At 39.7% G+C, this 144,179-nt stretch overlaps 1 protein-coding gene across 1 annotated transcript; it reads right to left on the bottom strand.

Annotated features, from left to right (window-relative positions):
* Positions 1 to 34,334: 34,334 nt before the first annotated feature.
* LOC149267320 (ADP-ribosylation factor-like protein 8b) lies at positions 34,335 to 120,982 on the bottom strand. Its single transcript, XM_089432251.1, has 6 exons — positions 120,527 to 120,982; positions 35,981 to 36,062; positions 35,838 to 35,870; positions 35,476 to 35,597; positions 35,105 to 35,266; positions 34,335 to 34,914 (listed from the first exon to the last, which is right to left on the bottom strand). Exons 1-6 carry the CDS (start codon positions 120,562 to 120,564, stop codon positions 34,797 to 34,799), a joined length of 555 nt encoding a protein of 184 aa, XP_089288377.1. The 5' UTR covers positions 120,565 to 120,982; the 3' UTR covers positions 34,335 to 34,796.
* Between the last annotated feature and the right edge of the window lie 23,197 nt (positions 120,983 to 144,179).

Here is a 144,179-nt window from a genome sequence, read left to right as displayed (position 1 = left end):
AGCTCATTAATTCACACGCCGTAGATTGTACCTATAGTACCTTGAGGGCCATTGTCATTATTGGTGGTACCTCTCGCGTCTGTTAATAGTTTCCATTATTGACTGGTAATCAGGCGATGTTCATGCATGTTCGACTTCAGCTCATATATTCACATGCTTGGACTTGTACTCTTGTTCGGGTCGAGATGGAGCGCAAGACCCTGGATTGTGTCTGTTGTAATCCAGGCGTGATTCTTGGTACTTGACTCATTCACTGGATGGCTGCGACCATACCTGAGTCAAATCGTTGATCCTAACCAGATGGTTGCGTCCATACTATGGATCCAGATTATTTATGTACTCTCTTATGGATGGCTGCGACCATACCATGTACATCATGTAATTGAACTATCAGTCATGTCTCTTAATACAGCTCCTCGGCGGCAGTAACTATATGTGCTCTTGTGTGCTCTTATGTGCATTCTGGTAAAGCATTTCACCCCTCTCCACCTCTCGGACTTCATGCTTTAGGGGGCATCTGTTACACAGTAATTTGTCACCATCCCTGTTACTCCTCTTGTCGTACCTTAGAGGACTCATTCCAGGAGTTATAAGAAGTGACAAGGGCTAAAAACACTTGCATTATGTTCCCCTGAGTATGTACTCCATGTTCCCTGAAGACACCTTCTGCAGATCATCCCTAAAAAGTGCTCTTTTTCCATTGGCGCAAGTCCACAGTATCCTACCCGCGCCAATGATGGAAATCCTCAAAAGAGGGCGCGACCATTGGCGCTCTATCTTAGAGCAACAGTCGCGCCAACCAAATTTAGTCGTGCTTTTTGCCTTAATGCACGTCCGACTGTTGTTTCCTTCATTACATGGAGCTTTTCTGAGGATAGAAAATCAGTTTTTTGTCGAGCTTTATCCATCTTTATGGCTTTTGCTAATTCCACGAAAGGTGTCCCGGTTCATCGCATCCTCCTCCCTTCTTCATCTATATAAGCTTGTCATTATGCATTGGACAAGCTAGTGCTAAGGGGAGAGAGTGTTGGTGTTAGTGTTATGCTAGTGATTTGGTGATTGAGTGATAGTAGTGATGATTATTGGTCATGGAGTGTTAGATGTTGAGTTCTTGGAGGAATGCTAGTGAGTGCTAGAGAGGTTATGCTGCCGGAGAAGAGATGCATGTCAAGACACATATAGTTACTCGCCTAGCCAGGAGAAGGGTCGACGTCAGAACAATGGTTGTAACTTTTCCTGTTTATTAATTGATGAGCGACTGCTATTATAGTTCCAATCTCATTATCTATCATGGTGATATGTTGATTTATTTCCTTTCTGACTGAAATATAGTTGTGCCTTGGTAGTTTTTATGTTGGTATCTGTCTCTTCCTTTGCATGTGCAGGTATTCGTTATGATCTGTTGGAGCGAGGGAGCGAGGATATCAACTCTGCTTCAATCATAGCGTTGGACTCCAGGTTAGTCTTCTTGATTCACCTTTGATGCATAACTAGGAACTTGCGTAGCAGCGTGGTTTGTTTGTGGCTAGTTCTGTGATAGGCTAGTGGGATCGCCTCTGTCCGCAGAGGGGATTTACCTTACCAACAGAGATGTTCATCTCTTTTATATGGAATCTATGTGTATGCATTTGAAAGAGGATTGTTGAGGCTTGGGCTAGATGGATCCAAAGGAAGGTTTCGCTTGGAGCCATGGTATAATCAGGTTGTATTCTTCCACATTCTTTGCAGACATCAATAGAGAAGATCTGTCTTGTTCCTGATGTGACGATCTTTATACTTTAACTCATGTTATGATCTAATTATGTCTGATCTCATGTTTTATATCCATATGCTTATATGATCTAACATTCATATCTTGAGCATGCTTTGAACTACTGCTAGTATATTTGCTTTCCTGCAATGAGTTGTAGGTTTTGAAACATTGGAGGAAGCAGAGGGTTTGGACCATACAGGAGCATCCTCAAATGTAAGACCTACAGGTACTATCTCTCTATTAGTGCCAGCCTTTGAAGCCTTCCATCAGTGATCAAATATGCTCTTACAAAGTGGTTTTATGATGTCAAAGTCAAATTTTGTCATTTCATTGAGTCTTCAAGTAAAATTTAGTCACTAGGTATTAGGTCTAGGGTTTGTTTTCACTCCTTTCAAAGTTGTCCAAATGTCATTCCATGTCACCATTCAGTTGAGTGTACCATCATTCAGAGAGTTTTCATCATCATTTCAGGTTCCCATGGGTCATTTTACACCTTGTTCTTGCTTCAGTTGTACTTGTGGAAGGCCCATTTCCCTCTCCTAGGGTTTTGAAGGTAATTTTTCTTGGCTGGCCAAATGATCAACAAAAGTTGTGTCCTGATGTTAATACACCTTCCCTTATCCTTAATATACCTTCCTAAATGCTTCCCATCATTCATATCCCTCAAATTCATCATTTTCCCACAAACCCTAGTTTATTGCTACAATTTGACAATTTTCTATACTAGGCCTGTGTTTTGACCTTTTGGACTCCTTCCCCTCACTCAATATTTGAAATTCCACTTTCCCCTAATTCCTAAAATCCCTCCCTACTTCCTAAAATTTTCTCAAGAATTTAGAAGCTCCTCATTCCCTTCATTTACCTTCATTTCTACAAATCCCCCGTTCCACATGTAGCGATAGGTTTTCTTCAAACTATGTTTTTGAGCAAGAAAAGATGAATTTGAAAAAAATGAGAGAGGTTTTTGTCCATCATTGACCCAAGAAGAACAAACTCTTTCATTTTTTACATAGGCTTCATGGATTGGGAGAAATTTTGAAAACATCATTAACCTCAGAAGGATTGATGCACTTCTGGAGTGACCTTGGGAAACTCAAGATTTCACCTATCTGGGATGTTCAAATGACTTGCATGATGATCTAAATGATATCTAGACAGAGATATATTTCCAATGAGCTATCATGAGCTCAATTTGGAGTTGAGGAAGACTTTCAAAAGTTGACTGCAACACCTCTCTGCATTTAGGTAGCCTCATTTTGTACATTTTGACCAGTCTTGGGATATTTGACTTCTGACAGGGAAAATGAACTCCAAACTACAAAATTCAAGTTGTGTTGGAAATTATACTCAATAATATTTCCAACGAGCTAGCACATGCCCAATTTGGACACCGGTAATGCCTTCAAAAGTCATATGCAAAAATGTGATGCGCATCAGAAGGTGTTGCACATCAGAGGGTTGGCGCTGCGCATCAGAGGATCACTGCACATCAGGCAGTTTTTGCCAGTGTTAGATTACACTGGCACTGCGCATCAGGGAGGTGCTGCACATTGGGTAGGTGGTGCTGCGCATTGTCTAGTGAGGCTTCAAAACCAAACAAATTCACCTCAAATTCTCTCAAATGCTTCATTTGCCTTCTTAACAAGTAAGTACACTCACTTTGGAGCCTAGATAGGGTTTTTTATGTTTGTTTCATGATTTTTGCTTCCTAAAGGTCAAGCCCTAGCTTACCTCTATACTCCATTTCACATCATTGCAAAACCACAATCTCTTGCCCCTTTTCCCAACTCCCCTAGCACTAAAACTACCCTTTGATTCTATTGTCCCTTTCCCCTATTTCCCTAAGAAACTAATCCCCTTTATCAAACCCTAAGTCCCTCATCCATCAAAACCCTAGCTCCCCAATCCTTGCCTTCATTCCCCTACCTCATCTCATTACTATTGTTCCATTTACAAAATCTCTTCATACTCATCTTTTGTTCCCACCTATTATCCATTCACCATATCATCACCACATTATCCCATAGAGACAAACATGTTGAGGGACAGTGACCGTGATTTTGAGGAGGACACCCTAAGTGACAGCTCTAGGGAAAATATCTTGCAGTAGCTTGACAAAGGAAAAGGAAAGGCTACAGATGAGGAGCTTGGTGATGATGTTGAGAGGGATTTTCAACTTGAGGAGCATGATGATGATGTGCCACCTCATCACACTCAGGTAATTGATCTTGACAACCCATCCTTAGCTCAAAACATGCTTTTGAAAGAGCAAGAGGATCATATTCATATGTTGAATGATAAAGTGGCTAGAGCTAGATATATTATCGACTATCTAGAGAAAGAAAACAAGTAGCTTATCGACAAACAAGAACTCATGGAGCTGCAAACCATCAAAGAAAATCGACAAAGGTCCAAGAGGGAAAAGGGCAAGTTGACATCCATTGAAAAAGAAAATGACTGGGAATATTTGTTGGAGAAGGTGAATATGCACTTGGAGAGGTCACTGGAGAAGGCAAACAAAGAGAAAAAGATGCTCCGCCACATGGCCTACCACTACCTAACCGGGAACAAAATTTGCAAGACAAGGATAAGAAGCCTAAAAGCCAAGTTAAGGAGAGCCTTAAAAGCCAAAAAGATGCAAGATAAACTTAAAATCTTGGCTGAAACTTTCTTGGCTCAGTAAAGCAATTGATAAGCTTGCCTCTTGCCAATTTTGAAGCAATTTGGAGAAGTTTTTGTCATTTCACAAATTTTTATTGCAAAACACAGGAAATTTCATTTGATGCGCAGTGTCGGTGAGCTGGCTTGGAATTTTGCAAAATGGTTTGCATTGTTGGATTCCTCATGGAGAAACACTAAAACCTAGAAATTTTCATGAAGTTTGGAGGAGATCTGGGTCATATAAAGGGAAAAAAACACCTAAAAATTTCCCTCTCTACCACTTTTTGGACACACAGGAACCAGTCTTGGGAGAATCCACTTTTGAGGGGGCAAATGACCTCCAAATCAGAAAATTAAAAGTGTTCTAGAAACTAGACAGGCAGGGCTTTCCAACGAGCTATCCTAAACCTGATTTGGACTTTGATAAGCCTTCCAAAAGTGGCCTGTAAAAAGTGTTATGCATCAGGCTCAAAGCACTGCACATCAGGCAAAATTTTGCCAATTTTGCTTAAAAACTCATAATTTCGCCTAGTTTTCTACCAGTTTGACTTTTTCTTCTCTCTTTGGTAAATTCATCATGTAATATGATGTAAATTGATGTACTATGATGTGAAAATGATGAAAAATGACTTAAGGAGGTAGATACATCAGTTGGAGTTGGTTTTAGGATGAATGAATTAGTTTCCATAGTTTTAGAGGCAAGCTGTTACACTGCCTATTTTCTAGTTCCTAGTTTAGATGTTGTTGAAACAGCTCCTTGACTCATGGATTCAACCCTTGATGGCTAGCATAGGTGTTTTGATGCCTATATCTTGTACTTTCTTAGTCATTTGTCAAGATTGGACTCTTGTGAATGCTTTGAGCACTATTGTACATCATCTCTGGAGTTTGGCAAGGAAATAGACCAGGGTTTGCAGCATTTTGTGGGATTCTTGTGGCAAGGTGACTTAGTATTGTTTTTCCTTCTGTGATTCAACTTATCATATGTTTATGTGTGCCATTATCTCTCTCTCTTCTGCTTAACTAAATGAATCAAGTATAAAGGTGGAAATCATTGATGTTGCAGTGCTCTACCTTAGGGTTTCATTGATTTTACATGTTTTCTGCTATTTGAAGAGGACTCATGACACATTCATGCCCTCTCCAACTCCTCACCAGTCTCAAGACTCACCATTACACCTAATCTGAAGTACTAAAGCATTTTCCTACCTCACCCCACAGAAACCTCTGCAAGACTGAGTTCATTCCCCAGACCCAAAACTGCCTTTCACATTTGATCCAACAAACCAACATAAAACTCAATCAAACTCCTCTGAGCATATACCTAGCCTAAAATTAGTCTTTACATCAATCATCTCAAGCCTCATTTGCTATATTTTCTTTGAGATTGACAAGGAGAGAGCCCTCTTCCGACCTGGTAGGGCTAGCTACCAGGTTAAGGGTGGTTTAATGTTAGCCTAGACCTGCCTTTCTCAGCCTGAGGTAGATTTAGTCAATAACATATTGGAAACTCCACTAGGGAAGCGTAGTTTTATGTTCCTCAGCAATTATATCAAGTTCAGATCTGATTGTTGATGGTGGACAACGATCAGACACAGCAAGGCTGAAATCATTCACCTGGAGACTCCAAATCAGTTTCAACATCAGATCCACGAACTCCACTAGAGGATGAACCTGACCAGCAAAAACATGAAAGGACAATATAGAAAGATCAGGTATTCAAGTTAGAATTTCATCCAAGACATTATGTTCTTCATTATAAATTATTTCTTCTCTTTTCCCGAGAATGTCAAGAAGGCTTTGCAAAGTATATTATATTTGAGAAAAAATCCTTAACCTGCATTTGATTCCTTCCCTTTGAAGATTGTGAATACCAAAGATTTGCATGCCTTTAAGCTTGATCAAGACTCTTTTTTTTAAGCTTGTGATGATCGTCTTCAAACTAATGAGCCTCAAGAGACAATGAATGATTCTACACCTTCTATACATATTCCCATACCTTGTAAAATTCCAGATCAATACAAACCTCTGATTTTAACACCTATATCCCATGCTTTCCCTAAAAATCATGACCTCTATCTACCAAGATTTGATGGTGAATGTGACAACATCACTGCTTAGAGACATGTACTAAATTTTGAGTCTTTTCTTGACCTTTTTGAAGTTGATGAAGAGGATGTCAGTATTAGGCTTTTTGCTCTTTCTTTGCAAGGTAAAGTCAAGAGTTAGTTCAAAACCCTGCCTGATGCGAGCATCTCAGATTTCTAGCAGTTCGTCAAATTTTTTCACGACAAGTGGGTGGTCAGACAGAACCCTTTCTTGATTATAGAAGAGTATAACCAGCTGAAAATATTGCCAGGGGAGACAGTACAACAGTTTTCTGCCAGGTTTAACCAAGTCTATTTTTCGATGCCGGTTAATATAAGACCTCCTCCTAGATCTGCTCTCTTGCACTACCCGGAAGCCTTTAATCCAGAAATGGAGTTTCAGCTGAGAGAAAGTAACCTGGCAACACTTGAAGAGATGCAAAATAGTGCAGTGGATGTAGAGGCTAATCTGCTAATCAGAAGGGTAAAGTTGAAGGAATAAGAGATGAAGAACATAGATCCAAAGGAATCGACATCTTTAGAGGTAAAGCTCAACATTTTGGTAAGTGCAGTGGAAGAGATGATGTAAAGGATCACCACAAGGAATGAGTATGATGTTTAAGATCATGGCTCATTGATTGAAGAAGAACAAGTGGCTGATCCAAAACATTTTCTTTCTTAACCCAGTTGTCATGGATCTGATAGTGATTGTTTTATAGATCATCTTGGAGACAAGAGAGATGTTGACATGACATGTATGCTTGATGATGTGTTTTATACTGATGATTTGCCTCAGTTTGATCAGTATGATGATGATTATGTTCTCCAAAAAGAAGCTAGTCTTGCAGACAAATTAGCAACTGGTTTGTGGAAGGAGGAAGTTCACTTTCAACAGTTCGAGTACAGTGATTAGCCATTACATATCAGCTATGGAAATGACGAGGAAAGTGCAGCAAATTTTGAAGTAAGTGAAGGATCTTTGCCTTTTTGTTTTGCTTTGTTTTAGTTCATCAGAGACAACATTCATGCAATCAGAAATCAACCGCTGATAAGTTTTGATCTGGACCATCTTGAGGGAAATGAAATCCTTGTTCAAGACTTTTCATATCCAGAGTTGCAGCCTCCGAATGCCATTGATTATCAAGTTGCAAATGAAGACTTGGAAGCTGGACCATATGATCAAATGATGCCAGATGATTCCGTTCCATTCTGTTTATAATCATTTTAGTTTTTGAAAGGAAATTTGCATAGTATATCTTCAAATGAGCAGCCTATAGAAATCATGCAATCTCATTAGAACTAATAGAAAATGGGTTGCAACAGTATAGCTGATGTGTTGGAAGATGTCTACGGTAAAAGTCCTTCTCCACTAGCTAACTGTGAGATTGAAACAAGCATTGATACAAACTTGATCCGGCAGTCAGTTTCTTTGTCAGTTTCAGCAGGAGTCTCGTCACAAAGCTCAAATGAAAGTTTTCATTCATGGTACGAGGAGAAGAAAAGTAATCCATTGGATGAGTTAAGTCCTAGTGTGCATGAATTTCAAGATCCTTATGCAGTGTTTCTGGAGTCGGATAGAGAATCCATATTATTCAATGGATATGTTTACATGTTTTCATGGAAGTTGCCTTTCAGTAGTTCTCTCTTGTTGTTCATAAGAAAGTGCTTGCGGAGAATTCAAACAATAGCTAGAATGCTTACTTGGTTGCATTGGTTGTTTCATTTCCCATGATCAGGTGATGAATGGAACAGTTAGAGTAGGTTTTATTGAATAAGCTCCATTTTGAGCATATTTTCTAGTTTGTCAGTTTGTGTCTTTGAGTCATCAGTTTTCAGTCACCCATTTCAGTTTGTGTTTTGACTCCTTGCCCAATGGATAAGGCTACTTAGTCTACGGTGTTATTGGCACCTCCAAGGAGATACCATCCCCAATGGAGCCAATATTAGTGTCAGCCTTTGAAGCCTTCCATCAGTGATCAAATATGCTCTTACAAAGTGGTTTTATGATGTCAAAGTTATTTTTTGTCATTTCATTGAGTCTTCAAGTAAAATTTGGTCACTAAGTATTAGGTCTAGGGTTTGTTTTCACTCCTTTCAAAGTTATCCAAATGTCAGTCCATGTCACCATTCAACTGAGTGTACCATCATTTAGAGAGTTTTCATCATCATTTCAAGTTCCCATGGGTCATTTTACACCTTGTTCGTGCTTCAGTTGTACTTGTGGAAGGCCCATTTCCCTCTCCTAGGGTTTTGAAGGTAATTTTTCTTGGCTGGCCAAATGATCAACAAAACTTGTGTCCTGATGTTCATACACCTTCCCCTATCCTTAATATACCTTCTTAAATGCTTCCCATCACTCATATCCCTCAAATTCATCATTTTCCCACAAACCCTAGTTTATTGCTACAATTTGACAATTTTCTAGACTAGGCCTATGTTTTGACCTTTTGGACCCCTTCCCCTCACTCAATATTTGAAATTCCACTTTCCCCTGATTCCTAACATCCCTCCCTACTTCCTAAAATTTTCTCAAGAATTTAGAAGCCCCTCATTCCCTTCATTTCCCTTCATTTCTACAAATCCCCTATTCCACATGTCGGGATAGGTTTTCTTCAAACTATGTTTCTGAGCAAGAAAAGATGAATTTGAAAAATGTGAGAGAGGATTTTGCCCATAATTGACCCAAGAAGATAATTCTCTTTCATTTTTTACACAGGTTTCATGGATTGGGAGAAATGTCAAAAACATCATTGGCCTCAGGAGGATTAATGCACTTCTAGAGTGACCTTGGGAAAATCAATATTTCACCTAGATGGGATGTTCAAATGACTTTCTTGATTATTTAAATGATATCTAGACAGAGATAGATTTCCAATGAGATATCGTGAGCTCAATTTGGAGTTGAGGAAGACTTTCAAAAGTTGACTGCAACAGCACTCTACATTTAGGCAGCCTCATTTTGCACATTTTCACAAGTCTTGGGAGATTTGACCTTTGGCAGAGCAAATAAACTCCAAATTTAAACATTCAAGTTGTGTTGGAAAGTAGACTCAATAAAATTTCGAACGAGCTATCACACGCCCAATTTGGACACCAAGAAGGCCTTCAAAGTCATCTGCAAAAATGTGCTACACATCAAGGAGGCGCTGCGCATCAGAGGGTTGGCGCTGCACATCAGAGGAGCACTGCACATCAGACAATTTTTTCAGTGTTAAATTACACTGGCACTGTGCATCAGGGAGGTGCTACGCATTGGGTAGGTGGCACTGCGCATTGTCCAATGAGGCTTCAAAACCAAACAAATTCACCTCAAATTCTCTCAAATGCTTCATTTGCCTTCTTAACAAGTAAGTACACTCACTTTGGAGCCTAGATAGGGTTTTTTATGTTTGATTCATGATTTTTTCTTCCTAAAGATCAAACCCTAGCTTGCCTCTATACTCTATTTCACATCATTGCAAAACCACAATCTCTTGTCCCTTTTCCAATCCCCTAACACTAAAAATACCCATTTATTCTATTGTCCCTTTCCCCTATTTCCCTAAGAAACTAATCCCCTTTATCAAACCCTAAGTCCCTCATCCATAAAAACCCTAGCTCCCCAATCCTTCCCTTCATTCCCCTACCTCATCTCATTATTATTGTTCCATTTACAAAGTCTCTTCGTACTCATCTTTTGTTCCCACCTATTATCCATTCACCATATCATCACCACATTATCCCATAGAGGCAAACATGGAGAGGGACAGTGACTATGATTTTGAGGAGGACACCCTAAGTGACAGCTCTAGGGAAAGGATCTTGCAGCATCTTGACAAAGGAAAAGGAAAGGTTACAGAGGAGGAGCTTGGTGATGATGTTGAGAGGGATTTTCAGCTTGAGGAGCATGATGATGATGTGCCACCTCATCACACTCAGGTAATTGATCTTGACAGCCCATCCTTAGCTCAAAACATGCTTTTGAAAGAGCAAGAGGATCATATTCATATGTTGAATGATAAAGTGGCTAGATCTAGATATATTATTGACTATCTAGAGCAAGAAAACAAGTAGCTTACCGACAAACAAGAACTCATGGAGCTGCAAATCATCAAAGAAAACTGACAAAGGTCCAAGAGGGCAAAGGGCAAGTTGACATCCATTGAACAAGAAAATGACTGGGAATATTTGTTGGAGAAGGTGAATATGCACTTGGAGAGGTCACTGGAGAAGGCAAAAAAAAGATAAAAATATGCTCCACCACACGGCCTACCACTACCTAACCGGGAACAAAATTTGCAAGACAAGGATAAGAAGCCTAAAAGCCAAGTTAAGGAGAGCCTTAAAAGCCAAAAAGGAGCAAGATAAACTTAAAATCTTGGCTGAAACTTTCTTGGCTCAGCAAAGCAATTGATAAGCTTGCCTCTTGCCAATTTTGAAGCATTTTGGAGAAGTTTTTGTCATTTCAGAAATTTTAATTGCAAAACACAGGAAATTTCATTTGATGCGCAGCGCCACCAGTGCTGCGCATTGAGTTGACCTGGAATTTTGCAAAATGGTTTGCATTTTTGGATTCCTCATGGAAAAATACTGAAACTCAGAAGGCTTCATGAAGTTTGGAGGAGATCTAGGTCACCTAAAGGGCAAAAAACACCTAAATATTGCCCTCTCTGCCACTTTTTGGACACAGAGGAAATAGTCTTGGGAGAATCCACTTTTGAGGGGGCAAATGACCTCCAAATAAGAAAATTCAAAGTGTTCCAGAAGCTAGACAGGCAGGGCTTTCCAACGAGCTATCCTACACCTGATTTGGACTTTGGGAAGCCTTCCAAAAGTGGCCTAGAAAAAGTGTTGTGCATTAGACTTAGGGCGCTACGCATTAGGAAATTTTTTGCCAATTTTGCTTAAAAACTCAGAATTTCGCCTATTTTTCTACCAGTTTGACTTTTTCTTCTCTCTTTGGTAAATTCATGATGTAATATGATGTAAATTGATGTGCTATGATGTAAAAATGATGAAAAATGACTTAAGGAGGTAGATACATCAGTTGGAGTTGGTTTTAGGATGAATGAATCAGTTTCCATAGTTTTAGAGGCAAGCTATTACACTGCCTATTTTCTAGTTCCTAGTTTAGATGTTGTTGAAATAGCTCCTTGACTCATGGATTCGACCCCTGATGGCTAGCATAGGTGGTTTGATGCCTATATCTTGTACTTTCTTAGTCATTTGTCAAGGTTGGACTCTTGTGAATGCTTTGAGCACTATTGTACATCATCTCTGCAGTTTGGCAAGGAAATAGACCAGGGTTTGCAGCATTTTGTGGGATTCTTGTGGCAAGGTGACTTAGTATTGTTTCTGCTTCTGTGATTCAAGTTATCATATGTTTATGTGTGCTATTATCTCTCTCTCTTCTTCTTAACTAAATGAATCAAGTATAAAGGTGGAAAGCATTGATGTTGCAGTGTTGTACCTTAGGGTTTCGTTGGTTTTACATGTTTTCTATTGTTTGAAGAGGACCCATGACACATTCATGCCCTCTCCAACTCCTCACTAGTCTCAAGACTCACCATTACACCTAATATGAGGTACTAAAGCGTTTGCCTACCTTGCCCCACAGAAACCTCTGCAAGACTGAGTTCATTCCCCGGACCCAAAACTGTGTTTCACATTTGATCCAACAAACCAACATAAAACTCAATCAAACTCCTCTGAGAATATACCTAGCCTAAAATTAGTCTTTGCATCAGTCATCTCAAGCCTCATTTGCTATATTTTCTTTGAGATTGACAAGGAGAGGCCCCTCTCCTAACCTGGTAGGGCTAGCTACCAAGTTAAGCGTGGTTTGATGTTACCCTAGACCTGCCTTTCTCAGCCTGAGGTAGATTTAGGCAATAACACTCTCCATCCCACTTTAATAGTTTAAGCATTAGGACTGCTTGTTTTCTTGCTTGTTTTTGGTGTATGATCTTCTATTTCTTGGGATTCTCAAACCAGACCTTAGGGTGTTTTATCCCGTAACAGTATCCCCTTCACTGGTACTTGGCATGCTTCATGTGTTCATCTGTTTGCAAAAAAGTCTCCTAGCATGTGCTCCTTGTTCATCTCGTTCGTCGTCGTGCCATCTCTCATCCATGTACTTGTCTCTGCAATCACTCATGACGAAATGACATCAAATCCATAAATTCCCTATTCTATCATGATGCATCATCTTTTGTTTTTGGGTGCATGTGACTGAGAGAGAGGACAAAGCTCTGAAAAAATACAGAGCACATTTCAAGCTAGGATGCGAGGCTTTGGGGCACTGTCGGGAAAAACTACGAAGAGGTCATTGAGAGGCTAGGTTGAGAAATCCAACACAATCTGTGAAATATATGATAGCTAGCTCGGCTAGGAGGTAGAATTGCACAGTTCTTCCAAGGAAGGTAGTGTGGGCAGGAGGAAGAACTAGCAGTGAAAACTGCACAGATTTCCAAAGGAACTCGGGATCGAGTTGCAAGAGCTTACTGGTCAAACTACGTAGATATGGGAGGCAGTAGAGAAGGGCATGTCTGCGTAGTTTCTGGGTTGAGTGGGGTGTCAAGAAACAGGTGGACTATCTAAGAAAACTGTGCAATTTGTAGGGGGAGTGGAGATTAGCTCAGCAGGGGTACTTCCTCAAAAAACTGCGCAATTTCTAGAGACAGTGCAATGACGGGCAGCAGGTGTCTGTCCCTCATGTTTGCGCAATTTCTTCAAGAAATGTAGACAAACAACTTATGTCCAGTTTTGGAGATGAGTGCACCACTAGGTCATTGCTTCAGTTCTTCGGTTGACCAGTGGGAGGCTTGATGAATAGGCTTGCGGGAAGCGTGGACTGAGACGGCTTCTTCGGGAACTTTTGCGTTGTTTTGGGTGACAATCAGTTGGGTTGATTCTAGAATTGCGCAGTGAAGACTATCTAGAGGGAAGCCTAAAGCTCTGCATAGTTCTAGTCAACAATGCTTGGTCACTGAGGGTTGAGACTGCGCAGTGTAGCTAAGTGGAGGTCCGGCTGATAGAGGGTGGGTTGGTCAACAAATTTTCGAAAAACATGGCTAAGTGTGTGAGCGAATGAACTCGTGTATACATGACCTTGCGAACACACACTCAACAAGACTCAACGACAAGACACCTCAAACCATAAGACAACATGTGCACAGTTTGACTGATTGCGGGACTGTCTAATGGTGAAAGCGACAATTGCAACAATTCGGATAGACTCTCAGATGAACGTGACGAAACTTGCATGACAATGCTTACAACATTGTGTGTGAGTGCGACAGGCATTTACATAGTAGAAACAATGCATGCACACGAAGACAAACCTTCGATATCACCAGAAAAAGGTTGCGAGCGTGACATGGAAATAAACATGTTGAATACAACAGTTGGTCAAACAAGCAAAAGGAAGCAAGACATGTAGAGGAAACACTTGAAAAAACTTTTTTGTATTTACACACATGCATGTTACTGAAGAAAGGATGATATGACAATGACAAGAAGTCCTACAAAATGAACTAAGAGGTGTACTTTGAAAGGTGTTCTTTACTTACCATACTCACCCTTGAGATGATCATGCATCTGACAAAGCTTTCATGTGGTCTTGATCTTTTATGATCACTTAGTCTCTTGGCCCTTCTCCTCAACTCCTTGGGAGTGATCTCATCATGTCACCTTTTCCTATAGTCATTGAGAAATAGATAAGTGTCATTTCAGCGGGCAGTGACTACTATCGGAATGAGGCCATAGGAGGCCCATCTGTGCAGTTTCTGAATTCAAGACAGATAGGTCATCTTTGACAAAACTGTGTAGTTTTGAGTGCAGGGTAGCCCAGGCAGCTGAGAAGCATTATTGCGCAGTTTTTGGATGCAAGGCACTGTCGCGGGATGGGTTTGAGGAGGACACATCTACGAAGTTTCAGGTTACAAGGCAGACTAAGCAGTTGAGGGCTAATACTACGCAATTTCGGGAGATAGCGGGTTACGGCTGAGAAAAGACAATGGGGAAAACCACTGAATAGTTTTGGATGCCAAGGGATGTTGGGGTCTTTGTGCACTGCAGAGTTCTAGCATGCAAGGGAGGAATCTTGTGGTTACAGAAGAAAAGTGCACAATTCTGGGAGGCTGAATGAGGCTAAGTTGCTTGGGAATTTGGCTAAGTGTGAGATCAGTGAAACATATGTAAACGTAGATAATACTTGACTGTGATCGCACACGAAAACTTAGTGATGCAACATATACAATCCAGAGTGTATAAAACATACCCTTATTGATGCAACAACCTTCGTGACAAGAGTGCGTGAAGTGAGTGTGAAACACATCTATGTGATGATAGCAACTCATGTGTGCATTCTTTCCCTTGAAGCAAAACAAAATTCCCTTTGCATGACAAACAACAATCCCTGTGCCCAAAGATGACATATGTTGCATAAAGATGAGAACATGAACAACTCTTAAGATCAAGGAGGGGAGGCTTGATATCATCATCTTACCAACAAGTGACTAAGCACGATCGATCACAGGATCCAAGACAGGCTCTAAAATTTTCATGCGAGCCATAATTTTGGAGGGTGGTTGTAGTCGCTACAACATTCTCTAAAGGAATATTTTCAGAATCTTAGAGATTTTGTCGCTCATGATTCCACTACCTTAGGCCGCTCAAGGTTCCATCATCCACCCTCCGATGGTTTGTTTTGAATGCATTTGATTTTTTTTAGATACATATTGATGTGGCAGAGTTAACAAGGCACGAGCCTTGGCTCGTTGGTAACCACCGAAAAGATTAGAATTCGGTTGGGGGTGGGTCGGGTTCAAAACCCACCACTCTCTGGTTTGTCTTGGACATGTTATAAACATAGCTCACGGTTTTTCGTTGTCATGTAATGTGGTTTAAATTGAATGCGAGACCACCAGATTGGCGAGCCGACCCACATGGGCCCAACGGGTTCAATCCCCACCAGTCCCATAACACATATGTTGGCAGATAGGTGTCGGGTCAGGTAGGTCTGTCGGTCGGTGGCTCGCCCACCCATTACAATATATATATATATATATATATATATATATATATATATATATATATATTTCCACTGGAAAAATCGTAATCTTTCATTATGATTGAAAAATTACATGTTGTAGATGCCTTCTGGCATATGCTGTAAACAGATTTCAAAAATTGTGCTAAGAGAATATGCAATGATCCTTCATCACCACGCAGGGTGTACGAGTGGGGAAAGTCAGACTTTTCGCCCTTTTTTCTTCTACCCTTTTTTCCAAACCCCCAGTGGTTCTATTGGAGTTATAAGTGCTAGTGCTGATTCAGCTACAGGTTGTGGATTATCCTTATCAGAATCTGACGTTTGTTTCTGGTCATATCCATAGTATCTGTTGAAATTACCCGTGTTGTATCTATATGTTCCTGTGGATTTATGTCTTTCTTTGTTGGTTCTTTATTCATCTGATTTTGTCTGGTTGAGGTTATCAAACTCCATCTCTTCTTCCTCCTCGTCATCTAAAGCGGGTGGGGGATATTGCCATCCCTTTGCTTGCTTTTCAGCTTTCTTCTTTCTTCGATTATCTTTTTTGGCTGCTGGACACTTGCTTTGAAGATGACCTGTTTGTCGGCATATTCGGCATCTGAAAGCTATGTTTTCATAGTCTAGAATCTGTGTCCAGCTCCTCTATTTATGCTTCAACTGAATCTGATCTGGCAGCCTTTGCTGAGATCAACTTCCACACATATTCGTGCAAAAGTATAAATTCGTTCCTCCCTTCTTTGGGTGTCCATTTTGATGTAGTGTCCAATAGTGTTTCCAATTCCCACTAGTACTTGATCATTCCAGAAATGTATTGGGAGATTGTGTAATCTCACCCAAACTAGCATCTTGGAAACGACCATTGTGTTTGCATCAAATTCTGGGAACCAAGGTGTGATGAAGAGTCCTGTGGATCCCCATAACCAAGGTCCTTCCTGTATTACTGTGTCTCTGTCGATTGCTGATAGGAATTTTACTATAAAAAACCCTTTGGAACAGGATGTATTTCGCATTGCATGGTCCAGTTCGTGAAGATCCAGTGGAAAATATCCATCGGTTTGGGCCAAAAGCTATTAAATCTGCATATTATTGCTTGTCTTTCATATGTATTGCAGTGCTCATCTATTTCTGGTGTATCTATGTTGTATTCTGGAGTATGATTCAGTTGTTCCACAATGTAGGGCCTGGCATCCATACCTGTTTGGTTTGGTGCTGCTTCTTCTGTGTTTTTCCCTTGTAGGATATTTTTGAAGGATATGTTGCCTGGTTTTTTCCCTGAACCAGTACCACTTCCTTCAGCCCTGTAGGGATTTCTGTCCTTGACGGATGCACCCCCTCTTATTCTCAGATTGAGAATGACTGTTGACAGAGGTACGATTTGGTATTCCCAGAGGTATTTTGTATCTTAAAGTGCTCTACCCCCATGTATCAAATTTTGTGATCTGATGGGGTATCCCAACTGTTGCATTATGATTTCCTGCATTTGCTTAACAGTATCGGTTTCTTTTACCCAGATTAGTCTCGTTTTTCCTTCTGGGAGCTTTAAAAGCACTTGGTATCCTCTTGTCGGGGATCCAAAGCTTGTATTCGGTGGATCTATAGCAGAGGTTTTGTTCCACGTCTTTTGCTCAAGACGCTCACCCTTGATCAGTGGTTGGGCTTCCGGATTTGACCAAAGATGGGGACGATCTATCATGCGGTGGTCTAGATCGGAGGGCCCAATGCTCGATCTGTGCCTAGGCAAGATAAGTGTTGCCCAATAGGGTCGATTTGCCACAGGATTGTCCAGATCTAACTGCCCGGGACTCGATCTTTACATGGTGCCGCAGAGCGATGGGTATGGCACCCAATCTGGGCTCAATAGCAGCTGAATATCCAAATTGGCGTCATAATAAAATAGATCATCAATTTGATAAGCAAAGAACTGGAGATTTCCTTCATACCTTTGACAGGATCTGCAATTTACCATCCTAGGGTCTTCATTATTGCTTGAGACAGTTCCTCCGTCATCCATGTTTACACCACTAGCTACGGCTTTGGGGCGGACTGTCCTTTGGCCGGTCCATTTCATAAACTCTTCCCTCTCGCCTGTACCGATCAAGGGTTTATCGGTTTTCTTCGCCTCCTGTGGAAAACCCTTATTCACGAGGTCAGGGCAGAATCGCACCTCCGATTTCCTTATACTTCCTGTCCGCTGTAGATAACAAATATTCCTTACTCGCTGTGCTCCGGGTATGGCCCAACCTGCACCTGAGGGTTTGCCGACGCGAGCGGAGGCCATAGTTATCGCAGAGCCGATCCGATATATATATATATATATATATATATATATATAACATACCGTTGGACCGTTGGGGGGTGGCAAAATAATAATATATTTCTATTGATTTTATCTTTTATTAAAATAAAAATAATAATATATTTCTATTGATTTTATCTTCTATTACTCCAAAGATAAATAAATACACACTAATTTTTTATTAACCAATTTATAAAACCTTTTGGTAAAATACATTCCTTTTAATTATAATTATTTGTTGTAATATGGTTTTTTTGATTGGTTTAATGTTATTTCACATCTCGATGTTAACAAAGAGTTACTTTTTTCCATTTTTCATAAACAATTTTATATATATATATATATATATATATATATATATATATATATTTTTATTTATTTATTTATTTATTTATTTATTGATGAATATTTTTAATAGATAATTATTACATATTTTGAAACACATTTTTAATAAAAAATAATAATAAAAAAATTAATCACAAATTTTAATTTATAATTAAAAATCAAAAAATCAAAAATATTAAAATGATAGAATTTTTTCACATTAAATTTTCAAAAATTTATATTAATAAATTTATTATAATTAAGAAATTTATATTAAAAAATTTATTTATTTTTTACATTTATTTAATATTAAATTAGAATATTAACCAATAATAAATGATAAACCGAATTATAATTTATGGAATGAAGCACGTGGGCATGTGAAAAAGAGTGAAAACATTCTCCTCATTGTAAAGTATATTTTGCAAACATTTTAGAGCTATATAATGCAAACCAAATCAGGTGTCCACAGAGTTTTTATGTTTGCAAGCATTTTAAAGCTATTTAATATAAACCAAACATGTGTTCACAGTCGTCTTACGTCTTCCACCCTCTTTTGCTTGTATACAAAACTTTTAAAAACCTCATCAATGAACAGCAAATCACGGGTTATGAATTGTTTTTTTTTTCTTAAGAGTGAGTAATTTATTAAAAGAAAATAAAAATGTATTTACAAAGGTATTTTGGCCGTAAAGGAATATAGCCTAACTCAACTTGCCGCCATTTGACTAGATCTGAGACTGCCCCAACAAAGGGGAAACCAGTCTGATAGAGAGGGAGATACAAAAAAGAAGACATCACTAAACATTATCCACAGTTTTCTGAAGAGAACCAATAAACTAGCATTGTAAACCCAGCTACTCCATCCAAGAACAACAGACCACCCAGAAAACCAGCAGTACATCCGCATAGGATCGCCAACATGGACAAAAAGAGGAAAAAAACCAAGAGCTAAGTGAAGTGCCACCTGGCATTCGTGACGCGTGTAATGAAATCCTCCGTGGCAGGTTCCTCCACTATCGGGCAAGCCCAGTCATCTGGGTTGTCAGACTCAGTTTGGCCCACTGCCTGCTGCTCGCCTTCTCTGCTACCTACGTCCAGCTGCGGGTCCGACGCGTCCATCATGCCACTTTCCACTGCCTGCGTGTCATTCTGTGGTTCCAATTCCTCATGCAGGCTGCCAGCGACGACCTTCCCATTCCGTTTGTTCCGACCACCATGACCTCCTTGCACTTCTTCCTTGTCTCTGTTTCGACTCGGTCCAGCTCTGTGCATCTCATCCATGGAGAAGGTCATCGGGATACTCTGCTCTGCTTCCTCAGAGAAGGAGACGGAAATAGTGGCGACGATGATCGGTCTATTGAGAGAGCTTCTGAATTGGAATTGCGTGGTATGGGGGGTATGATGCAAGGGCAAAGGGAAGGGAGCAGAGCGCACAGCCTCCACACCGCTGCCTGAGCAGTGAAGGCCTGCTCTACCACGGCCACTTCTTGTATTTGGATAGTGGGGATTTTCCGCCGAGGAAGATGGAGAGTCTGAGATACTTCGCTGCCTGGCCTGAGGCCGAGAGCTTCCACCCCGCGAGCCACCCCTTCTGCTGAGCAAACGGTGGCGAACCATGGTGGAATGAAGAGCAAAGAGAGCGTCAGGGTAAGCGGAGGGGGGATTGATAGGGTAATTGGGCACAGATGAATCCGAAAGCTGGAGAACGGGTGCAGAATTGCAGAGAGTTGTTTGGGAGAGGTAATGGGCTTTGCCCAAAACAAGGCTGCAAACAGACCAGTAGCATCGCCCTGTTCTGGTTCTTTCAATATGCACTGCTACCTGCAGAGGACGGGCACAATGGATCAAGGGAAGAATGCCATGTTTATGAGCGGGCTTCATGGTTAAACAGAGTATGGTTCTGCCTCGGCTATAGTGGGCAATTAATGCCGTCTACAAGGTGCTCTGAGGAGTATTAATTTAGTGCTTGGGAAGATTGCCGAGAGCCAAGTGGCCAACCCATCCGTCGTCATCTCGTCTTCTCATCGCAAGCGAATTAATGGTCACCCGCATCCGGGGGATGAGCTTCCTGTTGCACCAAGTTAGTGCAGATATGCAGTTGATTCTAGTCATCAATGATGTCGAGCAGTCCATAGTGAAGGATCTAGTCTTGATCTGTCCCGATGTTTGCTAGAGGATCAACAACTTTGTTACAGTGCCTTTTGACATGAATAAAAGTTATTACTTTTCTGTCTTTTATCCATTACTCTATTGTTTCAAGCCTGGTTATTAGCCTCCAACTATTGACAACTCGTAAGGCAGATCTTCCTTGTTGTATTTGAGTAGCCATATTGATGAGTATCTGAGTATCCCCTTCTATTAGGATTGGATAGAGATTATGTTGGTAAGCAAGCTTCATACCTTGCCACAAGCCTTCCAGTTCTGCTGAGTTGTTCATATCCCATCCAATGGAGCCAAAAAAGGATAGTAAGGGTTGGCCCTCATGATTTCTGAAGATGCCTCCATAGCCTGCTTTGCCCGTGTTGCCTTTTGATGCTTCGTCAAAGTTTAATTTGATCACTCCTGTGGGCGGGTGTGACCAATATGAGGGCTTCCTGGTTGTGATGTTGGTTCTGTTGTGAGTCAATTGAACTTGTGGCAGCTATAGGTTCCAGTTGGCCCATATACTTAATTCCTGTGGCTAGGTTGGAAAGTCCTCCGTTGTCCATTGATGCAGGGCGAGAGTTTCCTTGATGTTCTGACATAGGTTTGTCCATATTGTTTCTAATGGAGTTTGATGCTTTTTAAAAATTCTCTTATTTCTTTCCTTCCAAATTGTCCATTGAAGAAGGCCTGGCAGGATGGTCCATAGTTTACTAAGAATTTTGCTGTTGTTGGGTGTTGGAGTCCAGTTGCGTATGGTGCTTCTAAGGTCTCCAAGAATTCTGCTCGATCTCTGGCACCTAAATGTGAGCTTCTCCCAGAGGTGATTTGCCATACTACAAGAATCCATTAGGTTCTTAATACTTTCTTCATTGTTTCGACAGTTGGTACAGTAAGAAGGACCATGAAATCCTCTTTTAATTAATTTATCCCAAGTGATAATTCTTTGATGATATAGTAGCCAGATAAAGGTGGAGACTTTGGGCTAGATCCCTGTGGTCCATATTCATTGCCAAGCGGGATCAATTGGTTCCTGAGATTGGCATAATATTTGGTATGCCTCTTTGGTGGTGTATGTGCCTTTCGGTGTGTAACCCCATCTTAGAACATCACTTTCTGTATGAACTCTGATTTTTCTATTGGTAAGCTCTTTGTGTAACTCTAAATGATACTCTTTTGTTGCTTGTTGTACTATTTGCCTTGCCGGTTTCCATTCCCTGTATCCTTGTGTATTTCCAGGAGTCCAGAATTGTGCAACATTGTCTGCCTGGTTAATCTTATTTGCATGATGATTTGTTTCTGGTAAGAATGCTACAATTTTGGGTCTCTGTTGCCAAGAGTCCATCCAGAAACAAGTCGTTCTTCCATCCCTTATTTCCCAGAAGCTATGCTGGTGAATTATCTCTCTGTGTTGCTTGGCCGCGTTCCAGATTAAGGAACCTGTGGGTGTAGTCGTGATTCTAACTAGCTCTTGTTGCGGTCTATTGTTAGCGTACTTTGCTATCCATAGTTGTGCCCATAGCTTCTTTGGGCAGGAGACCCATTGCCACCAGATCCTGGCTCCCATCAAAGTATTGCTTTGTTCAGGATCACTGGTTATGAATTGTTATCAGAACAAAATGGACCAAATTAAAACAGTTATAAACATTTATTAACCATATAATTTATATAATTAAATGACTTTTTAATTAAATTTACACATGACACTGTGTGATTGTTATCAAAACAAAATGGAGAAAATTAAAAGAGTTATAAACATTCATTGACCATATAACTTATATAATTAAATGATTTTTTTATTGAATTTACATATGACACTATGTAAGGGTTAGTTCCACTTTGGTATGTTTCATTAAGTACGATTTTTCTGGATAGTTAGAAACAAACAGGAAGATAAAGATACTGATGTATGCATCAGTGGAAGAACTTGTTATTGACTCTTAGTTAATATTAACAAGTTCTTTTGTATATTCTGAAATACATTTCAATAATAATTTAACACACTATTATGAGGTATTTTTCTATGATTAAAATTTCTAGAAATATATTTCCATATTTTATTAGTCAATCTAGGCTTATCATCATAAAGATTGTTGTTGTGTATGTCATTTATGAAAAACATTGTGGTGGTATATCTTATTATTGATAAAATTAGGGGAACAAAAGCTAAACACTAAGATAGTTAGTGGGTCAATAAGATAATCAATTCAATTTACCAAAAATTATATTATCTTATACTCTTTTTAGTTATATTATCTTACATTCTTTTTAATTTTGATTATTACAAAGTAATACTATATTTAAAATTCAAAACTCATTTTGAAAGTAATATTAACCATATTTAGTATTATTCAAAACTATTTGGTGTCAAATGCTATGTGAAAATGTTTAATTTTAAAATTTACAAGAATGTAAAATGACTTTAATGAACTCAAAAATGAAAGTAAAAGCACATGACTTTTTGAGAGTACAATGACTAAAATATTATTACAAAAAATGGGAGTAGTTCCATTTTTCATATGCAATGTCTCTCTACTATACATTATGACATGTTCTTCATGTAACTATGGTTTTGCTTCAATTGAATATATTGTGATAATAGGTTGTTTCTTGGATGCACATGAGATTAAACTCATAACTAAATAGAATGAATAACTAAAAGTACTCTTCTTATTATCAGTGTTAATTATAAAATCACTCACTTTGTCCCCTACAAGAATTATATTGTCTTTGGAAGTAGAATACTAAATTCCATAATATATTATTCCAGCTTATGATTCTTTTACTAGAGTCCATAGAGATTCATGCATTTGGGAGACTCCATAGAGTCTGGAAATTAATCTTACTCTATATATAATGGTTGCACTAGTAGCTATAAGATGCATGAGGCTATCCGCAAGTTTTTTAAAATCAAGTATTGATACTTTATCTACTTTACTTGACTTTTTATTTATTGCAATTGATGTATTTATTGGTTTTCTTTTATCTATGTTCAAAATAAAACCAACAAATATTGATAATGTGATTATTTCTAAAATCAGTTTCAAACCATAAATAAAAAAATTAATCAACCTCAATTCCAAAAAAATGCTTGTACGACCAAGATCATTCACATCAAAATATGTCTTTATGACTGCTTAAAATCATTTGACATTACATCAAACTATAGCCACATGCCACCAACATGCAAACTGTCATAGAAAGACGCAGAGAGATTGATGGCCCCTACAGATTCCAGACAACACTATATGCAAATCATGTCAGTTTGGTAAGCAAACCAGAACCAACTTCCCGGAGAAGGAAGGATCAGCCAGCAGGTCTCTTGAACTAGTCCATACAGATGTATGTGGTCCTTTCAGGACGAGGTCACCTCGAGGAGAAGAATACTTGATACTATTCATTGATGATTTCTCCAGGTTTGTTTGGTTAGGACTTTTGAAGCACAAAGACGAAGCATTCGAAAAATTCAAATCCTTCAAAGCCTTGGTTGAAAATGAATCAAGTTACAAAATTAAGTGCCTCAGGTCCGACAGAGGTGGGGAGTTTACCTCAAATGAATTTTTCGATTTCTGTGAAGAACATGGGATAAGAAGGGAATTCCCTACAGCTAGAACTCCTCAGCAAAATGGAGTGGTGGAAAGGATGAACAGAACAGTCCAACAAATGGCTCGTGCTATGCTTGATGAGTCTGGAACTCCCGCAACTTTCTGGAGTGAAGCTACATATGTTGCGGTTGTTATTCTCAATAAAACAAATTTCCGAGTGAACAGCACTCAAACTCCTCATGAACTCTGGTATGGTGAGACTTCTTCGGTAAAACACTTCAAAATCTTTGGGAGCAAATGCTATATTAAGAATACTGATGAGCAACTTGGCAAACTTGAACCTAGAGCAGATGAAGGCATTCTTCTTGGTTATTCTCCACACAGCAAAGCATATAAGTGCTACAATAAAAGACTTGGAAGAATTGTTGACAGCATTGATGTAGTGGTTAATGAAAAAGGATACATTCCTAGGCAAGTAAATCATGAAAATATCGAAGAAGATGAAGACTACCCTCAAAGACAAAATGATGAAGAAGAAGAACCTCAAGAAGCACCAGAGGAACAGATAAGGGTAGAAGAGAAGACTCCATCCAGGTACGTTCAGAAGAATCATCCAGCATCTCAGATTTTGGGGCAAAAAGAAGCAGGTGTACAAACAAGAAGAACAATTGCAGAAGCTTCAAGCTATTTGGCATTACTCTCATCCACTGAACCACAAAATGTAAAAGAGGCATGTAAAGATGAATGTTGGGTCAAAGCAATGGATGAAGAACTTGAGCAGATCGAAAAGAACAACACTTGGGAGTTGGTTCCTAGACCAAAGGATAAGAATGTTATAGGGACAAAATGGGTTTTCAAAAATAAGTTGAATGAAAATGGGGAAGTAATTAGAAACAAGGCCAGACTTGTTTGTAAAGGGTATGCGCAGCAAGAAGGAATAGATTTTGAAGAAACTTTTGCTCCTGTTGCAAGACTTGAGGCCATCCGAATGTTCCTTGCTCTCTCAAGCTTTCAAAAGTTCAAAGTATTTCAAATGGACGTGAAATCAGCCTTTCTGAATGGAGACTTAGAAGAAGTATACATTGAGCAGCCAGATGGTTTCATTTTCGGAAATGATCCAAATCTTGTATGCAGATTGAAAAAGGCTCTCTATGGTCTTAAACAAGCTCCAAGGGCTTGGTACTATCGTTTGGACAAATATCTTCATCAACAAGGTTTTTCAAAAGGATCAGCAGATAGCAATCTTTATATAAAAATTGAAAATGACAAATTGCTAATACTTGTTGTGTATGTAGATGACATTATCTTTGGCAGCAATGAAGAATCTGAGTCAAAGATTTTCCTTCGTGATGCAGAAAGAATTCGAAATGTCCTTGCTTGGAGAATTGACATATTTTCTTGGTTTGCAAATCCAACAAAATGAAGGAGAGATCTTCTTGTCTCAAACCAAGTATCTCAAGCAGATTTTGAAGAAATATGGTATGGAAGAAGCAAAACCAGTATGTACACCCATGGTCACAAGATGTAACCTCAGTGCAAATGATGAATCAGCGGCAGTGCATCAACCAACTTACAGATCTATGATTCGAAGTCTACTTTATTTGACAGGTACCCGACCAGACATCATGCATGCAGTGGAAATAGTTGGAAGATTTCAGACAAATCCAAAGGAAACTCATCTTCAGGCAGTGAAGAGAATCTTCAAATATCTTCAAGGGACTCAAAACTATGGCTTATGATATCCTAGAGATACAGATCTCACACTTCATGCTTATACAGATGCAGATTGGGCTGGAAGCGTGGATGACAGGAAGAGCACAAGTGGTGGTGCATTCTTTATGGGTTCCCGATTAGTATCTTGGTTCAGCAAGAAACAGAGTTCAATTGCTTTGTCTACAGCTGAAGCGGAATATGTGGCTGCTGCATCTTGCTGCACTCAACTCCTTTGGATGATGCAGACCTTGCAAGATTTTCAAATCACTTGTACACCACCTATCTCCATCTTATGTGATAATACAAGTGCAATCAGCATTTCAAAGAACCCAGTCATGCATTCAAAGACCAAGCACATACCAATCAAATATCACTTTCTCCGAGAACAAGTGCTTGAACAAAAGGTCAAGTTGAAGTATTTTCCTTCTAAGGAACAAGTTGCTAATATACTCACCAAACCATTGCCCAGGGAGACCTTTGAATACCTCAAGCAAAAGCTGGGGGTTGTTAATGCATCATCTTGTTGTTGACTCTCTTCTGATTGTTGGTTGTACGCAAGGTTCATCTGGGGTATATGCGTACATTTGCTGAGTTGCGGATTGGTCAAAGATCGAATGGCACAAGTTCAAGGGGAGCATATAATGCATTGTTGGCATTATGGAGGAAGGACAGAAGGAATATTGCTGCAATATGTCTCTATCTCTTTCATGGTCATTTATGGTGATTGTCAGATGTTGCTGCTATCAGTTACTGACATTGCTTATAGTCAGGGGGAGCATGAACAACACACTTCAGTAGAGCAGAGACTTCAGCATGTACTCAGAGGAAGCATGGACAGAGTGGTACACCTTGGCATATACAAAGGGGGAGCTCTTTCAGAGATGTCAGCAGATACTCAGGGGGAGTATGGGCAGCAGAATGTTTCTCTAGGAAAGAGATTATCTTGGTTTGCCCTTTGCCCTTGATGTCAAAGGGGGAGAGTGATTGGTTGTTGTTGCCATCAAGTCCAAAGGGGGAGATTGTTGGCATTATGATACATATGTTGTACTTGATGGCAACCCACTCATCTCAGATGATAAATTATAGTGCAGCAAAGTTCACGCACTTTCATGAAGATAAAAGTTTCTTTCATAAAGATAAAAGTTTCTTTCATGTAGAAAAAAGTTCACGCACTTTTATGCAGAGAAAAGTTTATTTCATGTAGAGAAAAGTTCACGCACTTTTATGCAGAGAAAAGTTCACGCACTTTTATGCAGAGAAAAGTTTATTTCATGTAGAGAAAAGTTCACGCACTTTCATGCAGAGAAAAGTTCCTTTCATGAAGAGAAAAGTTCACGCACTTTCATGGTTGGCTCATGGTATTAGTCCGACAGTTTTTGATGCTATGGTTTTGGTCCGTGGTATTGCATCCAAAAGTGTTGATCTCACGCACTTTCATGGTTGGTTCATGGTATTAGTCCGATAGTTTTTGATCCTATGGTTTTGGTTCATGGTATTGCATCCAAAAGTGTTGATCTCACGCACTTTCATGGTTGGTTCATGGTATTAGTCCAACAGTTTTTTTATCCTATGGTTTTGGACTGTGGTATTGTGGAAGGCCTAAGACTATATAAGAGGAAGAAGATCATTTAGCAAAGCATCATCGAATGAATTGAATATCTAATAAGTGCTAGATCTGAAATATTTGTGATTGGGTTATGGTGCAGATCTGGATCTGAATGAAGGAGGAACCTTAGTGCATAAAGAAGGATAAGTTCTATTGATGGGTCATAATCTTTATGCTTGAATAATAGTATCTTTGTATGATTTTGATCTGTTATATGAAGCGCATGCTTGATCTATAAATCTGACAATTTGGGTTAATTAGTGTCTGAATATTTGAGAGAAAGAATTATTCTTTATAGATCTGCACGCAGGTTTCAGGTTGTTGAAGTAGCGTATATCTTTAAATTATGATCTAGTTGCCTCTGTCTATTGCTGTAGTATCCTGGGTTCAGAATTTGGTGTGTGGTTACTGTTACTGTGTTCTGGGTACAGCGGTCAGAGAAGTGTTTACTTGATTCAGTGCTAATTGGGAAAAGGAGATTGTTTGATGCAGATATACTTGATGATTGATTGATGTTCATGGATCCAGTCTGAAAATTTATGAAAAGTGGTTCTTGAAAGAAAAGAAGTAGGGGGTTGTAACTCCCTTCCAGGAGAGAGAGTTGTAGCTCTCTGCAGGTTGCAGCCTGCGTACTGGTAAAGGACTGCACTAGTACAAAATCATTGTAAAAGGAGTTTCTAATTGAAAGAAGATATAGACATATTGCAGCGGGTGGTTTTCACCCACATTGGGTTTCCACCTTATATCTGGTGTTCTTTGGTGTGACTATCTGTTTTTCTTGTTCATGCTCATTATTTTATGGTACTGACATACAATAATTCAAAGTATAAATATATTGAAAAAGAATTAGATAATACTGATTCACCCCCCCTCTCAGTATTATTTCCAACAGATATTTAGTTATCCAATATATATCCATGTGCCTGTGGAGAAGAGGACGAAGCTAGATCTTGTTGTAATTTCTAAGTCTGACACGTCAGAAATTCCTACTGCATTATCTGGTTTATTTCACCTACTTGTTCATTCTTTAACAAGTTATTTAACCATATAAATATTGAAAATAAACACAAATGCAGTCTCAACTCATATATAGATCATCAATTGAAATAATAGACAAACACATAAGGGACACCGTTATTTTTGGACCATCGCCCCGAAAAAACCCAATGCAGGAAAACCAGTGCAGCAGTTCTAAGGGCTTTATTATTAAGCAGCTTTCTTGAGTACAACTAGGGTGCCAAAGTGGCTCACCCAACAGAGATTTCTACACAGCAGTAATACCTCTTCCGGAAGCAGATATTCAGCTTCTCAGCACTAATCTGCTTCACAAAAATCTTTTTAACGCTTCTCCAAGGCTCTAGGTCAGCCATGTTAGCCTCTGTGTAGCTCTGGAACCCTCTGTGTCAACCTTCTGTCTCTCTGCATCAGCTCTCTAGCCTTCAACGTCACCCACGCAGGCCCCTCAGCCTCTCCGCAGTCTCTAGCTGCCTCTGTGTGGCTCCTACTACCTCTGCGTCAGCCTCTCTGGTCATTGCGCTGACCCTCAGGCAATATCTCTGCCTCTCTGCTATGTACTCACTGCCCCTCACTGCAATAGATCACTTGTTCGAATTTTCTCAGCAAACCCAACTCCAGAAAATCGAACTGACTAATCAATCTTGGTGTGTCTCCAACTGACCCTCAAGCCTCCTCTTATATTTTTCCTATTGAGTCTTCAACGGCCAAGATTAAATCCCTAATCAATGGCTAAGATTAGATTTGGCTTGATCCATGTCATTTAGAACATTCTCACCCAGTTTTATATTAATACTCATTAATATTTTAATTTTCCTAAGTTTAGACTTAGGAACTCCATTAAAAATATTAATTATTTTAATATCTCTCTAACCGGGTGGAATTTCCCCAAACAATTTTTGGGTGTTGAAGATCTCATGTGTTTTAGTCTCTCCACCAATTTTCATGGCTAGAGCACATCCGATGCTACCACAAATCAACGCTCCCTATTAGCAAGGAATGTACTCTATTAATGTTCCATCACTGAACATCACACTAATCCTTCCACACCGGTACCTATGCTGATGTTGAGCCTGCTGCCCTACATCAACTGCATTGCTAACCCTGTATTTCTACCCATGGCTCTACCACTGCTACATCTGTATTGCATCTCCCTCTGCATCTGTGTTGTTGTTGGTCCTTCCTCCCAACACTGCATCTGCACTACAACTCTCTAAAATGTTGCATCATGTTGCCCATAGCACTACCACTGCTAACTGTCGCACTGCAACTCAGTTACTGAGAAGTAAGTAACCGATCTACCCAAATGCTGACATCCTTGTCAGTTTGGAAGCCTCCTTACGCTAAAGCTACCTCTGTTGCTATCTGGTGCTTTCTCTGTTGCCTCTGCATTGTTGCAAACACCTATGTGCCTCTCACACTGCTGCAACCTCCACTGCATTGCTATAGACCTCTGCACTCTAGCATTGTCTTGTCGCTCCATCTGCATCTTGCTTCTACCGACATCCGTCATCCTGCTACTGTCATTCGAGGCTCCCGTAGTTGGATATGATCCAAGAGTTTGGGTACCTCAAGGATCCTGACCCTCATCTTTTGTGGCCCTCCTGACTACAGCTCAATGTCACCCCACCTCTTCTCTAGAGGTGCATGAGCACTCATGACACAGTCATCATCTGTCTCGACTTCTTTCTCTGCCTTAGCCACAGCGGCCTTAGAGTCAGAAGCCTCTCCCTTATTCTTCTTCCTGGGACACTGGGCTGCATAATGACCCAGCTCCCCACAATGGAAGCACTTCACCTTGGGGATGTCCTTCTTCACCCTCTTCCCTTGATGTCCCGCAAATGCCAGAGTCGCATCCTCCTCCTCTTTCTTGATTCGACCTCCTTTACTGCTACTTCCTGCCTTGGTCAACCGTCTAATCTCTTCTTGGCGAAGAGATGCCCACATTTCTTCCCATCCTGGAAGTTCAGCTCTGCCCAAAATCAGGGCGGTCCTCACCATGAACTCCTGATCCAGTGTGGCCCCTATGGAAGTAAGTTGGTCCCGAATCTCTTGCAATCTGCTGAGGTATAGATCTATCTGCTCCCCCTTTTGCATCTGATACGACCGTAGCTAATTCTCCAACAGCATCTTCCTCTGCACGGAAGTGCCCTAATACAATGTCGTCAAGACATCCCACATCTCCTTTGTCGTGTTCTTCTTGGCAATATGCAGCACTACATGATCCTTGACCCCATCAAGGATATGCACTTTGCCTTCGCCATTGCATCCTCATACCTTTCATTATCAGCTAGGTTGACTGGGATAGCCACGGTTCTCAAGGCGAAGCCCTTGATGCGATGTCTTTCCAGAATATACAGGATCCTGGCCTTCCAGATGACAAAGTTGGATGCCCCATCCAACCTGTCCTGATCCCTTAGTCTATTCATTGCCATCTCCGCTCCTCTTCTGGACTCCCTCTGAGTCTCGACTTCCTTCCTAGAAGTTCTCTCCTAGACTCCTTCTGAGTCTTTACTTCCCTTCCGAAAGTTCTCTCCTAAACTCCCTCTGAGTCTCGATTTTCCTGGTGGAAATCTTCTCGCTCACTGTCGATCCACTCCTCTCCGATCCTCTTTGCAACTGCAACTCGGACCTAGATTTCTTGGCTAGAAATCTGCCAAGGCAGCAACTCCCTCTACCTTGGTTTTGTCTCGTTAGGTACTGCTCTGCTCCGACAGAAATAGCACCCCACCAGCTTCCCAATCCACAATCTGCCCATAGCTCCCTAGGCCCCGGCAACTGAAGAACTGAGCCTCTTAGCTCTGCGAAATCCGGCAAAGGCTGAATCACTCCTCTGGCCAATTGCGTCAAGCCTACCTAACTGAGTAAGATGACATGGCTCTTCGTGAGTGTCTTCTGCCTCTGCGTTGGCCTTCTCTCCAGCTCAAAATGATGACGAAGGCCCTCTACGTCACTCCTTTTATGTTGTCTTCTGCTTAGAAACAGCTCTGTCTCTCAGGACAGTTGTTACCGCTGCAAATTTTTGATATTGTTGGTACCTTCAGTTCTCTTGTGATCTGCAATGCTCTAATACCACATTGTAATTTCTAAATTTGATGCGTCAGAAATTCCTACTGCATTCTCTAGTTTATTTCACCTACTTGTTTATTCTTTAACAAGTTATTTACCCATATAAATACTGAAAATAAACACAAATGCAGTCTCAACTCATATACAGATCATCCACTGAAATAATAGACAAACACACAAGGGACACCGTTATTTTTGGACAATCGTCCCCGGAAAAACCCAATGCAGGAAAACCGGTGCAACAGTTGTGAGGGTTTTATTATTAAGCAGCTTTATTGAGTACAACTAGGGTGTCAAACTCGCTCACCCAATAGAGATTTCTACATGATACTAATACCTCTTCTCAGAAGCAGATATTCAGTTTCTCAGCACTAGTCTACCTCACGAAAATCCTTTCGACGCTTCTCCAAGGCTCTGCGTTAGCCCTGCTAGTCTCTGCGTAGCTATGGAACCCTCTGCATCAACCTTCTGCGTCTCTGCATTAGCTCTCTTGCCTTCTGCGTCACCCACACAGGACCTCAGCCTCTGCGCAGTCCCTACCTGCCTCTACGTCAGCCTCTCTGGTCAATGCGCTAACCCTCAAGGACTATCTCTGCCTCTCTGCTATGTATTCACTACCCCTCGCTACAACAGATCACTTGTTTGAATTTTCCCAACAAACCCCACTCCAGAAAATCGAATGATCAATCTGGGTGTTCCTCCAACTGACCTTCAAGCCTCCTCTTATACTTTTCCTGTTAAGTCTTCAACAATCGAGATTAAGTCCCTAATCAATGGCTAAGATTAGATTTGGCTTGATCCATGTCATTTAAAACATTCTCACCCAGTTTTATATTAATACCCATTAATATTTTATTTTTCCTAAGTTTAGACTTAAGAACTCCATTAAAAATATTAATTATTTTAATATCTCTCTAACCGAGTAGAATTTTGCCAAACCATTTCTGAGCCTTGGAGATCTCATGTGTTTTAGCTTCTCCACCAATTTTCATGGCTAGAGCACATCCGATGCTACCACAAATCAACATAGCCTTGAAGAGAAGGTGATGTTCATGGGATACAATGAGACCTCAAAAGCTTACCAGATCTTCTTACCAATGCGGAGGAAGAGAGCTTAGCATCTAAAAGGTCTCACGAGTTGCACCAATAGTGACAAAGGACGAGGAGAAAGAGGCTTCGAAGAGGGAATAACCAATAGAGGCTTCTAGTCCAAGAAGTCAACCTTATGTGGGGAAGAGGAGTCATTAGCTTCTTCTAATACTATCAAGAGACCAAGGTGGCTTACATCGACATTGAAGGATGTCCAGGTACATGTTGAGGCTCCTAGGAGCACATTCAATGAGTGGGCCTCCAAATAAGTTTTTGAACTAGATGGCACTTGCAAATAACATCATTAATGAGGCAACGTACCAAGAGCTTCAAAGGAATGTCATAGTGAAGGATGATGCATGGGACTAGATGAAAAGCCTATTCCATGTTGTTCTTCAAGAAGTTTCTTCCTTGCTAAGAGGAAGTATTGATGTTTATAGCATCAAACAAAAACTTCTGCACAGGTCTAAGTGTCTAGACATGTGGAAGTCACCCAAAATCTTCAACCTTAGAAAAATCGCTTTAATTAAAAGATTAATTAAAGTGAAGAGTTTTTTATAAAAGTGAGTTTAATATAAAGAAATGCAAAGGTTTTTGCATTAGTGAATTAGATGAATCCTATCCATTGACCTTAAGTGAAGTGAGAGCATTTTGTAGATGAGGGTCATGGATTCAGTCAACAACTCAAGCTTACAAAAGCAAAGGTAGGTGAAAAAGGAAGACACAACAATAGTGAACACGAGATACAATGTGGGATAGGGAGTATTTCAATGACTGGACAGAACTTTGATCCAAGTGTGCAGGATTTAGATAAGGACAACAAGAGGATTTGCAGTGGTAGGAGGAAACCCAACAGCAGAAAATCGAAGCACTGATTTCCACAGAAAAAACAACCCAATCCTGCAGTAGGGAAAGTGGCTGCAAGGCCCACGTGTGCAAACCATACAATGCAGGTGACATGCGTAAGCAGGAGGAGGTTAGAGCAGCGCACACATGGGAGCAGACGGCAGCAGCAATTCGCATGTACAAGTACAACAGGTAGTACAACGCGCAGTTGTCACATGAGCAGATCATACAAGTCACACATGCTGTTGTACAGCAGACTGCAAGGGGCAGATTTGTAGGTCAGGGCTTTTCCAGAAAATTCAGAGGGTCACACTGCCTATAAAGCTGCCCAGTAAAGTCTCAAATTATTGTTGTAACTTGTATTTTTCTCATTGGTCCGTTTATCCAGTAAGAGAACCCTCGTATGATGATATTTTAATTAAGGAACAGTGGATTTTGAAGGGCATAAATTTCTGTGTGCATGTGTGCTCAACTTTCTTCCACTGATTTTATTTTTATTTACAAGTGAAAAAATCCCAGCTGTGCAATTTTTTCAGTGATCTGCAGTTTAATCTATTTTACAGCAATGAATTACTAAGAAATGTTTTGCCTGTTTGTTGGGGTTAAAGAAATTAACACAAGATCCTCCAAGGATACTCCCATTGTTCTCCACTCCTCGGAAGTTGTTGGTCACAGTTCTCCAATCTGAATCCAGGTTTTCTCGCTCTGGTTTTCAGTTATATAGTCTTTTTCCTCTCTGCACTTATTATCAGGTTGACAATTCTAAAATGCTTGGTTTCCTTTAGAGCAGGCTTTTATATAATCATTTATGGCATAGTCTCCATATGTTATCTTTTTTTTAACTGGGTTGACCTGGTTTCCTTCTGGGCAGTTCCATATGATTATTTTGATTTATGACATGCATCTGTCATGGATACTAGGTACAGCATAGAATGCTCTCTCATGCTCTGTTGGGTTCCTTAGTTCAAAATGTTGACTGCTACTGCACCAGCCTAGCAGACTGTGTATCTATGTATCATATTTTAATTTTCTAATAGAATAGCTGGTCTTCCTTACAAAAAAATATATATCAATTACTGCACCCTATATTTTGGAAAAACTGTGTCCTCCCAGAATATGCATGAAGCTAAAATTAAGTATTTAGACAAAATGTAAGCAAGATAAACTATGATTTATATCCTACAAAAATGTGCCAAAATTCCCGGACATCTTCACATAAATTGAAGGTGAAGATAACTATTAAAATGACTTATTAGCAAGGAGCAAATATGCTCAAAAATCAAATAAAATGAGTTATCATAACTGCACCTATATTTCGTGCCAGAAAGTAAGATATCCCTGGAAAAATTCCAGATCTCTCGTTTATCCAGCACTCAAGCAAGTGTGATGGATGCTGTATTGAATCAGCAACAATCTTAAAAATGATATAGTATACAAGCAAGGATGCAGTTTGGAATCAAATGTTTGCATGAACTATGTTTGAACTTCGGACCCATAACTGAATCAATCAATTAATTTTCATTAATTTGAGAATCGATGCCGTGAAGCATTGTACCCAAGCATAAATTCTCCTCTGAACAGAGATCCCCTTGAAATCATGATCTCGAAGTTAAATCAGCTTGCTGTTCTGGAGTGCTTCACAAGCCAATCAATAATGGCGTCGATATTTGTGGAGTTCTTGCAGGAGATCATATAGCAGCAAACCTCTCTGTCTGTAATAGATTGAAGACCCCTGCAAATTTCATGTATTAGTTTTTCAGAAAATGACAAGATAAAGGCAAATTATCCCTATTACTTTGAACTAAAACTTGGGCTCCATGGAATAAAGTCGATGCAAATAGATAGAATCAACAAATTAGCTATTCCAGTTCGAGAACATGGTTCAGGCTCATAGATTTTATGAAATATTAAATAAGACTCACATCTGGTCAATCAACTCCTCCTTCGAGATGGCCTCAAGCTTATCTATTTTATTCCCAAGAACCAATAGTGGAATCCCATTTAAAGAAGGCTTGCTCAACAAATCATGCAGCTCACTTTTAGCGATAGATATGGTGTTCACATCGGCTGCATCTACAACGTACCTGCAAGAGTGAAAAAGGCCAGCGACAAAGACAACTTTCCATGAAAATAAATTACACGATAGGTAGGGTGTCCAGAACCAAAAACAAAAGTTTAGTCTTATTATAAATGAGTGTCAACAAAATTACGAGATACGACTGACTGTCTTGGGGTCAAAACAGTTAGTTATTAACAAAAAGTTACAACTAAATGAGGCTAGTAAAGGACATACACAATCACAGACACTCCACGGCAATAGCGTTCCCACATGCTACGAAACCTAGGCTGACCCCCAAGGTCCCACAGTTTGATGGTCACTTTTCCCTTGGAAACTTTTCGCATGTTAAACCCAACCTGTTTTTGAACACAAGAGAAAACCATAAAGCATTTACTTTACCACTAAAAACCAGAAACTAACTGGAATAAGAGTGCCCAAACTCAGATGAAAATACCAGGCTCCTCTTCTTTAATTCAAGTAGAAATGAAATATCTTTATATAAAAATCGCAAGGGCAATTAAACTAGACATTTTAACCCATGAAAAAAAGACAAGGAAACCAACACGAAAGTTCCATATCTATGGGATAATACATACAGTAGGGATCGTGTCTTCAGTGTACCCACCAGTCTGTAAATACGAAATATTGAGATGTCAATTACCACTGAAACATATTGAAAAAATTGCAATCAAAATATCCAAGTATATGCAACAACTAGGAAAACACCAACAATACTGACCGCCACGACATTTACAAGCGATGTCTTTCCTGCATTTTGAAGCCCTATCAAAGAAAGCTCCATTTCTTGATTGAAAAATAAACTGCATGAAACAAAAATTAGCATTACGATACGTCTGTGGATAACTAGAAGGAACTTGAAAAGCAAAAATAAAAATATCTAAGCTTTCTAGGACCCTGCGGGAACCTGACCAATACACACAAAAATAGAAATGTGAAAAATTAAATAAAACAATGCAACCTTGCCAACATGGCCTTGGCTCATTGATGAGGTTGACTGAGTAATAGCATTAAGCCATCCTCCAGGGACCCATTCTTGCTGTTGGTCTGCCCCATCCAAATGGCATATCGAAAAGGGATGAAGTCCAGGGCGAATTTGACAGAATAAAAAACCCTTAGACATGGCATCTAAGACAAAAGAAGTCTGTTTTGTGGTGAATTCCCTAACCCAGGGGCATTGTTTCTCGAAGCAACTTCCAGAGAAATAAATAAATATAAAGAAAAAGGAAACCTAAATTTGGAAAAAGAGGTAATCATAATCAGCTAAGAAATTGAAGTCTGCAAACATGTTAGAGAGAGATTTCAACAGGGAAAGAAGTATCTCAAATTATGCATTTTATTTAAAGCAAGTTGTATTAAAAGCTTGATTCACAAACATCAAGTTTGATGTTGCTATGATCTCCATCCATTACCTGCAACAGTAATTGAAGTACTAATTTTTGTATATCCACAATTACTGTAGAATACACTTTTTTGGTGCAATGCATTGTAAGAACTGATCATTTTCTATCAGTCTTTTAAGGCACATCTTGTTCTTTTTCCCAGTTCCAAATCAATTTTTTTGTTGTTTGGTTGGTTTTTTCAGCTCATACTGCTCCATCATTCTTATGCAATTCGATATGCCTTTGACGATCCAACAACCCTAATCATTTACAATGTCTCACTAAAATAATTTCCTCGCCTCTATATTTTATAATCACCCCTGGAAATGGCCATCTGAAATAATTTTGAAGTAATACTTCCAAAGAATCCTTTATGTTCATTTCCATTTGTAAAATACTCATTCTTAACAAACAAATAAAAATTAAAATAATAAAAAATTAAAACCTAACATCTATTATTAATCACCCTTGGTCATGACTCATAATACATCTAACATGACTTTTAATTGTTTTATGATTCGGATTGGATCATTATATTGTGTCATCCATCTTGATGCATTCAGAGTGGAAAAAGTGGAGGAATCAGCTCACGGGACTGTTTTTTTTTTTGGTGGGACCTAGTTTGGCAAAATGGGGTATGAACCCTTCTGGAAGGGTTTTGAGGCATCAAACAACGTTTTTTGGGGGTAAAACTTTGTTGGAAAGATCTACACACAGATCTTTCCAACGGCGCAAGAAGCGCGTCAATCGAAGTCCATATGCGAAAGTTATGCCACTCAAAAGTTGACCATCCTGTTTTCACCACTATGGTTTGAGAGGATGCCGTGTTAGCCCACAGTATTCATGGAAAAGGGGCTAGCCACTTGTTTGCGATGTAAAAGACTTTAGAGGAGTCTATATTGTAACTCTACTGAAGAGTTGATGTAGTCAAACTTATCCACTAGTAAGCTATGAGGCTATGTTATAACCGGCCCACTAGGAAGAAGAGGCATTCCATTCTTTCGAGAGCATTTTGTTCCATAGCTAAGCAAAGATAGTCAATAGAGATAGGAGGTAGAGCGCACAGAGAGGATTTGTGCACTATAACAGCCCACAAGCCACAAGCATTACTTCTTTGTACCTACAGCCATATTCCAAACAGAGAAAGAGAGCGAAGCGACCTTACCTCCCAGTTGGGTCTTCTCTTGAAAGGGTTTCCCAAAGCATATTTTGTGTCTTATGTGTGTGTGAGCTTATTTTGTCATTCTCTATTTTGTTACATAATTTCCCTTCACATGCATGCACTAATTACAGTTAAATATACAGATCTTGAAGTTTAATAATACTGTAATAGTGTAGAATTTTGGATTTCTCATATAATATTTTCATATTTGTTGTGAACTTGTGACGAACTGTCCAGTGGAATATCCACAACAGTTTACGAATCATTTGGTATCAGAGCGTGGTTCCTTTGGGTATTTGTGGAGTTTGCAAGGAATCTATATCGGCGGGGCCGAAAATCGTAAAACCTAATCATGGTCAACAAATCTATAAACAACCCTCGTGATCCTCCAAAGGTGAGGTTTACACCGCTGGAACAACAAGTCGCGGATATCAATCGCAATGTAAACCTCCTCATGGCGGCCCTAAATAACAAGCTTGGGATATTTGGAGAATATGGGGGTTCGAATGCAGAGGACAAATCAGAAAGAGAATTAGAATATCGGGGAGAAACGGAGAACCAGTCGAAGAAAAAACCCAAAAAAGATAAACCTAGTTCGCGTGTCATGAACCAATTACAGTCCCTGTTTAAAATGGAAGCAAAAGTCGATATCAAGCCGTACCATGGCAAGATCAACACTCTAAAGTTGAACCACTGGTTGCAGCAACTGGTGGTTTATTTTCAACGTCCATCAGATTGATGAAGGACAAAAATCTCATTTGCGCAGCTGAAATTGGAGGGCCATGCACTGACTTGGTGGGAGAGCCGCACGGAAACCCTAAGGTTGGAGGGAGAACCTCCAATGACTAAGTGAAAAAGATTTCAAAACCCTCATTAAGTCACAATTTTATCCCATTGGGTACGTGGAAGACCAGTAGATCCGGTGGCATTACTTCAAGCAAAAGCCAGGCCAAAGCGTGCAAGAGTACACCACGGAATTCAGAAAGATGGCTATAATATTAGGTATCTCTCCAAAAAATCTAGATGACTCCTCAAGTATTTGGGGGGTTTGCACAAGCCTAAATCGATGGATGAGGCTTGTGTACAGGCGCAATGCTTGGAAAACATAGGCCTAAAGGGAGTGCAATCAAGTGGATCGAAGCAGAGGGAGCAATAGGACGCTTCTAAGGAGGGGAAGAAGAAACAAAATGGAGGAAAAGATAAAAAGACACCAGCCACAGCACACCAGTCAAAAGATCATAGCAACCACTACAACATTGATGGTCATACAAAGGAGAAGTATTGGAAGTTGCATCCAGAGCTAAACCTAAAGAACAAGAAGAAAGATAATAAGAAGAAGAATCTCATGGCCACTAATTCGAGCAACCAAGTTGAAAGTAGCTCGAACGTGGATGAGAAGACCATTTGTACGTCAATGCAGAAGGAGGTGAATATGAGTAGCCTTCAGCAACAAGAAGAGAAAGAAATTACCAAACTTTTCCATATAAAGATACAGGTCAAGAAGACAAAGATCGATGCTCTGTTCAACTCAAGATCGCAGGCGAATCTCATTGCAACAGAGTTGGTCAAGAAGTTGGGGTTGGAAGGTTCGTGATCATCCAAACCCATATCCACTGGGATAGGTAAATAAGGATGCAGAGCTGAAGGTAACAAAACAATGTAAAATTAGATTTGTTATCAACGCTGATTTTATTGATGAAGTAGATCTAGATGTGGTTTCCCCTGATGTATGTGGAGTCGTGTTTGGGATTCCATACATGTAAATGTGAGATGCAATATGCATGAGGAGAGCTAACCAGTTTCGGTTCGTCAAGGATGGAAAATCATTCATCATCAACGGGCACAAAGGCAAGTCGAAAATTTCACTAGTAAGTGCCAACTGCCAACCAAGCCAAGAAATTGATTAGTTCTAGCAAGAAATATGTTTAATTGTTTTTAAGAGAGTCAGTCTATAGAGGATTCAATAACAGGCAAGCCATCCCTGGAGGTGTTGTTACAACAATTGGAGGAGTTTTTACAAGCATACAGGGATGTTTCCAAGAGCCTTAAGAGTTACCACCTAAGAAAGAAGTGGAGCACAAGATCCAGCTATTGTCAGACTCCCCCATTGCCAAATTTGGGTTGTACAGGCAGTCTATTATAGAAGCAAGTGAGGTGAAGAAACAGTTGTAGCCACTGTTGGAACAGGGTGTCATTCGACTGAGTACATCACCATGTGGCTTACCCATCATCATTGTGTCGAAGAAGGATGGGACTTGGCAGATGTGTATAGATTACAGGGCGTTGAACAAAATCACACTCAAGAACAGATACCCCCTACCCAAGATAGGTGATCTGTTGGATCAATTGCAACAAGCAAAGTACTTCACCAAGTTGGACTTGAAGTCTGGATATCACCAACTTCGAGTCAAAGAAGAAGATACTTGGAAGACTGCCTTCAAAACCAAGAAAGGATTGTATGAGTGGTTAGTCATGCGATTTGGCCTATGTAATGCACCAGCTACATTTATGAGATTAATGAATGATGTACTACGCCCTTTTATAGATTCATTTGTTATTGTCTATTTGAATGATATACTGGTATATAGTGCTACTTGGGAGGAGCATATTTCACATTTCACGTAGGTGTTGGAAACATTGAAGAAGCACCAGCTGCTAGCAAATCTCATGGTGTATCTGGGGTATCTGGGGTATGTTATCGGTGGAGAAGAACTGAAGATAGATCCTTCCAAGATGGAGGCCATCATGAAATGGACAGTGCCTACTAATGTTTCTGAGGTCAGGAGTTTCAATGGGGAAGCACCATATAGCGGAGGCGGCACTGCTCCACGCCATAACAGCAAGTGGCAAGAGTTTCCAGTGGGGAAAAGGTCAATAGAGGGCTTTCGAGGAGCTAAAGAAGAAGATCAGCCAAGCACCAATTCTAGCATTACCAAACTTGCAACAACCCTTTGAAGTGGAGACAGATGTGAATGGGTATGCTATGGGAACTTTCTTGATGCAGGGAGGAAGATCTGTATGCTACCATTCTAAAGTATTTCATGGGGCAAGGCTTAACTCCCCTACCTACGACAAAGAGCTTTATGCCATGGTGCAAGTTGTGAAGAAGTGGAAGCACTATCTGATGGGAAAGGAGACAGTAATCCACACAGATCACTAGTTGTTATAGTACTTGCAGGCCCAGAATAAGCTACAATAGACCAAGCATTGCAAGTGGATGGAGTTTTTACAACAGTTTCACTTGGTGATCAAGTGTCATAAAGGCAGCACAAACAAGTTGGTCAACATGCTTTCAAGGCCACCCACATCAAAGATCACAGCTTTGGGGACTCTTATGCACATGGAGACACTCACCCATGATGCATACAAAGAGACATATTCAAAATATGAGGACTTCAAGGAGGTGTATCAGCAGTTGCAGAGTCAGATTCATGTGCACAATGGCGACAGCACTATTGACTACCATCTCCAAGATGGGTTACTCTACAGGCTGGATAAGCTCTGTGTTCCTAAAGGTAAGTGATTGCAGCTGATTAGAAAAGCTCACAGCTCCAAGGTTGCAAGGCACTTTGGTGTAGGGAAGACCGTGGCAACATGCAGAGGTATGTGTATTGGCTCAAGATGCAAGAGCAGGTAGCTAGGTTCATAAGAGGATCCATGCTTTGTTGTACCGGCAAGCCTAGCAATAGGAAACAGGGTCTATATCATCCCTTACCTGTACCTACTCGTCCTTGGGAAAGCATTTCCATGGACTTTGTGGGAGGTTTACCGACAACCAAGAAGGGACGTGACTACCTATTCGTGGTAGTTGGCAGGTTCAATAAGACGTGTGTTCTAGTGCCCTGTAAAAAGACCATCAGCGAGCAAGAAGCAACAAACTTGTTCTTTGGATAGTTCTAGGTGCACTTTGGGATATCAAGGAGCGTCATTTCAGACAGGGATACAAGATTTCTCAGTGCATTCTGGACTACATTGTGGGAGAGGATGGACACAGTTGGAGATATCTACAACATTCCATCCACAGATAGATGGGCAGACAAAAGTAGTCAACAAGACTTTGGTGTAGCTTCTAAGGGGATACAACAAGAAGCATCCAAAGATTTGGGATGAAAATCTGGTATATATACAACATTCTTACAACAAAGCAATCCACACTTCTACAGGAAAGTCCCCATTTGAAACTTGTTTTGGATATTTGCCACCTTCACCTTTGGATATTGCACGTGGGCAGCAAGGAGTGAGGGAAGATCTTATAGGAGATGCTTTGAGGGCTGAAAAATTTATAGAGAAGATCAGAGAAATCCATCTATGGGTACAAGAGACACTGCAGAAGTTGCAGGAGAAGTATAAGGCTAGGCATGATCAGCACAAAACAAAGAAATCATCCAAGGTGGGAGACAAAGTATGGCTACAATTGAACAAGGAGAGGCTACAAGGGCCTGGTAAGAAAATCAAGGCTCTGAGGTATGGTCCCTTTGAGATACTGGAAAAGTTGGGTGATAATGCCTATCAATTCAGTTTACCGCCATATATGCGCATTTACTCGGTTGTGAATGAGGAGAATTTGAAACTCTATGAGCCTTCCATGCTAGATCAAGAAGAGGAATAGGTCCTACCTTCTGTGGAGAATTTGGCACCAGATGCTCAGGCAGAGTTGATAGAAGATACAGTTTCGCAGAAGAGGTTCAGAACTACAAGACAAGGACAGCATGACCTTTGGAAAATTGGATCGAAGGGATAACTTCCAGGCAAAGCTAAATGGTACACCAGAGAGAAGGTGGAGGAAAAATTTCCTCACCTCATTCAACAAAAGCTTTTGGGGACCAAAATCCTCTCAAAATGGGGAGGTGTGATCCGGATTGGATCATTATATTGTTTGCCATCCATCTTGATGCATTTGGAATGGGAAAAGTGGAGGAATCAGCTCACGAGACCGTTTTTACTGGCGGGACCCAGTTTGGCAAAATAGGGTCTGAAACCTTCCGAGAGCATTTTGAGGCATCAAACAACGTTTTTCGGTGGTAAAACTTCCATGTTATTCTACACACAAAGATCTTTCCAAAGGCTCAAAAAGCGCATCAATCAGAGTCTGTATGTGAAAGTTATGCCCCTCAAAAGTTTACCATCCTGTTTTCACCACCATGGTTCGAGATGATGTCGCGTCAGCCCCCAATATTCATGGAAAAGGGGCTAGCCACGTATTTGTGATGTAAAATGCTCTAAAAGAGTCTATATTGTAGCTCTAGTTAAGAGTTGATGTAGTCAAACTTAACCACTTGTAGGCTATCGGGCTATGTTATAACCGGGCCACTGGGAGGAAGATGCATTCACCAAGATAGCCAAGAGAGATAGGAGGTAGAGCACACAGAGAAGATATGTGCACTATAGTAGCCCACGAGCCATAGGTTTTACTTCTTTGTACCTGCAGCCATATTTCGAGAGAGAGAAGAGAGCGAAGCGACCTCACCTTCCAGCTAGGTTTTCTCCCAAAAACGTTTCCCAGAGCATATTTTGTCTTATGTGTGTGAAATTATTTTGTCGTTCTCTATTTTTCTCCATAATTTCCATTTGCATGCATGCACTAATTACAATTAAATCTACAGATCTTGAAGTTTAATAAAACTGTAATAGTGTAGAATTTCAAATTTCTAATATAATATTTTCATATTTGTTGTGACGAATTGTCCAATGCAATATCCACAACAGTTTGCGGATCACTTTCGATATCAAATTACATCTATTTTAAGCACAAATCTATCATGTGCCAAGAGGGACCAGATCTCTGGAAGTGCTACTTTAAACATCCTCCCATATGGGGTTGTAGAAAGTACGCTTGGTCATGACTCATAATACATCTAACATGACTCTTAATTTCTTTTGATACCAGTTTACATCTATCTTAAGAACAGATCTATCATGTGCCAAGAGGGATCAGATCTCTGGAAGTGCTACATTAAACACCTCCCATTCTAGGTTGCAGAAAGTGCCTTATAGCAGAACAAAGCATAATTATATCAATTTCCCTTGTGAATAATAATTTATAACAAGATAGCCCATGGGGGGCAGCTCAATTGGCAATCACCTTGTTATGAAGTACTATGTAAATCATGAGATTCAATTTTCAAATCTCCCGTGTTAGAAAATCAGAAAGGCAAAAAGATTTTCTTGTCTTGATAATTACTTGTGATTTTTTTGCAATCTTATTAACTTCTTTTATGTCTTCTTTTATTTTCTTATCATCAAGCAACTATCAAAACATAAATGCATGAAGATCAAAACAACAAGGAGACGGGATGTAGGCTCTCAGCCAGGGCAAAAACCCTCTTCTAGGGGAAAACCCAAAAATTCTCCTCTTCCTTTAGAACCAAATCAAATGAGACAACCAAAACTCTTTGAAAAAGACCTCCTCCAACCACCAAGTCAGCCTCCCAAGAAAACAGTTTTGCACCTTTGGCCTATTTTGTACCTTTGGCTCAGTTTTGTACCTCCAGCCTCTTCTGCACCTTTGGATCAGTTCTACACCTTCGGTCTGTTCTGCACCTTCGGCTCAGTTCTACACCTTCAGCCTATTCTACACCTTTGGATCAGTTCTACACCTTCAGCGTGTTCTACACCTTTGGCTCAGTTTTGTACCTTCGCTAGAAACTTCAAATGTGATAATCAAATTTGTCTTGGTTAAATACTCAAATAGGTTGAATGCATTGCTTATAAATAGTCTTTTTGTGGTAAAATTCCCTTTATGAAGCCGACTTGAAAAGAGGGCAAGACGACTTGGTGGAGTAATATATGACTAATTTACATAAAATAATTGTTTTTTCTTTGACATATAAGCCCAAGAAGGGTCTAGTACATAATGACAAGGACAACAACTTATGACACAAATCTTAGAAGCACTCAATGGGTGCTTTGACCTAGAAACAAAATAAAAAGAGCATGAAACCCATGCTTTATATAAATAAATTTTCTTTTCTTTTACTATAATTTTTCTTTTTCCTTCCTTTTACAAATACATATGAATTACATCATATCATGAGCTAGACAACAATTATGAAGACCAATACTAGTTAAATTTTCAACACCCCGTGGGTCAAACCAACCAAAAAAATAATTTGTAGCAACATAAAAAGACACTATATGTTGACAAGAGAACAAGCACAGAAAAGACAACTGTTAACAGCCAAGAGAAAAACAATAAGGAAACCAATAGAGAAGATTCATTTCCGAAAAGGATGACAATGGTCTCAAGGAGAATCATACATGCAATGCACATGCACAAGCCCAACAACTCTCCAAGCATTCTGATCACTTGTCTATCCTCACCATTATGGCTCTTTGAAGGAGTTTGGGGACTCCACAAAATCAATGTTATCAAAACCAATGGGGTCATACCAGAACCAACCAATCCAAACCAGTTCACCCCTTGAGGACCCTGAAGCATCTTGTTGACCAGACCAGCAGGTCAGTCTAGATGCTAGGCCAGCAGACTGGTTCAGATGTTGAACCAACCGAACCAGCCAGTTTTGGCCAGTTCCAACCCACACGAGCCCCTAACCCAGGAACCTGCCAACACACCATATCATGGAAATATTGAAAATAAAAGAAATATAAGTGGAATCAGCCATAGCTGGTAACATTAAAAAAAAAAAAAAAAGTAAAAGTTGACATTCTCCCTTATTTTTGCTTTACTATCCTTTAGCCTAAATTTTTAACATTGCCACTAATAGTTCCAAGATGTTTGAGAGTGGTTCCAGCCTCATCAGATTTCATTTGAAGAAATGAGAATTTCATATCTCATCAGTGTTCAGGAAACTTCACAGCTTTCAGGATTGCAGCATTTCAAGACAGGCAGGATTGTAACATTTCAGCAATGGATCCCAACATTTATGAGGGTGTGGGATTGCATTTAATGAAGAGCTCCAGGCCCTCTATGCTTCCTCACATTGTTGGTGTTAACTGTTGAACTAATATGTCATGACATTTAAAAAAAGGTACCATTCATTCAAGCCAAAACTATTGATGGGGCATGTTAAGCTTTATGCATTCATCTTGATGCTTGAATGAGCCGATGTCACCAAAATTGGAGAGCACTGAACTGAGAGATAATAAGGTCGATGAACTTGGATCCACAAGTAGCACTAATTACTAGTATCCCTCAAGGATAGAGGCAGAGGTAAAAGGTGCTACTAATGATAAAGATACCAATATAGGAGATGATTTTGATGATATGCATTTAATTGTCGTAGCATGATATTTTTCGAACTCTAAAGGCCATTTAGAGCCTCGATGTTTATGTATTTTACTTCAAATATGTATTGCACTTGATGACAGTTTGCTACTTACACCCCTACATGCTATATACATGAGCAAACTCTGTAATTGTTGTCAAATGGTTTGGATTTACATTGATGTACATGAATATAAATTAAATTTTGTATATTGTGTACCTTTTTAGTAGATCAATTCTCCAATCCGGTTTTCTAATCAGAGTTGGTCCAGTCTCTGTCTAACACTCAACCAATTCTGATTCTGATAACAGTGACTAAACTAAATCTGTCTTACAAGTTCAACGTCTCACATTTAGCATCAACGGAGGTTATTTTCACTATGTTAGGAGAGTGGAATCTTGTTCCCTGCTCATAGGTTGGTTTAGGTCAGATCTTCTATTGGGACATTGTCATGTGAATGATGAGCAAATTTTTCCAAGGTTAGGGGAGAATGATAGTGAAGGGTTGTAAAAAAAAAGAGCTTCTTTCGAGAACAGCTAGGGCAATCCAAAAATGAACTCTTCCATGGGATATGTACCTAAAGGAGTGTTAATGCTAATAGGAAAGTGTTGGACACCTAATCCATTAGGGTTGGAGTGGAGGAATTCCAACAATCATTGAAGTCCGAGACACCTCTTGGAAGATGAACACCAAGGGTCAGGGTAATGTGTATTAATATGTATATTTGGTTAATGAAATGCATCTCACAATTTATCTAAGTTTGTTTTCTATTCACGTGAGTTTAACATGGTATCAAAGCAGGTCCCTTCCTAGCCTGCTCAATTGTGTGAAAGCCACTAGTTTTGTGGCCTCAACCTAGGCACCCCCATCAATATTGTGCCCTTTCTTTACTTGTCAGTTCAAACTGTCAACACTGCAACTGAGCACTCTGCCTTCCTTGTTTGTCAGTTTTTGACCTGCACCAGACCATTCTGCCTATCAGCTCTGCCATTATGAGCCTGCTCTTTCTCTGCAACTTGGAAGCGTTCCCTCTGCTGTCCATGACCTACCTCTGTCGTTTCATTTGCTCCTTTCCAGCCATAACGCCTCAGTCTGAGCATTTCCTATTCTCACTTAAGCATCCCTCGAAGGAGCCTTTAAACATGCAATTGTTTGCTCCTGTTGTTGCTCATCTAGCTTTCTTTTCAAGCCCTGAAGTCATGAGACAAGAGAATTGAAGTGTTGAAGGACCTATTTTTGTCTCGTGTTGGAGTTGTATTTTTGCCACCCACACTGCAGGAGATTCTTCTGAGAAAGATATGTGCCACCTAACATTTTCCATCAGGATTTGGTCCTCACCAGACTTGGAGTTGACCCGAAGGCACTGCAGCTCATTCCCTCTGAAGGCTTACAATCAGTTTGATCTTAGCGCCAATTAGTGAATGCAGGATTTTCAAAGGCGCATATAACTTGAAATAAAATTTGGTTGCCAAAGAAAATGGCCTTCGCAATGCCTATAGGCTAACTGGAAAATAAGCTTATTATTCCTGGTGGCATTTACAAATTGGAAATATAGCAAGAAAACTGCCCAGGATACTACTGCTATGAAGGAAGAGTCGTGTTACTATCATTCATGTGATGCGTTAATGGACAGTAATTGATGCAAAAGCCTATTAGAGCTGCTCCTTTCAGCCACCATCACATCGAGGGCTTCCATGTGGACTCTAGCGAAACGTTGGAATTAGTTATCACTGCCATCATGGAGAGTCATGGACTGCCAAAAAAACGAGAAAACTGTGGTAATTTGCAAACAAAAATGACCCTAGCTACCTGTAGTCTTCCTATGTGTGGTAGCAATGGAAACACTCTCAAAAACACATGCATGGCAACATTGGCCAATCTCTTCTGCTCAGTCATCAAGGGTATGCCCAACTTCTGGAAAGTCTCAAGTAGGTCAAGGTCCACCTCATCCAGGCTGTTCTTCTGCTATTTCTTTTTAGGTTCAGAATAATAGCAAAGGTCTTGGAAATTGATGGGTGAGCAGAAGAGTCAAAGATTCGATGACATGTTAGAGTGGTGCAACAGAAGATTAAAAGCAAACATTTTTCGAGTGAGTGTTGTGTCCAGAATCTCCACAACCCAGACATATATTTCTGTGGTGAATATGCGGATTGGCAAGAGCATCAAACAAAGACATTGTTAGGTTGACCTGTAATGTACCTGAGTTTTATAGCTGGTTCAGTTTCAGAGTACAGAAGGTCACGCCAAGAGGATACAAGCTCTTGAAGAGCTTATCCTTTTGTAAAGAAAATGCATGGCATCGGTTGGGTTATTACCCATGATCTATTTGAAAGAATGGTCATTGTAGGCATGCATATCCACTTTCGATTGCGCTTAAGTTTACTTGTTGAGTTTTGTGGAGGCTCTCAATTGCTTTTATCATTTTCTTGCAAAATCCATAAGATAAGAGCTGAATTGGAGCCACGAAAGTGGGATTGAGCTTCTTGAGCCAATCCACCTTTTTATTTATTCGACAAAACAATCCTTGTGTATTCAAAGTATTGCACGTGCTCTCTAGCGTATGAAAAGTAGAGCTGCTCCAATACCCTTTTATTGTCATGCATTTCTAGTTGAAGCTAACACATTTCATTTTGTGAACTTGAGTTGTTAAGAAAATGGCTAGAATTGATAATTTATTAAGTCTCTGAACACTCTAATAATCTCTACTATGGACAATACAGTGAAAATTGGCAAGGCCACCCTCTCTGATATACAAACATGTTAACAAAATGCACAAGACAAGATTGAGTTTCCGCAACTTGAATCTCAGCTCCAGCGAGATGAAATACAGCAGAAGAATCATCATTTTGAAATGGCTCTTGTTTAGAACAATTCTCTTTTTGAGTTTGAGACTGACTCTCATCAACAACCAGCACTTGACCAGATTAGTGATGCCACTTTAGGAGCAAAATTACATGAAGATGCAAACGTTCAGCTTGCACTTCCTAAACCCATCATCAAACCTTCAAAAAAACTTATTAGCAACAAGCACAAGACCAGTCTTGGATACGAAAAACAAGTGTCATTTCACATTTCAAACAACTCTAAACCCGTCAAGTTTGAGTGTTGGATTTTGTTAAAATTGGCAACTAGGGCCAAACTCCATGCGGGTCACCTCATTTATGGCAGCTGATATTTTTCCTAGATTCCCCCTGTCGAGAGGTGTAGGAGTGATCTAAAGATCATCCGATTCAAACAAGTATTTAGGGAAATATGAATTTATTTGTAATTACTTGACAAATTGTCAAGGTCGGCCAGCAGTTAAGTGTGTGGCACTCTTGCCCAGCGTTGCATATAAATAGAGGAGAGGTTGAGTCATTATCTCAACTCATCTCATCCTCTCATCTCTTCCTTGTCTCTTGGGTATACAAAGGAAGGAGGACGCAGATCTCACGTGGGAAAGAGGACACAGCTAGGGCAGCATTGGAGGAGGACACAGTTAGGGCAGCAAGGACGCGGGAAGGTGCAGCAAGTGGTTTAGGCCTGCGTTGACCAGCATATTGCCTCCATTGACTGCGGCCTTGTGTGGGCAGCCTCTCCTAGGCTAGCCGAAGAGCTGAACAAGTCTGCGTTGACTGTTTGAGGGCACATTTATGACAGCGTTGACTGGTTAGGGCTGGCTGCAGTATGCTGTAGCATTCACTGCTGTTTTGACCATCTTACTTTGACTGTTTTGGGCTGCCACTACTTCTGTTGGAGACCAAGTTCTCCTAGGTTGTCTTGAGGACATTTTGGGAGCTGATTGATCCCTTTTGCTATTGTTGTTCAAGGGTTTCATTACTGCTGTTGTAAATCACTGATTAGTGATATTGTACTATCTCTCTCTCTCTATGCTGAATTATTGAAGATAAAAGAAGATTTGATCAAAGGGTTTCCCCGCATTGGGGTTTGTCCCTGGCTAGCCGCCACATCTGGTGTCTCTTGTCTTGGCTTGTTTTATGTCGATCTTTTAATGTTCTATCTGCACTTTACTTTATGTTTATGTGATTGCTAAACAGTGGCTAATAAGAAGAAAAGAAGTAAACTGCTCTAGGCATAGAACATACCATAATTTAACACTGTATCAGAGCTGAGGTGAAGACAAAGCCCAAGGAAGAGCAAGAGCAATCACCGAAGGCTGTTGAAGCTATCTTAAAGAAGTCATGGGGTCCTCAGCACACTTCTCGATCTGACATTAGAAGAGCACACTTCTCGATCTAACATTAGAAGAGCAGGAAGTGTTGGACCATGTGAGAGGCAGGATTGTTGAGCCTCCATCAAATGCATCCGCTACTGCTAGGAACAAATGGACCAAGGGAGAAGTCAAAGCACGGAAGATCATCTGGGACTCTATCGACAACCGCCTGGTGGCCTATGTTTCCGAGCTGACCACCTCCAAGGAAATCTACAATAGACTAGTGAGTTTATTTGAAGTTAATGATGCAAATCAAGTTTTGTTCCTTAGAAATAAGCTGAAGGAAATTAAGAAGGGCAAAGATGAGAGTATGCAAGCATACTTCTTAAGGACCACCGAGATCAAGAATGATCTCCTATCTATTGGGGAAGTAGTTCCTGACAGTGAAATGACACTCAAAACTCTTGGAGGACTGCCACCTGAATGGTATATATTCAGGACTACTCTTCTCAACAATAATGTAATCCCTGGATTTGAGGAATTGATGGTGAGATGTATTCAAGAAGAAACAAGGATGGCAGAGCAAGAAATGCCCGCACTTAAAGGCTATCCCTCTACCTTTTCTTCTCATGCTAAAAGAAGGAACAATTCTGGGGCTAAATCCAAAGGAAAGGCAGGACCAAAAGGTGGAAGAAAAGGTCAATGTTACAATTGCAACAAAATGGGCCACTATGCGAGGGAGTGCCCTGATAAAAGGGACTCACAACATGACGATGATCAAAATCGCTCTCAAGGCAATCAAAGGAATGGTAGGTCCAATGGCAGAGGTAAAAGAAATGTCGGAAATCAAGGAAAAGGACAACCCTTCAAGAAGGCAAGAAACTCCAAGTATGAATCTAACATTGTTAACAATAAGCAAGATGAATATTATCTACCAGCGGGTCCTCTCTACTACTGCTCCCCCAGACTCGCTGGAAAATTGGCTTATTGATAGTGGTGCCTTAAGGCACTTCACTGGTTACAAAGAAGCTCTCTCTAATTTGATAGAGAAGGAGACCAACCTGGAAATTGTTCTTGGGGACAACTCAAAATATCTCATGAAAGGCATACAATTCAAAATATCAGGGAAATACAATTCATTTACAAGATGTATTATATGTACCTAATCTCAAAAAGAACTTGGTGTCCATTTCGGCAATGGAAGACAAAGGCTACAAGGTGGTCTTCATTGATGGCAAGGTACGTGTATGGAAAAAGAACTTTAAAGATGCTTTCGCTCTTGGATTTCAAACTGATTCATTATATCAGGTCGGAGGAAGTCCATTGGGTGTCATGTCTTGTGACACATCTCTTCAGTTCGAACTGTTGGAAATAATACTGAGAGGGGGGGTGAATCAGTATTATCAAATTCTTTTCAATATACCTTCCTTATTTATACTTTGAATAATTCTTCAAATATTGAGCATTACTTTGTATGTAAGAATCATAAAATAATGAGCAGGAACAAGAAAAGCAAATAGTCACACAAAAGAACACCAGATATAAGGTGGAAACCCAATGTGGGTGAAAACCACCTGCTGCAATATGTCTCTATCTTCTTTTAATAAGAAACTCCTTTTACAATGATTTTGTACTGGTGCAGTCCTTTACCAGTACGAGGCTACAACCTGCAGAGAGCTACAACTCTCTCTCTCGTTTTCCAGTCTCTCCTGGAAGGGAGCTACAACCCCCTACTTCTTTTCTTTCAAGGACCACTTTTCATTAATTTTCAGACTGGATCCAAGAACATAAAAAAAAACCATCAACTACACTTGCATCATCAATCTCTGATTTCACCAAAGCCAACCCGCATACAGATCTGCAAATATTTCCTTATAACTTTACAGTTGTTCCATACATCAGACATACCCAGATCATAACATGTGTAAAATAAAACATGCATCAATAATTCAGACCCAGATTAAGCGTATGCCACATATCACAGATCAAAATCATATAGAGATACCACTATTCCAGCCTTAAGATTTTGACCCATCAATAGAACTTATCCTTCTCCTTACGCTCAGGTTCCTTCTTCATTCAAATCCAGATCTGCACCATAACCCAATCACAATATTCCAGATCTAGCACTTTATCAGATATTCAATAATTCAGAAGATGCTTTGTCAAATGATCTCCTTCCTCTTTTATAGCCTTAGTCCTTCCTCAATACCACGGTCCAAAACCATAGGATCAAAAAACTGTTGGACTAATACCATGAACCAACCATGAAAGTGCGTGAGATCAACACTTTTGGATGCAATACCACGGGCCAAAACCATAGGATCAAAAACTGTCGAACTAATACCATGAACCAACCATGAAAGTGCGTGAGATCAACACTTTTGGATGCAATACCACGGGCCAAAACCATAGGATCAAAAACTGTCGAACTAATACCATGAACCAATACTTGGGATCAACACTTCTGACGAGGTACCATGGTCCAAAACCATAGGTTCAAATACCAAGGACTAACTACCATGGACCAAAGGTAAGTTCTCCAACATATACGCGTTTTTCCTTGCATGAAAGTGCGTGAACTTTTTCTCTACATGCAATACCACGGACCAAAACCATAATAAACCAATACCACGAACCCAATACTTGGGATCAACACTTCTGACGAGGTACCATGGTCCAAAACCATAGGTTCAAATACCAAGGACTAACTACCATGGACCAAAGGTAAGTTCTCCAACATATACGCGCTTTTCCTTGCATGAAAGTGCGTGAACTTTTTCTCTACATGAAATAAACTTTTCTCTGCATAAAAGTGCGTGAAATTTTCTCTACATTATAATTTATTATCTGAGATGAGTGGGTTGCCATCAAGTACAACATATGTATCATAATGCCAACACGAACTATGGCATCGGAGGTTTGCTCACCTTCATTATAAAGCTCTACCCGATGTGAGAAAAATGGTGACCGGGATGCCCGAATTCAGATTAGAGCAAGAAGGTGTATGTCCGGGATGTGCCGAAGGAAAGCTCAAAAGGGGACCATTCCCCTCAAGCCAAAGCAAGACCTTCGATATATTATAGTTGGTTCACTCAGACATATCCAATATGATGCCTGTGAACTCCTTGAGAGGATATTTATATTACCTCACTTTTACAGATGACTATTCTCGCAAGACTTGGATATACTTCTTGAAAAAGAAGGATGAAGTGTTCACTTGGTTTCGTCACTTCAACGCCTTGATCGAGAATCAAACTGAAAAAAAATAAAAAAAAATAAAAAATAAATAAAAAATAAAAAATAAAAATAGAAAAATCGAGATCTTAAGGACCGATAATGGGACTGAGTATGAATCCAATGAGTTCCATCAAAGAAGCTGGCATTAAGAGGGAGACTATTACACCATATACTCCTGAGCAAAATGGTGTGGCAGAAAGGAAGAATCGTATGATTGTGGACGCCATCCATGCTATGCTCCATGATCAAAGACTTCCAAAGTTTCTATGGGTTGAAGCTACAAATACCGTCGTACATGTACAAAACCGATGCCCTCATCAAGCATTGGGTTCTAAGACTCCCAAAGAGATGTTCACTGGTAAGAAACTTGACATATCTCATTTTAGAATTTTGTAAGTCCTGTATATTTTCATGTGCCGAAGGAAAAAAGGAATAAAATGGGTGCATTTGGAATGAAAGGAATCTTCGTGGGCTATAGCGAAAATACTAAGGGCTATAGAATCTATGTGGCTAGTCAAAGGGAATTCGAGATTAGCCATGATGTCACCTTTGACGAAGATATGGCTCTTAACAAAGTTGACAATCTTCCTACTCTAAGGGGATCTAAAGAAGTTGACACCAGGGAACCGAAGGAAAAGGAAGATGAGACGATGCCCAATGTGGAAGAATCCCCCTCCGCAAGAGCACTCCTCTTCTAGAAAGAGGCCTTCATGGCTTAGGGGGACACTTGATGATGTTGAAGGGCACATTGCACCTAGGGGAACCTTCCGGGAAAGTAAGAAACGGACCAGGTATCAGGGATACTTGACCATCATGAGCACGATCATCCAAAATGAGCTTTCATCATTTGTAGAAGTTGTCAAGCATCAAGTATGGAAGGATGCTATGACTGAGGAATATGAGTCCATCATGAAAAACGATGTCGAGATGTGGTCCCCAGACCTCAGGACAAAGCAGTTGTCACTTCGAAATGGCTTTACAAGACAAAGCATGCAGTTGATGGAAGTGCGGAAAAGTATAAGGCTCGTTTTGTTGCTCCTGGCTTCTCTCAGAAGGAAGGTATAGACTATGACGAGATATTTGCACCTATTGCCTGATATACCACCATCCACTCGATCATAACCCTAGTTTCTTCGCAAGGATGGAACCTACATCAGATGGATGTCAAGCCTGCGTTCTTTCATGGTTCGATCAAAGAGGAAGTCTATGTGGAACAACCCGAAGGATTTGAGATTCATGATCGACAATCTCATGTGTGCAGGTTGAAGAAGGCCCTCTATAGGCTGAAGCAAGCACCCCGAGCGTGGTATGAGAGGATCAATAGCTACTTGATGAAGCTGGGATTCACTAGGAGTGAAGCCGACCCTAACCTTTACATTAAGGTTGAAGATGACAATCCTCTTGTACTGGTGTTGTACGTTGACGACCTCTTTCTAACAGGGGCAAACCCTCTCATTCACAAATGTAAGAGGGAGTTGGCTTTTGAGTTTGAGATGAAGGACCTAGAACTGATGCACTATTTCCTAGGACTAGAATTCTGGCAGAAGCCAAGGAAAATTTTCCTATCTCAAGGAAAATATGTGGTGAAGATATTAGAGAGATTCGGTATGGTGGACTGCAAGCCTGCAACTACCCCGGTGGAGCTTGACTTCAAGAAGTTAAGCAGTAGTGTTGCCGGACCTGTTTTACGAAATGCTATCGAGTATCGTCAACCGTCGGAGCATTGATGTTATTGGTGAACTCCCGTCCGGATATATGCTTTGGAGTCAACACATTGAGGCAACATATGGTTGAGCCTCACCACACACATGGGATTGGTGCCAAGAATCTGTTGAGATATCTTCTTGGCACAATCATTCATGGGTTGAGATACATTGCCGGAGATGTGGGACTACTTGGATATACATATGTTGATTGGGCAGGCAGTGTGGTGGACTGAAAGAGCACTTCCGAGTGTTATTTCTCTTTGGGATCTACCTCGATATCCTGGATGAGCAGGAAGCAGAAGTCGGTGGCTTTGAGCACCATCGAGGCAGAGTACATTGCTGCTAGTATGGCCTCTTGTGAGGCGGTCTGGTTGCGAAAGCTCTTCAGTGAGCTGTTTGGATTTACATTGGATACCACCGTGATCCTGTGCGACAACCAGAGCGGGATTCATTTATCAGAGAATCACGTATTTCATGATCGCTCCAAGCATATCGATATCAGGTACAACCATATTCGGGATATGGTGCAGCAGGGAGCAATCGAGGTCCAACATATCGATACAGATGAACAGGTCGCCGACATTTTGACGAAGCCCCTGAGAAAGGTCAAATTCTTGACTTTCCGAGAACGACTTGGTGTCATTCAGAGACCCTCTTATGAGGTTCGAGTATGATGTATTGAGCTCTGGGAGCTCCAGGGGGTGTGGGGTACTTCTTGGAGCGACATGTGACCATAGGGCGACTCACCATCCCCTGGTGGTGCACTACGTACAAGGTGAAAGGTTCAACCTTCCCCTGTGACACCCCGTGGCGACTGTAGGACTGGATGATTAGTTCTCCTATGGGCCAGGATGATTAGTTCTCTGTGGCGACGAAAGCTATTCAGTGAGCTGTTTGGATTTACATTGGATACCACCGTGATCCTGTGTGACAACCAGAGCAGGATTCGTTTATCATAGAATCATGTATTTCATGATCGCTTCAAGCATATCGATATCAGGTACCACTATATTCGGGATATGGTGCAGCGGAAAGCAATAAGGCTCCAACATATCGGTACAAATGAACAGGTCGCCGACATTTTGACGAAGCCCCTGGGAAAGGTCAAATTCTTGACTTTCCGAGAACGACTTGGTGTCGTTCAGAGACCCTCTTATGAGGGTCGAGTATGATGTATTGATCTTTGGGAGCTCCAAGGGGCACAGGGTACTTCTTGGAGCGACATGCAACCACAGGGCGACTCACCATCCCATAGTGGTGCACATACAGGGTGAAAGGTTCAACCTTCCCCTGTGACACCCCGTGGCATCTGTAGGACAGGATGATTAATTATCCTATGGGCCAGGATGATTAGTTCTCTGTGGTGACTGTGGAACAGGATGATTAGTTCTCCTATGGGCCAGGATGATTAGTTCTTCGTGGTAACTATGGAACGGGATGATTAGTTCTCTTGTGGCGACTGTTGGACAGGATGATTCGTTCTCCTGTGGACAAGATGATTAGTTATGTTGTCGAGGCATCCTACCCATGCAGTCTGGGACTCATGAGAAGTACCTCTCATCTGATCAATGAGCAGGGAAATGGGGTTAGGGACCATAGTAGTACTATCGATGGACACATCGTTGTATCTATTGTACTCCCTATTCTAGGATGACCTCCATTGATCTGGAATCAATGATACTGATCTGGAATCAATGATACTGATCTAGGATCAATGATACTGATCTGGGATCAATGATACTGATCTGGGATCACTGAGAGTGGTATGACACACTCTGACACTGACTTCGGGTCGGTGGAGGATGGTATGATACATCCTCGATCATTTCTTCTTCTTCATAGTTCGAGCAGAGCAGAGGAAGGCCAAGTTGTGCAAGGTAGTGCATTTGATGGCTGGGATAGAAGCGACGATCAGACAGATTGCAGATGGAGTTCTCCCTAGTTGAGAGGGAGTGTTAAAATTGGCAACTAGGGCTAAACTCCATGCAGGTCACCTCATTTATGGCAGCTGATATTTTTCCTAGATTCCTCTTGTCGAGAGGTGTAGGATTGATCTAAAGATCAACCGATTCCGACAAGTATTTATGGAGATATGAATTTATTTGTAATTACTTGACAAATTGTCAAGGTCGGCCAACAGTTAAGTGTGTGGCACTCTTGCCCAGCATTGCATATAAATAGAGGAGAGGTTGAGTCATTATCTCAACTCATCTCATCCTCTCATCTCTTCCTTGTCTCTTGGGTATACAAAGGAAGGAGGACGCAGATCTCACGTGGGAAAGAAGACGTGTCTAGGGCAGCATTGGAGGAGGACGCAGTTAGGGTAGCAAGGACGCAAGAAGGTGCAGCAAGTGGTTTAGGCCTACGTTGACCAACATATTGCCTCCATTGACTGCGGCCTTGTGTGGGCAGCCTCTCCTAGGCTAGCTGAAGAGATGAACAAGTCTGTGTTGACTGTTTGAGGGCACATTTATGACAGCGTTGACTGGTTAGGGCTGGCAGCAGTATGTTGTAGCATCCACTATTGTTTTGACCATCTTACTTTGACTGTTTTGAGCTGCCACTACTTCTGTTGGAGACCAAGTTCTCCTAGGTTGTCTTAAGGACAGTTTGGGAGCTAATTGATCCCTTTTGCTATTGTTGTTCAAGGGTTTCATCACTGTTGTTGTAAATCATTGATTAGTGATATTGTACTATCTCTCTCTCTGTTGAATTATAGAAGATAAAGAAGATTTGATCAAAGGGTTTCCCCGCATTGGGGTTTGTCCCTGGCTAGCCGCCACATCTGATGTCTCTTGTCTTGGCTTGTTTTTTGTCGATCTTTTAATGTTCTATCTGCACTTTACTTTATGTTTATGTGATCGCTAAACAGCGGCTAATAAGAAGAAAAGAAGTAAACTGCTCTAAGCATAGAACATAGCATAATTTAACAGATTTCTTGAGGACATCTCATCTTCACACACCCACAACTACTTCATATTCTCATATGCCAACATTGTGATCGAATTGGCCATGTGAAAGATCAGCGTTTTGATCTTCACCCTTGTGAACATTGTGGTAAACATACTCATCATTCAAACAGATGTTCCAGAAACAAGACTCTTGCAAGAAAAAATATTCACCTTGCTTGGATCGCTTATTGGCAATGGTCTTCAACAGCCAAGAAGGTATATCAGTCATAATGAAAAGTTTAATCTCAATTATTGACACATCTTGCAGTGGAGGTATCTTCATCTCCTCACCTTGTATTTGATGGGGGGAATTGATGATCATCTACCAGCTTCAAAGAAATATCAAGCAAGCTACCAAAGCCTAGAGCAAGACAGACATAGCCATAAGTACGATTTGGTTGGTCGCCTGCCTTAGACCACCACCTACATAAGACTTCGGTTTCTGCTACTCAATACATCAGTTTGTGGTCATCTTCAAACCATCGCCAGGGAGCACTTCTACTTCCTAAAAGACTTTAGCTTCTAGCCAATTTCAGAAATGTACCAAGCATTGCTTTGAGCCTAGTTCCAGAGTTGGTGGTCAACCTTAAACCACCACCAATAGATACTCCTCTTGGCCTTGGCCATCTACCTTTGGAAGAGCCTCTACTCATCTAGATCTGAAGGTTCTGCCACACCTTTCTCAGCAAATTCTTTCAGCCCAAACTCGTCCAACCAAAACAATATGCAAACCTTCCAAACACCAAAATTTGAGGTCCCATCCAATCTATCATGCTCTCTCAATCCTAGTCTTGTGTGACTTGTCATCTTTGAAGACTATGTGTTGATTGATCTCTGTTCACAACTTTGATACCATGTAGAATTTCCACGAAATTCCGATCTGCTAATATGAACAATCTAATAAAACAATTTTTCTTTTGACATAGACTCAGAATTTCTCTACCAAATAGCAGTGGACTAGAACAAAAATAAAAGGCACAATTTCACACAATAAACAACACAATTTTCTAGGGATCCCAACAGGGAAAATTGTCGCTTGATGAGAATTTTATTGAGGAAATACTAAGCAACAAATCTTTTACAAATAACCATGCTTCAATAGAGAACACAATTTGATCTCCCAGCCTTAGTCTAGGCTTGAAACAACCTGAAAGATGTTCATCTTCCTCCTGTTATGCGCACTAGATGCTCCTATTTCCCAGCGCAAATCCTTAGGAAATAAGGGCCTTAGTCTAGACTTGAAACAACCTGAAAGACGTTGATCTTCCTCCTGCTATGCGCACTAGATGCTCCTATTTCCTAGCGCAAATCCTTAGGAAATAGGCCCCTATTTCCTAGCATTGGCTTGAAGAGGTTTTCCGTTACACCAAAACCCGCAGGCTTTGGTAAACATTCCAAACCAGTAACTAGAACCCCCAGGGTGGAAATTACGGATTCCATAGAGGTGTGGTGATTCTTCCAACACCCCCCCCTCAAACTCAACTCGGGGGAATCGAACCTGGGTCCAAGCTCTGATACCATGTAGAAATTTACAGGGTAAGTTCCTCAGACAGACACCAAAGGACACCACTCACAAACAGATCACAGATCAATACACCAGTATTCTTGACGTGGTTAAAACCCTCAAAGAGGGAAACAGTCCACGGCCTGAGCCAACACGGCCACTTCAGACAATTTATTAATAAAAAAATGAAAATTTACATAAGCTTCTCTCATGAACGGTTACCCTACAAATGACCCTCCATGCTCTTTAAATAAAGATCATGGACCAATCGGGTGTTAAGCCACGCATCAAGTGTCGGTAGTACCAAGGAGAGAATGAGTCGTCAGATCACTACATATCGTGATCGTCGGATTGTAAGTTACAAAAGTACATAGTAAAGAAACACACTTTACCTAACTCTACACTAGACCAAGTTATACTTAACTATTTCCTATGTCAGAATATCCTAACAGGTTTATTTATCTCTTTGTTTTTTATTACCGGATCTACACCTTTCATTTCTGCGTATGCTCTTTGCCCCGCGACTCTGTGCGATCTGGGCAAATCAGAGACAGAAAGGAAGTTTTTTCTCTCATGCATATGCTCTTTTCTGCCGCGCCTTAGTGTGATCTCGGAAAATCAGAAACATTGAGGAAAATTGTTAGTTTCCAAGTAAATCTAACTTCAAACCATAAGGTTTGTTTTTTGTATGTCCGTTTTGGGTTTTGTGGTTTTGGTTTTGTAGGCAAAAAAGAGCTTTCTCAAGACAGCACGCACCCCAAAGCTTCGGTGACTAAAAAAACCCTTCCTCTTTTCCAAAAATTACTAACCTTTTAAACTAGCTCACTTGGTCCAAAGTTACTTTATGAGAATAGAGGTCTTGAGTTCAAGTTTTTCTTTTTGTTGAACTAATTAGATTAAGTTTGGAAAGGAGGCGAATTTTTTTTTAAATATAACATTATCATTCATTTCCACACATTCCTGCACTTCGTCGGCATCTTCAACAACTTTTCTTCAAAAAACCATATCTTCTTCATCCGGAAGTCGTTTTCAAAGCCATTTTTTTAATCAACCTAATTTTTCAAGATCTTTCCATTGGAACACTTAGTTTCAGCATCTATAGCTTCAGTTTCTGTTAAAATGGAAAGTCCATGCGAAGTTATTCTTCACAGCAACAACTACTTCCAATGGTGGTCCTACATTGTGGATTTACTTAGAAGTAAAGGTCTTTACAAAATAGCCTCTATAGAAATTTCTGTTTTCCCACCCCGGTTTTCAATTTCTCCTTATTTCTCCCATATAGTTAAATGCCCTTTCCCATAACCATACATTTAACAAGCTGGAAAAAATAAATTTGCTGAAAACACAAATTCTGGAAATTTTACAGAATGCTGGAAATTGCAGAAATAAAAATCAGCAATAATAAACAGCCATTAAAACACATTTAAACACTGAGATTTTTGGTCAATGTGACCCTGGAAAAACCCCCTACAACTCTTGAGGAAAACCAGTTTGAGAGCTCTTCTTTGTTTCTGGAAAATGCCTTTTTACAGTAAGAGAAATATTCAGCAAAAATCAGCAAGCAAACTTTTACAACTTATCTCAGCCTTGCTGAAACTCCTCCCTGCTGAAACTCCGCTCTGTTGAAACTCCGCCCTGCTGAAACTCCGCAGCTCACTATCCAGAAATCTCCCTTGCTCTCTTGCTCTCCTTCTCTCAATCTGCTCATGAAAGAATGAATGGCCTTTTCCTCATTTTCCTCCTTTAATCTAAACCCCAAATGACTTTTGGGTGATCCAAGTGACTTTTGGGTGATCCCTAAATCCAATGGCTAAAATAGATTGAGATCTAAGGTTGAGATTAAATGCTCATTTAAATCTCACTTTTTATTTTTTAATTCACCCCACTTTAATAAAGACCCACTTAGTCATTTATTTCCAAAGTCACTTTTCCTTTCTAATTTTTCATTGACTTTATAAAAGTCACTTTAAAATTAGACTTAGTAACTTTATCACTTAAAGTCACTTTTAAATTAGATTTAACTTTATAAAATTATAAAGTCACTTTAGGAGAAAAATTAAATTCTTTTGGACACTTTTCCCTAGGCCAAAGATCAAAGCCTTAGGGAACCACCTGTCCTCTAGTACCAAATATCAACACTCCCTCTTACCGAGGAAGGTGTTCCTCACCACACCCATCTTGTCTCTCAAGTAGACATGTTTGCCCCGTGGTAAGGCTTTGGTAAGAATATCTGCAACCTGCACATCAGTGGAAATATACTCAAGCTTCACAGCTCCCTTCTGAACATAGTCTCTGATGAAATGATATCTGATCCCGATATGCTTTGACCTGTCATGAAATATTGGATTCTCCGTGAGTTTAATGCAACTCTGATTATCACAGTAAATCACTGAAGGTCTCAACGGCTGACCAAATAAGCCAAACAACATCTTGCGAAGCCAGATAGCCTCACAACTAGCTAGACTGGCTGCCATATACTCTGCTTCCGCTAAACTCAGTGCTACTGACAGCTGCTTCCGGCTGAACCATGACACTACTGCTGAACCCAACCCAAAACAACACCCTGAAGTGCTCTTCCTATCAGAAATACAACCTGCCCAATTAGAATCAGTGTATCCTGCCAATCTCACTCCATCTCCCTGCCTGTAGTCCAGACCATAATCCATTGTCCCCTGCAAGTATCGCAAAATGTGTTTTGCAGCCACCCAGTGAACCTTCCTAGGCTCACACATAAACTGACTCATCGTGTTGACTGCAAAACAGATATCTGGTCTAGTGTTGACCAAATACATCCAGGAACCAATCAGCTGCCTGTACCATGTGGGATCCACCAACTCGGAATCCGAAGCATGAAGCTTCTTCCAGTTGGTGATCATCGGTGTCGACATGGGTCTACAATCCTCAATGTGGAATCTGCTAAGGATGTCCACAATATACTTCCCCTGCCCCAGGAAGAAATGCCCCTCCTCCTGCCACACCTCCAAGCCCAAAAAGTAATGCATCAAGCCGATGTCCTTCATCTCAAACTCCGTCGCAAGATCTCTCTTGCAGTGCTCTATGAGTCTCTCTGCACCTGTAATGACCAAGTCATCCACATACAACACCAAAATGAGAGGCTCCTCACCAATCACAATAAAGTAAAGGTTCGGATCTGCCTCACTCTTTGTGAAACCCATCCCCTGCAAATATGTATCTATCATGGAGTACCAAGCTCTGGGAGCTTGCTTCAGGCCATAAAGGGCCTTCTTCAGTCTACACACATGGGACTCCTTCCCATGCACCTCAAAGCCCTGTGGCTGCTCAATGTACACCTCCTCCTGTATGAAGCCATTGAGAAATGCGGTCTTCACATCCATCTGGTGGATCTTCCAACCCATCTCTACTGCTATCGATATAATGGAGCGGATCGAAGTATATCGAGCCACGGGAGCAAAGGTCTCCTCATAATCAACTCCCTCTACCTGGGAGAACCCTCTAGCCACAAACCTTGCTTTGAATTTCTCAATGCTGCCATCTGCAGCATGCTTTACCTTGTAAAGCCATATGGAAGTAACCACGGATTTGCCCTCAGGCCTCGGCACCACCTCCCAAACATCATTCTTCATGATAGAAGAATACTCCTCCTACATGGCCTCTCTCCAGACCTGCTGGCTAGCTACCTCCTCATAGCTAGAAGGCTCAGAGTCAAGGATGTTGGTAACCATCGCCATATAGCTACAAAACCTCTCAGGTGATCTACTCTCTCTGACCGGCCTCTTTGGCTCAGCAACAGATGTCGCATCTCTCAAGGTGTCCTGAAGCCACTTGGGCTTCCTCTTCCCTAAGCGCACTTCTCCCACCGGAGAATGAAACTCCTCCTCCTCATCATCATCAGGAGCCTGAACTCCTGACTGTGTCTGTTGCCTCCTGCCTGCACCTGAACTAGTAGAAGCTGAGGTACCGTGTGAACTATCCATCAGTGGACTCCCAGTGAACTGCTCTGTGAACTGCTCTGCATGCTGCGCAGAGCACCACCCCTCTGGCTCGGTGAGCCACTGCTCATTGACGGACCTGACATCCTCATAGATGTACCTCCTGATCCCTACCCACTGGATCCCTGCGACTGACTCAACTACTGCTGAGGGTCTGGCTGATCCAGATACTCTAACTCCCGTGACCTCCTAAAGGCCCTATCCTCCTCGAACTTCACATCTCGTCTGACAACAACTCTCCTGTGTGCAGGAATGTAAATCCGAAAGGCCTTTGAGGTCTCACTGTAGCCCACAAAGATACCCTTCTCTGCGGTGGGCTCTAGTTTGGCCCTTTTCTCCTTGGGTATATAGGAGTATGTAATGCATCCAAAGATATGAAGATGACCAATATCAGCCTTCTTCCTAGAGAAAGCCTCCTCCGGAGTCATGTGCCCCAAGGCACGATGCGGACTCCTATTCTACAAGTAAACAGCTGTGTTGCAGGCCTCTGCCCACAAGAACAATGGCAACCCCTGATCATGTAACATGGCTTTGGCAGCCCCTATGATGGATCTGACCTTCCTCTCTGCAACCCCGTTCTGCTGGGGGTTGTAAGGAACAGTGAACTCCCTCCTAATGCCTGCCTCCACACAATAGTCAACAAACACTCCAAGGGTGTACTCTCCTCCATTGTCCGACCTCAGGGACTTGATCTTTCGACCTGTCTGTGTCTCCACAAGAGCTCTGAACTCCTGAAACCGCTTGAAGACCTCACTCTTGGTCTTCAAAAAATAAACCCAGGTCCTCCTGGAGTGATCATCAATGAATAAAACATAGTACTCATATCCACTCAAGGAAACATGAGAGATCCGACCGCTCACATCGGAATGAATCAAATCAAGTATCCCGGTCGCTCTGCTGTCACTGTTGGGAAAAGGGGATTTGGCAAACTTGCCCATCGCACAACCTCTGTAAGTATCAAAGTGATCAGTACTGAAATCTGGCACACCTATAGTGATCTCCCGCAATGTCCTCAAGGCTCCATGATACATATGTCCCATCCTGTGGTGCCAAATCTCACACAGCTCAGAACTGCTAGCTCTACTGTCGGTACTATTGCTTAATGCCAAAAGGGGCTGGAATGCAAACTTGTACACCTTTGCATGGCGTACACCTATCACTCTAGCTAAATCAGCTGGAGTGCCCCTGGGATACATCAACACCTGTCCTCTCCATAACAGTACCTCATATCCTCTGTCCTCCAAAGCTGAGACGGATATGAGGTTCTTCCTCATCCCTGGCACATAAAGAACATCTGACACTTTCAAGGGAGGTTTGGACTCCCTCTGAAATGTCAGTGTCCCCACCCCGACTGCTCTAACAACTCTGTCATCACCGAGTACTACCTCTATATCAGTGCCTCTCTGAAAGCTCTGAGAAGTACTCACGGACTCCTGTCATGTGACGTGAAGCCCCACTGTCCACATACCAGATACCTGAAGACGCTCCGCTAATCGAGGGAAAAGCATGCTCCCTCTGAACCTGTGTGGCAGGTGATCCTGCACTAGAGGACTCACACGTAGTGAACGCAAACTACCGGTCAAAACGACCTGCAAAGTCCTCAATCTCTGCTGAAGCTGTCACTTCCTGGTTCTTCCCCTTCTTCTTCTTCTTCTCCGAACACACAACTGCATATTGTCCCATCTTTTGACAATTCCAACACTTCACCTTGGAATAGTCCTTCTGTGTGTTCCCCTGTTTACCTTTACCTTTGCCTTTGCCCCCACCACTACTTGTGGAAGCCTGCTTCTTCCCTTTGCCTTTCTTGCCTCCTGCCACCAGTGCTACATCCTCATCCTGCTCAACTGGCTTGGCTGCCCCAATCTGACCTTTCCTGATCTCTGTCTGAATGCAATCATCCCAAAACCTCTCCCATGTGGGAAGGGTCTCACGTGCACAAACCCCATTAACAAAGTTCAACCATGAACGGGGGAGGCCATCCACTGCAATCCGCACCAACTCAGTGGGTGGAATGGCCTCTCCAATCGCTGCCAACTCATCTCTCACATTAGTAATCTTTGTGAGATATCCACCTGCACTATCATTACCCATCTTAATGTTCTTCAGCTTCTCTTTCAGGACCATCTTCCGGTTCTCATTGGTACTCTGGTAGAGATTGGACAATGTTGTCCACATCTCATGGGCATTGCTCTTTCCTCTCACATGAGGAATGCAATGGTCTTTGATTCCGTCTAGAATCAGCTTCTTACCCTTATTGTTCTTCTTATTATACTCAGCCAACTGAGTAGCATCAGTAGGCACAACAACAGGGTTCTGTGTGGTATGCACCATGATATCCCAGACTTCTGCCTCCTCAAAGATACTCTGCATTCTCTCCTTCCAAACGTTGTAATTTGTATGCCCATCCAACCTAACCTCCACCCTCAATCCCAATGACATCCTGTTGTCCTAAAACTGAAAAATAGCACTGTTGTAGTAAAGATAAAGCTGATGTTTATGAAAAAATCAGCTTGCTGGAATTTTCTGAGTGAAAAATCAGCAACTGTAATTTTTCCTTTTGTTGTCCCAAACTGCCCTTCAGCACTCAAGCTCTAATAGCATGTAGAAATTTATGTTTTCTCGCCCCGGTTTTCAGTTTCTCCTTATTTCTCCCATATAGTTAAAAGCCCTTTCCTATAACCATACATTTAACAAGCTGGAAAAAATAAATTTGCAGAAAACACATTCTGGAAATTTTACAGAATGCTGGAAATTGCAGAAATAAAAATCAGCAATAATAAACAGCCATTAAAACACATTTAAACACTGAGATTTTTTGTCAATGTGACCCTGGAAAAACCCCCTACAACTCTTGAGGAAAACCAGTTTGAGAGCTCTTCTTTATTTCTGGAAAATGCCTTTTTACAGTAAGAGAAATATTCAGCAAAAATCAGCAAGCAAACTTTTACAACTTATCTCAGCCTTGCTGAAACTCCTCCCTGCTGAAACTCCGCTCTGTTGAAACTCCGCCCTACTGAAACTCCGCAGCTCACTGACCAGAAATCTCTCTTGCTCTCTTGCTCTCCTTCTCTCAATCTGCTCATGAAAGAATGAATGACCTTTTCCTCCTTTTCCTCTTTTAATCTAACCCCAAGTGACTTTTGGGTGATCCCTAAATCCAATGGCTGAAATAGATTGAAATTTGAGATCTAAGGCTGAGATTAAATGCTCATTTAAATCTCACTTTTTATTTTCTAATTCACCCCACTTTATTAAAGACCCACTTAGTCATTTATTTCCAAAGTCACTTTTCCTTTCTAATTTTTCATTGACTTTATAAAAGTCACTTTAAAATTAGACTTAGTAACTTTATCACTTAAAATCACTTTTAAATTAGATTTAACTTTATAAAACTATAAAGTCACTTTAAAATAAAAATTAAATTCTTTTGGACACTTTTCCCTAGGCCAAAGATCAAAGCCTTAGGGAACCACCTGTCCTTTGGTACCAAATTTCAACAGCGTCAGGCCAAGAAACCAAACCGAAAAATGAAGATAAGGCAGCCAAATGGGAAAATAGGCAAGATCAAGTACGTGGGTTGATAGGGATGTCTATTTCTCTAGACCTTAGATTCCATATCGCAGAACTTGATACTCCTAATGAAGCAATGAAACAGATCACTAAAGTTTTTGGAATTAAAAATGAACTTAGAGCCCATCAACTCGAAAATGAGTTGCTTACATTGGATCCCAATAATTTTTCTTCCATTAAAGATTTTTTGTCTAAGTTCAAAACCCTTAAACTTCTCTAGGAAGGTGTTAAGGTTAAGAAAAAAGATAGTAACCTTATCTATTCCATCCTTACTAAGTTGGGACCAGCCTATTCTGTGTTTGTTTCCACCTTCCATTCTACAAGAGAAGCCTTCATTTCTCAAGGACAAGACTACAAGTCCCCTTCCTTTGATGCCTTTTGTGATTCTTTAATAAGAGAATAAGAAAAACTCTTACACCTTGGTCTTCTTAATCTTGGAAACTCTTCTAAGAAAGCCTTAGCCGCCCAACAGCAACCAAATTCAAAGAATCCTAGGAAGTTGTATCCTAAAAAGAATGGTCCTAAACCAAACAAGAGTCCTAAGCAATTTCAGTCTCAAAATGAAAAATCATTTCAACAAAATGATAAGGAAAATAAAAACAAAGGGAAGAAGACCGATAGCCATTGCCACTTTTGTGATTGTCCAACATCTCAGTCTGGATATGCACTGAATGTATCTTCTTCTTCTAATTCTCATGAGTGGCTCATTGATTCTGGAGCTTCTTATCACATGGCCAAAAACAAAGCCATGTTTTCATCTTTAAATGATTGTAACACCAAAAATATATATGTTGGTGGTGATAGATCTCTTAGTGTTGTAGGGACTGGAATTGTTCATATAGACAATGGTCAATTTAATGATGTATATGTGTTCCAACCTTATCCTGCAACCTTCTATCTGTATATTAAATAACTCATTCAGGTGAAGGTAAAATCGTTGAATTTTCACCTCACGATGTTGTAATTAAGGACCTAAGAGATCCTAGACAGATTTTAGCTACTGGAATTTTTTATGATTCTACAAAGTTGTATAAATTTAACAACTTTGGGTCATAAAATCTTCCCTCGGTATTTGTTGCTCATAATGATGAAGTGAGCAAACTTTGGCATGAGCGATTTGGTCACTTAAACTATCGCTCCCTTTAGAATCTATGGAAAGAAAATATGGTGACAGGTCTTCCAATGGTATCTTGCAGAGATGGTGTTTGTTCCGGATGTGTACTCGAAAAACATCATCGAGATAGTTTTGAAAAACGTGCCTCTTGGCACGCCTCAGCCCCTTTACAGCTTGTGCATAGTGATATATGTGGTCCACTTCCAGTTGTTTCATTCTCTGGCTACAAGTATTTCTTAACTTTCATTGATGATTTCTCCAGACACACTTGGGTATACTTCTTAAAACTCAAGAATCAAGTATTTAACATGTTCTTGGCCTTTAAGGCCTTTGTTGAAAAACAATCTGGACATCAAATTCTTAAGCTAAGATCTGATAATGGTGGAGAATATGTTAACAACAAATTCATCAATTTTTGCACTGAGAATGGAATTCAAATGCAACATCCATATACTCCACAACAAAATGGTGTACCTGAAAGGAATAATCGCACCTTAAAGGAAATGGCTAATTGTATGCTTCAATCTAAAGGACTTAGTCTTAATTTTTGGGCAGAAGTAATTAACTGTGCAAATTACATAATAAATCGTACTCCTACTAAGGTTTTAAAGAATATCACTCTAGAAGAAGCATGGAGCTCAATTAAACCAGATGTAAGTCACTTTCGTGTTTTCGGAAGTGAAGCATGGGCCCATATTCCAGATGAGAAACATAAAGCTTTAGAACCAAAGAGTGAAAAATGCATTTTTGTTGGATATTCTGAACATGTCAAAGGATACAGACTTATTCCACTTAAGTCCAAAAATGTTATCATTAGAAGAGATGTAAAGTTTGCTGAAAATATATCGGCCTACGAGCCTAGTTCGGTGGATGTGCCACCTCTCTCTATCCCTTCCACTTCTGAAAATATTTCTTCTTCAGATGATGACAACGAGGATGACAATCCTCCCCCGCCTTCTCAGGGTCCTCCTTCAGCTCCTCAGCTTCCAAAATGGGTACGTGCTACTCGAGATGCAGAAGGTGCTCTTGCCGATGATCCTAGTACCTACAGATCAGCGACGTACACATTCTCAGTTCGATAGAGCCTCTTCTTTACTGGCTCAAGCTTCAGCTAATTATGATCTTGACACCTTTGCAAAAGCTTCAGGCCATCCAAATTGGGACGCAGCTATGAATGAATAATACCGACCATTATTAGCAAATGATACATGGGATCTCGTTCCCCTTCCAAAGGGACGAAAACTTGTTAGATGCAAATGGGTTTACAGAACCAAGTATGGACTAGATGAAAAAGTTGATAAACATAAAGCTCGTCTTGTTGCTAAGGGTTTTTCACAAGTTGAAGGTATTGACTATATTGAAACCTTCTCCCCTGTTGCCAAAATGAACTCTATCCGCCTTGTTATTTCCCTTGCTGCCTCTTTCAAACGGGAAGTCCATCAAATGGATGTTAAATCTGCCTTCTTGCATGGGGACTTGCATGAAGAAATCTATATGGAACAACCTACTGGCTTTATACAAATAGACTCCAGCCTTGTATGTTGGCTTAAGAAATCCCTTTATGGTCTCAAGCAAGCCCCTCGAGCTTAGTATGCCAAAATGGATAGCTTTCTTTTAGAAACTGGATTTTCTAGGTGTCATTCTGACAATACTGTCTACACCAAGAAAGTGGGCAAGTCTCTTATCATTCTTGTTCTTTATGTTGATGATCTTATCCTTATTGGTAGTGATCCCAACCTTATAAACCATGTGAAGTCCAGCCTTAAAAAGAAGTTTGAAATGACAGACTTAGGACACTTGCATTATTTTCTTGGTCTTCAAGTCTTGCAATCCAAGGAAGGTATTTCCCTTTCCTAGTCCAAGTATGCATGTGATCTTCTACGTCATTTTCACATGGAAGATTGTAAGCTAGCCTCTTCTCCCTTTCAGTTTGGAGCCAAACTTTCAGTCACTTGTACTTCCCCTGAAGTTGATGCTACCTTATACCGTCAACTTGTAGGAAAACTTTTGTATCTGACCCATACTCGTCCTGACCTTTCCTTTGTTGTTGGCCTTATTGCTCGGTTTATGCAAAACCCACATGAAAGTCATTGGAAAGAAGCTAAAAGAATACTTCGTTATGTTTGTGTTACAATTCAGTTTGGGATTCATTACAGTGCAGAAGCATCTCCTCTATTGGTTGGTTTCACTGATTCTAATTGGACTGGTGACCCTGATGATCGGAAGTCTACTGCAAGTTATGTGTTCAATCTTGGTTCAAGACCTATTACATGGGCTTGCAAGAAACAAAGTGCCATTTCTCTTTCTTCAGCAGAAGCAGAGTATCGTGGTGCCGTAAAAGCTAGTAAGGAAGCCCTGTGGTTTCTTCAGATCCTGTCGAAGTTTGGCTTTCAGCAGCAACATCCGACTACACTTTGGTGTGATAATCAAAATGCCATTCAACTATGCAAAGATCCAGTCCAACATCAGCGCAGCAAACACATTGAACTGCACATGCACTTCATCAGAAAGCTCATTCACGGCCATGTTCTTGAAGTGCAATATTGTTCAACAGATGATCAAGTTGCAGACATATTTACAAAGGCTCTCACAGAGGCGAAGTTTACTAAACTTCGATTTATGGTTGGAGTTCAGGAAGTTGTCACTAAGGGGGGATAAGCTCTAATGCCTCCTTCCTTCTCCTATTGTGCCATATTTGTACATCCTTCAATACTATCCCAAGTTGTTCTTAAGGGGGGATGTTAGGATATTTCGACACATAGAAAATAGTTAAGTATAATTTGGTCTAATGTAAAGTTAGGTAAAGTGTGTTTCTTTACTATGTACTTTTGTAACTTACAATCCAACGGTCACGATATGTAGTGATCCGACGGTTCATTCTCTCCTCGGTATTACCGACACTTGATCTGTGGCTTAACACCCAATTGGTCCATCATCTCTATTTAAAGAGCATGGAGGGTCATTTGTAGGGTAACCGTTAATGAGAGAAGCTTATGTAAATTTTCATTCTTTTATTAATAAATTGCCTAAAGTGGCCGAGTTGGCTCAGGTCGTGGACTGTTTCCCTTTTTGAGGGTTTTAACCACGTTAAGAATATTGGTGTATTGATCTGTGATTTGTTTGTGAGCGGTGTCCTTTGGTGTTCTGTCTAAGGAACTTACCCTGTAAATTCCTACAAAACCGAAATAAACAAAGAGAAAATAACTAGAATTGCAAATAAACATTGTATACCTCCAAATATTAAAAATGACGTAGCTAGGTCTACCAGAAACCTTTTCGCGTGAAACGAAAGGGGTTCTTCACTGGAACAGATGCTCCTAACACAATAGAGCAGTCCTCTCGACCCGAAAGCAGTCAAAAACAGTGGATCTAGGAAACGGCAGTCGGATGCAGTTCTACCGGCTTCAAATTTGGATCACCAACGGATGCGACCCTCAACTTGGCTCTGATACCATGTAGAAGTTTTTCGTTACACCAAAACCCGCAAGTTTTGGTAAACGTTCCAAACCAGTAACTAGAATCCTTAGGGTGGAAATTACGAATTCCATAGAGGTGCGTGATTCTTCCTACATGGCTGAGCTCCTACTAAATAGGGATTTCTATGCGCACTTCCAAGAGAAATGCTCTCCAAAATAACTCGCACAAGAAACTCTTGGCTCATTCCTCCACAAGCACGCTTGCTCACAAACTCATGCTCAAGAATAATGAATACGAAGTGTGCCTTCGATCTCCTTATAAGCAATTTGATTTGGCTATTGTTAGTGAGTTTCTAAATTAGGAAGTTGAACTGGAGCTTTCTAGTTAACAAAAGTCAACAGAACTAGTTAAATGGATCCTCCTAAAATTTGAAAGGCTAACTCCACTTGTTCTCTCTGTTCCCAATTTAACTCACTAGAGGATAGATAAATCGATCCTCCTCAATCTCGCACTAGTCAAACAGCTTCTTGAACTTGTCCTCATCACTGGGACTCGTACATGACTAAGAAGATCACAAAATTGATTCCTTCAATTAAGGGACAAATCAAGGGATCCATTCCTTCGCTATTTTTCAACAGTCCAGGAATCTGAACGGAGTCAACGTTATTTCTCTGCGGACCACTTCCTGAGGCGGGTTGAGACAATTCCTGAGGCAACCCCATCTCCTAAATAAACTGAGATTCTTGGATATAAGGCAGACAAAACTCTTTTGGAGATAACATGAAATTGTCAGAAGGCCCGCTGAGGCTGGCCAAATGTCCTGAGCCTTGTAATCTTGGAAGTTGTCGACTCATTTGAAGCCAGTTGATCCATCCTGAGGCAGGCAAGGCTCAGTGTGGTAGTTGTGGCTCTACTAAAATTGCAGATAGGAGGCATATTAAGACATTTTCTCAATCAGTAGAATTGGCAAGAATTTCATATGGAATTAGTGGAATTTTAATATACAGTGGAGTTGATACATGTCAATATTGGTGGATTGGATCATCATTGTGAATCTTGGAAAATTATTGTCTTGTCGTTATTGAAATAAAATATATAACTTATGAAGTAATGTATGCTATAATGTATTAAGAACTTTTGCCTTAGATCATTATAGTGGAAATTTTCCCTAGGTCACTACAGTGGTATCAGAGCATAAATCCTGCCAGCCTAGATGAAAATTTAAAACAAAACCACCAGAAACAAAATTTTGGCAAAGGTATGCAGAGTTTTGGAGAAAGTTGGAAGCGCAGCAAGCAGAGACTTTGAGGAAGATGGAAGAGCAGCAAACAGAAAATATCAACAGGTTGCAAGATGTCAAGAAAGGAACAGAAGAAAACAACAATATAACAAAATGCCTCAACATCTAAGAAAGAAAAAATGGGACAACTTCTGGAATAGTGGCCAAAAAAACAAACCAAGTGATACCAATCATAAGCCCAGGCCTGAAAAACAAAGTGTAAGAAAAGTTGAAGCAAAGAACAAAGCATGGACATGGTTGTATGAGTCTGTATCCCCCTAAAGAGGAGGTAGGCAATCAGCCAAACTTATTTGAAAGAAATGAAGATGTGGTTGATTAACAGTTGTGTAACAATGATCAAGATTGTCGACCAAATCCAAAAGAAAATTTTGAGACTGGGGCATCTGCCCAGGATACCATAGCAGATTCAATGGAGCTCAAAGCGAAGCAGGATGCAAGTTATAATGAAGCAGAATGCCAACATTTGGAAGATTTTTCCTCCTGCACTAAAAATATTGCCAAGTATCAATTCGAGAAAGACATTCAATCCAATTTTCCACAAGATACAGAGATTAACCGAACAATAGCACCTAGCCTACAAGAATTTCAAATGATGGCAGTTTCTTGAGAATATAAGTAAAGCCACAAAACAAAGACCGTGATATTTCCCAAACAGCAGTAGGCTTCCAGATGGAAAGAGGCGTCAAAGAAGGTCCACAGTCAGTCAATGCCAAGGATAAAATGTCTATACAAAACCCACCTTATCCGCAGGATGATAGAACGCGTGATTCTTATAAAGATGAGGTGAGTATTATTGACTGCGCATCACATGTACAAAGCTTAATTGTATATCAATGGGCAGCAAAGGAAATACAGTTACGCTTGAAGGGCGAGACGTCCACAATGGGAACAGAATAAACACTCGGTGGAAACCCGGAAGAAATTATTCCTTGGGTTATGGAGACCATATTTGAAAGGGGCAAAGAGTTGAAGGGCAAGGGAGAAATCTTGTTGGAAGTTACATTTACTAGGATTTTGAAAGAAGTGTATGATCTACTTGACCCAAATCCTTCAACCACTCTTACAAATGTAGCAGAGATAGATGACATCACTCAAGAAGAAATGACTTATATTTTAGCTCAAAGGTCATTGTCTTGAGCTAGGAGCTACAAGAAGCACTAACATAAATAATCAATCCAGTCGTTCCCATGCTATCTTTACAATCAACATGGTGAATAAGCGGAAATGGGATGCGGCATTAAGTGGTGATCCAGGTACTGCAGAAGATCGGTGTGAAGATTTTGTATGTGCAAAATTTCATCTAGTGGGTCTTGCAGAAACTGAACAAGCCAGGAGGGCAGGATGCAGCACTCTTCAAATGCTTAATGCAAAGACCACAATCGATCATTTAGAATGGAGTAACAGCAAATGGCCACTAAGGGCTTCCAAAGATTCAAATAGGAAGGCAAGTGCACATGCACTAATGTTTGTGTTTCATCAGGATGTGAGATTCCAGTGGTAAGTTTGCAGCACTATATGGAATCTTATTCATTGTGTTGGAATAAAGAGTGTTTTGGCCATGGTGAATTATGGTGTTGTTTGGGCAATTGTTGGTGCAATGGTTGTTTGCAGAACACAAGTAGTACAACATGAACGATGCAAGACATTAGCTGTAAATGGTTTCAAGTTTGACCATATAAGCAGGCTTACGTTGGTAGTTGATGCTAATACCAATGAAGTTGTGGGTGGATGTGGTACTGTAAATGGTCGAAATGTTTACAAGGGCAATAAGAAAGTTGGTGTGCAACATGTTAAAATGAAAGCACCAGCCACAGTTGATGGGCAGTGGTAGGAAAAATGAAGGCATTCAGAAGCTCAAAATCAATTATATATGCACATGGTTACATACTCAAGGTGTTACAGGATTTGTTCCTTCAGGATAACAGATTGCCAAGGACTTTTTGGTGCTCTAAGTGGAACGGATTTCACCAGTAATATTCTCGACGGCATTGGGGAATTGCATATAGTTGTTGAAATTGTAATGGTGGCAATGCAGAAGTTTCCAAAGTTTGAGCCCATACAAATTTGTGACTATGTTGTACTCTAGCAAGCAATTTCTGCATATATCCAACTAGCACATCGCATGCTCCATTGTTCAAACGATAAGGCATCCGCGTCTTAGATGTGGATCACAATTCTGATGATAGTTCCTTATGTTTTCTACAATTTCAAATCTGTCACTTATTTGAGAATGACCAGAAGGCAAAGAAACTTGTGTGGGGCATCTCAGCAACCGAACATACTCATGTCTTTCCCAAGGAAAGCTACAGAAAAGCATCCTTTGAATTCAGTCACACTAAAAAGGAAAGTTCAATGATGTCGATTATCAAAATATAGTGGTGAACTGCCTTGTAGTGCTATTGCAGGAGAAGCTATTGATAACCATACTGAAAATACTTATAGTGAGTATTTTACAGCAGAAAGCTACCAATTTGATTGCTCTAAGAATTCACATCACACTGACATATGATCCTTTTCTTGTCTAGAGGAGGTTGTAGTCTCCAAGGTTGAAGAGGCCATGCATCCCCATTTGCAATTGCTTGAGGACAAGCAATGTCGAGAAGGGATATTATAATGTTCCAAGGGATTAATTGACCCAAAGGACGAAGTAGCCTATCGATCGTCGTAGGCTATAGTCTTCAATAAAAGGGAAAACCCCAAAATACCCAATGTATGGGCGAGTTTTGGTGCAATTGGGCAAAGAAGCCCAAAATTGGGGCTTGGAGAAAACTACCCAATCAATTAATAGAAAGAAACCCCTCTAGGAAATCTATAAATAGGAGGGATGAACTCATTTGGGGCATCACTGAATTGGATCAATTTATCTATGTTTGTCTTTGAGCATGGGGCTCTGAGGGTTTTAAAAACCCTTCACTGTCAATTTTGGTCGTGAAAGATTCCACCCTAGTTGACTCAACCTTATTTCTTCTTTTTCAATTTGTTCTAGCACAACAAGATAATATCATTCGGAAGAAATTGAATCTTTGAACAAGCCATCTGGGACAATGAATTTCTCAACCGCCAAATCAAACGGAATCTACGGTTTTTCCCGTGTTCCTGTAATTAATAGCCGAGTACCAAAGGTACCACAACCTTATGCGATATCGAATCATCTGAGGTTGACTCAGTATGGGGGCCCTAAATGAGTTAGTGTTATCTGAAGGAAACACAACCCTCTCTAAGCATCTAAACTCGTACGGGTTTCCAAAGTGCCATCCGACAATAGTTCAGTGAAATTTTGAAGCACTAAACCCGCTTGATGGAGGACGAGTCGCATGTTCCTGTGCGAAGATATCTGATGTAACGTAGGACCATCCAAAGAATAACAAGAGGAGTATTTTAAGAATCGAGATCCATAATAGACCAACGTATCAAAAGCATTGTGCATGGAATTAGTCAGTCGAATTGGTGTTTCTGAGGACAGGATCAAACCCCTTGTCGTTTGGTGCAAGAATCTTCTACAACAGGGTTGGTCCAGGAATTTGAACAAAGTTGACACTGTTTCTCTGCAGACCACTTCCTGAGGCGGGTGAGACGGTTCCTGAGGCAACCTCATCTCCTAAACAAACTGAGACTCTTGGGTATAAGGCAGACAAAACTCTTTCGAAGATAGTGCGAAATTGTTTGAAGGCCCACTGAGGCAGACTGAATGGCCTGAGCCTTGTAATCTTGGAAGTCGCCAACTCATTTGAAGTAGGTTGATCCATCCTAAGGCAGGCAAGACTTAGCATGGTAGGATTTTAATATAAAGGAGTTGATACGTGTGAATATTGGTGGATTGGATCATCATTGTGAATCTTGGAAAATTATTGTCCTAACATTATTGAAATAAATTGTGTAACTTATGAAGTAATGTTTATTGTAATGTATTAAGAACTTTTGCTCTAGGTCATTATAGTGGAAATTTTCCCTAGGTCACTGCACCTACTTATGTCAAAATAGACAATTAAGCCCTAAGTTGTGGCCCAATTTACCTTTTTGCTACAATTAAGCACTAGTCACTCTAATTATGTCTCGTCTAACATAGATGGCTTTGTAAAATGAAACAACCAAATATCCCAAGGGACTTTCACCACAAAGTTGTGACTTAAAATTATAAATTAATAAGATTACAAGGAAAATAGCTCACTAATAATTTTACTTTACATGACAAAAAAAATTGTCTCGGTGCACAACACTTTGATTCATAATGATCTACTAAGGATGCATCAAGAAGCTCTAGGGTAGATAGTATAGGAGAGCTTGTGAATGCCTGCGTGATCAAAGTTATCCCCATGGGAGGCAAAGGAGATATGGTGAGAGAATTGAGACAAATCACAATGCTCATGTCTTACAAGGTGTTAACTAAAGCCTTAACTAGCAGGATTAGATCTGATGTCACATGAATTGTGCAATATGAGCAACTATGTTGTTAATTTTAGTTAACAATGGTATGCTCTATGCTTAGCACAATTACTTCAATGTCTTTTTAGCAGCGCAATGACAATTTCCAATTTAGTTTCCAATAGCAATCACATTAACCATAAATCACATTCACAGTAACTATAGATAAAACATGAACAATAAAATGCAGAAGACAAGCCAATACAAGAGAACCCCAGATTTGACGAATGCCAGGGAAAAACCCCAAGATAGGGAAAACCCTTTGATCAATTCTTCTTATTATTATATCAAATGTTCAGCAGAGAGAGAGAGAAGAAAACAGCCATGTCAAATCTGCAATCAAATTTTGCCCTAACCAGAAAGTCAATGCTAGTCAACACAGAAGCAAACAGTCCTCAATGTAGCTCAGTCAAACCCAGTCTAACTCGGCCTTCTTTGTTGGTCAAAGGAAGGCCAAAACAATCAATAAAACAGTGGTCAAACTTGGTCCAAATCTGAACTTCAGTCCTGTGGTTAGCCCAGTCAACATGGCCCTGGTCAACACTGGTCAAACCCTGCAACAAATCCTGAAATTTGGCCCTGTAATTCGTCCTTCTTTATTGCCACATGTGTGAGGAAAAGAGATGCCTAATAAGGTGTACGAACCAATCAAATGAAGAGAGAAGAATATGTCGAGTTGATGAGGTGCCAAATGAAGATGGAGGTCTCTCTTATTTATATAAGTTGTTGAGAGTCAAGAGACATGTCCATTGGGCTTCATGAGCCTACATGATGGTGTGCCTAACCTTGACAATTTGCACATGTGTGGGCATGACCTCAACAACATATTTTTCCTTACCCAAATTTGATGATCTTTAAGTCGATTTTGGTCCTCTCAAAAAAAGGAATTCAATGCAATAATCATCTCCATCAAATGAGTTGTCCAAAGTGGAATTTGGCCCTAGTTGCCAATTTTAACACATGTTCTATTAAGAGTCACTTCATCCTACTATTAACACCCAAAATGAGATTAGGGTGAAAATGTTAGGAACATCAAAGATATCAACTCCCAAGCTCCTCTCACTTTGGGTCAGTTCATGCCAACACCAAGGGGGTATCCCTAACACAACCTATGACCTATGGATTTAATCAATAAAAGTTATATGCGTTAATGCACACGTAACATACAAAGATAAAAACTATCAATTTGTAGAGGGATGCAGGAAACTAGTTCCTGTCCTGGGCCAAGGAGTTAATACAAAAGCAAAAGCAAGCATCCATATAATGATGGACAAAAGCAAGCATCCATATAATGATGGACAATCTTGACAAGTCATCTGCACAAGATGAAGCTAACCAAACAGATGTATTCTAATCCCTACGCTTCCAATGATGGTTGCAACTTTACCTTGATCACCCAAAACCCTACCAAAGAAAGAGTATTCTACCCTACAAACTCTCAAGGTCAAGAACACACTCAGGTTTGTAACAACTTCATTAAAAAGGGGGAAAGAGACCCACAAGATTCATAAAACTGAATTGGTAGGACTAAATGAAAGAACTGCAAGCACTAGTGTTGTTGACCAATACAAGGCAACAAAAGAGATGCAAACCAAGCAGACTTTTATTCATTCTCCAGACTCTGATGATTACAAGCAAACCTCAATCTCAATAACAAAGATGAAATCCTCTCAAAACCAACCACTCATATGGTAAATATCCATTATTTAATCAGCGCCTAGTCCTCCCTGCATGATGTGCTCTTATGCTAAATCTACAGATGCATGTACTATGCATGTTGCCCCACAGAAAAAGTGCAACCCCTAAAGGTCACACTCACATGTTTGAATGGAGTCACAAACAACCTCTACCATTATAATGTACCCAAACAATGATGTTTACTTTGTTGCTTGAATTGTTGTTTGACTCACTGCAAGAACTTCTGTTTACCATTTGCATGCAGAGATCTAAAGATACATCAAGAGTGAACTCTCCTGGCTGAAAAAATAGTGCATACCTCTTCCATACCACTTCGAACTGAACTAGGAAGATGAACAAAGCCTAGTGTAAACTAGTGACCTCCATAAACTAGTGAACAAGGATGTGTTCAACATAATATACACTCCGTGATTTCCAACTGTGCACCCTCCTATTGAGTCAACTAAGAGCAGTGTTTTAAAAACCGGCCCGTCTGAACCGGTAACCGGTCAAACCGGCCGGTTAGCAAGCCCACCAGGTCAAACCGGCTTAAAAACCTGGTTTATTGCCACGGCAACTATAACCCCCAGTTTATTGCCAGGGCAACTATAACCCCCACAAAATGCATTTTTGTGAGTTTTGAAGCTGGTTTTAGGGAAATTTGGGGTTGTTTTCCTCCAAAAATAGTCCATCCAAGAAAAAAATGCTTACGCTCTCAATTTCCTGACACGTGTCAAAGCCAACAACGCTGGCAATTAATGGTAATGCTAAATTTTTAAAGTAAAAGTGACATTTCCTTTAATTTTCATTTTCATCCTTTTACTTAAATTTTTAACATTACCATGAAATGACTCAGGATGTTTGAGAGTGCTTTCGACCTCATTGGATTTCATATGGAGAAACTAGAATTTTAGATTTCACTCAAAATTCAGCAGACTTAATGGTTTTCAGGATTTTCTGATTTGGGAGTTTGCAATGTTTCCATTTGATTCTATCATGCGTGACAGTATGAGATCGGCATTTGATCAAGAGCATGAAGCCCTTTAAGAACCTTGATCATGGTGGCATTGATTGTTGAACTTTGTTGATGTTAGTGGTACTGATTGTTGAACTCCTCTACCATGGCCTTAACAAGAAGGCACCCTTCACTCAATGGAAAACAACTGGTTAGGCATGCTAATCTTTTTCTACCACATTATAAGGTTGAGGAGATGAACCCTTCACTCAAACCAAAAACATTGGTTAGGCATGTTAAACCTTTTCAATTTCTATCATGTTATAAGGTTGAGCAATCCAAGTCTGAAGACTTTGAGCTAGATGATGTTCATGTATCTCTTGTTGATGATGTTTATTTATTTCTAGTAGCGTTCAATCAATGATGAGTTTCATGAGTGAACATGTTTGTCAGTGATTTGTAATTTTGATGTCTATTTTTGCTACTACTACTAAAGTTGTAGAGGAGTTTTAGGAGTCCTCAAACTCGGAGGCATATTATTTACGTAGCTCATGTTGATGATCTCTTGTCTAGTAGTGGTGATGAGTTTGATCATGATGAGGAGTGATCATGTTGTTTATCACTGATATGTAGACTTGTAGTAGTTCAGTGACCCCATAGCTTAGAGCATTGTTTTCGAACTCTAGAGACCATTTGGAGCCTCATTGATTATGTATTTTGTTGCGTATATGTATTGCACTCGATGCCATTTTGATATATTCACCTTTACATGGTATATATATGAGCAAACCTTGCATATTTTGTTTCTATTGACTTGGAATCATGGTTTTAAATCTTAAAAATAGTTTTTTTCATTAAAAATTAATTATTTTATGTATTTTTTTAAACTGGTTCATTTTGACCTGACCAGTCCCGGTTCAATCGGTTCCGGTTCGAAACCCGGTTCATTAGGTGGACCAGTCCGGTCACCGGTTCCAGTTTTTACAGCATTGACTAAGAGTATCAATGTGTAACATTGGAATGAAGCTCAAACACATCCGAATAAAACCACCAGTGAGCCCTCTCCAAAGTAGCAAGAATCTCCATCTACCATGCACTTGTTGACATCGCCAAAGATAAACACCAACACTGCTCTTTAGATCAAAAGTAACCCCTTCCATAGGTGTGTCATACTCCTTGTTCAGATTTGAAACTGACTGTGAAATTTGAATGCATGCATGTCTTAGTTATACTTGGACATTGAACTGAAACAATGATGCTCCCTCCATCTGTAATTAGTTATAGATGCTCTCATTTCCCAAAAATACATCCCTAAATTCCTGTGCATGTGACAACCAACAGGATCGAAGATAAGGCTACTCTAAGCAGTGCCCTCATTGCTAATAATACTTTTGGCATGTTAATAATAATCAAATTAAGGCATCATTCTAGTGTCTAAGAATAAAACAGAACATGATGATAAAACTTCTAACCAAGTGCTTACAAGCTGGTGTATTAAAAGCAAAGTACTATTTTCACCATACTCTCTCTTAATGTTTCACTTTCACTACTTACCATAACCATTATTTCTATCAAAGCGCCTAAGATCTGATGTGAGTTACTCATCTAAACATGCTAAATAGGTGTACATCTTGGCTATACATATGCTCTGTTTTTAATCTGGTAACCCCCCATATAGTTCAGGCTTTTTCTAAGGGCAGAAGCCTGTGCATGTATATCAGGAATCACAAAATCTAAACAATGTGACCAGCAGAAATAGGTATCACCTCCAGTAATCTACTTGCTGCTTGCATGGCCATTAAGCTTCAGTGTAATATTATCATTGCAAATGCTTTGTATGCTTACTCTGCTTGATGTTGCTTGCCCTTTAAATTCAGCTCAGAATTCATTCCTTAAGCCACCACATAAGCAGCTCAAATGGTCTGAAGGGTGCCTAGCCTGAAAATATACTTTATAGCTCATCACATTGATCCATCTTAAAAGGCGCATAAGAGGTGGTATAAATATTGTTTAGCCTTTAAGTTGGTGTAGGTTGGCCTCAAGGTTACTTGTGCATGAATTGTCCCAAGTCAGCCAATAGCTCATCATGTCGATCCATCTCAAAAGGAACATAAGAGGTGGTATTAATATTGTTTGCCATTAATTTGGTATAGGTTGGCCCCAAGGTTACTTACACATGAATTAGCACAGGTCGGCCCCTAAACTTGGCATTTCTCCCACATAGGTTGCCCCGAACCTTTTCAATTCTTTCTTTGTGATCTCTTCCTTTATCCTCGCATTGTTCGTTACAACAGAATAAATTCATCAACTCTTAATACCCAAATGAATTAAACAAGTCCACAATAAGACTTATTTAAAAATCCTGTCATCTAATGTAAAACAAAGCATCCATATTCTAAAATGGGGATCCTTGCATACTGTGCACCAACATGAGATCTTCAACCCCACAACATCATAAGTTTTGCTTGGAAAAGTCTTTTGTTGGTGGTCAAGGTCTTTTACTTTCTCGTCACATGATAATCATTGTTGTTATGTTCAGCCTCCTCCTTGAACATGCAATGATGATTTTTTCTAGATCTTTAGCAAAGGAAAACATTGTTTCAAATCTCTGGGTTGCAATTTCTTGTGCGAGAGCCAAACTCTAGATCAAGAACATTGATATGGATTATTGTAGCAACAACCACCACTAGTCTGAACAATGAATTAACCCCCAAATATGTGCTGATAAATCTAACATGGAATTCCCAAAGATATTTATCTCCCTTTCCCCACTGTGAGCAAACTCGGACAACTTGGATCTTTCGTTGTATCCACCATTCCATTTGAGAATCCATGATGGAAACTACCCCAACCTTTCAACCTTGGAGGACCTGTCTCTCCAAAAAAAGAAGCACATGTTTATCCATTGTTGCTATAATATGCTATTGATTGTTGGGTTGGTTGAAGGAAGGGTGTATAGCTCAGTTGGTGGAGCACTAGGATTTTAGCCTAATGGTCATAGGTTCAAGCCCTGTTAAACCCACACCTGCTTGACTGATAGAGGTTATTAATACAGTGACCCAAAGTGAGGTCCCGTTCGGAACCAGAACGGACAGTGAGAGGAAGGTGAACAAGGTCCGAAAAGGACGGACTTTCTTTATCACGTAAGAAAAGGTGGGAATGGTATCGGAATAAAAGGACCCGCCATGAAGTGGCCAACCAAACCAATAGGTATCACCTTTACAACCTCTCCTACCCAAAAACTCAATAAAGTCCTCAAAAATGGTGCCAAAAACTATTAACACCCAAAATGACCCTCAGATGAAAACATTTAGGCATAAAGGACTCGTCACACCCAAGCTCCCCTCGTTGCTGGGTTGGTTCATGGTAACACCAAAGGAGTTTCCCTAACACTACCATTAAACTTGCCCAAACACTGTTGTTCACTTCACTTCTAGCATTTTCCTTTAACTCGTTGCCAGAACTGTTGCTTACTATCTGCATGCAAATATCTAAAGATACATTAAGGGTGAACACTCCACTTGGCCTAGAAATAGTGCACACCTCTTCCAAACATTAGTCAAACCACTCCTACATGCCACTTGAACTGAACTATGAAATTGACAAGGCCTCATGCAAATTAGTTAACAAGGATGCATTCAACACAATATACATTCATTGATTTCTAGTTATGCACCCTCCATCCATATGAGTCAATAGAGAATATGGATGGAAAACATTGAAATTAATCTCTAATGCATGCTAACAAATCCACCAATGAGCCCTCTCCAAACTAGCAAGAATCTCCATTTACCACACACTCATTGACATAGCCAAAGATAAAGACCGCACTGCTCTTTAGATAAAAAGTAACCCCTGCCATAGGTGCACCCTACTCCTTGCTCAGACTAGAAACTAACCATGAATGCATGCATGCTTGAGTTATGATTGGAGACAAGCTAGAACAGATGGTGTGTAAGAATTTCCAATTCTAGGAAAATTAATGCAACTTCAAAGATTTCACCTCCTTCCTAGAGGTTTCCAAGATATAGTCCTTTTGAATTTACAGCCTTATGGCTGATCTGAATTATACAAAATCAGCAGCAATAAGTGGATGATATTTCACTTCTTTTCAACACAATCAAGGAGGCAATTCAAAGAAAAGATACCTGGTCCACTACAAGCAACCTACAAGATTCAAGTGGGTCCAAACATGTGAAGCATTCCTCTTACAAGTGACACATATCAAGCTCTAAGGTGATGATGATCTACAAACAAGGCTCTAATACAAGGGCACTCCTCATCCAAGGTCCAACAATCTCCTAGGGCTCCAATGCTCCAATGTCTCTCCTAGGCCATGTGCTCCTCCAAGTCCAATCCACCTACATGATCATTAATGTAACCTAGGCATCCCTAAGTCAAATCCAAGACTCCATGCAAGTATCCAAAGAACCCAATGTTTTCTAGGGCTCAACATGCTTCTTTGAACTGTGAAACACTCCTCCAATGTAGAGCATTCTCCAAGTAAGAAAACTTTCCATGTGGCTAGTATGTAGAATGTCACCATGTGAGCTGAAGATCTCCAACACTCTAAGGAAGAATATCAATCAAGCATCATAAGGCCTAGCAATCAATGAGTAAGCCACCTCCAATGTGCAAGTCTATCACAGATCAATCAAGGGCTAACCATAGACCATGCAAGCCACATCTAATGTCAGATGAAGCACCCCCAAACACAATCGGTGTAAACACTTTCATAGTGTTACAACAAAATCTATCACCACCATATGATGTAAGGTCACATCAAGGGGGCAGTCATAAGCATTGTTTTAAAAACCGGACCGGTCCACCTAATGAATCGGGTTTCGAACCGGAACCGGTCAAGTCTAAACAAACTGGTTTTAAAAAAATACATTAAATAATTAAATTTTAATTGAAAAAAAAAACTATTTTTAAGATTTAAAACCATGATTCCAAGCCAACAAAGACAAAATATGTAAAGTTTGCTCATTTATATACCATGTAAAGGTGAATATATCAAAATGGCACTGAGTGTAATACATATCATTGACGAAATACATAAGAAATGAGGCTCTAAATGGCCTATAAAGTCCAAAAACAATGCTACAAGCTATGAGTCCGTTGGCCTACTACAAGACTACAAGTCTAGACTCTAGACTCGTCACTCTAGAGTCTACACGTGATCAATCATCAAATTCATCACCACTACTAGACACATGATCACCATCATTAGCAAGAGCTACATAGACATCATCTGGATCAGAGTCTGAGGATGCCTCAACCTCATTTGCAACCTCAGTAGCAATGCCACCAATAACAATAGAAGTGGACCTACTGGAAGCACGAGTTGGTCGCGTGACTAGTGCCTTCCATTGGTTGTTTGCCTTTCCTTGATGCAGCTATTGATCCTGGTTTTGATGGTGCCACCGAATCTACTTCATCCCCTGCTAATGTCGTGTCAATATCAAAATCAGCATCAAACATGGAATCTTTAGTCTCCTCCACCCATTCTGATGTTGGATCAATATCGTCCAACACAATGGGATCTAGATCAAGTGTTTTGTTCATCATTTGGTTGCGCCTTAGTCTAAGGTTTTATTGCACGAAGACAAGATCATTTAACCATTTTTGTTCAAAACGGTTTCTCTTCTTCATGTGTATGCACTCAAAAACAGACCAAATGCGCTCACAACCTGAAGCACTGCAAGTTTGGTTGAGGACTCTAATTGCAAACTTTTGCAATTGAGGACACTGGCCCCCAAATGAGTCCCACCAATGTGCTGCAAAGAAAAAAACATTAATTAGTAACTTAATTCATTTCATTACTTATTTACAAATTACAAGAAATTATAGATAATTTGAATTGTAAATTTGTAAACAAATTAACTTGAAAAGAAAAACAAATTGGAAATTGGAAATGCTTACCTAGCTGATCCACATTGCCAAGTTTTTGCCAAAGGTACCAGCTGCCATAGTCATACTGAAAAGAGTAAGTTGTCTATGTATTTCCAACCAGTCTACATGGCTAGGGACCATGCGCTCCAAGCAATCAATCAATCCAGCTCTGGCCTCCCCATCCTGCAGATCTCCTAGTCGAGCTTTACAATGATACTTTTGGGTTCAAAAAATACCCAGTTGCATGTATAGGACGATGGAGTTGATCGTTCCATCTGTTATCAATGATCTCCCATATACGTCCATATTTAGCTAACCTATCCGTGTAAGTTGCTCGTATCTGCTCCTTTGCCTGATCCATAGCCTCATAAATGTAGCCCATGGCCAATTTTTCCCCATCCACCATCTTTAGCACCTTAACAAGGGGCTCGGTAATTTTCACAAGCTCTACATACCTTTTCCAAAAATAATTGTCAAACACTTTCTTTTTGGTGTCTTTGCCATCTTGTCTATGAGCCCACCGAGATTCAGTCCAATCATCAGAAGAAAACATTTTATGCAGGTTTTTATGTTGAGCATTGAGACATTTCAATGTGAGGAAGTGAGTTGCAAATCTCATAATTGCAGGCCTAACAAGCTCTTTGCCCCCGGTGTTTTTCCTCATTGGGATCAATAACCATGAGTGGTTGTAAATGTATTCTGTAATGCACTTGGCATGCTCTACAGCGTTTTTTATCCACTCCACTTTGCCTATGTTCTCAAGCATGAGATCTATGCAATGTGCAGCACATGGAGTCCAAAATATGGTCCTATATTTGGACTCAAGCATCTTTCCAGCAAGAACATAGTTTAAGGCATTATCAGTGATGACCTGCACAACATTCTGTTCCCCCACTTCCTGAATAATGTCATCCAAAAGCTAAAATAGAAAGGTTGCATCCTTCACCTTATCAGATGCATCAACTGATCTCAAAAACATAGTTCCTTGAGGGCAAGAAATAAGGAAATTAATGATAGTGCGGTTCTTTCCATCGGTCCATCCATCTGACATGATGGAACAACCTGTTTTGAGCCATGAATCTTTATATTCAGTCAAATACTCATCAATAGAATAAATTTCTTTTTGCAAAAGAGCTCCCCTCAAGTCATGCATACTAGGGCCTTTTAAGCCCTTTCCTGCAACTATAATAGAGTCCCACACAGTTTGGTAATAAGGTGAGCTAGCAGCATTAAATGGGTTATCTGCATCATACCACCATCTAGCAATGTATTGATAAGAAGTTTCTTTGCATTGTTTTTTCCAATGTTGATCCAAAGTGGTTTGACGACTTGACAGAGGAAATGGGATCAAAAGAGGCAATGTTGGCAGAGGATGAGAAATACCTCTAGATGTTTGTTCTCTTTGCTCCTTTTGATAGTTGGCCAAAAGAAGGATGAACATAGTGAAAGAGGTCATCGGTGGAAGGGATAGAAGAGGAGTCTTGAATCTCATAATCATCATACCCACTCTCTTTCATGGCTTCTAATAATTCCCTCTTCCTTGCAATGTCATCTTGGACGACCTTCTCCCTAGCCTTATCCTCATGAAATTTTTCAAGCTTGGAAAGGTATTCTGCCCTAATAGGACCTAACACTTCATTTGGTGCTTCACATGGCTTTACTTGGCCTCTTACCCTAGCCAAGTGTTGTTTCAATCTGAGAATACCCCCACCTCCAATAGGTTTATGGCATAATTTGCATATCATTTTCCATCAATCAAATCACAATGAGTCCATACACTGTCCTTGGCTTTTGGAGCCATGTTGGCTTGAAATAATTAAAATTTGCAAAGAAATCTGTCATTTTATAATAATAATAAAAATGCAGCTAAGAAACATGGAAAACCAAAGCTAAATTTAGGAAAGCAAATGCACATGTAGCCTACAAAATTTGATAGCATAGAACTAGAGATTTGATAGCATAGATGATAGAAGTTAGAAGTTTAGAACACATAAAAAAATTAAATACATGGACAGCAGTCAAATGAGGAATTTTCAAGTGAAAATCCTTACCTAGAAATGCAAACTAGCTTCCTTAGCCTCCTCTTGAAGATGCCAACTCCACTAACAACTGCAAACTATCTCCAAAATAGCTCCAACTCCAACTCCAAGATGACTACTCCAGCAAAAACTCAACAGTCACCAAGCTCCCAATCAAACTCACAAATACTCCAAATGAGTTGTGTGAGACAAATGAGAGCGACGAGGTCCTTTTAAAGGCTTGGAGAGGGTGTTTTTGGAGGGAAAGAACCCTTAATTTCCCTCCAAAACACCTCACAACCTTGGAAAACCACATTGCGTGGGTCCTTCGCGGCCTTGCAGCTAATCGGTTGGTTTAGGACAGAACCGGCCGGTTTAACCATAAATCGTCTGGTTCCATCCTAAACCAACCGGTTAGGACCGATTTTTTTCTTTTTTGGCGAAATGAGGGGTTAAACTAGGTTTTTCTGCCGATTTGACCCGGTGGGCTAGTGAACCGATCGGTTTGACCAGTTACCGTTTCAAACCAGACGATTTTTAGAACACTAGTCATAAGCAACTCAAGAAGGCTAACCACCATCACCATAGTAGCTCTACCTCTCATTTTTGGTTGGCTTTTGTCCAACTCAAAAGATGCCAAGGTGGTTCCACCTTTCATTAACCAACCAAGTGAGGGTGTGCCCTAGGAGAATGTGCCATTCTCTAACAAACAATAAAATAATGTCTAAATACTTTCAAAATTGTGCCAAAGATGGGAGTGCCCCATCAAAAACCCTAGGCCTCCTCCAAATAAACAGGTGCCAAGTGAGCTAGGGTTCTCAAGTAATTAACCTTCAAAATGATGTAATTAACCATTAAATGGATAAATCAACTTCAACATGTGTGCACAAAGGCTAATACTTTAATTAAACCTTACTTCAAACTCCCAATACTCAACAACTAATTAAATCAACATGAACATGTGTGTCAATGAAGGGTGCACTTCATCAAAGAGTTGTACCATGTAAATAAAAGTGTCCTCCCAATGAAACCCCAAATGGTAACAACAAAACATAATGCCCAACCTAGGGTGCACCACCACCAAGGATTAATACATCAAATATATCATTCAACCTTAGAAAGAGGCCAAATCATGATCAAATCATACGTAGTCCCCCATCCTAACTCAAACTTAGGCAATTACTCATCAGCATTGGTACATATATCGTCAAATACAACTTCCCCCTAGGTGATGTCTAGCATTTGTTACATTAGTAAGATATGCCATCTAGGAAAATCCCACGAGGCAACATGCATCAACCCATCATAGCAACAACATAAGACAATGTTAACCAATTCGATCATCACATATGTCTTCACCACACATCCAACACAAGAGAACAATTTAGAAAAGCCTTCCTAGTGACACAAATAAATCAATAATACAACACCATCACATATGTTCACTAGGAAACTCCAACAACATCATGAAACATCTACCTCCTAACACCATCATCTAAACCCTTTGGGCGCTAGAACCACTATCCATTAACAATATGTAGCACATCCAAGATAAACAGGGATACCAAAACCACACCATGATGAGATAGAATGCTCCATAACCATCAAATGTACAACCAAGTGGTGATCAACAAGGAAAGCGCATATGAGAAGACCACCAAACTAGCAAGCATAATCATCCAAGGAGAAGTGAGGCTCCCCCAACCCAAGACCTCCATTAAATGATCTAATGTCATGAAGAGAAGGGGCTCCATGAAGATGTATTTCCCCAAGTGAATCCAAAGCTCCAAGATACCAGCTACAAATCTCCATCAATGTGATGAAAAACATAACGTGTAACCTCATACAATATGAGTGGTAGCATGGAGTAATTATGAAAGCTAACACTCCCTCTTACAAGTAAAGTGCTTTCTCTTGAGAAATCTAGTGGCAGCAATATAGGATGATTTCTCTAGCATTGATACATGTTTATGGAGTATTTTACTTCTCTTGAATAGCTTCTTCTTTCTTGATTATTATTAGTGTTTTCTTCATCAAACAGCTACCAAACCATAAAGAATAATAAGACAAAGGACACAAGATATAGGTAATCAGCCACGGCCAAAACCTCTCCAATCTGAGAGGAAAACCCACAGAATTCTTCTTCTTATAGAATCTTCAATTGGCAAATTCCAAGACATAGACCCCTGACCAAAAAACCCTCCAAGACTAAGTCAAAGCTTCTTCTTGATGAACTTCTTTTCCTTCAAGTCAACGTTGGTCAAACTAGATCCACAGCTTCAGATTTCGGCACTAGTTAAGTACATCGACTGGTTGTTGCAGACCTACAATTTCGGCTTCTTCTGCAAAAACACTAGGTCACAACACAAGTGTGGCTTGAATAAGGACAAATTTGCCTCCTTTTTACTTCGCTTGACCAAACTTCCCTCCTTTGATAATTCGGCTTGCTAGAGAGACCTTCTTTGACCCAAAACTTCATCTTTCTTGGAGTGACTACAATTCATATGTTATGTTGCAAGATGATGCCCTTACCTTCACAAATGTGGAGGAATTTAGCCCAAAAACAGATCTAGAACGCTTCGCTCTTCCTTTTTCTTCCTCCGCTAGGTGTTAGGCTCCTTTTCTTTCTTGATCGAACTCTTTCTTATGCTTGAGTGAGTACTATTTGAATGAGGCCGAGTCTCTCTTTATATAGACTTTCTTGAGCCCTTAAATAGGAAGACTTCACCTTCTAGAGAGGTTGACTTGCTTCCTTGGGGCCAACTTGCTTGTTAGCACTTGATGAGATCTTGGAGGGACTTTTGACTATACTTTGACTCACATTAGATTTCTTTACAATATGTAACATGACTCAAATGGTTCTTTCATACATGACAATGACTTTAATGACTTGTAGACTCAATGACAAGCCTTAGGAGCTCACAATGGGAGTTTGACCTAAAAATAAATTTCCTTGAGCATGAAACCCATGCCTCAAGATCAACAATAATAAATTTACTTTTCTCATTACAGTAAATATATAAAATCATGATTACATATGTCATTATGAAGACTGAACCTAGTTACATATTTCAACACTCCCTCTTAACTAGGGAGGTATTCATAATCCATACAAGGTACTAGGACATTTTCAATTTGAAGAATTTTCATAAGAAGATTCAAATTGGTAACCCATTTGTATAACATCATACCATCTAGCATTGTCACATAGCAAGGCCTTGACTAACAGCTCTATCTCTCCACAAGATCAGAGCACAATGTTGGCAAGACCAATGATTTATAGACACCTTCATCATTGTCTCTCAAGGAACATACCCCACCCGGGTGTTCACAGGGTATGTCCTTCTAGGACTATTCTTATCTTGGATTCCCAGTCCTCAAAGAATATCAGTCCTCTATGACTACTCTTATCTTGGATGCCCTACCACATCCTCAAAGAGTATCGAATGCCAAATGCTTACCCAATCCTCCATTCTTTCTTCCAAAGTGAAGACAAGAATGATATGTCTATCTCTCCCTCTCAGCTAAGGAGGATATACCCATTCCTATGAAGGAATGTACCCATTCCCATAAAAGGAATGTACCCATTCCCATAAAAGGAATGTACCCAAGCTCCCTCTCAACCTTCAACTACTCGTATAGCTCCTACATTCGATGTCATGAATTTCATCTTTATCTTTATGGAGCCTTCACCTTGTTGGGCATCGGCCATCCATCACTTTCCTTCATGAACCATGTCAGTCATGTCATCCTTACTTTCATTAGAAAGTGATCTACTTGTCCATATTTGGATTGTCTTCATACAACTACCTTTTTCATAGCATGTATCCTTCAAGATCTTCCACCCTTTCACATGAGTACTAGTTGTAGATGACATCCACAACTCTCTTTTCGTAGCCCTGTATTAGCCCATCCAGATTTTGTTTAAAAAAAAATCAAAAATGAACATTAAATCAAAATTACCTTTTGTGATGGCCCTTCGTCATGACATCCACGTGTTGCAACATCAACATCTTGCATACATATTGACATATCTACACGATATTCAATGTCAAGGGTCTCCTTTCTTTCCATACTTTATCAGAGTCTTCGTACCTTTTTCCTAGAGATGTCATGGTTAATTATTTTAGTCATTGGATGTCGATTTTCTTTTCTACGTGGATAGTTGCATCTTTCATGATCTCGGCTTTCTTTCTTCACATATTGCTCCCTGGGAACTTTCATCGTGTCTCCTTCATCTTTGTCAACCACCTCATATTCCATATGAGGACAAATTATGTTGATTTCATCTATCTAGTCAATATGTGAATCATGCCTTCATGCATCTTTTCAAAGGAAGAGATTATTTTTCATGCTCATGTGGTAGAGAACTTACCCATGCTTTCTGCAACTAAATGATGGCATGAATTTATCAAACATATGCTTTCTTCTTTTGGTCATCTAGACTTCCTTTGGCAGCTTCCTTTTCCATGATATTGACCTGTTGCATTCTTTTGTCATCATACCATCATTCAAACAATTCAATCTCATCCAAGGTGGATTTCTCAGCGAGACACTTGCTTCTTCCAAGAGATGAACCTTCTAGTGAAGATTCCAATGAAGACTCTTTATTATCCTCATCCTGCAAAATCTCCATTCTAATGATGTATGATGAGCTCTACACTAGATGACTTTTTTCTACCCATAAGTACTACTTATGCTTCTAATGAGGTTGCCAAGAGCTATTTTCTTCTAATGATGATTGCCATAGACTACTACTTCAGCTATCTTTCAAGCTTCAAATGATGATGTCATGCGCTCTTGCTTCAATCATATGTTCTTATGATGCCATCTCCTAAAATGATGCATCCTATCATGCTTCTAGAGTTTCCTACCATGATAGCTATACTTTACAGAAACTAAAAAGAACTTGGTGGAGAAGATTATCTCAATCATAGTAGAGATCTTTCACTTACTCCTCCTTTGACTTATTTTCAGCTTCTTCCACTTCTTTAGTGATATGGCCTTCTTCCCTTCCTCTTTTGTTGTCCTTCTTGAGCTTTGAACAATCTCTCTTGCAGTGCCCATATTCATGACAGCCATAGCATTGTATTATTGACATATTCTTCTTCTTTTCCTGAGGACCAAACCTTCCTTTCTGTTAGCCATGGCAACAAATGCTTGTGCTTGCTCGTTTGATCCTACATCACTTTTTGCCTTCAACCTAGTTTCTTCAATTTTGCACAATGACCAAAGTTTATTGAATGGGGTAGCTTCCTTCTTTCCATAGATGCTTGCTGTAAAGTTGCCCCATTCCTCTGGTAGTGCATTAAGCACTATGGCGGTCATTTCCTTATCAAACATTATTTCTCCCAACTCTTATAGTTGGTCTCTAATTTCTAACACCCTCATAAAGTATGAGGCTATTCCTTCTTCTTTTGATATCTTCATCTTGCAAAGCTTGTCTTAATGAGATCATTTTTCTTACAATACTTACAGAGAACAATTCTACAAGTTTGTCGTATATTTCTTTTGATGTCTCCAACTTTGATACATAGGGTATGAGGGGATCTTTAATGGATTCTATGAGAATCCTTTACACCCTTACTTCCCCTTTCATGTACTTTGCAAGAGCTTGAGCTTCTTCCTTTGGAGGTTTAGTGATTGAGCCCTTAACGTGTTCCATGACTTCATTCTCTATGAGGATCAAACCTGTCCTCTTTCCCAACCAACTTGTTCCTTTCCTTGCAAAAATACATTTTGATAGATTTATATGTGGACATACAGATGCTTGTGAAGATACTCCTTGATGACAATATCATCAACATGTTGCCTTCTTGATCTTGATGATGATATTGATAGTGGAAGATGACTTATTGATGAAGATGTCTTCTTTCAAAAATGATCCTTGACTCAAGAAGAGGGAGATCACCTTGAATCCTCAATGATGATGACAATGCCTTTCTTCTTGATTTTCTTTGATGGAGAGGCTTCAAGATGCTCCAAATAGTAGTTCTTCGATAGGGTCTTTGAGGTCTCCTTCTTCTCGATGTGATGGTTGAGAAAGGTTCCCAAGAATGCTTCAAGTGTAGAGCCCCTTAAACAAACTAGGGTTTTTGAGGTCTTCTTTTGTAGCTTCCTTCTTCAAGATGATGATGTAATCCTTGTCCTTGTGATGTTTTTGATCCTTGTGATGCTTTTGAGATGAGAGGACCCTTTGATGATTGATGTTCTTGATGGTCTTCTAGTATTTCGGCCCTTAAGTATCCTTCTTTAAGTTGCCCTTCCTTGTCTTGTCACCTAAGCTTTGATTCCATGTTGAGAAATTTAGTCGCAGAAATATAGGATGATTTCTCTAGCATTGATAACTATTTGTGGAGTATTTTTACTTCTCTTGATTAGCTTCTTCTTTCTTGATTATTATTAGTGTTTCTTCATCAAACAACTAACAAACCATAAAGAATAATAAGACAAAGGACACAGGATATAGGTGATCAGCCACGGCCAAAACCTCTACAATCTGAGAGGAAAACCCACAAAAATTCTTCTTCTTAAAGAATCTTCAATTAACAAATTCCAAGAATTGGACCCTTGACCAAAAACCCTTTGACCAAGTTAAAGGTTCTTCTTGATGAACTTCTTTTCCTTCAAGTCAACACTGGTCAAACTAGATCCACAGATTCAAATTTGGGCCCTAGTTCAATACTTCAACCAGTTGTTGCAAACCTGCAATTTCGGCTTCTTCTACAGAAACCTTACGTCACATGTGTGGCTTGAACAAGGACAAATTTGCCTCCTTTTTACTTTGCTCAACCAGACTTCCCTTCCTTGACAATTCGGCTTGCTAGAGAGACCTTCTTTGACCCAAAATTTCAGCTTTCTTGGAGTGACTGCAATTCATATGTTTTGGTACAAGATGATGCGCTTACCTTCACACATGTGGAGGAATTTAGCCCAAAAACAAATCTAGAACGCTTCGCTCTTCCTTCGTCTTCCTTTGCTAGTTGTTAGGCTCCTTTTCTTTCTTGATCGAACACTTTCTTATGCTTGAGTGAGTGCTCCTTGAATGAGACCAAGTCTCTCTTTATATAGACTTTCTTGAGCCCTTAAATAGGCCGACTTCACCTTCTAGATAGGCCAACTTTCTTCCTTGAAGGCTAACTTGCTTGTTAGCACTTGACAAAGTCTTGGAGGGACTTTTGACTATACTTTGACTCACATAAGATTTCTTTACAGTACGTAACATGCCCCAAATGGGTCTTTCATACATGACAATGACTTCAATGACTTGTAGACTCAATGACAAGCCCTAGGATCTCACAATGGGAGCTTAACCTAAAAATAAATTTCCTTGAGCATGAAACCCATTCATGACACTCCACAAATGCATCATATTGATCCTTCTCAAAACAAAAGGTAGGCTCATGTGTCATACCCAAATCCCATTACTAAAGCACATTACTATATCTCTGATACCAAATAAGAAAATTTCATGCATGAAACATAATAGAAAATGTCCATGCAACTCACATCAATTCTAAATTCATGAATGCAAATTGTTTATACATACTTACAAGCATTCAAAAACATAAATCAAGTAAAATGCAACATCCAAGCATAGCATTAGTGCATGAAGAGAAAATTCACTAAGTGATTATGTACAAGGAACATTCCCACCAACCCTAGGCTCTACTGCTCCAATTATCTCAATAGCAAGCCACCATCGAACTAGGATATGAATCCACAAGGAGGAAACAACAACTATGGTTGGCTATCGCCCCTACAACAATTCAATTCCCACTAAAATTCACAATAAGCTAACTCCCACAGCAATTACAATCCACCAACTCTTGTTCCCCTTAACCTGCACAACCCAAGGAATAAGATTACCTTCTCTGCCATACGTCTCTCAAGCTATCCCCTTCCCTCCAAGGCTCCAACACAAGTTAGCCTAGGAATCTCTCAACTAGGGATATCAGGGATTCCAACTATGACAAGAGTGCCCTCAGCGGCAAACTCACTTGCTCTTGGGTAACATCCTTAATGGGAAATCTACTTACAAGCATAATGACCTAATTTTATATGAAACTCTAGCTCCAACAAGCTATCTGTGGTGCCCATTATGGCTACCTTTCTTTTCCTACACCAAGCTCCCTATTACTCTATTCTTCCAAGCTATAGAAACTTCACTCTCTATTTGAATTTCCTTTTCTCCCATGTAAGTTTGACTCTCACAATTCTAAAAATGGTCATTGTTCTTGAAACATGTTATCATAAATAGGTGAGATTGCTTTCCCACCAACCCCTTTCATGCACTCAATAGTTGGGTTTTGAAATAATCAAAAAGGGGCATATGTGTTTTATTACAAAATAATTTAAAACGTGGCTTTTGGTTTATTAGGCATGTGGAATCTCCCCTTGGTCCCCCTTTAGCCCCCTCTCGTCTAGAATCATAGCCACCCAACATTATCAACCCTCTTGTATCACAACCAAAGCATCATAGCCACCCAACATTAGTCTCAAGATACATTATACATAACTTGGCCCTCAGCCAACTGTTTAGCTCGCAGCCTAAATTACATATGCACAATTACATTACAATTCTCGGAGATTAAAATTGGGGGGTTGCATTCCCTTCCCCCTTATTTTTGCACTAGACTCGATGCAAATCCCCATACAAGTGTACATATACAAAAAAATTTACATCAATATACTCAATTTCATAGTCTAACAATTCTTGAAACAATTGTTGATTGCGCGCTTTGCTCTCTCTGAAGCCCTAGCCGATTGCCATTCACCCACTCCTTTGCCAGGGCCAATAGAGAGAGGGTTCCTCCCCCTCCACTTGATGATGCAGCGGCTTTCCAAGCATTGATCGCTTCTCTCCCAGTGAAGCAAAATCAAAGGACAACCCCTCCAAGTTTGTTCAAAGAGCAAAGGAAGTCCCATCAGTGGCAATGCCCTCAATCTTCTATCGTTCTACTTTGGCTTTCATAGGCTACACCTTAGTTTGGAAGTTCACCAAGATGTGGCCTTCGCCCAAATCAATGGAATCATGGACTGAGAAGAATTGGAAAAGCAAAATGAAAGGAAACATGGGGTTTATGCGGCCGGGAATGGCTTCTTTGCCTTCCTCTTCGAGTTGAAGGAGGACAAAGAGGTCATCTTCAAAAATGGCCCCTATTCCTTTGGTAACAGGGGAATGTACCTCAACAAATGGTCTTTAGACTTTGATCCAGAATAAGACATCCCTAATGTTTTACCATTGTGGGTCAAGCTCCCACGACTCCCTTTGTCCTGCTAGAGCAACGACTATCTTTGTGTTATCAGTAATAGGGTAGGCAAATATATTGACAGAGCCGAGCCAAAGGGAGGCGAATTTGCATGCGCTAAAATTTGTGTAGAGGTCGACTTGGAGAAGGGTTACCTACAAAAATATTTCTCACAATGGGAGGTTGGAAGCACTATCAAATTATGGACTATGCACAGCACCCTTTCAAAGGTAGGGTTTGCCATGAATACAAGCACTTCACCCAAGACTGCAAGAAGGCACAAGCAAACAAAAGTGAGACTCCTGTTGGAAATCAGTTCGAGCAGTGGCAGACCCAGAGAAAAAGAAGAAATAAGAGAGGCTCGAAAAACAACAAGAATGCAAACCAGAATAGTAGCATTCCATCCTCTTCTACGAATCCATTCGAAGTTTTGCAGTCCCAAATAGAAGAAACGGCTCAAGATCCCCAACAAGAGCATGCAATGGAGAACGTCGAGGATGATATAGTCGAAGAAGGAGAAATTAATGAATCACATAAGGACACCCATGAAGAGATTCAATCATCATCGATGCAGATCCCACCTCATGTTGAAGGTGGCCCTACCGTATGTCAGTTGGCTCAAACCGCGTCCCCTCCAAAAGGCACTCGAGAATCTCAAGAAGGCCCAAGGAAAATAATGACGAGGAATATGACGCTGACTCTTGGAGGCAACAAGGAAGTAAAGCAGCCAAGAGACTAGGAGCACTGCTAAGAAAAAGGGAAGGCATTACAAGCAGATCAAGGAAAATGAAGTCAAACAAAACAAGAAGTTGGGCAATCAATTACAAATTTCAAACCTATTAAAAGATTATGGAAGTAAAAGTGCAGCAAGGACAACAAAGGGTGACTCCAAAGTTCATGTGCCCCCTAAATGATGAAGTTGCTTTTGGAATATAAGGGGATTGGGAGACCCCTTGAAAGCCCTCTCGGTTAAAGATATGATAAAGATGGAAAGGCCCTCTACTCTTTTTCTGTCAGAGACTGAATTAGAAGAGGACAATTTAATGAATGCGGCAAACATATTTTGGAAGGACAACGACAGACTTGGACGGAGCTCTCGGGGAGCTTTTGGAGGACTAGGTATCTTCTGGAATAAAAGTCAGTTCTCCTTGGTCGAATGCACAAGAAATCTGAATTGGATCGCTATAATATTGGAAAGGAAGGACAAAAAGAACTGGATCAGGGCAAAAAATGCCTATGCCCTTTCCACATACGAGGAGAAGTTAGACTTATGGGACAAGCTCCTTTTGCCGAAAAATGACAATTGGAATCAGAGTTCTATCATAGGAGAGGAATTTAATACCACACTATTTTCTTCTGAAAGAAAAGGTGGAATATTGTGTGAGATCCATTCAAAGAAAGCATTAAATATTGGGACATTATCGATGTCAAGCCAAGGTGAGGGAAGTTTACATGGACAAATAAAAGAATCGGCTCTGGTCATATTGCAACCAGACGAGACGGATTCTTAATCCATAATTCGTGGATCCTTCAAGGTTTGGACCCTTATTCTTCCATTCTGGCTTCAGGTGAGTCTGACCATCGCCCAATCTCATTGGTATTGGAGGAAAAGGAAGATTCAGGGCCTATCCCCTTCAGATTTAATCCAATTTGGTTGCTAGACGAGGGGGGTTCAAGGCTTTGATCACACAAGCATGGAGCACTAATGTGCTTGGATCCCCGCCCTTTATCAGGGAATCCAAAATAAAGATGGTGAAACAAGCATTGAGTTTCATGGAAGAAAAACAAAATTTCATCCACGAGGAACACTCATCATTTGCCACACAATGAGTAACATATGCAATTGCCAACCAAATAGCTTCCCAAAAATGATTTTCAGCAATTAGGGCACAATAGCAATTAACCGTGTTGCAACAATTCCATACATTACACATTATTTCAAGAAAATATTCAACAAGAAGCGCTTACAAGATGACAATATGATATATCCATCCAAAAATCATGAAATAGCTCCAAAGAAGATCGAAAATTTCAGCTCCAAATGTCAAAATGCATCAAAGAATCTCCAATAGCTTCCAAAGGAAAAGTGTGAGTTCTTTTACAAGAGAAGAATCCAAGTGATGATGATGATCTCTCACAAATGAGAGTGAGTTCTATTTATATGAACCTAACTAAGTCGAATTAGACTAATTAGCTCCAAAAACATTATAATAATGGGCAAGAAACAAGCCTGGGTCACAAGCCAGCCAAGTAGCTTTTACAAATTACAAATCAACCATCCAAATGCTAGCCAAGTTGATGACGTCATGCTGATGTAGGGTCATTGGAGAGCCATGTGGGGTCCTCTTTGTGCCAAAATGTGAGAAAGGACTCTAAATCTCGAACAAGGGGATGGCCCCTTGGTCTCCATGCAAGTCATCACGTGGGACCCCAAATTAGGTTTGGGGCACAAGAACTAGTCTCATGGGTCTCCTAATGATAGAAAAGCCTATGCAATGCTCCAAATGAGGGCTTTGATGATGGTACCTACCCTCCCATGTCTCAAGGGTGAGATAAACCTCCTTTAGGCCTTGGATCAGTTGTCATAATATACTAAATCGGCCAGGGCACTTTGGTCCAAGTGCATCATCTCACGAATAATGTGGGGCAAGGAACAAATTGTTGAAGGTGCTAAGGGTGCCCATGGCATGAAATGATGCTCTAACATGTGATGGAGTCCTATGGCTCTCAACGCTTCCCCTAGGAGTGTCAATATGATCCTCTGGTGGGATTGGGCCCCAATTAAGTTGCCCAGCCCATGATGAAACCACCTGCCAATTGCATATAAGATCCAATGTGCTTCCTCACCATCAGGGATAGTCACTCATTAGTGCATCTAAGTGAACCAAACTTGTTAATCAAGGGCACATGGAGACTTCATAATGGGCTTCCCCTCCAAATTTGGGGCTTTAAGCTCATAATAGTGTTACCTCCCTTGGTAGGAGTGGCTAATAAACAACCCTATTAGGTGTTCCCAACCCCCAAGGGGAAAGATAGGTTCAAGGTATATCTGTCAATTGATAGGGGTCATGTGAATAATGATGAGTTGGATGGGGACATGGGGGTCTCAAAGCCAAATGCCACGGGTTCAAGGATGGTAATGATGAGGGATGTCCACATACTTGGGTGTATAGATGCGATAGGTAGTTACCCTGGCCTTTGTTTATCCACCCTTCTTCATAGCCTTTTCTTGATTTTTCTTTGTATTACTACTCGAGGATCTAGGAGATCAGAGCAAGTTGTGTTTGATATAAGTTAAGTAACTGGATTCGCTCCCCTCTCACATGTTACAAATCAAGCGAATCGGACACAATTCTCGAGGGACACATGTCTGATTCAAGGCTACTAAGTGTCATGAAATCAAGATTCATGTCCCACAGGAATCCGACTTGCTCCCACAGCCAATCTCAATTTTCAAACACGTGTCCAGCAAAAAGGGACCCACACACTTGATAAAAGCCCAATTTGGGTCGTTTTTCCTCACTTGCATTTGTGGTTTTGGAAACTATGGGAATGTGGGAGTGACCAACAAAGAAAATAGGCGTGTTTTGATGGTGATTCAAGCAATAGGTATGTGGATTTCTCTTCCATTTGTTTTCCTAGTTTTGCTACAATAGTGTGCCTGTCATTTTGTTTACATTTTTTATTTATTTTTACAGCCATCGTCGCTCAATCAAGGACAGCATAGAAGGGGCAAAAAAAGGGGAGGATATCCCCACTGGTGATGCCCCCTCTTTCAATTTCATCAAGGTTTGCTAATGTTCCATCTGTTGGAAGTGGGGTTGCAACAACAACTTCAAATGTTGTGAGAAACATCAATTTAGCAAGACAACAAGCTCAAGAAAGTAAATATCCCTTATGGAAGCTATGTTCCACCAAGACTCCTGGATGGGGAGACGCGAGTGCGGGGAGACACACAAGGGGTGCGTGTGGGAGCACCCTCAAATTTTAGGGAACTTTAGGGGGCAAGGGGGCATCGAGGTATATAATTTTTGTCTTTTTTAATATATATGTGTGCGTGTGTGAAATTAATATTCAATAATGAAAGCATAAATACATTTTTCCATACATAATTGAATTAAATAATGAAATACATTGATCCATACTCATCATTCTTACTGATACATACATCATTCATCCAGAGACCATGAGATCCAATAATGAAGTAAATTGATCCATATTCATCATTCATTATTCACCATTCTAAAAATTGTATTCATCATTCATCATTCTAGAATCTAATTAGTACTAAGCAAAACAGACTATAGTAGATACTGAAATTTGAAGATTGGAATAGTAAATTTATTTCACTGAATTCAAAAATAGTAAAGAGTGATGAGTCAAAGAGTAGGTCTAAGCTACATAGAGGGGTCGGTACTCTTGATTAAATACTAATTACATAACCTTGTGCATGACAAAATCCCATGGAAACATTCCAATCTCCCCAATCCCGAAATCCTAGAAAACTGCTAAGTCTGTTGGATTTTGAGTAAGATGTAAAATTCTACTTTCTCCATATGAAATCCAACAAGGTCAGAACCACTATGAAACATCCTGAGTCATTTCATGGTCATGTTAAAAATTTAAGTAAAAGGATGAAAATGAAAGATAAAGGAGAATGTCACTTTTACTTTAAGAATTTAACATTATCATGAATTACATAGCATTAATAGGGCCCTAAGGTTGACTATTAAGCTTCCCCACTCATAAATCATTGTTTTCCAACAAAATTAAAGGGGGCGCCTAACCCTTTCTAGGGGAGGACGCCTAGAAGCACCCCTGTTGGGAAGTCGCATCCACCACACTAGGAAAACGCACCCCTACATCTCTCCCTGTGACTCCCTAAAAGGGGTGCGTGGGGGAACATTTCCCCAAAGCCCCAACCCCCCTCCCCCCGCCCCGCCCCAGGTGTGTGGGGTGCAAGGGGTGCATGCACCCCACCCTAGGGGACGCATCCTTGTGGAACACTATGTGGAAGTATGTTACAAGAGATCAAGGGCCAGGCAAGAAGTTAAAGGGAGGCAATGTTCTTTGGAAATGCAGCGTTTGCAACACTCAATTCAAGAGCACCTATTTCCGTGTGAAAACACATTTGTTGGACTTACCATCTTGTGGGACTGGACCATGTTAGGAGTGACTGCATCTAAGAGAAAAGAATTAGAAAGAGAGGACAATGTTGGTGTGGCAATGGTGACTACATCATCTAAGAAAAATAAGGATGTGGTTCCCCTTCCATTCTTGAGGAAAAGCAGTGCCACTGCCAGTTATCCATTTGGGAGTTTCACTAGGGGTGCACATCAAGTAGCAAAAAGGAGGGCACTTGGTCCAATGGACAAGATATTTCAGCAAGATAGGTGAGAAGAGATTGATCTCACCATTGCCTTCCTTTTCTATCCCAACATCATATCATTTAATGTTACACGATCACCTTTATTTATTGAGATGTGTCAAGCTCTAACTAAATTGTTGAGTAGAGCAAAGAAGGAGGTGGATAAAATTCTTGAGCCTATTAAATCAACATGGCCAACATCTGGAGTTTGTATTGTTTCTAATGGATGGACAAATGCAACACACCATCCATTCATCAACTTCATGGTGTCTTCCTTGAATGGACCAGTTTTCTTGAAAGCAGTGGATGCTCTTGGAAAATACAAGGATGCACAATATATGGGTGAGTTGTTCATTAAAGTTATTGAAGATGTAGGTGTTGATTCTTGTGTGCAAATTATTACAAACAATGCACCTGTTTGCAAGGTTGTTGGCATGATTGTGGAAGCTAAATATCCACAAGTATTTTGGACACCTTGCATTGTCCATTCCTTGAATTTAGCACTCAAATCTATTGCTTTTGATGTACCTTGGATTGGAACTCTTATTGAGGATGCATGACATATCCACAACTTTGTACAAAACCATAAAAATGCCCTCACAATCAACAAATAGTACACACATCTATCATTGTTGAAGACTGCAAATATACGGTTTTCCTCTACTTCATCATGCTGAAGAAGTTGAGGGAGGTCAAGAATGCTCTTGGGTCTATGGTTATTTCAAAGTTTCAGTCTTTTCGGAGAACGACAGATCAAGCAACCTGAAATAGAGTCAAGGACACAGTATTAGATGATGCTTGGTGAGAGAGGGTGGATCTTACTATTAAGATCATGGACCCTATCATTACTTTGTTGTGATTTGCAGATACAGACCAACCTATCCTAGGAGAAGTTTATGAGGGATGGAGTTCCATGAGGATCATTATTTTTCAAAGTGAGTGCCCTTAGTATGAGACATCAGCGAAGGCCTTCTTCACTGCCATACAAGATATTCTTGTCAGCAAGTGGGACAAGAATTGCACACCTTTGCATTGCTTGGCTCATTCATTGAATCCAAAATACTACAGCCATGAGTGGCTAAATGGTGGACCTTCATGCAAATTCCCTCTTCACATGGATGGTGAGATTTCACAGGGGAGGAAGGATGCATTGAGACAGATATTTTAAAATAGAGCATCCCTTGATGAGGTGGAGGATGCCTTTGCAAAGTTTTCCACTGGCACTAGGTAATTTGCACGCTATGATGTTGTTAGATACAGGGGGGCTAAGAAGCCCTATTCTTGGTGGGCAACTCATGGAGCAACATGCCCTCCTCTACAGCAGTTAGCCATGAGGCTCATCTCTCAAGTTACTCCATCCTCTTATTGCGAGAGGAATTGGATCACATATGGGAATCTATATAGTTTGAAGAAGAGCGGGCTTGAGCAGTCCAAGGCAGAGAAAATGGTGTTTGTGCACACCAACCTTCATCTTATTTATAGGCAGAGGGAGGAGTGGGTGAAGGTAAAAACAAAGATGTGGGATGTGTTTCCTGATGACATGGGCTTGGACAACAGTGCTGAGTTAGCACTAGCCAACTTGGATCTTAATGACCTAATGCTACTTATTTACAAGGAGAGGGAGGGGTGGGTGAAAGAAAAGACAAAGATGTGGGATGTGTTTCTTGATGACATGGGTTTGGACAACAGTGTTGAGTTGGCACTAGCCAACTTGGATATTAATGACCCAATGCTAGAGATTGTCACTTTTGATGATGGTGATACTCTTGAGGGGTCGTCCTCCACACCAGCAGATGCAAAGATTACATTGGACACAGAGGAGGAGGATGCGGAAGAGAGCAGTAGTGGTACTAATGTTAATTTTGATGTTGATGACTTTGAGCTATAGGCAACACTGCAGCAACCAACAGCATATGAGATTCTTCCTTCATATCCTACAATTCTTTTGTATTTGCTATTTTCCATTGGCATTCCTAGTCAAGGGTCCTCGGGACTCAATACCTATATGTAATACATTTTGATTTTAATGACTTAATGAGAAAGTTGTAGTTTATGGTTAATTTATTGTGTTTATGGTTAATTTCTAGTTGTAAACTTGTATCATTGATTCATGCTTGTATTCATAATGTTACAAACTTACAGTGAACATGTATGAATCTATGATTGAATTGGTTACTTGTATAATCATGAGAATGTGTAATATCATAATATGATATATCTATTAATTTTTTTAATATATATATATATATATAACATGTCCTACGTATCCTGTTCCAGGGGTCCCCGTGTCCCATGTCAAAGTCTCATATCCCATGACCTGTGTGTCCTGTGTGTCCTGTGTGTCCTATGTCCCTATTTCAAGTGACTTAGGATATAAGCAATTATTGCCCCCTCAAGTGGGGCAGTTCATCGCCCACCGGGGGTTCAGATGTGCATGGGTTCCTTAATCGTGTGGAGGCTCTCATGGGCCCTAGGAACCAGGGTGGTGGCCATAATGATAAGGGGTAAAGCTCATGTTTGGCTTTTTCCCACATGTTATTTTTTTTGTCCCAACCGCCTTTTGCATTTTATAATATTCTTTTCTTTTGTTTCTTGCTTGTGGCCATGATATGACTTTAACGTTCTTTTAGTTGCATCAACCTTCAGGGCAACATTTCCAGGCCTGACCCAAACAAGTGGACAAGGGAGGGGGTGTACGTGCCTTGTGGACCCAGTGGTCATGTAGACCTAGCGAGGGAGGATGATGAAATAGGGCTTGTAATGTGTGGAGGGGAGTGAAAAATGTGGAACGGGAAGACGGGATTGCACTGCCAAAATCGGAGTTTCCCAAGTAGTGTCCTTCCTAAATCCATAGGGCAATAAGGGAGGTCCCACAGGACTAAGATTGAGGGTTAATCCCCCATTTAAGGTGAGGGAACAAAACTATGGTCGAAACCCTTCCTTCTTCCAAGTCACCCAGTAATCCATGCCCAAAATGCCCAAGGAAAAACAAGCATAAGCACCCAATAGCAAAACGAAAAACATACCTTTAGTATCGAAATGCCCACCTTCAAATATATGCTCTTAACAAATGGGAGAGGGGACATAAGACTAATTCAGGGAGCGGAGAAAAGTGGCACAATATATCGCCTACATCGGTGGCTATCAGGGGTTGTTGGTTGTCGACTGAAGAGATATTATAGAAGAAAAGTTCTCCTATGGGGTCACCCACTTTGGTGGGTAACAGGATCGATTTGGCTTTATGAGGAAACGTTCCACTTGAAATGTTTTAAGGAGGCTTCATTTAGGTGCAAGCAATGTTCCTCGTCCACTTCTCTTTTAATGTCTACCCATAAAAGTTGGAATATCCTTTCTAGAAGGTCAAATAAACCCTTCACAACTGGAGACACTCTCTTCTTGGGCCAATTAGTCTTCAAATTATGATTTCAAGTCATCTTTGCATCATAATTTCACTTGAAGTGGGTGTCCTCTCACTTGGATGACCTCCACATCATCAAAGAATCATAAAATTTCCCCCATCGCAGTCATAAATACCCACACATGTGGGTCGGCCCTTCATAATGATGAAAAAAGGGGATAGTATGCTAGCATGTGAAATGTGGCACGTGCAAGGGGCTCCATTTGGATACAACTAGCTGATCTGTGCCTCAAAAAGCATGACCAATGCCTCGAAAATTATGAGGCTACCTTGGGTAATGTGAACTTGGATAAGCATGAGTAGAACCACCTCCAATAGCTCATGGCCAAAGCGTGGAAAATACATTAAAAAAGGGATTCCATGTTGGGAAAATAAGTGTGCTAAATCGTGGGTATGACATCCCTTACAAAGACCAATCACCTTTTACATAGTAATAAATAAATGAGCAACTAGGGCTCCCTTAAATCATGTATCCTAGTAGATCCATCTCAAGATGCCTACATATCTATGCAGGACATAAATATTTGACATGGGAGTTACCAACACCAAGAGATAATAGGTCCGAGTAATAAAACTAGGCACCTTGGAAATGGGGACTTAAAAGCTTTGCCATGACTATACACCATAAGGGATCTAGGCCACCAACTATCCAACACTTGTACATCAAGTCATCCCACAACACCACATACATAGAAATCATCACACTTTGGACTCATTAGCATGGTCATAGCATGTGAAAAAAGTAGGGAACATAGACAATCTGAGGTGTAACATGTTGGACATGTAATTTCTGCAACATTCGAGACAAGAGTACCTACTATCAAGTTAAGGGCCATTTATTGGGCCTTGACAGTGGACATGGACCATGTAAAGCGATGAATGCTAACAAATTAAAATAAATGGAAAAAGAGGTTAATATTGAAAATGGGAAGGTGGCAACAGCAAGTAAGAAACATAAAAATGAGGATCCTCTTACATTCTTAAGGACCATAAATTTGCAATGGGACTACAATTCAACGTGCAAAAAAGAGGCTATCTCCAAGTGGTGGTCCAGCAGACAATATATTTCAACAAGGGAAGCAATGGGAGGTTAATTTTAACAGTGGGTTTTTTTTATGTCTAAACTTCATTTCATTTAATGTTGCAGAGTGTCCTTTGTTTATTCACATGTGTCAAGCTTTGGTTGTGCAAGCTCCAACTAGGAATGTCTCCCAATTCAAAGAAGCTTACAACCACATCATTAGTTAAGGCAAAGGAGGTGGATAGTATCCTAAAGCCCATTAAATCACCATGGCCTTGTTACCCACCACCAGTGGGTGACACCCATAGGAGAAATTTTTCTCCTAGATTGTCTTCAGTCGGCAACCCCTTGTAGCCACTGAATAACTCGATGTGCCACCATCTCTGCCACTTGAGCCAGCTATTATGTACCCTCGCCCACCTGTTATGATCATATGTTTGAAGGTGGGCCTTCCAACCTCGAAGGTATGGCTTTCATTATGTAATTAGGTATTTTTGCTTACTTATTATGGACACATTTGGACATGGATTAGTGGGGGTATTCAGCAGAAAGAATGGGCTTGGTCTGTACTCTTGTCCCCTTGTCCGATTTGGTGGTAAGTCTTGTATCCTAGTCTCGTGGGTTCTCCTCTATTGGCTACTAGATTTAGAAGTGGCACTACATGGGAAACCCCGATTTTGGCTACGTGGTCCCACTTCCCGACACCACATACATCACTCTCCTCCGCTCATTATAGCCCCTTTCCATATATTTCCCACCCAGGTCCACAAGGAGTTAGCTTTCCCCTACCCTTGTCTGCACTTTGGGTCGGGCCTAGAGTGATGCCCCAAAGGTTGATGCAGCTAAAAAGAAAATAAAAAGCATAATTTGGCCACTCTCAACAGGAAATGTACCATAAAATGCAAAAGATGGCTGAGACATACAAATTTATCACGTGGGCAAAAGCCACCATGAGCTCTACCCCCTATCATTATGGTCATCACCCTAGTCCCCAGGGCCCCTATATGAGCCCCCTGCATCATTAAGGAACCCATGATTGTCCCAACCCCTTGCGGGCGATGAACTGTCCAACCCTAAGGAGCGTAATCACTGTTATAACTTAGACATCGTGCTCTCATTCCCTGGAGCCCCGAGCAGTTATAAAAAAGAAAAATCAATAAAAGGCAAAAAGCATATGAAGAAGGGTGGAAAAAGTAGCCAGGGTAACTCATGTACCACTATTTCTCCCTCCTTCATCTATACACCCATGTGTGGGCTTCTCCCCATTTTTGCTACCCTTGTACTATGGCATGTAGCTTGGAGCCTCCCCTGATGCCCCCAATCCATTCCATCATTATGTCACATGGCACGTCCCATTTGAGGGATGTACCATGGACCTGTCACTCCCTTGGAGGCTGAAACCACCTAATAGGATCCTTAATTAACCTCTTTCTTGCACATGGGGACACTTCTACATTCTAAAGCCCATTATGGAAAGGCATGCCACTATGAAGTGTCCACTTGGTTCCATTCTTTGTAAGCTCATTTACTCAATTACATTAATGAATTATTGTACTGGAAGGTGAGAAGATGCACTGGATCTTATACAGGATTGCAGGTTGGTCTTCATCTTGGGGTTTGGTCTCCCTATACAAGGTCCAAGCCCTCCAAAGGGTCTTAATGGCACTAGTAAGGTGAGCGTTGAGAGCCATGGGCCTCCTCTATAGCAAAAAGCAGATAGTTGCACCATGGCATCCTTCAGCACCATTCATTGCTTGCTCGTGTCCCATCTATTCGATGATGATGATGCACCTGGACCACATTGCCCAACCGGCTACACACTTGCACCACACATTAGGCAATTGATCCAGGACCCAGATGGGATTTTGTCTCACCTAGGGAGACAAAGGATGGATTGCATCATTGTCCTAGCCCTTACAGATGGAGCACATACTTGTTTGATTCAATTGGAAACCAATGAGGATGTTCTTTGTGCCCCCACAACTACTTGGGAGCATCACAAGTCATTTTCTTGGAGATCAAGGGGGCACCTCCTTTATCACTGTTATTGGTGCCCTACTATTCATTATGGCACATGAGGGACTTCATTTGGCCTTCCAACAACATTTCTAGCTACTTTTCTACCATTTCAGCCCTCTTGAGAGGCTTATTCTTCATCTTTTGAAGCTATTTGGTGGGCTTGTCACCAATTAGGATGTTATTTTGCACATTAGAGCCATTTTTAGGGGTTTGTTAGGCAAATTTGACCAATTCAAATTGTTAGAGGCTCATTTAAATATAAGTGAGGCCTCATTTTTAACTCATCATCACTTGGATTTGGGATCTCTTTCTAAAGAATTTGGACTTGCAATTGTGGAATGATTTTGGATGATTAAATGCATTTTGATGTGTGGAAAGTTTTCGCTATCTCTCTTGGAGCTTCTCTTTGGCAAGATTGTGGATGGGTTAAATAATGTGCCCTAATTAATGCAATTAGTGGAATCATTGAAACTATTGGAGATTTTTGCATGTGTTATTCTAGACAAGGAATGAATGAATGTTCCTAGGGGATAATTTGCATTTGCATCCTTGAAACTCCATAATAATTGCCATCGAAGTATAAAAGTCTAAAGTTGCCATGTAGCTACATCAATAGATAGTGAAGTTGCTTCTTTAGACCTCCTTGAAGAGCGAAGTTCCTAAAACTTGATCATTTTGACTCCAATCTTCCCAATAGCTTGGCACTGGTCCTAGATCCTTGGTGATCACATTAACTTAACGAAATATCATTCTTTCACCTCTTTTCTTCCTCTTTTCTTCATCCCTCTAAGAATAAGGAGATTTTCTAGCGCTTGGTGCAAAATTTAAGGGAGAAGTTACTTTAGGATTTCGTCCAGACAAGTTTCCTCCAGTTTTGAACAAATTCTTACGGTGGAATTTCAAATAAATTGATGCCCTAACTATCGCACCAAGTGGGAACCCTTGAAGTTGCTTTGACTTGGATATTTCTTGAAGATTTGCACTTTCTAGTTCATCATTCAAAACCTTTTTCTCTTAACTATAGGTGATCATTGAATGAGCCTTTACCACAATTTATCTCTCAACCCTTGGTCTCTTATAGTATTTCTCTCAAGGGATTTTTCGTAGAAAGTCACCCTAGCTTCTCCCAAAACTCACACTTTAAATTGAATCTTTCCATTGAATGAGCCATCCTTACCTCACTTTCAACCCTAATATAGACACATCAACCACAAGTGAGGGATTTTGGAAGTTTTGATTAGGCATTCATCATTATTGAATATTCCTAAGCCCGAGGTGATCCTTCATGGGTCTTTCTTGGGGATCCTTTTAACTTTTCTTTAAGCATTTGAACCATTAATTGAGCCTCTCCTTTGAATGGGCCTTGGAAATCAAGTTATACCTTGCCACTGATCCTATCATTCAAGTGATTTCCTTTATACCGGGACTCCTCCCATTGATGAATGTAAAGAGCAAGGGACATTGACTGAAGTGATAGTGGGTCTTTGTCCCATTGTTGTCACTTGGTCTAGTAGTAGTCCCTTAGTAACCCCTCCAAGGAACCCTACTAGATTGAGAGATAACAGGCCCTAATCTAGTGTTAGTGTTGTTTATGATGGATGGACAAACGTAGCACACCATCCACTCATTAATTTCATGATGTCCTCCCTGAATGGACTAGTCGTCTTGAAAGCAATGGATGCTCTTGGGAAATACAAGGATGTGTAATATCTGGATGCCTTGTTCATCAAAGTTACTAAAGATATAGGTGTTGATCCTTATGAACAAATTATTACAAATAATGCACGTATTTGCATGGCTACTGGCATGATTTTGGAAGTTGAATATCCAAAAATATTTTGAACATCTTGCATTGTTCATTCTTTGAATTTAGCACTTAAATCTATTGCTTCAAATGTGACATGGATGGGAAGGCTTATTGATGATGCACACCATATCCAAAATTTTGTACAAAACCATAGCAATACCCTCACAATTTATAAATAGTACACACATCTATCATTGCTAAAGATTGTAGATATTCAGCTTGTCTCCTCATTTATCATCCTTAAAAGGTTAAGGGAGGTCAAGAATGGGCATCGCGCCATGGTTATTTTAGAGTTTTGGTCATTTTGGAAAAAGACGATATCAAACTTCTTCAAGAAAGGTCAAGGATACAGTCTTAGATGTTGGTTGGTGGGAGAGGTAGAACTTACCATTAAGATCATGGACCTTATCATTTCTTTGTTGTGGTCTAAAGACATTGACCAACCCATCCTAGAAGATGTTTATGAGGGGTGGGATTCCATGATTGAGTCAATGAAGACCATTATTTTACAGAATGAGTGCCCTAAGCATGGGACATCAATAGAGATCTTATTCGTCACCGCATTAGGTATTCTTATCACCAAGTAGGATAAGAATTGCACACCTTCTTCAAGAAAGGTCAAGGATACAGTCTTTAGATGTTGGTTGGTGGGAGAGGTAGAACTTACCATTAAGATCATGGACCTTATCATTTCTTTGTTGTGGTCTAAAGACATTGACCAACCCATCCTAGAAGATGTTTATGAGGGGTGGGATTCCATGATTGAGTCAATGAAGACCATTATTTTACAGAATGAGTGCCCTAAGCATGGGACATCAATAGAGATCTTATTCATCACCGCATTAGGTATTCTTATCACCAAGTAGGATAAGAATTGCACACCTTCGCATTGCTTGGCTCACTCGTTGAATCCCAAATAATACAATAATGATTGGCTCAATGGTGGATCTTCATGCAAATTCCCTCCTCACATGGATGGAGAGATTTCACAAGGTAGGAAGGAAGCATTTTGAAGGATATATGAGGATAGAGCATCCCTTGATGATGTGGGGAAGGTCTTTGAAGGGTTTTCCACTTGCACTGGGAGATTTGGAAGTTATGATGTGCTTAGAGACAAAAGGGTTAAAAATCCCTATGCTTGGTGGCCAACTCATGGGGTAGCATATCCTATTCTACACCATTTAGCCATGAGGTTGCTCTCAAACCACTTCATCTTTTTGTTGTAAGAGGAATTAGAGCACACATATGCAACTTTGTACAATTTGAAGAAGAGCATGCTTAAGCAATCTAGGGAAGAGAAAATGGTGTATGTGCACTCAAACCTCCTTATTTATAGGCAAAGGGAGGATTGGTTAGGGAAATACAAAGATGTGGGATGTGATTCCTATCACATCCCTAGTGATATGGGTTTGGACAACAATTTTAAGTTTGAATTAGCCAACTTGGATCTTGATGAACCAATGCTAGAGATAGTCACTTTTGATGTGGGATGTGATTCCTATCACATCCCTAGTGATGTTGGTGATCCCCTCTTGTGGGGCCATCCGCCACACCAACAAATGCAAATCTTGGATTGGATATAAAGGAAGAAGAGGAGGGTGAAGGAAAAAGCAATGGCAATGGTGGTGATTTTGATGATTCTAACATGGAGAACTACTAACAAGCACAAGCTATGAGATTCTTCCATCTATAGTTCTACTATCTACTCTATTTTATATTTTTCATTAATATTCCCACATGTAGGATTAGCGCCTCAATATCCATGTACTACATTTTGATTTTGATGAATTAATGAGAAAACTACAGTTTATGGTACTAATTTCTTATGTGTTTGTCATTTGGTCATCACTGATACAGTAACTAGTGGTATCAACATATTGTATATGTTCTAGTTTCTAAAATATTTGGATCTTTGTCTCTAAATTTCATTTTTGAATTTGTAATTTGTAATTTTTTAATATACATAATTACACACACACATATATATATATATATATATATATATATATATATATTTCCGAGGTCAACATGTCCGACGTTAGATGCTCATACTTCTATGTACTTTGCATCTTATGTCCTCATTTCATGTGACTTACATGGATTCCCATACCTTACTATCTCCACATGAGCAAATCATGATCAGCTAACATGGTTGCTACTTGGAACCATGTGAAATAACTGCAAAGTTACCTATCCAAGACCACAAACTTTGAACCCATCAATAGGAACCCACCAATTGTGCCTTTCCCCTGACCTTTGAAAGAAAATAAAACGCCCTTACCATTCCTTGGCTTCCTTCCTAAAAGAAGAGACAAAGAAACATGTATTGATTTCAAAGGTCTTGACTTGAACCTTGTAATAAATGACCCTACCTTGAAGTTTAGTTCAATTGTTTGAAAAAAAAATGTACCATTATTGGAATGTTATTGATCCATTGCCTATGCAACGAGGACTTTAAAGGAATTGTCCTCAAGGTTAGGAACCCCAAAATTCCACTTCTTTGACCTCAAACCAAAGGATTTTCAATCCTAGTATGTTTGTAGGCTTTTCAAGATTTGACACACACCAATCCTTCTAGGACCCAAATTTTATCTTCACAGTCTTATAGTAACTGCGTAATATCCCCAAATAGAGATACTACAAAAATAACAATATTTCCAAAACAAGGGCACAGCAAAATTTGAAATTTTATTTGCATATTAAAATCAAAAGTTAGAAATATGAAGATTACTTAATAAAATAAACACAAATCTGAAATTGTCCTCTAAATTTTATCTCCAAATTGACTTCCAAGCCTAATGAAGGATTGTTGCCCGAAAAAGATGATGTGCTAGTGTCTCACAAACCAAAGCTCATCCACCGAAACACACCACTCTGACTAGGGGGAGCCCATATGTCTCTTTGAAACCAGGGATACTCAAGGTTGTCAAACCTTAAGCCCAAAATTGAAATAATATAGAATAGAAAACTCACAACTACCAAAGCGACCGCCTTTTATCAACTATGGAAGTCGAATTATCCATACAAGATTCTATCTTCAAGCCATGTTGATGTGCAGGTGTGCCTTGTCGACTTAAGGATGACCAAAAGTACAATGTTCAAGTGTTGGAGTTAAGAGAAGGTTTCAAGGAGAAGCGCATTTTTAACTCTCACTAGTCTTCTTGGAGTTCTCTTCCATGCAAGTCAGTTAATTGATGGTGAACTAAGATGAGATGACCATGCACAAGGGAGTACACTTGAGTTCAACTAAAGTAGAAGTGGAGAGAAGAAGCATGTGCTCAATCTAGCAGAGATACTCTAGATATAACTCATGTCAAACTGTTGTGAAGTGGGAGAGAAAAAGGCATGTGCATAGTTAATTGGACTACACTCTCAATTATCTCCCCATCCATGCATGTGATGTAGTTAACTCCAAGAAAAGTACCAATTCATTCCTAAATTAGTGAATGTGTCCCACTGATCTTTAATTTATTCATGCATGTGGTCCAAATAACTCCCAGTCACGCTCAATCTTATCTATGCACACTAATCCGCATGCATGTGCCCAAGCCCAATGTGGTTCTGCGTCCTTTTCCTCTTGGTTAAGCTAAGGAAAGAACAGCCGATTTGCTATTAGTTTTCATGGTTTGAGTTGGGGACATTAAACCATGTAGATCCATTTTGCATTAACAACTAGCACAAACAAGGTTATTGCCTAGATTTGCTAGTATGGAAAAATTAAGTTTAAAGTGATCATCTCTTGCACCCTACTCCGTTAATAGAATTTGAATACGATATCTTCAAAAGGTCCAACAAAAGTTGCACCCCAATGTAGGATGGCTCGAATATAATGTTCACAGAACCTCCTTGGGAGAGGGGCAATCAAAAGCAATCAGGATATTCAAAGATCAGAAGAGGGTGATTGTAGTCCTATACCAATCTTTTGGCCAAAAAACAATCACGCATAAATGGCAGCCATGATTTAGAGAGTGAAGGAGGGTCTTGTAAAGCACTCGCTAATGAATTGTCCATTTTCAAAGCAAGTTTGGAAAGGAGTTATAACATTGACATGTAGAAATGATAAGTAGGATGGCCCTTCTTTGGTTGATGGCCTAAAAGAATGGTTTGAAGATCAAACGCTAGTGGACCACAAAGCCCTCCTCTACATTGTGTCATGGGCTATCTGGAATCTGGATAGCAAAAAATGCCATTTTATTTCGGGATTTCTCTCTCCATTGGAGGTCTTTCACAAGATAACATGTGTTAATAAATACGTAAAGCTCCATTCCAAGCATTAGTTAAAATCAAATCCCCAGCCTCCTAAAATGGATAAATCTAGAAGTTGGGGTTTTTTTGATGAAGCAAGTCAGGGCAATCCTGGCCCATGTGGTGTTGGAGGAGTTCTACACGTCTTTGATCAATGCTATTTCTCCTTCAAGATGGGGCACAACAGAGACAAAAATAATTGGACCAAATTACATGCTCTATTAAACCTGCTAAAGATTACCATCAAAAAAGGAGCCAATAAGATGCAAGTCTTTGGAGACTCAAACGTTGTCATAGAATGGGTAAAAGGGCCTTTCATAGCACATAACATTTCTCTAAGGGCTTGGTTGAATCAAGTTTCAGTGGCTATTAATTAACTTGATATCCAGTTTTTCCATGTAAAAAGGACATTCAATGGGGATGCTGAGGACCTGCCAGAACAGGCTGTGCTGGACAATGTTGTGAAAAGCGCGAGCGGGATTAAATCGGCGCGGGGAACGAATCGGAAAAAATCGGAAAAAAAGCGGGAAAAAATCGTTTGGTATAAAAATATTCATTTTTTTCTTTTTTTTTCAATTTTTTTAATATCTAAACCATCTACAACATAAAATAAATACATTGACACATAAATATGATAAAAAAACTAATATATAAGATGTTTAATATCATTTCTAGCGCTAAAATCACACATAACATTGAATCATGTCCTGAATAATAAGTCCTGACTCCTGAGTCCCAACTCAGCCTCAAAATATCAACAAAAAATATGATAATGTATCTCATCATGTCATAATGTCATATACAATAAAATGAAAATCTAATCCTATTGATTTCCTCTGCCCCTCTTGCGAGAAAATGCCACAGCTTTCCCTTTCCCTCTAGATGTAGATGCTGGTGCCTGTGCTAGTGGAGATGGCAGTGGAGTCTGATGTGCTCTAGAAGCTGAAGAACTAAAAGTAGGAGCTATAGGAGGTAGACCACGTCCTCTACTGGTGGCAGGGGTAGCCCGGGCAGGTGGTGTCACCTGGAAACATTACAATCTCCCAATCCTGAAATCCTGAAAAACTGACAAGTCTGCTGGATTTTAAATGAAATCTAAAATTCTACTTTCTCCATATGAAATCCAATGAGGCTGAAACCACTCTCAAACATCCTGAGTCATTTCATGGTAATATTAAAATTTAAGTAAAAGGATGAAAATGAAGATTAAGGAGAATGTCACTTTTACTTTAAGAATTTAACATTACCATGAATAGCATATCCATACTAGGGCCTAGACTTGATCATTAAGCTGCCCCACTCAAAAATTATTCGTTTCTTTCAAAAAAATTGCATGAAAAAACCCAAAAAAACGTTAAAAAACTATGCTGTCCCGACCCCGTGCGATTTTTCAGTAAAAATCACGCTTTTTTGGAAAAACGCGCGATTTTTTGAAAAAAGCACGATTTTTTTAAAAAAGCGTGATTTTTTCAGTAAAAATCAGCAAAAAAAAGTAGGCGATTTTTTCGTATAAAAATCGCGATTTGATCAGCAAGCTGAAAAAATCGCGATTTAATCGCGCTTTTCACAACACTGGTGCTGGATCAAGTAGGCCTTCTACAGATTGAATACACAGAGTGGGACTTAACCCATCCCCCCACCCCCACCCCCCAACAAAAAATTAAAAACTTCGAAAGATTACTTCTTTATGATTTGTATGTTTCTTTCTGAAAATTGCTGTTTATTGTGATGATGACAGTTTTACAGGTTGCTGCTGCTGCTGCCGTTGAAACTTATATGGAGAGCCAGTCATAAGGGTTTCTGCTTCGCTATGCATATAAGTGGTATCTACAAAATGCAACGTTTTGAATATCCTCTCGATAATAAAAAGTTAGAAAGTTCTTACTGGCAAAAAAATGTTAAAAGGAAAAATCTGAAATGAGGCTTTAAACATATAGTTTTCAAGGGCGACTCAGGAGTCAGAGCGAATTATTGATTAACCAAATGGGAAAATTTCTGACCTATCATGGGAAATTGAGACCAGTGTGACATGGATTAAGAAGGCATTAGAGAACTTGAAAGCCTTTTAATTCATTGATATTAGATGTTAATCGAATAGTGGATTTGTTAGCTAACATGACAGTGAAAAGGCATGAAATAAAGATGGTAATGAACCTGTCCAAAACAATCAAAGAACAGGAATGACGGAAGGATCTCCTAGGAAGCATATCACCCCCCTAAAGGTACATCATACATAGAATTATCAATTAGAAATTAGAATCATAAGATATAAAGTTTCTTGGTTAAAGGTGGCATGAAAGCAGAGAAAAGGCATGCAGTGAAGATAGTAATGAAACTGTCCGAACAATCAAGGAACAGGGAGGATGGAAAGATCTGCTAGGAAACATGTCATACCCCACAAGGTACATCATACATAGAATTATCAATTAGATCCATAAGATATAAAGGTTCCTGGTTAAAGGTGGCATCGAAGCAGAAATTTCTACCTCTGAAGCTAGTTTTTTTCATTAGATTCACCTCGAGGTGGGATTTAATGCCGGGCAAATTGATAGAGGTTGCACATCAGACTGTCAATGAATGGGAACTAGACCCCCCTACAAGGCTTCCTCCATCAATCATATCGGTTCAGAGCAACTCTAAGCTGTTAATTTGGCAGAAGTGGTACATTCCTCTACACAAACCCTCTTCCTATCTCTATGTGGAAGCCGGGCTAGACTTCTGCAAGAAAATGAGAGATGGAAATCAACAAACAAAGCAGACACTGTGGCAGAGCAAGGAAGCAAGTGGTGCCACTCCCAGTATAAGAGTCATCACGATCAAGGGAAACAAAGTCCCCTGCCAACAAACCATTTAATACCAGAGATTGGTTAGAATCTAGATCATTTCCTAGAGGATTACAGAATAGGTGGATAGAGCTTTAGCAAATGGAGATGGGCAGAGACAGGATACATATTCTGTAACTCTGGAAGAAAAAGTATGAAGAAAGAAAATAAGGAAAGATATTACAATCTATTCCACTGTCTGAGCAACATGGAGAGTTAACTTTCCGAAGGAATGGTTTTCATCACAGCCCATTTCACCAAAACCCACATCACCCAGGTCTTCATGGATAGAAATCCCTTCAAACTTAACTGCAACATTTTGATCCCAAGAGGAAAGTGCTTAGAGAACTGTCCTTATCAAGGAGGCTTGTGGGCGATATAGTGGCAGTATAGTGTTTAGAGACCTGTCCTTGTGGGAGGCTTGTGGGAGTATAGGGACAGTCCCACTGATTCGATCCCAGGTGTCCGATGTGACAAGCAGGTCTGTCGATTATTTGATTAAAAAAACATCACTCTGTCATCATCATCGAGGGACTAGCATCACGGCCAGGGCCTTCACCGTTATAGTCAACCAGACAATGTGAACCGATAAATATGTAATCTATCTTACATAGTATTATGTGTTTCAGTTTTGGGATGATATAAGTTTTTAAATTTGAATGTATATAAGAGACAATGTATTTGTGGACAGTGCTATGGACATATATGGCAGCTTGTTTGCCTTTTTTATTAGTATCTATTAGTAGCATTTTGTTGCCATCATATGGTTTAACAGTAATGGGTACTAATATTGTATCATCACGGAGCCATCAATTTTGATGTCTAGCTACATCCTTTTGGAAAAATTTATATATAAATATAAAATCAATTTCTTAAGGAAAAACAAATCATCTATGTCACCTTACACTTGTCCGAGGACCAGTTCAATAAATCTTTGACTAATATTCGAACTTGAAACAATCAGCTATACAATAGCAAACTAATCAAAACAAATCCCCATAGAACATTCCCTCAAGCTCCGCATCACTAAATGTAATGGTGCATATAATGCATTGCATTATCACCAGATGCACATCAACTCCATGTCTTTTGATATACATATATAAAGTTCAATAAATCTTTGACTACCATTCGAACCTGAAACAATCATCTATACAATCAGCAAACTAGTCAAAACAAATCCCCATAGAACATCCGCTAAAGCTTTGCATCAGTTGATGTAATGTTGCATATAATGAATGCAGTATCAACAGATGCACATAACTCCATACTTTTTGGCATGCATAAATTTAGTCCCATAGGTTCTTACATCTCCCCAAGGATGTATCCATGCCTGTTGTACCCGCATCATGATCTCGAACACAAAGGAAAATCATCCTATGGGTATAGGCCCTAGGGTCTCCATTACAGAGGAAAATCACCCTATGCCATACCCATAGGGCAAACATTATCCACCAACCAAACCTCTCAGGATTGCCTGCCCAAGACAATTGATGAGTAGATTGGAACCATGAATGGGCTAATTATTCATGGTTCCGACCTGCCCATTCAGGGTGGAACTTGGAACCATCAACTGCCCAAACAGTCAATGGCAATTTGTCAGATGGATAATAGTTGCCATGTCCATAGTTCAAAATGTTTTCCTTATATATCTGTACCAACTCCCATACCTATACCCGCAGCTAGACATAACCATACAACATATATCATATACCTTCACATATTAAGCAGTCGAATAACTGCACATATGGGGCCACTTGTCCTACAAACAGGGATCTCATACTTCAAATTTGGTGTCTAGCTAGGGTATGACCTCAAAAAGGGATCTTCATCTCATTCTTGAAATTTGGTGTTTAGCTAGAATATGAAATCAAAATTAGATTATTATTACTATTATTATCATAGTCACAAACTAGGACACATTTCTAGAATAATAATCACAAAATATGTTTCTTCAAACCTCAATCATTGACTTATTGAAACTCAAAATTAGATTAATATTATCATCATCCATAAGGTAAGACAAATCTCTGGGATAATATTCGCAAGGTATGCTTCTTCAAACGTCAATCCTTGACTTCATCAATAGTCTTGATGAAAAAATTTAATAAGATTTCATTTATTTGACCACCTTGATCTTCAGTTTTACCATATTTTATGTTATTTGTAACATTGCTAATATCATTTCCAATAAGTTCCATGCCTTTAAATGATCCCACAATGACTGTTGCTAAACTGTCCGTGTCTGATACCAAAGCAAAAAAAGAAAGAAAGAAAAGATTATGATGCTATCTGAGACAGTACTGTTTGCCGTAGCAGGCCACCTCCATAAACATAGTGGATTGTCCCAGATATGGAACAGTACCCAACTTCTTTCTTTTACCCCAAACTTGAAATTTTATGAGAATGTTGCAAATTCAGAATGCAGAAGGAACGAAAAAGTAAATTCAGCAAAACCAACGATAAACTAGAGTCGAATTCTCCTATGTTTTCCCGGTTAAATGCCTTATCTATGATTTATCTATGATGATGGCCTTTACCAAAAATTTCAAATCCCATTATTTCCGACAGAAGTAAATATGTGCCCTACAGTGCTTCAATTGGCATCCAATATTCAAACAAACAATTCAAGAAATATTGGTAGATATGCATACCTCCGAAGCCAGTTCAGGAAGGCATCCCAAAGGCCCATTCTGCAGGTGGAACGGCTGTGATGATTCGATGAAGGGAATTGGGCCTCTAACGTAGGGCAAACTATAATAGCGCCCAACAATATCGATAATAATAATGATGATCAATATACACACAAACTTCGAAGGCTGGCGAATTCCATGGATTTTATATATTTGAATTCTGAGTGACAGGAGAAGATGAAGCACCAAACAGATGGAACAGTAAGAAAATAAATGGAAGCTTGCCGGATTTGAAAGTTTCGCCTTCTGCTGGATTGAAATGGCTTCTGAGATCTTCAAGATCATTGGATACTCCGTCTTATCATTGCAGATAAAGTGCCCTACGATTACTCCTCACTTATAGTCTACCTACATACCAAATCTGTCCATGCAAAATTCAAATTACCTGTCCATAAAAAATTATATTCTTACCCTCCATAATTCTTAATTATGGATCCCACAAGCACGCATAACGATAACATAAAATTAGGTGGAAAAATCGCTTTAAAGCTATGAAAAGAGGGGTTAATTAGCTTTTCGTACGATTAACTAAAAAAAATAAAAAGTCTATATTTATTTTTACATACAAGAAGAATATAAAGTTGATAGATGTTTTTGGAAAAGGGTAATTAATCATTTTTTAAATTAAGCGAAGTTTTTAGGTAGAAATCACAAGAGAAATTTTTGGCCAACGTGTTTCGAACCAACTAGTGTGGTTCATCATGAAGATTAGATAAAGAGGTAGACCATGGCAAATATATTATATATGAATATATCATATAATATATTTTATAGAGATATAAGAAATTATTGTTTGGTTCTATAGGTAGAAGATGTGTTTTCTATGAATGGGAGGTTTGAATCTCGAATATGGGTGTGGACGAGTTTATTCCCCACTTTTCAGCCCCTGAGGTGGGTTTTCTTCCAGAACTAAGCCTTCCTTCTCAGATTCAAGAACATGTGGTGATAAAGTTTCTGGAGTTTTTTGGGTTTCACCCCCCCCCCCCCCTCTTGTCGGCTACATGCAAAGTTTAACAAGGACAGATATAGTAAATTTGACAAGGTCAAGGGTCACCCCTTCTTCTAAAGGTCCATGTTATGGGAAGGGTCTTTGGTGTTTCTAGAAGAAGTCTTTCTTCAAACCCTAAATCCATGCTACCCTCTTGGAGGTGGATAGGTGGGGCCAAAGGATATACAACCTGCAACCAGTAGCTCCCTAAATACCCTCATGGTATCAGAGGAAAGGGAAGCACAGACTACAACAAGAAATGGTGGCAGGTGGTCTGGTCATCCAGAGCCAAAAGGAGGGGGAGCAAATTCATGTTCTCAAGGAGGATCAATGTCGAGTGCAAAATGCAAGAAGAACAAGGTTTTAAAAAATAAGAACAAACGTGCAAAATTGAAGCTAAAACTTGGGGAAGATGTTCACATGAAGCAGACTACAAAGATGGCAAAGAAAATGTCGTTTGGCAAAGCCGGAGAAGGAAGTTCAATATTCAAAACTTGAAGGATTGATTGGAATCTTCAATCGAACCAAAAGTTCAACCCCCCCCCCAAATGTCTTTCTACTCTCAAGAGGTTGGATTCAAGTAAACTTTTAGACCATGACGAGGCTCAGTGGGTATCTCATCAAGTCTAGTCTATTGACTCAACTCCTATGCTTTTCAAATTTTGGAGCCCTTTATTTGACACTAGTTAGGAACGTATGGATGTGTGCCTCCTTGGTTTACTTGTTGTTATGTGACACCCATATATTTTCACAGATTTGGGAAATAGTTTGGGCACTTATTTGGATGTTGATCTTTCATACATAGAAACAAAGGACAAATCAATGGCTTTCATTTTAGTTAATTTGGATATAAGGGAGGGACTTCAAGAGACAATAGACATTAGTGTGGAAAGGGAGTGACTTCAAGTGTTGGACTATGAAGGAGTTCTATTTTGGTGTAGAAGGTGCCACAAGTATGGGCACATTGTCAATCATTGTAGCCTTCTTATGAATAAGAAATCGATTCGTGATCAAATTAGGAAGAAAAGGAAGGTTACTTTGACATCTCCATCAGTGAGGACATCCCAGCCAAAGGAAGGCGCAGTTCATAGCCAAACCGAAAGGAACATTAGTCCACATAGTGCTCGCAAGGAAATGTCAATGGAATAATAGCATGAGATCGCACTTTAGGCAAGGCTTGAAGTTTTGTTTTTGAAGGATAGGATGGGCCTCACATAGTCATTCACACTCGTAAATATTTTCCTTTACTGCTTATTTCTTTACTTGTAAATTTTTTTTGGGTCTCAGAAAGGATTGGGGGGAGCTTCTTCCTCAGCAAAGTCAATTATTTCATATACAATGGTCGCGTCCTTTTCTCCTATACAAGCCACTTGCCCCTGCCCTTAGGTTGATTCTAGATACACATCTCCCATAGTCTCAATCTCTAGAGGAATCTATGATGATCTGGAAGAGGGAGATATAGTTTACAACCTTCGCTCCAGACAATTTTTCCCCTTTCAAAGGGTCTTATAAAGGGGCTTGGGAAGTTAGTTATCCCCGCTCAAGGGGAGAAAAGTCAGGGTAGGAATTCCCATATCACTAAATCAAAGGAGAAGGCTCATGAAGATCTAGTAGTGGGTAGACAAAAATCAACTGATGGGGTGCTTCAAGAAGTGAAAGCCCTTAGGCGGGGGGGTTATCTCACAAAAGTTATTTCTCATAAGATTGACGAGTCACTAAAAACAAATTTCCTTTAAAAGGATAATTCAAGCATATAGCCTCGACATCGTCCTCCTTCAAGAAACCCTTGAGAATGGGGATTCAATCATAAATTTGTTTGAATATTTGTTTTGTCGTTGGATTTTTGTTGCTTTAGATGTCCGTGATCAGTCAGGTGGTTTCGCCTTGGGATGGAACACTCGATAAATAAAACTTGTAAAGTCATGGAGTATTAATTGTAGACAAGGTATTGAAGTTTTTTCAGAAAAAGTTGGGCTCCTCCTTAACTATCATCAATTTATATGGGCTATATGTTGAACAAATAGAGTACTAGGACAATTTTATGCCAAATCTTTCTTAAATTCTTTGTTTTTTTATCATTGGAGAGGATTTAAATTTCTCATTAGGAGCATCAGAGATTTTGGGCCCTCGGGCTAGAGTTGACACACTTTTAGACTACTTCACTCACAATCTTATAGCTTGAAAATTGGTTGATGTAAAGCTAGCCAATTTAAAACCAACCTCGAGGAATCAACATATAAGGGTGGATTGTATAGCAAAAAGACTATATTGTTTTTGCTTTCAGAACCTCTTTTGGATTGATACAACATCATAAGGAAATGGGCAGATTCTAGGGTTGTATCTAACCATTCTCCAATCTATTTGGAATTAAAAGGGCGAGATCCTAAGTCAACTAGCACTTTTAAGATGAAATCCTCTTGGTTGAAAGAAGAGGATTTCCTTACTCTAGTGAAAGAAAATTGGAAAGTGTTCGACTCCTTGATAGGAGACATGACCGCAAAATAGGTTGAAAACAATCTAAAACTAATCAAGAAATTTTCAATGGATTGGGCTCGTAAAAAATGCTAGGAGGAGGAAGAAGAAATAGAATTGGTTGAGAAGGAATTTCTAAACCTCTTTTACTCCAGAGAACAAGGTTTCACAAATGCAAAGTTTAGAGAGGAGTTGTTTCGTCTAAAATCTAGGAGGAAGACTATTATGGAATCAAAAGAAGCAGCTTGGTAAGGTTAAAAAGTAGAGCTATCTAGTTGGAATGCAAGGATGAAACACCAAGTTTTTTCAAGCCAATGCAAAAGGTCGCAAGATGTGTAACACTATATGGAATATGATTGATCAAGAAGGGAGGGAAATCTCCAAATTGTTAAGGGCTAACAGAGAAGGGTAAAAGTCACTTTCAGAACCTCTTCAAAACAACTGAAGGGGGCACAATTGTAGAGTCCATTAAAGTGGCTCAGTTCTTTCCTACGTTTGAAGACAATAGAGCTTTGATGGAAGAGATTTCAAAGGAAAAGCTAAAGGTTGTTCTTTCCTATTTCCGGAGAGATAAGAGCCCAAGACCGGATGGTTGGGTGGTGAAATTTTTCTTATGGCTTTATGATTATATTGGGAGTGACCTTCTGAAAGTGGTAAATGAATCCAAAAGAAATCATAAAATATTAGCGGCTTTCAATTCAACTTTTATCACTCTCATACCAAAGTTATAGCCCAAAGGATTAAGCCTATATTATCCAAATCCATCTCAAAATAATAGTTTTCCTTGTTGGAAGGAAGACATGTTCGCGAAGTTATTGGGCCAGCACAAGAAGGAATTCACAACATCATAATTCATAAGCTAAAAGGGGTTGTGATTAAAACTGACCTCTCTAAAGCATATGATGATATCAGTCGGCTATATATCAGACTTTTGTTAACTCATATAGTCTTTGGTCCAAATTTCATCTCATGGATTATGATATGTCTCCTTTCAGTATCATTTGCAGTAGTAATCGATGGATTGGCCTTTTCTTTTTTCCATGCTCAAAGTGGACTAAGACAAGGATGCCCTCTATCCCCTCTCCTATTTTTGCTAGTGGCAGAAGAACTTAATCGTATGTTGGAAGATGTCAAACAAAGAGGTGATTTCCAAGTTGCGATCATAGCTCAGGCTCTTGTTATCACTCATTTGTTATTTTTTGATGATATTTTAATTTTTGTGATGGCTTTCTTTGGGGTGTTGATAAATTATTTGAAATATTATCCTTGTTTAGAAAAGCAACTAGAATGGTTATTAACGTGAATAAATCAACAACATCCTTCCAAATTTTGGAAGAAGATGAGATCCACCATTTAAATGTTGTTTTACCCTTTAAGTTAAAAGGATTGGATGAAGGCATAAAATACTTAGGTTTTCACCTAAAACCTAATTGTTGCAACAAGGAGGAATGGCTATGGTTCATTGCAAAACTAGAGAAAAGGTTAAATGGTGGAGTCTTAGGTGGTTATCTAAAGCGAGTCGGTTAGTGCTTGTAAAGTCAGTCTTTCAAGGCATATCAGTTTATTGGATGTCACTTGCTTGGATTCGTAAGGAAATCCTACAAAAATATAAAAGGATTTGTTTAATGTTCCTATGTGCGAGAACACAATCATTTTGTAGTTCCATGGTTCAAATGGAACCAAATTGTTGAACCAAAGCTTCTTGGAGGATGGGGCTTAAAAAATATTTTCTTGTTTTCTGAAGCACTAGTAGCCAAATGTGGATGGTGTCTTTTATCGACAAACAACCTTTGGATTATGGTCATTTACTACAAGTATATTGCATCGAACACTATTGAGGATTGGATCAAAGTGGAGGAAAAACCTCAATCCAATATATCTATCATTTGAATGGTAGTTTTCAACTCTTTCTATTTAATTAGCTTTGACCTTGCTTGGAGAGTTGGTAGTGGCCACAAGGCAATGATGGGAGTGGATCCTTGGTCAGGAAGTAGGGACAATCATCGACTCTCTCAACCCCTTATGAATTATCTATGGGATAGAGGCACTTATAAACTTTATCATTTATACAAACCATCTCAAACCACCCTTTAGAGGCAAGGGTGGTAATCGACGAAGGATCTTGAACTAGCTACTGGCTTTTATAAGGAGTGGAACAGTTATTTTGAAGCTTTATTTGACTCCCAAAACAAGGTTTATGAAAGACAAGATGAACTAATATGGACACATTCTTCGTTTGGGACATACTCCCCCAAAATTGGGTATATCCGTCTTAATGTGGTTACACAAATTGTAGATAAAAATTGGTGGTGGAAGATGGTTTGGCACTCTAAGTGTTTTTCAAAGGCCCAAATCTTCATTTGATGCATCCTAGACATTAAAACTCATACATGGGATAATATGCAAACACGTTATAAGGTCGAGTCAAGTTGGTGTGTTTTTTGTAAGATGAATGGGGAATCAAATGACATATTTTCGTCTATTGTCATTTTATTATCCAGGTGTGGAGCTATTGTCAATCAGTTCTAAGACAATACTGCAGTTGTTCAGGTTAGAATGTAAAGGAGATCTGGAGGGAATGGCTACATAATTCTTCAACAAAATATTTTAAAGCTCTTCCTCATTTGTTTGTAACACCCTCCTCCCACATCTAGCCAAGCAACCGGGCAACCGGGGTAAACATGCGACACGAGGCCACTATGATATGACTCGACCTCCTAAGTCACGTTAAGGAAGTGGAACCAACAGAAACACACCATACAAACATTCAACATCAACTTCATGACCCTCAAGAACCAATCCAACACTTTAGACAACTTGCCCTTGGGTCCCACTGAATTTTTGGACAACTTAAGCTTCAATCGCTCTCATGCTATAGGCATGACAACATCTAGAAACTCATTTAGTCATTGTTATGCCAACGTCCAGAGATTCATTTAGTCAGTGTTATGCCAACGTCCCCGGGATTTGAGCCACTTTTTTCAGGCCCAGAGCCCAGCTCACTGCCCAGAATTGAACCATCTCTTCATATCAGTAAAATAACATGGAAATGAAAGTACTAAAGAAAATACTTGTTTAAGACCTTAATTTGACCCCTACTAGCCATGACAGTCATTTCATCAAACATATCACGAATACGTAAACTACATGTGTAAATAACATATCTGAGCATAGGGGTCTCATACTTATCTAAGATTCGCCAAGAACCATTGTTCCCTCATGTCATTTGTTGCATTACCATCTATTAGGCCATAGATACATTATCCATTCATTTACAAGTAAAAACATACTAAGGGCCATACATAGTGGTTGTCATAAAACACACATATAACCAGCATAATAACAACATAAATACTCATGAAGGTACAACCATATATACCACATATAATCCATCAAAATACTTATAGAAATACAAGAAGAAATAACCTCTTATTGATGATGCAAAATCCAAACCCGAGATGGGACTTCCACATTCCACCCGACTATAGAATGGCTGAGCCAAATCTCTCTTCAGTCATTCACCCTCATGCCATATTCCAAGCATAAATGTGGGATCTCATAGAACACATCAATCAAAACTCATCCAGGGATTCCCAAGGCCATCCACCTCAACCCATCAAACAGTGATCCCACCTCATGGCTAGACATCACAAAACCATCATCATATCGGTCTTTATCCAAGCCTTCCAGGGCTCCAAAACATTTGTTCCAACCTGCCTTCCAGGACTAGTAACTCAACCCACGATTGTCGCCGAGTTCCAGAGCATTTGTCCAACCAAGGCTTCCAGGACTTTCAATTCAACCCACAACATTTTCCGGGCTTCCAAAGTGTTTGTCCAACCAGGGCTTCCAAGACTAGTAACTCAACCCACCAAGGGCTTCCAGAGCATTTGTCCAACCAAGGATTCCAGGACTAGTAACTCAACTCAAGATGTTATAGGGCTTCCAGATCGTTTTTCCAACCAGGGCTACGGGACTAGTAACTCAACCCAAGTCGTTGTAGGGATTTTAGAGCGTTTATCCAACCAAGGCTCCAGGAACTAAAAACTCAACCCAATCTAAATCAACATGAGAACCAACCAAAACAAAGAAATGAAAATAAGCCCACAATCGCCATGGCTATCCAAAAAATGGTAATGCTAGACAAATCCAATTTCAATCTAGGCAATCCTCCATGCCAATGACAGACCATAACAAAGAAACCACATGCATGTGTCATGCATGCCAAAAATCGCGAAGAAAACATACATGCAACTCGGTACCTACAAGAAAATATGATGTAGTTGCTGATCCCGGTGCCCTCTTGTGCTTTCCTACTCTTCCTTTGCCTTCTTTCTCCAAGAATCCAAGTATGCTACGCCCTCCAAGAGTGCTCCAAGAAAACTCTAAGTCTCCAAGAGTATGAAAGAGAGAAAGAATAGAAGAGAGCTCCACTAAAACTTGTCAAAAGCTTACACTGACCAAGCGTGAGCCAAGAGCTTGCCAATTGATCCTCATAAGCCTTTTATTAATGAGGCCACTATTTTCTTCATTTTCCATTATTTTCCTTCATTTTCCTCCTCACATGCAACATGTGACCTTTCACCTTCCTTTTCTCCTAATTTCCTTTATTTTCATAAATAAATGTGCCAAAAATGCCATTTTGCCTTTCCAAAGCCTTAGCCATTGCCTTTGCCAATTTTCTAAGCCGTAATAAACTGAATCAACACCCACCAGGATGTTTCCCCCACCATTCAACTTGGAATATGTCTCCCATCACCGTGGCCTTATATATTTTTACATGGATTTTTAACCAGGGCTATTACAGTGTTGGGGTGTGTTATTAACTTGAAATAAGGCCATATTTCAAGATAATTTCTCTTCTCCAGATAGGTGGTAGCAGAAGGTATTTCTATTATTGCACACTTTCCACAATCAAAAGAATCAGACATCCTCAATATATCACAATGGAAGAACTAGATACCTCATTACCATGGGCCTATTTTTATGGTGCTTCTAAGGGGGCAAATCATATTGGCAAAGGGGAGTTTGTATTAAACCTTTGTATTTCACATTCCTTTCACATAAAAATGGGCCTACGTGTGAGGGGGAGACAGGGGGGAGGGAATAATCTCGCAAAATTGTTGGCATGCAAATCACTTTTGGCTTTCTCTAAGGAAAAAGGATGTGATGAGTTACTGGTTTTTGGAGATTCTTTGCTAGTCATTAACTAGGTGAAATAGGTTTAATAGTGTCGAAATATCCACCTTGCCCTATCACGGAAGATTTTTTGAGGATAAAGCACTCATTCAAATTTTTTTCTTGCTTTCACATCTACATAGAGTGGAATGCTAACACTAATGGTTTATAAAGATGGCATTGCATTGGACGAGGGGCTCTTGATGATCTCAGAGACCAAGGAAAATGAGCGCTTTCAATATCATCATAGGTTGTACATATGTGACAATATTCCCGCAACAACACTATGATTATATACATTTTTATATTTTGTTTGCACATATGTGGAAATCTTAGTATTTCCACGACAAGTTTATAGCCTTACTTTTTGACAAGAGGTAATTACTTCACATTTTTTTCAGAAAATTTGTGTATATGTATCAAGTCCTCAATGGGCAAACTTGTGATCGTTATGATGCCATGCTTAGATTTGGGTAGATTCAACATATTACATGTGATGACGTGCATATGCGAAATATAATTTTGAATCATTTTCTAAATGATTTTTTTTCAAGAGAGAATATATATATATATATATATATATATTTTGTAACTAACAATATTAAATAGAATTTTTTATTTGTTAAACATCAATATTAAATATAAAAGTTAAAAAAAAATAATAAGTTGATCTCTCTCTCTCTCTCTCTCTCTCTCTCTCTCTCTATATATATATATATATAATTTAAAATTAATTAACATTGAATATTTCAATTAAATATTTTAAATTTAAAAAAGGAGGCTGGATTGGCAAAGATTGGTGATGGTTTTGCATGTTTCTGGTAGAATTTGGTTCATTTCACTGTTGTTGATGTCCGACATTTTAATTTCAGTGTTATATGGCAATTTGTTGGCTCAAAGGGGCATGCATGGAGGGTTTGGGTCTGCTCTTGGCACTTGGGTTGTAAATTTTGCCCTTGCATTCGTCAAACCCAGGTGTCTGGGACCTAGACAGGACTGAGGTAGTTCCGAGAGCCTGCGGTCGCCAAGAAAATTTATGGGCCAGAGATGGAAGAATGGGGAGTCTGGGGTTCATATTACCTGTATGTTTGTTCAGTCTGTTATTGTCTAGTCTTCGGGTAATCTTCTCGTCCAACGGGTTAGGAATGGGGAGTCGTGGCCCTCTAAAACTGGTGTGTCTGACCAGTCGGCCATTGTTTGGTCTCCTGGAAAACCTTTGGCCCAGTGGGGCATGAAAGGGGATTCAGGGGACCCTAATACCCGTGCGGTTGTCAATTCTGCAACGGTGTGGTTAAATTCTTGGAGCCAGAGGCTTGGCTGGGTCGGGGGTAGAATGAAAAGTCAGAGGGAGGGAATGCAATCAAACCTGGGCACACCCTTTACCAACATATTTGTCAATCCCGTCAAGGTCGGGTTTTCTGGCAATTTTAAGGTCCAGAGGGGCATGAATGGTGAGTCGAGGTCACCAAACACTGACGGGTCTATCAATTTAGTTAGGGTTTGGTTTGTCACATGTATCCCAATACCTGAGTGTCCCAACACCTGTGAGTCTGTCAATTCAGTCATGGCAGGGCTTAATCCATGGAGCCAGAGGTCTGGCTGGACTGAGGGGAGAATAGTGAGCTAGAGGGAGGGAATTCACCTAAGTCTGGGTACAGAGAGGATGAAGGCAACTGATGAAGGGGTTGGGGGGGAATTGGGTTTCACTCCTCAAACCAGGAAACGCGACACAGTAACTGTGCTCCACAGGGAATGGATGGATGGAAACACTGACATTTGGTTTGGTTTTAACTTTTTTGGATACATTACTATTTCAGGTCTATCTAATCTTCTTCTCCCTCCGACTCTGGCACTTCTACTTCGGGATATGGCAAGAGCCTGGGAGTTCTTGTGGTTGAAGGAAACTCTGATCGAAGGAAACACGGTGAAGGTAGAAGAGGTGCCAGGGAAAAAAGGGTGCCACTGCAACTATAAACAAAATAACAGCAAAAGGAAAACACCGCTAGCCTTGACCAGCAAGACCCAACAAAAGAGGGGCATGAAAACAGGGAGATAATATGCAAAACCTCATGCATGCCTATAGTGGGGGAACTCCAGCACAAGTCAAGTCCCTAATTTCATCATGGGAGGCAGAATTGAACGCCAAGGCTGCGACAGAGTTGCTTCCAATGGAGGATTGGGAACCCTTGATTTTGGACCCTGGACACACCTAAGGTAGGCAAACTCTCTTTAAACAAACATTCCAACTCTATTGGGTTATGAAGAACTTATTGGCAAAAGGAATGACAACTACCAGGAATTTGGAGGATCCGCTGCAAACCCAACAAGAGGGGCCTAGCTTAAAAGATATTCAACGAGAGATCCAAGCAATACAGATGCAACAATACCACAAAAATATCCGCCTTGGCTGCATGGAAAAACAAATTCAAAGCCTGCTGCAGAACGAAATTCCAGGGTCGAGTGCTAAGGACCCGACTCCCATAGAATTGTTAGATGATTGAATGCTGAGAAGTTAGGAAGTAATGAAATTTTGTTGTTGTTTTGTTACAATGATCTGGTCGGATAACATTTACATTGACAGTAGTATGTTTAAACATATAGTAGACACAATAGCTTATTTAGCCTGGATGGACATGCTCAAACTATTTATGTTTTGGATGGCATATGATGTTGATCGGTGGCCAACAGACCTGGTTTCCTTCGGGCAGGTTGAGGCCACTGGACATAATTTTGTTACCTGCCTTATATATGATTAATAGAAAAGAAGTTACTACCAAGCTTACAAAAAAAAAAGTATTATAATTATAAGTACAATATTACAATCCCCTAAATCAAATGAATGATGGTCTAAAAAAGGCTCGCATATGGGAGTACTAGATGGCACTCATTAGCCCCTGAGCACATGTTGCCTCTTACCATCCACTCTCCATACAAACCTCACTCCAATTGTTACTAAACACGTTTGTACTTTTGATGACCCTCCGACTCCAATAATGTAGAATTTCCTGCAAATTCTCTACAAATCTACCTCTGAGATCTATGTAGAAAATCTGACTGTAGATTAACTTGATAATGCAATATACCAAAGCAAAATACTATAATCTACTTCTACTATCAAACTTGTGGAATCTTAAAGATCAAGCTGAATCAGAGCTGAACACATATAACCATAAGAAGAAGAATCAATGCACATGAAACACAGAAAACACTCAGGGGAAAGCCTCAACTAAAAACCCTACTATCTATATTATCATACAAGGTGGAAATACATCAGAATTATACAAAGCCTTAGCTCTCACAACTAACCAGCTCTCAGTACAATCCTCCTGGATGCTCACAGGCAAACAAGGCTTCCCACAAACCTTCTCCTCTGCCCTCCAAGCTTCTATTTCCTTGCGCAGTTACCTCTGGGATGATCTCTTTCACCCTGTGTAACACTGCTCTAACACACTGTCAGAACTGCGCAATCCTCAAGGAACCTTGTTCCTTTTGCATGGATGAGTTTCCTTTATAGGAAAACTCATGCAACTGATAGTACATTGTCCCTGTCTTTAATCTCAACTGGGTCTTTCTCAGAATAGACATGCATGAGTTAATGATGAGAGAATATTCAGTTATGTGGAGTACACTAGTTGGATGCATGCATGGATTAACTGACTGAACTCACAATTAGTTCCTCAAACAGTTTGGAACTAATCTAATTGGACTTAACTCGGTAAACTGAGCTAACTAATTACAACTCAAATACAACTCAACATTATCTCCTTAATTAAGGGATAATCTCCTTAATCTAAGAGATAATTGTTGCATGACTTCACAAAGACTTCTAGCTTGAATTTCTCCAACTAATTAGTCCAATATGAATTAATTAATTATTTTTTCAAGTAGCTGGTGAGACTAAATTCGAATTTTAATTCACAATTTTAATTCAAGGACAAATTAAAATTGGAATATTCTGGATTCTATTTTTATCATTTATTGTTGCTATTTTCAACACTCCCTATCAACAAGAAAGGAATTCAACTCGATCCCGGTCCTAAACCTTTGGAATGTTCTGCATGCAACACTTCTCTCTAGTGTTGTTGCTCCAGCAACTTCAGAAACAAAAAAAAAAAAAAAAAAAAAAAACATCCAACCTGAATCAGTATGATGCATCTGTCATCAAAGTCTCTGATTGTTATTGCCTATGTCAACTGAAAACTTTGCACTTCTGCTAACTCTACCTTTCTGCACTGTTGTCAATCCTTCTCTACGCTCTTCAGTATCTGACTTCTCTAGCCTCTGTCACTTTGATCTCTGACTGCATCAATCCCACTGATTCCTCCCACTACTATGTACTTTGGGCTCTCGTAGCAAGGTACGATCCATGAGATAAAACCTCTCAATGGACCCTGCCCAATTTCAACCTTCTTGAGACTATCACTTCACATCGCCCCACCTCACACCTGGAGGTATGGCTGCATGTGATCCCTCTACTGACTTGGCTTGAAATTTCCCCCTACTGGAGGTCTCTGCATGAGTGGATGCCTCCACTCGGTCTCCTCTCAGCATCTCGAATTGTGGCTCCTCCACAATTGTCTGAGACTTCTTATGGGTCTGCATGTTGAGAGGTAATTTACTCTCCCTCTCAACCACTAAGTCTCTAACATTTGCTTTTCTCCTCAAGGATTTGCATGCATCTTGAAACTCAAGAGCATACAAGTTCTTAACTCGTGAACCGATCTGTTTCACCTGTCCCATGGTGATGTGTCTAAGGAAAACCTTTCCCTTGTTGAAGACAACATCGTAGCCTTTGTCCTCCAACATCGCGATCGATACCAAATTCTTCTTCAGTCCAGGTACATACTTCACATCTGTCAAGGTGATAAGAGCTCCATGCTCCCTCTAAAAAGCAACAATGCCCACTCCATAAACACTATACCTTTCATCGTCACCCATCTTTATGCGCATTTTGAGGTCTTTCTCCTCCAAGGTACTGAATAAACTTTTATCACCGGTCATGTGGAATGAGGCTCCACTATCAAGATGCCAACCACAACCCATCATCAATGACACGATGCATGCGATGAGGGTAAAGTCCATCTCGAACTGAGAGGCTAATGCCTCACCTTCAGATCCTTCCAAGGATCCCTTCTTGGACTTCTTCGATGGGCAATTAGTCGCATAATGACCCATTTCATGACAATTAAAGCATCTCACTTTAGACTTGTCAACCTTCTTCCCTCCATGAGAAGAATTCGATTTGGAATGAGAATCCTTCTCCTTCTCTTTCCTTGCCTTACTAAGGCTAGATTTTCTTCATCATCCTTGGATGAAGAACCATCTTGTGTGCTCCTCCTGATCTCCTCCTGCACGAGATCTGACCACAGTCATTCCCAATCCAGCAATTTCTCCCTTCCATTCACAGAGTCCTGGTAGCTATTCCAGCTCTTTGGAAGGCTAAGGAGAGCGAGGCTCACCATATCATCATCAACAGTAGTTATTCCCACACTACTAAGCTCATCTCTGCAAGTGGTGAGCTTGTTCAGATATGTGGAAATAGTATCGCAGTTCTCCATCTTGATTCTTTGAAGATTATCCTTGAGCGCCAATTTCCTCTCGTCGCTACTATTCTGGTAGAGGTCCTTCAATGTCTTCCACATTGAATATGGAGTATCCTTCCCATGGAGACTCGAGACAATATGGTCTCGAGCTCCCTTGAGGATGATCCATCTCGCCCTCGCCACACACTTCTTCCACTTAGCCAACTCTTGTGCATTAGTTGAAGCTGGATTTTAGATTTCTTGATCAATGAAATCCTTCAAGCCGTTGTCTTCTAATACAGTCTCCATGTGATCTTTCCATGCTATGTAATTCGAGCTACCATCCAAGGCATACTCAAGTCTCAAGCCATTGAACGCCATTGGCCAACCTTGAAGTATGATAAGAATTCGATTTTGCACCTGCAACCCCGAACTTCAAACATCGAATTCTCTTCTCTGTATACTGTTCACTACTTCGATAAACTTGCCTCTGATACCATGTAGAATTTCCTGCAAATTCTCTACAAATCTAGCTCTGAGATCTATGTAGAAAATCTCATTGTAGATTAACTCGATAATGCAATATACCAAAGCAAAATACTATAATCTACTTCTACTATCAAACTTGCGAAAGCTTAAAGATCGAGCAGAATCAGATCTAAACACATATAACCATAAGAAGAAGAATCATTGCACATGAAACACAAAAAAATACTCAGGGGAAAGCCTCAGCTAAAAACCCCACTATATGTATTATCATACAAGGTGGAAATACATCATAATTATACAAAGCCTTAGCTCTCACAGCTAACCAGCTCTCAGTACAATCCTCTTGGATGCTCACAGGCAAACAAGGCTTCCCACAAACCTTCTCCTCTGTGCTCCAAGCTCCTATTTCCTTGTGCAGTTACCTCTGGGATGATCTCCTTCACCCTGTGTAACACTGCTCTAACACATTGTCAGAACTGCGCAATCCTCAAAGAACCTTGTTCCTTTTGCATGGATGAGTTTCCTTTATAGAAAAATTCATGCAACTGATAGTACACTGTCCTTGTCTTTAATCTCAATTGGGCCTTTCTCATAATAGACATGCATGAGTTAATGATGAGAGAATATTTAGTTATGTGGAGTACACTAGTTGGATGCATGCATGCATTAACTAACTGAACTCACAATTAGTTCTTCAAATAGTTTGGAACTAATCTAACTGGACTTAACTCAGTAAACTGAGCTAACTAATTACAACTCAAATACAACTCAACCTTGTCTCCTTAATTAAGGGATAATCTCCTTAATTTAAGGGATAACTGTTGCATGACTTCACAAAGACTTCTAGCTTGAATTTCTCCAACTAATTAACCCAAGATGAATTAATTAATTATTTTTCAAGCAGCTGGTGAGACTAAATTCGAAGTTTAATTCAAGGACAAATTAAAATTGGAATATTCTAGATTCTATTTTTATCATTTATTGTTGTTATTTTCAACAAATAACCCCTAGTCCTCCAAAGTTATGGCTCTCATACTAGTGGCAATGATGTTTAGAAATGACAACATCCATCACTAGAGCATGTTGGTTGTTTGGTGTGCTTGGTTTTCTACATGGAATATGGATTTCATTTCTAAATCCCTGCGCATTTCTCCATTTTATGTGCTAATATTTTTGTTGTTCCATCCCTTCCCATGTCACCTTTGTGTCTTCAATTTTAGGTTCTCATCTATCTAGATGGCCCCATGCCCAAGCTATAAAGGTCACCCACCAATGCATCACACTCATTCAAACTTAGCAACCATGGGAGTTTCCAACTCCTTTCATTGGGAGGTTTCTCTAACACATCAAAAGAAATTCAAGTTGTTGGAGGTGAAAGTCAAAGATAAGAGGGCTTCTCTCCAGGCAAAGGATATTATAATTCTGATAGAAGAATTTATTCCTAGCGTGGGCTTTGGTCCCAACCATGACATGAATTTTTTCCAAACATTGGAACTATACTCGCATACCAAGTCATTCATGGCTCATGCATTCTCTGAACAAGAATTTGAGCATATGGACCTTCGACCTCATCTAGATGGAATATAATAGTACGACAGGATTCTCCTTGCCCTTTGTGCATAGCTAGCAAATAAAAATGGTGACATTTTGGCCACAAGAACAATGACGAGCACATAGGCACATCCCATTGATATCATGGCTAGTGGCTTGGCCAAATTGGCTCCTCCAAGTTCTTGTTTTTAGTGTTTTTGGCCTTCGTGTATTATTTGTCTCGTTTTGTTTTACATACTTGAATCCTCTAGTATGGTCGTTCTACAAGTTCATGGTAGTTTTTCCATTTTCGCAATAGCACCCTACAAAGATTTTGTATATGTCAAGCCCTTATAATGACAAATTAGATTCAATCAGGATTTCTCTCAGGAGAGATTGTAGCTTTTTCTTAGGTTTTTTTTATCAATGCCCCTTTCAAGCTATAGTACAAACTTTCAAGTTGTTAGCACGATGGAGTAGTTCAAACAATCTATATGTCATATATACTTATCTGAATTTCTGTTAATAAAACAAACATCTTTCCGAAAAAATAAATTTACAACAAAACTTTAAATTTTTTGAGTAAACCATGTTGTAGCATATTCTTCCTTCAATTAACCATGTTATCGAATATTTTTAATAGGAAAGAAGTGATTACAACTTTGTATTCTTATGGTTAATTAATTTATTACTTTTTCCTTAATCTTTCCAACCAAAAATTTAGTATGTATAATGATAATTTAAAAGTAGGTGGAAATTTCACTTTAAAAGCATGTAAATATGTGTTAATTATTTTTTGAAGTGATTAATTGATGATGATGATGATTAATCCAGTGAGACCCATTGTGGTCTATCGGACCTTAAGAAAGTAAGAGATTAATTAAGACTCTTTAATGTTTTATTTTTGCGTTCAAAAAGAAGGGAAAGAAGTGTTACTAGATCACAATCGTTTTATTGACTTAACAAGTCAAGAAGGTTCGTAGTGTGGCAAATGTTTTGGAAATGAGAATGGATGTGAGTAAGAGCCTGAAAAACTAAGAGAGAGTGATTTTCATATTCAACCCTCTTAGTATCGCAAAGGTGACTAATTCTTTCATCCCTGGGTGTTTTAAGAATAGATCATCTCCCAGTTTCACTTTGAAGCTCATGAGAATTAGTTCTTATTTTTGCAATGTTCATTTTATTCTCAGCACTAGTCAAGACAGAAAGGTAATTATGGTTAACAAGGGTGGGGTTGACCACCTCCTTATAATACCTTAGTTTCCTTTTCCCCTCTAGCTCCTTATCATCCCACAACTTATCCTTCAAATTTTGGAAGTAATAGTGATGCAGGAGCATTCGAGCACTCATAATCAAAAGAGGAATCCAAAGCGGAGAACGAGAGGACATGGACCATCGGAGCAAAACAAGGGGGAATTTTTTTTATTTAAAATAGAGGTAGTTTGATGGAAGCGATAAGTCTCTAGAAGACTTAATTAAATGTAATTTGCCACATATGTATGCATATAGAGAGAATTCAGGGTATTTGAGTGATTTGTGAGGATTGATCGGATCCTTTCAGTGATTCGATCCAATATTTCTATAAACGATGAACCTACGTGTTCTATATATATCCTGAGACAAACAGTCAATAGACAGACAGAGAGTAATATAGAGACAAGACAGAGTGATAGAAAAGGATTTGAAAACCAGCGTATTCAAAATGTAATCGAGAGGGAGCTTGTTCTAAGGTAAAATGCCTTAGATCTGTATTCATATCGTATGTAATAGAAAAGTGTGTGTTCTGTGGATTTCCGTGTATCTGTGTATTTATGTCTTTCTGAGTTATTTTGTGTGTTGGACCGTTGATCGACCATCGATCACTTAAAGGATCGATGGCGATCCAATAATAAACCCAAGATGTCGTGTTTAAGCCAGAGTATGGCAAAAACTGTGTTAAGTGCAGAGATCCATCAAATGGCAGAAGATCAACGGCGTAGGCAGAAAGGAACGAGAATCGTTTTATGGGATAGATCGACGGTCATCGCATGACGGAAGAGCGCGAAATTTAATTCGCGAGGGAAGTGATTTCACAGTAGAAGGCAGTATTTTGGGCGAGGTTGCAAGTGGTAAGTGGTAATTCGGGTTGGCACCCGATTCCACTTAGTGAAGGACACGTAGCAGCGAGGAGGAGAGAGGAAACCGCTTTTCAGGCGGTTAATCCTCGCGCTAGTTGTGCACCCAAAATCTTTGTGAACCGTTAGATCTGTCACGAGTTAATCGACGGCGGAGGATCAACGATTAGCTTCATTGATCGGGTGTAATGTCAACTGTTGGATCGGAGGATACAATGGACAATCAAGATCTAATCGCATATCGCAGAGTTGAAGGGCTAGTGGACAGTGTAATGGAATGCCAATAGCGATAAGCGTCGATCGATGATCGAAGATCGGGTCGATCGGAGATCGGAGAAGGAGCGCAACAGAAAAGTGAAGGATGAGCAGACCCGATGATAATTATAGATGTGGGCTTATAGATTTTGAAGTCCAACCTTAAGGGTTTCGGGTCGGGTTTCCTGTGTTTCCCGTGTAATCCTGTGTTTCCTGTGTAATTCGATAGAGTGAATGGTCCCGGGTTTTGAGGCTTAAGCACATATTTAAAGCTTCCGATAATTAGTGGGCCATAACCCATAGGCCTTAGGATCGGAATTTATAAATGAAAGGGGTTTTGGCTATACCCCAAAATCTCCTTTCATCAAATAGTATTTTAAATATTATATTTAATCACCAATATGATCTCCTCCTTTATCCCCCAACGGATGAGCCAAGATTGAGGATCCTTGTGCCATCCTCGCTTGAGCCGAAGGTGGGGGTTTTAGCTAGAGTTAGAAGTAGCCTTGGGGAACCTCTTGGTTTCCATGTTGCAAAGCTTCTTCTTATACATAAGATACTGAGACATAGCTATGCTTTTAGTGGTGGAAAGGCTAGCTTCTCTCATTTTATACTGATAGGGGGTATTTCCTTTAAGATTGAGGTTGTAGGTTATAAATTGCTTTTGGATCAGCTCGATATTCTTCCACGATACTTTTGATATATTACAACCCCACACCTCACAACATTATAAAATAACAAGGGCGACAAGAATATCAAAGAGGAACTTTGTTTTACTCCAAACCCAAAGATCTGTTGACTTACAATTGGCTTCAAGCTCATAATAAGCTTTCCAGCTTCATATAATTATTTGATCAATGCTTATAATTCCAGTTGAGTTGATGATGAATGTCAATACTTAAATATTTTTATGAAGAAACCTTCTCCAAGTAATTGCTATCATAGATGAAATTATCATGGTTGATCTTTTTGGATTTAATTATCATGACTTTAGCGTTGTCGATATTAACAACCATACCATCTTGAAGCACTAATCATGAAGGATTTTAAGATGCCTGTTGAGATCATCATGGCTTCTAGCTAGAAGAACAATATTGTGAACAAAAGGGAGAAGAGTAATAACCATATCAGCGATCTTGGGGCCATTGCATCCCGCAACTTCCAAATACCCTTCTATATCATCAATATAAATTCCAAAAATGACAGGGGATAGGGGACATCCTTGCTTAATGTTGATATTGCATTTAATTTCCTTAGACCAACCCTCGGTCATCTTAAGATTGGCAACAACATTATCGTATAACCGAATTACAACAACCCTCAACTCGAGAGGCACCATTATCTCTTCAAGTCTTTGCCATAACTTATTTTGAGGAACTGTGTCGAAAGCTTTACTAAAGTCAACAAAACAACAAAAGAGATCACTTTTACTATTGCAACGTTCCTCAACAATGATCCTAAGAGTGACAAGATGGTCAATATTTGAGTGGTGCCTCCTAAAACCAACTTGCCCTTTAGCTCTTTTACCATGGCTTTCAAGCCATACACTAATCTTCTTTTCCAAAATGAGCCCATAACGTTTGACTAAAATGCAGCAAATCATAATGGTCTTATAGTTATAGGGAATGCTTTTATCCCCACTTTTAAAGATAAGCATAATAAGGCTTTGTGTCGAAGGCTTAGGGAAGCAGTGTTTTACTGCCTATTTTAGAAGTTTTTGAATATGAGGGATGAGGATAGACCTTCCCATTTTAAATTTTTTAGCTTGGTAGCCTTCAAGATCCCTAGATTTCCCATTAGTGAGTTTCTTAATCCTGAACTCCACATCTTCCAAAGAAAATATATCCTCCTTCATAGGAGTGCTTAAGATGTTTCCCATGGTGTCTGGGGAGTCATATATATTCTCAAAATAAATGTCCCAGTTCTTTAAGGGGATCAAATTATTATTTTTTATTTTACGACAAGAATGTTCCTCTGAAACTTTCTACGCTCAACATTAGGAAGGTGAAGAAGATACTCTTGTCTCTTATTAATATAGGAATTTTTTTTATTTTTTTTTCCTTTTGATAAGAGCTTTGTACACGCTTAATTTTTCAAGCTTTATAGTTTTGTTAGGAGCATCTCTAATCACTTTCCTGGCAATTTCACAATCATTATCATACCAAGGGTTGAAAGTTCTACTATTCTTTTTATACGACACGTTGGTAGAGAATTTGTTAATGGTAGTGGAAAAGGTTGTAGTAAAAGTGTAGTAGATGTGATCAATGTTATCATTATACATTAAGAAACACAAATCCCTCTTTAAATCATGTAAGAAGAGATTCATTTTCCTTTTGTCAAAATGAATGTCTTTGACTCTCACAATTATTTTGCATGTGGTTCATGTGCATGTCGATATTTAGGGTTAAGGATAAAGGTTCGTGGTGAAAATCACGCTCTTGGTCATTTAGGAGGTCAAAATTTACCATACGGTTGAGAACATGGCTGTCTGATATCACATAATCCAAAACACTACTACCCAGCCTATGTATACAAGTCATTTAGCGAGAGGTTGACTGCTTATTAATTCCTTTGCAAATTATCAGGTCTTGGGAGCTATAAAGCTTGATGGGCTTAGTACCAACCAGGTTCTCAGTTGTGTCTTTAGAATTTGTTTTGAATCTACTAGCTAAGTTGTTGTCCTCATCTAGCCATAGGGGGTTAGGGTTAGAGTTATTGTTTATGAATGTAGCTTGGTTAGTTGTAGCTATAGCATTGAAGTCCCCAAACAAAAGGATATTACCTTCATTCCTTAAAATATGGATATCCTGTTATAAGGTATTGAAGGGGAAATTCTTATCGAGGTTGTTTTTCTTATAGGAGATAGAGTTGATAGGAGCGAAATAACAAATTGCAAGAAAAAGCCTATTGACGTTATAATCAAAAATTTTGATCGACATGTACTGATTGAAGGGGTCGATCTTATGAAGTCGAATGTGAGAAGAAATATTATTTTTTATATAACAGACTATACCACCAAAACCTTTACGAGAGGATTTCATGTTCCAAGTTTACCAGAGAATGAATCCATCTACGTGGGGACCCTAGATTCATCATGTTCCCAAGTTCAACTAAGAAAATAAGATCAATATCACTCAGAATCCAACTTAACATAAGACCTTTATGCCATGGAAAACCACAATGGTTCCATAAGAGGATCCAGAGTGTTTCTAATTCTTATTTATCACTTTTTATTTTGGACTCTATCTCTAATAATAACTCTCCTATTTCTAATTGCCGCCTATTTCCCTTCCTTTCTTGACTCCTTTACCTTTGGATCACTTTCCTTAGTTCAAATGGTTCTTTTGGAATAAGATCTTCATTTATAAAGATTCTTGATCTTTTTAGACTTAGAGATTTACTAAGTATATATAATTTATGGTCTTTACAACTTGCCTTAACGCATATTAATTTATGTTTATGTTCAAGTGTATTTCTCACCATTTTTGCTTCTATCAGATAAGTTGTTTGAATTTGTGACTTAGTTTTCAATTATTATTTTACTATTTGTAATGTGTCCTCATCGTTTCTCTCTTTTATGCCAACAATTATAAGTTTCACAACTCTTTGTGTCACTCATGATCTAGTTCAATTAGTTTGCTCATTTTCTCTTTTATGGGTTTGATATCTAATTTATTATCTATGCTACTTAGGGTTGAATTATTATTTTAATTCTTTAATCTCTTCTTTTAGGGTGCAGTTTTCTTCAACCATTGGATTTTTTTGTATGTTCAATTTCATTCATCCTATCTTTCATTCCTTGTAGTTCAGTGTCGAGTGTTATCATTTTATTTTCTAGTGATTTGTAGCTGTTGTCAAGCATTGTAGATAATTCTAATTTATTCTCCATAAACATTGTAGATAATTTTTGTTTAAATTATCTTTCTCTCTTCTCTTCGCTTTTCTAAAGATTCAATATAAGTGTAAAAGCTCTCTAGCATCCTTTTATCAGAAAAATTTAAAAATATAGAGAAAAAAAAACAAAAACAAAAAAAAAAAACTAGGTAAAAAATAACATATTCACCTAAGATATTTGAACCCAAATACACCCGAAATAGACCGTAGCAAAATATATCAATGAGAAACAAAAACTTCAATGAGATTGCAGAAGTATATTCAATGAGAAACAAAAACTTCTTTAGCTGAGAACACAGAAATATTCGAGGCCTCAAATGTAAATTAAAAGAGCCACAAAGGTATATAAAAAGAGCCGAAGTATATATATCCGAAACCATAGAGAGATCCCAAACTTCTTTGACCAAGACCACATAAGTATTCGAGATCATAAATGTAAATAAAAAATGAACAAAAAGTTTATATTTATTTTTAAATTTTAAAACCAAGGAAAATTATAAAATATATGATGTTTTTGAATGAGGTTACCTAGATCACTTTCTATTTAGGAAGAAGAAGAGGTTAAGTAGTTAATGATATTAATTTAAAAGTATATAAATACGGGTTAATTAATTGATTTAAGCGATTAAATAAAATAAATAAAAAAATTGTTTTGTAAATATGATTTAAAGTATAAAGTAGATGGATGTTTTCGAATAAGGTTACTTAAATCACTTTTATTTAAGAAGAGATAAAGATAAAATAATGATATTAATTTTGCAAGAATTTTCAAAATACTTTTATTTCAAAAATACTTTTATTACTGTAAAAGTATATTAAAATTTATACGTTATTGTAATTTAAATTTTATTTTTAATATAAAAGAATATATAAGTGGAAAATATATATATATATATATATATAATTTATTTATTATTTACATATAAATATATCAATATACAGATGAAGAAAAAGAAGCAAAAGAAGCGAAAGAAATATATTTATTATGTAATTTATTAATTTATATGTCTTTAATAAAATAAAAATTTTAAATAATTATTAATTAATTAATTATTTATATATATATATTGCTAAGGCAAGAGCGGATCCTTCTATTCAATTAAAAAAGTGAAATAGTGTACAAAAGGCGACCGCGGCGGTGAGGCCCACCAATATGACAGGCCTACCCCAAT

The sequence above is a fragment of the Pinus tabuliformis genome, chromosome 6 (assembly GCF_031772625.1).
Source record: "Pinus tabuliformis cultivar Carrire ecotype Pingquan chromosome 6, CPIR1, whole genome shotgun sequence".
Taxonomy (NCBI): domain Eukaryota; kingdom Viridiplantae; phylum Streptophyta; class Pinopsida; order Pinales; family Pinaceae; genus Pinus; species Pinus tabuliformis.
Note: the sequence above shows the minus strand (reverse complement) of the source record. Positions and strands in the feature narration are given on the sequence as shown.

Coding starts and splice junctions, on each gene's coding strand:
- LOC149267320 (XM_089432251.1), bottom strand. CDS start 120,564: ATGGGCCTTTGGGATGCCTTCCTGAACTGGCTTCGGAG. Junction 35,871..35,980: donor CGCTTGTAAATGTCGTGGCG/GTCAGTATTGTT, acceptor TCGTATTTACAG/ACTGGTGGGTACACTGAAGA. Junction 34,915..35,104: donor GAGGAGTTGATTGACCAGAT/GTGAGTCTTATT, acceptor TGAAATTTGCAG/GGGTCTTCAATCTATTACAG.